The sequence below is a fragment of the Canis lupus genome, chromosome 29, assembly GCF_003254725.2.
Source record: "Canis lupus dingo isolate Sandy chromosome 29, ASM325472v2, whole genome shotgun sequence".
In the NCBI taxonomy this organism is placed as follows: Eukaryota; Metazoa; Chordata; class Mammalia; order Carnivora; family Canidae; genus Canis; species Canis lupus.
The window spans coordinates 21,077,949-21,222,127 of record NC_064271.1 but is presented as its reverse complement, the minus strand read 5'-3'; the positions used below and the strand labels follow the sequence as shown (position 1 = coordinate 21,222,127).

At 37.8% G+C, this 144,179-nt stretch overlaps 1 protein-coding gene across 1 annotated transcript; it reads left to right on the top strand.

Annotated features, from left to right (window-relative positions):
- Positions 1-48,453: 48,453 nt before the first annotated feature.
- Positions 48,454-100,656, top strand: TRPA1 (transient receptor potential cation channel subfamily A member 1). Its single transcript, XM_025477993.3, has 27 exons — positions 48,454-48,595; positions 55,267-55,426; positions 57,858-58,033; positions 63,303-63,410; positions 66,863-66,971; positions 67,162-67,307; positions 67,728-67,864; positions 69,891-69,939; positions 71,556-71,655; positions 72,336-72,436; positions 73,433-73,602; positions 73,688-73,852; positions 75,494-75,608; positions 76,714-76,880; positions 78,251-78,344; positions 81,536-81,595; positions 82,318-82,416; positions 85,086-85,156; positions 85,864-86,026; positions 86,805-86,894; positions 88,226-88,395; positions 89,989-90,118; positions 90,524-90,706; positions 93,588-93,656; positions 97,644-97,754; positions 99,394-99,491; positions 100,084-100,656. Exons 1-27 carry the CDS (start codon positions 48,485-48,487, stop codon positions 100,286-100,288), a joined length of 3,357 nt encoding a protein of 1,118 aa, XP_025333778.1. The 5' UTR covers positions 48,454-48,484; the 3' UTR covers positions 100,289-100,656.
- The last annotated feature ends 43,523 nt before the right edge of the window (positions 100,657-144,179 follow it).

The following is a 144,179-nucleotide window of genomic DNA, read 5'->3' as shown; positions in this document are numbered from 1 at the left end:
AAGACTTCTAGAAGAAAAAATAGGTACAAAGTTCCTTGGCATTGATCTGAGCAATGATTTTTTTGTTTATTTGTTTTTTTGTTTTTTGTTTTTTGTTTTATCCAAATTCAAAGGCAAAGGAAATAAAAGCAAAAATAAACAAATGGGACTAAGTCAGACTATAAAGCTTCTTCATGACAAAGGAAGACAACAACAAAACAAAAAGGCAACTTACTAAATGGGAGAGGATATATACAAATTATGTATATGATAAGGGGTTATTATCCAAAATACATAAAGAACTCATACAACTTGACAAAAAAACAATCCCATTAAAAATTGGATCAAGGACCTGAATAAACATTTTTCCAAAGAAAACATACAGATGGCCAACAATTACATAAAGAGATGCTTAACCTCACTAATCATTAGAGAAATGCAAATGAAAACCACAGCTGGCAGGATAGTTATTATCAAAAAGAGAAGAAATAACAAGTGTCAGCAAGGATGAGTAGAAAAAGGAATCTTTGTATAGCAGGTGAGGATGTAAATTGGTGCAGCACTATGGGAAACAGTATGGAGGTTCTTCAAAAAATTTAAAGTACAGCTATCATGATCCAGCAATTCCACTCTTGGGTGTCTATCCAAAGAAAACAAAACACTAATTCAAAAGTATACATGTGCCCCCATGTTCATTGCAACCTACATGTCCAATGATTGATGAATAGATAAAGGAGATGGGGTAAAAAGATATAGATTGTGTGAAATGACAGGACACCTGCACCCCAATGTTCATAGCAGCAATGTTCACAATAGCCAAACTGTGGAAGGAGCCACTATGTCCTTCAACAGATGAATGGATATAGAATATGTGGAGATATATATACTATGGAATTTACTCATCCATCAGAAAGGATGAATACCTGCTATTGACTTCGATGTGGATGGAACTGGAGGATATTATGCTGAGTGACGTAAGTCAATCAAGAAAGTCAATTATCATATGATTTCACTCATATGTGGAATAAAAGAAATAGTGAAAGGGACTATAAGAGAAAGGAGGGAAACTGAGTGGGGAAAAATTAGAGAGGAAGACAGACCATGAGGGAAACAAACAAAGGGTTGCAGAAGGGGAGGTTGGTGGAGGGATGGGGTAACTTGGGTGATAGGCGCTAAGGAGGGCACATGATGAGATGAACACTGGGTGTTATTCTATATGTTGACAAATTGAATTTAAATAAAATATTAAAAATATTTTTAAATATTATTTAAATTAAAAAAAGAAAATGGGGTTTATTTACAGCATGGAATACTACTCAGACATAAAAAAAATGAGATCTTGTCATTTGCAACAACATAGATGAACCTTGTAAGTATTATGCTAAGTAAAATAAGACAGAGAATGACAAATACTGCATGATTTTGCTCATGTGTGAAATCCAACAAAACAAAAACCTAAAACAAACAAAACCTAGAATCATTGATGTTGCCAGAGGAGAGGGGTGCTGGGTAGATGGGTGGGTGGGGGTTGAAAATGTTGCAGGATTTCTTTTCCTTCGGTGACCGTAGTTCTTGGTCACACCACTTCACAGAATGAATAAGTAGACCAGATGAAGAGTGGTGGGCAGCAAGGCAGTTTATTGAGCGATAGTAGTTTATTGAGTGATAGTTCCTGAAGAGGGAGGGGACCTGAGAGGGTTGCCACTGGAGTTTCTAAGTCTAGGGGGTTTTATGGGCTTGTCAGTGGAATGGTTTAATCTGATTAACCCTCCATGTGCCTGTCACCCAGTCAGGTTTTTGTTCACGTGCTCATCTACCTATTAGGTAGTTTGTTCATGTGGGAAAGGGCGAAGGCTCCTTCCAGAGTGGTGCAAAATCCTTTTAAGGGTGGTTTCCTCTTAGGGTGGGGGCCCCTTGTCGCTGCCTGCCTTTCTTCCAACTATCCTTCATTAAAATGGGTAAAGGGATTAAGAAGTACAAGCTTCCAGTTATTCAATAAGTAAGTCATGAGGATGTGTTGTAATGTACAGCTTGGGGAATATAGTCAATAATATTGTGTTAACTGCATAATGACAGATGGTAACTAGAGTTATTGTGGTGACCAGTTCACAATGTATGCAAGGGTTGAATCATCATTATGTTGTACATATGAAACCAGTATAATATTGTATGACAATTAAACCTCAATAAAAAGAAAGAAAAGCAGATGGAATGCAAGGATGCAGATGCCGAGTCACGCTTATTAGAACTAGAGCTGATAGTGCTCTGTCAATGTGAGTAAAGCATTAGTTCTCAACTATGACTGCACAATAGGATCATTTGGGTTGTTTTAAAAGTGTCACACCCAGATGAATCAAATAAAAATATCCAGGCGGAAGACCAAGGCTTCATTGTTTTTAAATCACCAGGTGATCCCAAAGTGTAGATGAGGCTAAAAAACTGTTGAAATCTAAAAAAAAAAGGTAGGAGAGAGAGGTCTGGGGCCAGGCTGGAAGAGAAATGCAAGTAGGAATGGTCTGGTAGTTTTGAGGGGAGGTAAAATTTTCTAAAAATAAATTAGACCATTCATTCAATTACTGGTTGATTCAATTATATGATGTCCAGCATCATATTAAGTATTGAGTACATGGAAGTAAATATAACTTGGGCATGACCCTTGAGGGGTGCACAATCCAGGCCTTGTAAATTTGTTAGTACCATGCTGCTCAGAGCCAGGAAATCATTGCTGCATGGTGGGGAGGGTGAATGGCTATTAAGGTAAGTGCTGAGCATCACAGAAATGCTAAAATTGACTTTATCTTGGAGTTAAAATGATACAGATGCAGTTAAAATGGGTAAAGGGTAGTTTAGGATTTCACGAGCATCCCTGCCCCAGGGCATTCTCAGATGAGCATCAGGGACTCAGCTTCCAAAGCTACCTTCTGGAGAAGGACAAACTCATTACCAGGGTCCAATAAAAACCTGGTTAACAGAAAAGGGGTACCTGGGTAGCTCAGTGGTTGAGCATCTGCTTTTGGCTTACGTCATGATCTCGGAGACCTGGGATCAAGTCCTGCATCAGGATTCCCCTCAAGGAGCCTGCTTCTCCCTCTGCCTATGTCTCTGCCTCCCTCTCTGTGTCTCACATGAATAAATAAATAAAATCTAAAAAAAAAAAAAAAAGCTGGTTAACAGAAAAGACTGTGTGCAAAGGATGCAGTGCAAATGTACCAGACTGGCCACTGTGGAGAGGAGCCCCAGGAGAAAGAAAGTTTATGAGGCTGTCACTGAAGGAGTGAGGGATGTTGAACAAAATTAATGCATACAAATACCCTCAGCCAATATGACCCACACAATTTATTAAGCAAATTGAGGCTGTTGGAATGACCACTCTCAATTTTCATTCATTCCTACCTGCAACACCTACCTTCATCTCATTCTCTCAATCATTCCTCAAAAGATGTAGTATTTACTATTTCTAAGATTTATTGTCAGCCTTCAGAGAGCTTATGATTTATCAAGGGAGATTCTTGTACTTCTCCATGCTCAGCAAAGGAAGGATCTCTACTCTAGTCCAAGACCAACTCTTCCACCTACACCCCTGACTCTGTACCTTTGGCTTCCTCCAGGATCTTGCTCAAATTCATCCCTTCTCTTTCTTTTCAAACACCCTTTTCTATCAGTTCCTTTTCCTCAGCATGTAAGGAGAGAAATATGTTTCCATCCTAAAAAACAAAATCCTCCAAACTTCCCTTGACCTTTGTCTCCAACAACTACCACCAAATTTTACTCTTCTTCTTATAATCCAAAAATTTCTTGAAACCATTGTCAATACTTTCTTACCTCTGTTTTCTCATCATTCATTCACTCTTCAACCCAGACTAGTCTGTTTCTCCCTCTTTTGTCTCACATGCTCAGTACAGCCAAAGGGAAATTTTCCCAATCTCAAACCAGAGCATCTCTTTTAAGGTTAAACCTCTGTTACTTAGGATAGAGTTCTATTCCTGGGCTGGGCTTATGAAGTCTTTCCTCCTTCCCTAACATCATCTCTCACTAGCAAATGTTTCATTTGATACTCCAGCATTCCTGAACCTTAGTGGTTCCCAGTACATATCATGCCTTTCCTCATTTCTTTTTTTGCTCCTACTCTTTTCTATACATGGTATACCCTAATCCTTCTCCTTTCCCAGTTTTGCCTGAATTTTCCTGCACATTCTTTAAGATTCTGGTCAAGTATTATCCCCTCCAAGAGGCCTTCCCTGATTCCCCAGTCCTAGCTGGATATCTGAACTCAGATCAGTGTTTCTGCAATACCCTGAGTGTATCTGTAGAATGTACTTATTAGCTAATATCTTAATTATCTGTTTGTGTCTGTGTATTGTTATTTGCTTGTATGTCTGTCTTCCCTTCTGGACTGAGAATTGCTTTAGAGTAAAGAAGTGGTTTGAGAATTTAATAATACATTAAAGACTCCAAATAGAAACAATTATTAGGGTATCATACTCTGTCTTATACACATTATTCAATTTTTCTTTAAACATTCACTATCTCTAAACACAGGCATTTACAGTTATTTTTAAAAGAACTACTGCAGTGGAATAATTATAGAATTAATTTACAAGCTGATCACTTAAAAAGAATGGAGTATGTTCTTTGGGAGAAAATGTACACAAGCCTTGGAGAATCTAAATAAAGGTGAAAAATTTTGAAAAAAAAAAGACATGACAAATACTTAAAGAAGGCTACTACCATTACAAAATGCTGTGCCCAATGGTATGTTAATAAATTTGGAAATCACAATAAAGTAAATGTTTTCTGGAAAAATACCAAATTGATTCACTATCAAGTATATAATATGAATAGAATAATCACCAAAGATCAAATTTAAATACTTATCAAATAGTCTGCATATAAAGTACTTTGGATATCTATAAGTGAATTATTTAAATATTTCAAAGAAAAATTACATTCTATCCTCTTAAATTGTTTCAGAACATAAAGTAGTATGACTCAGAGTTCTGCTTAAGAAAGAAAAAAACATAAATGTATCCTTAGCCCCAAAACAAAAACAAATAAACAGGCACATTTCAATTAAGAATATACATACGGAAGTCCAACATAGAATATTGGCTAACAAAATGCAGCTATATATTTTAAATATTATTCCTTGATCATAAATGATTTATTTAAGAAAAATGGGGAAGATTCTGTACCTGAAAAGTCATTAATATGTGGTATCTCAAGGTTGGAGGGAAAACTACATAAATTTTTCAATTTTATCACAATGACACTTGTTTAAATGAAATGACCATTTCTAAGAAATTCTCTTTTAGTAGGATAATAGTTCTTAAATGTAATAAAGAGCTTCAAGTATGGGCTTTAATAAATTTATCTTTTCTCCATTTTTCGAGAAAGAGCCAATGCTTTCAATTTTGCATCTTGGAAAGAGAATGTGGCAAATCATTTTGAAATCCAAGTTGCCCACGGTTATGTGGTCAAGACCCCATAGTGTGTCTTGCTGCATATTTGTTCTGTCAGGTTGCAGTTCTTCAATATTAGGTCTAGTTGATTTAAAATTTTGTAATGCTTTTCCTATAAACTATGTCTGTCTATGGCTCTAGAATGTCATCCCTCATAACATCAGGCAACTACCACTTCCCAGAGCAAAAAAAAAAAAAAAAAAATTGTATTGAATAATGATGGATCAGAGTTTACTTAAAAATCATTTAAGGAATCATAAACATTTGTCAATTATCTCCCAGGAATAATCCAAGAGCAGTTATGTCATCTTTGCTGTGTAATACCAATCATAAAAGTTGAACTACAAAATACCTTAGAAAAATCTGATGGGCAACCCCTCATCTTCTTAGTGATCATTGTTCTTGGGGGTTGACAGTGCTAAGTAATCATTCCCCTATGTACACTGTCACCTCTGCCCCAAATCCAAGTCAATTAAAAAAAAAAAAAAAAAACAGAAGAAGCAGTAGAGATGAAAAACATCAGCTTACATATTGCTAAAGCTAGATGGAAATGTGAGGCCAAATAACTTCCTCATCGAGGTTTGCTTTCTCCTGATGCCTATAAGATTTTCCTATTGCTGGTAAAGCCAAGCATGTAAGCTTACCACAAAGAGCTGGGAACAGTCAGTCTAACCTGAAAAAAAAGAGTCATATATACTCCATATCCTTTCCCTAAACTCACCATTATGATCAGTTATTTCTCTTCCCCATGGGAAAGAGTGAGTCAAGTATACCCCCCAGGACCAGAGAGAAGGGATGAATTCCTAGTTTATAGGCTGACAAGAAAGTACAGTTGTTACTACCAAACTTAACATTTTAGGTAAGTTCTTAAAAAGAATACCTAGAGCAAACTATCATTGATTGTTAAATGATTGCATGGTTTACAATTTTACTTATATGAATAAAAAACAAACAATAGCTTAAGCAAGAAGGAAGCTAATTTCTTTCATGAAAAAGAAATTCAGATGTTTATAGTACAGACTGGTTTACCAGCTACATAATCACCCAAGACCTAGCCTCCTTTCTGTTATTTGCTCTATCAATCCTCTTCCACATGATACAAGATAGATGGCTCTAGCCATTATATAAAATTATATTATATAAAATTATATTCAATGCAGAAGGGAAAAAAAAGTAGAAAGTTAAAAAGACTATGCCTTATATTATTAAAGAAATCTTCTCAAATCACACACAACACTTCTATATTTAATTCCTTTGCCAAAATTTAGTAACAGGTCTGTCCCTAGCTACCAGGGAGGCAAGAAACGTGTCTTTTATCTGTGCCCAGTTAATACTTGGGCTTTATTATTATAAAGCAAGAAGGGGAGGATGTACTTGGGAGGCAATTAAGAAACTGGAGGAATAATTAGCAACCCAACTAATCTGAACTGAAGGGTTTTAAACTATAAAAATATTTTACATTAAATTCTTACTCTTACCCATTTTCAATAGCATATAGCTGTGTAATGATTTCAAGTTGTAAGCCAAACTCTTCATAGGACAAAAGGTACAAGTTTTATTCACATATTTGTATCAATTTCTCCATTCATATTTTAATGTCCACAGTGAAGAGAAAGTGAAATAGTTTATATGTCAGTAATGAACAAAGCAACCACATCTGCGTAAGTATGGCACCTTTTCCCTTTATACTTAGAGATAGGTTTCTTTCCTAGTTTGTTCCTTCCTTCCTGCCTTCCTTCCTTCCTTCCTTCCTTCCTTCCTTCCTTCCTTCCTTCCATACCACTATACACTTCAATTGTGTGTCAGGTTAAGATCGAACCCTTGTCCCTGATCCAGTATAGTCCAAGTTTCCACAGGGTTGAATTTAGATTCTGTCCAATCCTAGGAAAATCAGTTCTAACTAACCACCTTATGAATCTTTTTCCACCTTATGAATTTAAACTGAATTGAATTTAGGTTGATTTGAATGAAATCCCCCAGTTCTTTCCACTCCCAGGGGTCTTAGAGTTTCATATTCTTGTTTGGATCTGATCAACTCTGAGCTCAGCAGACATCCCAGGACTAAGTTAGCATATACTCAACATCTAGGGAACTCCAGGAACCTCTAAGCTTCTAAAGTGACAAAAAATATTAAAAAATTTTTTTCCAGATGCTGTCATATTATGTTAATCCAAAGTACACTTTGCAGCTCTTTGCTTGGGTAGGAAAACAGTATTCCTGAGGGAGCTATTTGTTTCATTCATCTGCAAACACCATATTCATGCTTCCACAGGTATCACACCTGAACCACCAAATTTCAGTGTCCAGTTTCATAGTTAATATAGCCACATCTCCTACATGACACTACAAGCCATCTTTGGTTACTTGACATTTCAGGAGACTAATTAAATATCAGCTTCAGTTTGAAGCAAACAAGCTGAGTTCTCAGAAAATGTCAATCCCCACAAAATTCTAAAAATGGACAAAGAACACAGGATGGTGACATTTCTCTATGTGGTGTCTAGTCCATGTCTAGTTCAGTGGCCCTATGATCAACAAGCACTCGAAATGGTAATCATTCTTGCTTTTTCATGATTCAAGTTTCTCACTCAGTAGGCATGGTGGTACATTTGACTAGGATTTAAGAAATCTGAATTACAATCCCAGTACTTTTTCATGATAGACAAATTCCATAATCATCTTCTGTTTTATATTCTAAAAAATCTGAAGATTGGAATAGATAGCTTTTAATATCCTTTTCAGTTCAAAATTGTATGATTTGGAGTACTATTTGAGAACTCACTCCTTGGATGATACCTAAGAGTGACATATTTCAGCATTCCCACATCTAAAAGAGCCTATCTTGGCTTTAAAGGAAATGGATACAGCATTGTATGCAACATGAGTTTTGTTAATCCCATTTGTAAACCTCCATTAGATAATAGGTCCTATTTGTTGATTTCCAAAGTAATAAAGAATTTTTCAGTACATGCTGAAATGTGTGCTCAAAGAAAAATTTTGCAGAGGATTTCTTAAGCACACGACTGAAGAAATGTGATACTGCATCCAGTGGCTCCCTTAATTTTATAAACCTTAACTCTCTTCCTGCTACAACACTGGAAAATTGTTGAAGGGAAAAAGAAAAATACCTTCATTGAGAAAGAACAAGCAGGGCTTTTGCAAGAGTAAATAAAATCTGATGAGCTTGGCATAAAGTTGAAAAAATGCTGGATTACATACCAGCACCATCCCATGATCTCTTGGATGAGTGCGTCTATGTAACCACATGCCACAGGGCAAGGAGAGTGGTGCATAGTAGTTTCTTTCACAAGGAGTAGGGATAAAATATTAGATTGAACTTTATGAAAGATTTTTTAGGTCAAAACAGATTGAATATTGGTAATTTGATATGCCTGAGCCAAATATTTCTGCTTCTTATATGTAGGTATCGAGTGCCAATTTACCAGAATGTGGTGCAAGAGCACCTAGGATGCACAAGTATTGTTATACTTAGTAATGACACTGGACACTGACACTGAGGAGTGTTAGGCTGGACCCCCACAGGAGGTCTGACCACAGCAGAATCTCTAAAGGATTTAGAGACCATGGAAGTGGAAATAGAGGGTAAGAAATAGTGATGAAGCCACAGGGGGTATCCTGGGAGGCTTTGGGCACTGCTTAATTTGTATGTATTGCACTAAAATTAATTGGAACCCCACCTAAACATGTTGAGGAGGAGGCAAAAGTATAATTGCAACTTTATTACATTTGGGGGATAACACATTTGAGTACTCCACCCAGGAGAATGGAGTATCCCATGGACAGATTATTGATTGAGAGGCAGTTAGTTAATGGTATTGTCTTTCCCTGAGGCTCCTTCCCTCACTCTTCCCAGCCATTACTAAGGTGGTTTTCTTTTTTTTTTTTTTTTTTAAGATTTCATTTATTTATTCATGAGAGACAGAGAGAGAGAGAGGCAGAGACATAGGCAGAGAGAGAAGCAGGCTCCCTGCGGGGAGCACCATACAGGACTTGATCCTGCGACCCCAGGATCATGACCTGAGTCAAAGGCAGACGCTCAACCACTGAGCCACTCAGGGGTCCTACCAAGGTGCTTTTCCTAGAATGTAGTCTTAGGCCCTCTGCTTTCATTCCTCCTCACCCACTTCCAGGAGCTCTTTCCATTTACATAATTTCATCTGATTCCCTACCCATTAGAAAGTCCTTTCATCTCACCCTCTTGACAGTCTCATTGGTCTGGGTGCTACTTTCCTGGTTAATTTCACCCATGCACCCTTCCATTTAATATCCATAAATGTTTATTAAGATCTTCAAATGTCTATTTTTTTGTAAATGCTTTGTGTTCTTCATTTGGGTGCCTTGTGTAGTTCGACAGGATTGTGAACTCTGAAAGTGAAGATTTTATATTCTCAGGAAAGTTTGATATAAAACTGGATTCAGAGGAGACATTATGTATGTGAAAGCATACTTGTTATTACTGACACATATAACAATACCTCACCTATCCAGGAATCAGATTTCTGTGGGTCTGGAAATCTCAAATTTCTGGGGACATGACTAACAGACACAAAATAAAATGAGAAAAAGTACTGAGAGAATTTAAGAGACCCAAATATGTGTCATGGTATCCAAACACTAATGCTCATGAACATTTCACATGTGATGCTAAATCTGCTTATTCTGCATAGAAATCTAACAAGTTTGAGTACATGCCTTCTATAGCAGATTAGAAATTTTGACCAAAAGGATTAATATAAGTAGGTAAGAAACAAGAGGGTTAATATGGCCATTATATAAAGATCAAATATCAAAAGAAAAACGGGACAGAAAAAAATCAGAATGCAATATGAGATTTCAAAAGAGCAATTTTGGGTCATTTAGTGTAGAGACAAATAATAGGATTTTCAACTGACTCTGTGCCTATATTAAAATTTAGAATAATATTTTCTTTCATACTGATGCACATATTTTCAAAATAGTTAAAGGAAAATAGCTTTTAAGGTAAGTAACAAAACATAGATTTTAGTCTTGAAAAAATAACATCCAAAGGTTATTTATTTGCAGATTTATTAAGGTTTATGACTGAAAATTGTAATGTTCAATCATCCAGAAATTCTGCTCTTTAGATCAATTTATCACCCAAGGATTCTAGATAACTAAATTTGTTTAATTATTAACTCACTCAGTGTGAGGTTAATAAATGCCATTTATTATTACCTAAATGATTAATGTAAAATAAACTTCTATTATATCTAGCTAGTCTAACCTTTGGGGAAGAATGTGAAATATGAGAAATTTTATCTCAATTGTGACAGGTCACAAGTTGCATAGATAAAGGGAAACTCAGTGACACACTTTAACCCAGTTTTGTAAAATTTCTCAATTTCTCTTTCTACTTGTATTCACAATGACAAGCTGCAAGTATGATACCTCTGAAGAATGAATGAGAAACTTCAATCTGGTATTTTACTAAATAACATCCATTCAGACCATATGGATGTGGGTGTGAAGTTGTTAAATAATAAAGCCCACAGAGGTAGATCAATGATCACATGCAGGATACCTGTCAGACTTTCTGGGCAGTAAAGGAGACCTTCCAGCTCAATCTGGCAGTTACTCTTGCAGGGCCACTACCCACCATGACTTTAGGCAACAGAATTGAGGCAGACAGCAGGTAGGGCTATAGCATGGAACAACCACCCAGAAAAGCCAACTCCATCAATACCTAACTGGTGGTGGATCCTCAGACATCACAGCTGAGGGGCACCCTCCTTTTCTCAAAGGCAGTGAAGATTGCTTTTAAAATCTGGCCTACAGTTCCATCTACATCGAAGCAAATGGTGGGTATTTGTCGTGTGGAAGGGGAGGAGGGTGGGGGGTGGGGGTGAATGGGTGACGGGCACTGAGGGGAGCACTTGACGGGATGAGCACTGGGTATTATTCTGTATGTTGGTAAATTGAACACCAATAAAAAATAAATTTATTTAAAAAATAATTAAAAAATAAAAAATAAAAACAATTATCAATAAAAAAAATTCAATCCTTAAAAAAAAATCTGGCCTAAGAATGACCATTTGCAACAACCTCTGATACAGAACAGCAATAGCCGCAGGACACTTTCATACAAGACAAGAATAGTATATGACAAACAGAGAAGGGTCAATGGGAACTGGGAAGCATAGCAAGGGTGAATAGACATTTAAATATCCCTTGGTTATAGGTTGAATTGTGTCCCTACCATCCTCTCCCAAAACTCATATGTTGACATCCTAACCATTAGTACTTCAGAATGTGGCCTTATTTGGAAATAGGGTCATTGAAGATACGACTGGTTAAGGTGGGGCCATACTGGAGTAGAGTGGGCCTCTAATTCAGTGACTGAAATGGGAAATTTGGAGCTAGAGGGAGTGCATAGGGAGAATGCCATATGACGAGGAAGGATAGATGAGAGTGAGGCATCTATAGGCCAATGAATGACAAAGACTGCCAGCAAACCACCAGGACGCAGGAAAGAGACATGGGACAAATGCTCCCTCACAACCTTCAGAGGGAATCAGCTCTGCTGACAACTTGGTCTTGGACTTCTAGCCTCAACCACTGTGAGGCAATAAATGTCTGTAATTTAAGCCACCCAATTTGTGGCACTTTGTTATAGCAGCCCTAGGAAATGAATATACTCATTTAACCAGATCCTTATTTTTATTTTATTTTTATGTATTTTTAAAAGTTTTTATTTATTTATTCATGAGACACACACACACACAGAGAGAGAGAGAGAGAGAGAGAGAGGCAGAGACACAGGCAGAGGGAGAAGCAGGCTCTGTGCAGGGAACCTGATGTGGGACTTGATTCCGGGACTCCAGGATCATGCCCTGGGCCCAAGGCAGGTGCCAAACCGCTGAGCCACCCAGGGAACTCCCAGTTCCTTATTTTTAAAAACTCATTACCAGAAAACCTCTGTCTAGAATTTGTAACCATCATATTCATATAACAGATGGACAAATAGATAGAAGAAGGAAAAATAAATAGGTGAATAGGTTTTAATTAATTCTAATTGTTGTATTTCTACATCTATAGGTCTATCCATCTACCTAATCTCCCTCTATAATTCCGTTAACTACATGGAAAACTGTCCACCAGTCTTGTCTCATGTAGAGGCGTGAGTCATTATCAGCCTCCTCTCCCTGTTGCTGTATACATTCTAAGTTTGTTAGGGGTCACTGCACCCCTAACAGAGTCTGTTGACCAGGGGACCAGACCAATTAAAGGGTACCTTTCATGGCTTCAGCCACACTCCTGTTGGGGGTGTCACAGGTCACATCCAGGAAATTAAACAATTATCTTTTGTGGAAATACTATGTACAAGGCTCAGGGTGAGGCACTTGGGGACAATACATACATTAATAATTAACTATTAAGCTGAACATTAACAGAATACAGACATCATTTTTTGCAGCTTTTTACTAATAATATCCTGGACAGAAAAAAGACTGTGGACTGAAGAGCCAAATTACAGGACTTCTTTGATTTATGATAGGTTTTATACTTCTAAGTTCTAGAAAAGCCTAATTATAGCATTTTCCTCCTCCTTATAAAGGGGTACATTCTCTAAGGGTCCCTACTTCCTGGACATTCACCGAGGAAAGCCTTGTCACCTAGAAACATAATAATCAATAAAGTCATAGATAATTTATTATTGTATGATTATAATAAATCATTTTACATATACCTCTTCCATTTCAAAGGACAATTTTCTCCTAACCTCTAAAATGTGTACTACTTAATTTCATGTATATTGTGAAAACATATGTAGTTAGGGATAATTTTATTTTGAAAATAATTTTTCTACCTATTTGCTGATTTTCAGTGACTTTATGGAAGGTGTTTTATGAAATGCTTTGAAAACCATATCCCCTTCCCTGTGTTCATGAAGCACACAGGTAATACAAGCTTCCCACATAGATTAATTGAACCTAACTGGATAAAAGGGACTTAATCTCTGCTCCTGGCCCTCTGAAGACCGACTTTTTAAACAACACCATCTAACCATAAACAGAAGTACTTTTCTGACTTATACACTAGCAAAACTACTTAGGGAAATAATTTGTTTTATTTATGGGATGGGAAGAGATGCCAAATAGCAATCATAGACTCAGTGAGTAAAAATTATTAAGATTCTAATGGAAAGAATGTTATTAAATCTGAATCCTTTCATTGAACCCAGTATTTTGTTATAAATGGGTTACCATAGAATGTTTTCAAATTAATGAAAGCACCCTTTATTTGGATGTCTTTAGAATTAGCTTTATATAAATTAAAATCATAACATGTGGCTCCTATAAGTTACAGTTCTGCATTTATTCAGCAGGATCAATCTAGTTTAGTATACACTTATAAAACATATTTGAAATGGACATAGAATGGCTCATATGAACACAGTGACCACTTTGGCTTTAGAAAAAGGTAGAGAACCATTTAGAGACATTTAAAATCATGCAAATGAATAACTCCAATTTGGTATACAATAGCTAGAATTTTAAAAATTCACCCAAATCCATTATCTTCTCATAAAGGCATATATGCAACTAAACACCAAAAACCCCCAAACAATCCAATTTAAAAGTGGGCAGAGGATGTGGCCATCAGGCATATGAAAAGATGCTCAACATCACTAATCATCAGAGAAATGCAAACCAAAACCACAGTGAGATATAGTCTCACACTGGTCAGAATGGCTAGCATAAAAAAAAGATAAGAAATAACAAGTGTTGAAGAGGATGTGGAGAAAAGAGACCCCCCTGTGTACTATGGAATGTAAATTCCGTAGGGGGGCATGTAACTGGTGCAACCTCTGTGAAAAACAGTATGGAAATGCCTCCAAAAATTAAAAATTGTAATACCATAAGGCCTAGTCATTTCACTACTGAGTATTTACCCAAAGAAAACAAAAACACTGATTCCAAAAGATATACCTCTATGTTTACTGCATTATTTACAATAGCCAAGGTATGGGAGCAACCTAAATGTCCAGTGATAGATGAATGGATAAAGATGTGATATATATTTATATATCATTTGGCCTTAAAATTAATAAACTCTTGCCATTTGTGACAACATGGATTAGTCTACAGGGTATTATGCTAAGTGAAATAAGTCAGATAGAGAAAGAACAGATACCATATGATTTCACTTGTATATGGAATATAAAACACAAAACAAATGAATAAACAAATGAACAAACAAAAAACCAAACAGACTCTTAAGAACAGAAAACAAACTGGTGGTTGCCAGAGGGGAGCTGGGGGATGGATAAAATGGGTGAGGGGGATTAAGAGATACAACTTCCAGTTATAAAATAAATAAGTTACAGGGATGAAGAGTATGGCGTAAAGAATATAGTCAATAATATTGTAACGATGCTCTGTGGTGACAGATGGTGACCACATTTACCATGGTGAGGACTGACTAATGCATAGAATCGTCAAATCAATAAGTTATACACCCAAAACTAATATTTTAAAAAGCATATATTCTCTCCTCTTTTGAAAGGCCTTCTCTTGCTGTACTTTATTCTAATTTATACATATCTTAATTCTTTCCAAAAATGTTGATTGCTCTATTAGCATGGGTTCAAAGTCAAATGCTCACAGTAATCAGGAAATTGTACACCTGGGAAAGGTGGTGAACAAGTTAAAGAAATGTGGCAAATGACAGTAAGTGCTAGACGCAATAGGGAGAAGAGATGACTGTAGTGAATGGAAATTCTCTAAAGCTCCCTTTAGCTCTGGGTTGTTCTGTGCAGGAATGCTAATCTACTGAGTGTCCTGATTTTAATGTCAAATTTTTACAAACACTGTGCAAGTTGAACAAAACACCTTTGTGTTTTCCATAGAAAGATTATTTCTTGCCCTCAAGGTTGTTATAATCATTGAATAAAGTGTGATCATAGAGACAGAGATGATTCTATGGAAAAAGTAATCTTTATTTATTCCTAGTGGGCTTGGAGGTGGTTGGTAAAAGAATGCTTCTGGGAATGCCTGGGTGGCTCAGTGGTTGAGCGTCTGCCTTTGGCTCAGAGTGTGATCCCGGGGTCCTGACTCCCTGTGTGGAGCCTGCTTCTTCCTCCGCCTATGTCTCTGCATTTCTGTCTGTATCTCTCATAAATAAATAAATAAAATCTTTGAAAAAAAAATGCTTGTGCAGGGTGATCAACCTTATCTTGAATGATGACTAAGGGTGGCCAGGCATGAAAGAGGGGAACAGAGGTATGCTAGGTCAAGGGTGGAACAGAAGCCACTCAGGTTGTGAACAGGAGGAGGGAAGAAGCAACTGTGGTTTTTTATGCCTGGGGCACAAATGAGGCTGTGAGAGATGGAAGCTGTGGGTGGAATTTATGGAATTTGAGCTAAGCTGAACAATTTGAAAAATTGCCATTCTTAGTTATTGATCTTTTATTCAGGTCAAAACAATGATTCTTTAGTGTTGGAATCTCATGAAACAGTAAGTGTGTTGGGACACAATTTTAAAAATTGATATTGAAGATAAACTATTAATCATAATTATGGTATAACACGTCTCTTTATAGTTTTATCAAGTTTTAATTGACATAAACTTCACATTCGATTAAAAATATAAACGTTATTAACATCTGTGTAAAACTGTCAACTCGATAAAGATAATGAATATAAATCTTTCACAAAAGTGTCCGCATGTCTCTTTGTAATTACTCTTTTCCACTCTTCACTGGCCCCACCCTTGTTCATAGGCAACCATTGATCTGTCTCCTGTTACTATAGATTAGTTTGCATTTAAAAGAATTTATATAAATGGAACCACATAATAGGTACCCTTTACTGTCTGGCTCCTCTCACTTAGCATAATTATTTTGAGGTTTGTCTGTGATATTGTTTGATATTGTTTGTACATGATATTGAAGCATCATATGGTTCCCAAATCAAGAATATATAAAAGTTTCAGCATTTTGAAATTTTATCCATTCTAGTGGATGTAGTGGTGTATCCTTGTGGATTTACATAGCATGAAAAACTGTTCATCATCATTAGTCATTAGTAAAATGTCATTTAGGGTCATAGGTCCTTTATAAGAAAAGGTTATTTGGCCACAGACTAATTCTAAGGACTGTAAGCTTAAGATATAGTTAATGAAACCTCACAATGGAGCACTGTGAATTTTTGGCACTGATGTATTGTGATTGGTTATGTGTTAAATTAAATTATGTGTTGTGACTGGTTTTATATATGCTGTTTTTAAAAATTAGTGTTATTTTGCATGGATTCCTCTAGACCTTAATAGTCTGGCCTCCTTTTGTGTTGCTGGGTAGCCCTTCCCTAAAACTTGGTCCTACCCTTGGAGGCCTGGCACTGCAAGTAGGTGGCAGGACGATGTCTGGTGGGACTACAGAAAGGCCACTTTCTGTCTACAGAAAGGTGAGCCACTCATCACGATGGTAGGAGGCAAGAGGACACATGGCTAGCTCATGCTGCTGGAAACTTCTAATGTTCTATCCTCCTGGCCAGATAAAAACTATTGGTTATTTGAGGACCTATGGTTGTTAGGGAAATCTGCTTCCCTATTCTATTACCCTTCTCAGTGCACTGAAACAGGCCCAAGATCAATTTCTCCCCTCCACCTAGGTATTATTCCCCTTCCTATAATTGGGTCTTGGGAGGCCAGGAGCCAAATAAAAGCTTGCCTCTGGTCTTATACAAACTATATAAATTATCTCTCCATATGGTCATTTGACCTACAATCTAGAGAAAATGAACATATTGTACTTTAAAATTTGTCTTTTATCAGATCGCTGCAGGTCAGTCAACTAATTGCTTTGGGTTTTAAAATTTTTCTATGAGGGCTTTATACTAGGTAGTGCCTCATCCCTCCCAGCTCTAAACTCTCCACATTTGTAAACATCAATTTATGGAGGCGTAAAATTTGTCATGGTTCACAAGGCTTAACTGTTAGTTCTTTCTTTCCCCTCTCCCTTCCTATGTAATGGAAACATCTGGCACGGAAATTAAACAATATTAGGAATGTTGATTGAATTTTTTTAATTTGTTGGGTCGTAATCCGTGACGTATTTTCTTAGATGTTTAAATTTATCAGGAAATTTCGGTTGGCACTATCGTATTACTTACCATTGTTACACATAGATTATTATATTATTTATATTTTGAATTACTCATGTTTACTATTTCCTGTTCTCTCATATAAAGAAAATTTGCTGTGAGGAAGGACAGAGGATTTATGTCAACTGGATAGCAACAATCCCTTGGCTCCAAGAATTGGTGGGCACATTTTTCTTCTAAAATGGAAAATAAGAATCACTTTAAAAAAAAAAGATTTTATTTATTTATTCATGAGAGACACAGAAAAAGAGAGAGAGGCAGAGACACAGGCAGGGGGAGAAGCAGGCTCCATGCAGGGAGCCCAAAGTGGGACTTGATCCCGGATCTCCAGGATCACACCCTGGGCCGAAGGTGGGGCTAAACCACTGAGCCACCCGAGCTGCCCTAAGGATCAATTTAATTACTAGAAGAGGCCTATCACTTTGTAGAAATCAATAGTACCATAAATATTCTAATATTTTTAAAAACCCTATTATTTTTTTACCAAAGTTGCACATGTTTTAAACAATCAAATAGTTTTCTAAGACTTAACAAAAAATTCTTTACTTTGATATCTCAACAGAATAATATGCTTCTAGATTGGGCACTTCTTAATTTTTCAATTTCAGTCCTCAACTGTTGGAAATGTAAAACAAGGCATAAGCTCTTTTTCAGTTTCTCACAATAACACACACACACACTTCCTAAAGCTTCAGTTTATCATACCTCTACCTTAGTATGACTATAGTATAAAAGCTCTTGAAAGCTGAATTTTTAAATATACAGTGATTAGTTTTCCTTTTCTACACATCTTATTTTCACTGGAATTAATAATTGTCCTATATTTATTTGATAACCTTTTAAGGAATTTATTACTTGGAATACATAAGAAGCTATTGAGTTGAGTTTATGTATTATTTAACCTCCAACTCTCTTTTAGTTATTCAGATCTTGCAACATGTCCAAATGTTGTAGATATTCTAGCAATTTCATCTTGAACATGTCTCTCTCAGAGCTTTTGGACTTGTTTCAGTCTGGACTGGTTTTATCTTACTCCTCCCACTCGGGGTCATGGCGGGGGTCCCCTCTCACCATTGTCCTGGTGATTACTCTCTCCTTCCCTCCTGTCTCCTGTTTTCTGGATTCCATGTCTTCTTTTTCTCTCTACTCCCTTGGTATGGGGTGGCACATCCTCTTTCAGCTTCTTTAAATAGAAAGCATAGGAGATAACTTTTTCAGCTTGCTATTTATTCCATCTGAACACTTAGTTGATAGTTGTGGGTTTAAAATTTCAGTTTGGAGATGAACTTTATTCAAAATTTTGAAAGCATGAATCCATTATCTCCAGTCTTCCAGTGTTGTTGTTAAGAAGTCTCATTTTTTTAAATTATTTTTTTTCCTTTTTATAAAAATCTTTTTCTTCTCTCTTTGAAAGCTTGTTTTTCTGCAATTTCACTACACTTTTATATATTGTGCAGAGCACTTGGTGGGTTTTTCTATCTGCAAACTCCTATCTTTCTGTTTTCAGAAATTTTCTTCAATGATTTATTTTTTAAAAAAAGATTTTATGTATTCATGAGAGACACACAGAGGGAGACAGAGATATAGGCAGAGGGAGAAGCAGGCTTCCTGTGGGGAGCCAATGGGAGACTCAATCTCAGGACCCTGGGACCACGCCCTAAGCCAAAGGCAGACACTCAACCACTGAACCACCCAGATGCCCCTTCAACTATTTTTTTATAATTATTTCCTTCCCACCACTCCACGTTGGTTCCATTTTCTCTTTTTCCTTTTTCTAGAATTCTAAATATCTGAATGTACTCTATATTATTTTCTTGCTATTTTTCACCTGCTTCTCTGGCCCATTTTCTACAAGATTTTCACAATCTTATTTTCTAAACTTTCTATTGAATTTTTAAATTTTCTGAAATGATCTATTACATATTCCAGGAATTTTATTCTCTGAATATTCATGTTTCATGGACATGGTATCTTCCCTTCTGTCTTTTATGATATTAATGTTAGTTTTCTTTTTTTTAATCCTTTCTTCCTTCTGTCTTATCTCTATGCCACACTTATTTGCTTCTATATGTTCATTTTGCCTTCTATCTTTTGTGACTGGAATATTTCATTTTGCAGGTCTTGTCTTCAAGGTTCATCCATATTGTAGCATGTGTCAGGATTCCTTTGCTTTTTAAAGAGGAATAACATTTCATTGTATGTACATGCCATAATTTGTTTATGCATTCATCTGTCCATGGACACCTGGGTTGCTTCTACCTTTTGGCTATTGTGAAAAAATGAATTTGGGTGTGAACATGAATATTGGGTGTACAATATAATCCTTTTCAATTAATGTTGCTTTTGCTCAGACTCTTCTTCAAATATCTCCAAATTTCTTCCCTTTGGTGTCTCATTAAAATTTTCTTTCTTCTTTATTCTCTTTTCATAATTTCTCAGTAGCCCTTTCTTGAACTTAAAGGCTCAAGAAGGAGAGTAAAACCATGAAGGCTCAGTAGTCAGCAGGGTTTAGCTAAGCCTCAAAGGGACTTGTGTTCAAAGTAACTCAGGGCTCTGTAGATTAAAGGATCTGGTCCATATAAATAAATTAATATGGTTTCATCTATTTTATGATATAGTTTTACATGGCCTATCTTAGAAATATAACTAAAATTTGTATTGAATTTTCTGTAGGAATGTACTGAATAAAGATTTGGTATAAAGATTTGGTATAATTTGTATTGAGCTATGTATTATGGTTACAACTCATATCTAATTTGTAACTTAGTGGTATTTGTAGAAACCCAATATTTTAGAAACAGTTTTAGATAGAAACAAAATAATATGGTCATGGAATTGAATGGTACCTACAAGTCTACAATTCAAGTCCATGAACATTTTAAAATAAGTACATTTGAGGCTCTGGATGTAATAAGAGTAGCTACCTACTAATACATGCTTTAAATATGCTGCCATGATATAATCAATGAAATTATGAGGTGAGCACTATTATCCAAACCCCTTGGTGGGAAGGTCTAGACTACCAAACCACACAGATGGTTTGTATGAAAATCAACATAGTTCGACTCGCATGTCAGTGTTCTTACCGCTCTGGCACAGAAACAGAAAGCACAAAAAAAAGGCAGAAAAACTCCAGTGAAAAAGGGAAGGAAGTCTTGGCCTTCTAAGATGGACAGGGAACCCCTTCATAAAGTTTTTCATTTTAACCTTTGATTCCATTAACTAATATTAAAAAAAGAACATCTTTCAAGAAGAATCTTAAAATTCTTTACTTGTGATAGAGTCAGCATAGTAGAAGTTAGTGTGGTTCATTTTCTAAGGACAATTAGAACACCTTGTTGGTGTGTTTCACATATATCATCCTTCAGTTTATTTAGCATGACAATACGGCTTCTCTACACAAGCAGTAGTATAATACCTGAATACAGAAGACAATTGGAAATCACATATTTAATTCAGTTTTATAAAGATATTTAATCTTTAAAACATAGACCTATTTCTTTCATTATGATATTCTTAAACTTCATGTCCCAAATATATAGTTTTAACTTTTGCCCAAAAAAATCTCTTTTATTCTTAATGCTTTCTAACAGAACCTAATTTATGTGACTGCATGTCTAGATGAGGTGCCTCTCTAACTAAAATTCAATAAAACTGTAACTGAGAAAAGCTTAAATTGAGATTTCTATAGAGTTCACCTGAGATCCAGATCTTAGAAAAGAATCTTTCTAATGGGCTTAATTTCAGGAACTCATTTGCTGATTCCCTTGTTACTGGTGCCACTCCCTGAAGAAAACTGTAAAGATGATCTGAATCCAAGGAAGAAGGGGGAATGCTCTTGGAAGGCTAATGGGTTTTAAAAGCCTCATCATCTTCATCTCTGAGTACCCTGACGGGCAGCATTAAGCATCTGGAAGATGAAAAGTGCTTTGTAAGAGCACAGTTTTAACATTATTAAGCTTCTCACAGTGAATTGAGGTTTCTTATTCAAAAAAGCGCTAAAGGAAACCTCAACCCTGTTGAGTAGTAATAATGTAGGAACCTAGGACAGCAACAGTAATTGGAAGTGGATGCCGCAGTGAAATAGGAAAATTCTCCTCATAGAGTTCAATAGCAATAACAAAGGAGGGAGAAAAGGTTTCTCAAGGTCAGCTAAGATCAAATCCTCAAATATTATTTGACTAATTCTAGCTAAGAGCAATAATTGTGCCACTGTGAACCCACTGCTGGTACATTTTGTCATGTGATGTAAATAAGGTCTTCTAAGACACTAGAAGCAAAACTTTCTTCTCGATATATTAAATCATATTCCAATACTTTAGAAGAATGTTTACTTTCATAAAAACCATACTGGGTAGGTTTTCTTTAATAATATAAGATGAAAACATCCCTTATGCATGAACAAGGACTTTTGGAGTTGAGCAGTCAGAGCAGTGCCAAGTCTCTGGCTGGAACATGGGAATCAGAGGGGCAGACCAGGCCTCCTGCCCTGTCCTTTTTTATACCCACCCCAGGAAATTGTATCATGATTCCCAGAGTGCCTTCTAGGCCTGGCTTCCTCAATTTTATTCTCTCTCCTTTAAACTAGTAGCCCCGGAACACCAAATCCTTCTTCTTGTTTTCCCAAAGCCCAGTTAAAGCAGTTTAACCTTTTTACAAAGGATTATACTTAAAGGAGGCTGGTAAAGGCATATTTAAAGATACATATCTTTACGTGAAATATTTCTATACAAGTTCAAGGCAGTCATAACTGGTATAGAGTCTTGATTTCTGACTCCCTGATTCTCTCTTTTTAAAAATTTTATTTGACAGAGAGAGAGCACAAAGTAGGTAGAGCAACAAGCAGAGGGAGAAGGAAAAGCAAGCTCCCCAATGAGCAGAAAGCAAACATCGGGCTTGATCCCAGGACCCTGGGATCATGACCTGAGCCCAAGGCAGATGCTTTACCAACTGAGCTGCCCAGGCACCCCCTGCCTTTTTTTTTTTTAAGAGAGAGAGAGAGAAAGAAGTGGGGATGGGCAAAGGGAGAAGGAGAAACAGGATCCCAAGCAGACCCCATACCCAGTGTGGAGTCTGACATGGGGTTCCATCTCACAACTCTGTGATCATGACCTGAACCCAAATCAAGAGTCAAATGCCTAACTGACGCCATCGAGGCACCCCCATCTCTTATTTATGTATAATTATTTTGCCACTTTATGGGAATTTGTACCTCTCTCCACCTTACTTTTTCCTAGAGAAAATGTTAAAAACCCTCTTTTGGAAGTTAAATAAAACAACACAAAAGGAACCAAACTCTCTTGATTCAAACCTCTAAGATCCCTGCAGGTATCTGCCATTCAGTTTCAAATTTCAACCAGTTTCAGCTGTAGGAGGTCAAGATTGACACCCTCAGGGAATGACCTGACATCACTAACTTAGTACACATCCTGAGAATTAAATGACAGTTTGTAGGGTTGATCCTCTCTACCTACACAGTGGTATTTCACAAATATAATTATTGAAGAGTTATAATTTCAAAATACCTTAAAACATAGGGTGATAATAACATATGAACAATCAAACATACCGTCACATCATAAAATGGTACTTCTCTCCAAGCAGTGAGTTGCAAAGACTATTGTGATATTCTTGGTAAATTTTTCAAAATACATAATTAGGACACAAATCTTTTTTAATCTAAAAAACCTAAATAAAAATCCTAAGACTAAATGAATTTAACATGCTAAATGAAAATTAAATGAAGATTATCAAAGAACACTAAGAGTTTTGTTTAGCCTTTTGTTTTGCTGAGACTTTACAATTTGCCATAAATTGTAAAGACCAACAGGATAATATTGCATTTATTTTTCATCAGAAAAATTTTTACATACATTTTCATTAGATTCTTTCTTTTTTAAAGTTTTTATTTAAATTCCAGTTAGTTAACATACAGCGTAATAATTAGTTTCAGGTGTAAAATTTAGCAATTCAATGCTTACATGCAACACTTAGTGCTCATCATAAGTGCACTCCTTAATCCCCATCACCTATTTCACCCATCCTCCCACTCTTCTACTCTCCAGTAATCATCAATTTGTTCTCTATAGTTAAGAGTCTATTTCTTAGATTTTTTCTTACATACAATGCTGATCACCAGACTTCTCTGTGGGAAAGATGTCATGAAAATAAATCTCTTTTATTAAAACTTAAAAGCTTTATTGACTAAACATTCTACAAAATAAATAATAAAATTATTATTTATTAATAATAAATTAATAATAAAATACAATATAATAAACATAATAAGATAATAAATTGTAAGTAAAATTCTAAAACCCAAAAGTACTAGCCCAGCTGAAATTCATTGTGATATAGGCTTTGAAACGATTATATATGATATATGATATAGTTATGAAATGATTATTTCTAAGTTTAAATGAATGTGTGGCATAATAAGAAATACATATTTGGGTTTTTGTCCCTGGTTCCTAACATAGAGCTCTTAAAATTCTTATAATTTCCTAACTGATAGAGATGATAGGAACATCTTTTGTTCTAATATTTGGCCTCTGTCCTGATTCTTGACATAGAGCTCCTAAATCCTCTGGAATTTCCTGAGTGATCAAAGTATCTTTTATTTGAAAGAGGCAACTTTTGGAAGGATCCTAAGTAGCTATAGGATGGGAGCTAGTCACCAGACAGAGCAAGACATGGTTAGAGGTTGGAACTTTCAGCCCACCCCCAACTCTTTAGAGGGAAAGAGGCTGGAGATTAAGGTAATCTCCAATGGTCAATGATTTAACCAATCATGCCTACATAATGAAACCTCTGTCAAAATCCCTAAACAATGAGGTTTAGGGAGCTTCCAGTTTGGTGAGAGGGTGGCATGTCATGAAAGAGTATAGAAGCCCCACACTCTGCCTGTCCTCCTCCCCCATTCCTTATCCTATGCATCTCTTCCACTTGGTGTTCCTGAATTGTATTCTTTATAATATACTGGATTAGTAAGTAAACTAATAAACTGGTAGTAATAAGTATGCTAATAGTAAGATTATTAAAAAATAGTATGTTTTGTGAGCCATTCTAGAAAATTACTCAATGTGGGGAAGTAATGAGAACCCCTGATTTATAACCAAGTTGGAAAGAAGTGTATATAATGTGGAGACCTACTACTTGTGACGTGCTTCTAAAGTGAGGTCAGTCTTTGGGAATAAGTCCTTAACTCTGTGGGATCTGTGCTAGCTCCAAGTACTTACTGTTAGAATTGACCCAATTTGGAGGACACACAGTTGGTATCTGGAGAGTTCGAGAATTGGTTGGTGTGAAAAAAACCCACATATTTTATGTCAGAAGTGTTTTAAGTGAAAAGAACTCATGGGATCGTTTCTAGTAATGGTACTTGGGTGCTTATAATAAAACAATTTTTAAAACAACAAATAATTGTTTAATTTTATTCACATCCAAGTCATGCTTTAGAATGAACACATACTAGGCTATGTGTTCTTTGTGGCAGAGAGAAGGAAAACCTCCAATAATATATTTTACCTAATCCAATATATCCACAATATTATTTCAATATCTAATCAATATAAAATTATTAATATAATTTTAATACTTAAAAATTATATTTATTTATTCATGAAAGACACAGAGAGAGAGGCAGAGACATAGGCAGAGGGAGAAGCAGGCTTCCTATGAGGACCCTGAAGCAGGACTTGATCCCAGACCTCGGGATCACTGAACTGAGCCAAAGGTAGACGCTCAACCACTGAGTCACCCAGGTGCCCCAATAACATTTTAATACTTACTGCACATCTCAGTGCAGACTAGATGCTGCTCAATAGCTGCAAATGGTCCTGGTATTATGTGGGTAGGCATAACTAATCTTTCAAGACAAACTCAGTTTTACCTTCTCCAAGGATGACAACAATCTCTTCCTCTACTAAATATCAGTAACATTTGTTTTTACTACCATTGCTCTGGGTTAATATCTTCTTCTATGAAGTCAAAGAGGGTTTGCCTGAAATACTTCTAGGCTTTTCCACAGTATGTCTAGTAACGTGTTCTGCATGATAAAAAAAATTATGCATTTACTCACAGTGATTATTTGAAAGAAAAGTGATATTTTTTGAAGAATGAACTAAATTATAATTAAATATTTATGCCGGAGCACCTGGGTGGCTCAGTCAGTTAAGTGTCTTCCCTCAGCTCACGTCATGATTCTGGGGTCCTGGTATCTAGCCCCACAGTCAGCAGAGTCAGGCCCCTTGCTCAATGAGAAGTCTGCTTCTTCCTCTCCCTCTGCCCCTCCCCCTGCTTATTCTCTCTCTCTCTCTCAAATGGGATTTATTCTTCTACACAGTAAAAACAGAATTGCTTTTAGGGAGGGAAAGATAACTGGAAGTCCCTAGGAGATAATTTAGTATAACACATGTTATTACAGGAATCAAATGTCCTGAATAAATTATTCATGAAAGGTCAGAATTACCTCATTCTCATTATTATACAATTTGAAGAGTCATTGCTCCATGGATTCCTGGGACCACAATGGATTTCAGGGAGTCCAGGATCCACCTAAAATAGTATGATTTTATTCATGAATTAATGTGTATTTTTTCCCTAGAGAAATAGTGTATAGTTTTTATCAGACTCTCAAGGGAGTCCATAACTCAAGTGAAATTCAAAAAACCTCTTTCACCATTACTCAATTAAGCTTATGCATATGTCCTTTTTAAAAAATTTATTTATTCATGAGAGACAGAGAGAGAGAGAGATAGAGAGAGAGAGAGAGGCAGAGACACAGGCAGAGGGAGAAGCAGGCTCCATGCAGGGAGGCTGATGTGGGACTCGATCCCGGGACCCCAGGACCCCAGGACCCCAGGCTGAAGGCAGGCACTAAACCGCTGAGCCACCCAGGGATCCCCTACATATGTCCATTTTTGAGGTGGACATTTGTGGCTAGCTTTCCCACCATCCACCCTCCTCTTTTTCAGAGATAGCTACAATTTTTATTTGAGGATTCACTTGCCCCTATTCTTCATCCATGCCCAAAAGTAGCTTCACCCATGTGCTAGAGCCAATATGTTGTCTTTTTGTCTAAGAGAATTGAGGTTGGAGTCCCTGGAACTTGCAACCAAAACCCTACATTGACTCAATTTATCAACCCTGTGTTCTTGTCATCAATTACTTGGCTTTGCTTTTTTTGCAGAGAACACCAAAGCCTGGCCAAGAGAAGCTGTCTTTCATTTACTGGAGTAGATTATATATGGGGAAACACCAACCTTATGCTAACAGTGAATCTCCATCAGTTGACTTTTTTCTCATCAGCATTTCATATATATTTTATTCTTTTTTTTTTTTTTTTTTTTTTTTTTGCTACTCTTACAACTGTGGCTCCTTCCTTTCCTCAGTGGCTGTGATTGCTATTCTGCTATTAAGAGAGGTCACTTTTTACCTTCCTTCTCTAGTGCATTCTTCTATATATCATCATTTTTGTCCCTGGCTTCTTGCCCTAGGAAGGGAAGATTTTTAAATAAAGCCTAACTCAATCTCTGTTGAAGAACCTTTGGTTTCTCACTAAGTCTTCTTCAAAGTGATAGAAAAGCCATTCCCAGGAATTATATGAAAGAAAAACTGGATGCTACCTCTTGATGATGTTACATAAACCTTCATGTGAACACTCCTAACCTAAAATGGACTTAGCCCAACACCTCTGTAGACATTTTTTTTCTTTTTGTACTTAATTAGGAGAAGCTGTACACATTCTACAAAGTAGATGGAATAGTAATAGCAGACTAACCTTCCTGCTGAAACAACTAGAAAAAGCCAGGTAAATTATGCAAACTTGATTTTTAAAAGTATTATCAACTTGTGGAAGCAACAGAATAAAATTAACTGAAATAAATCCATTATGAAGTATACTGATGGCTGTCAGATGTATTTTCTCTGAGAATACTTGAAAATTCTGAGTATTGGCTGAAGACAGACTTGAAAACACACAGAGGGCCTTTGCAGGAGAAGGACCAGCAAAGCTTTTAGTGGTTACGTGGGGCTGGAGTGAGAAATTGGAGACACAAAGGGTTCCACTGAAAGGAAAATTTTCCCATGGGTTCTTTTCTGAGTTCTAGGTCTGCATAGGAGGCTGAGAAGGAATGAAAAAACACTTCTAAAAGGCAGAGTGGTATCCTGTATAATTTTACCACCTAAAAACAGAAGCTAGCATGCATGGAGCTCCTCAACAAAATGTAAAGCTATGTGGGATAAGATCTAAATAGATCACCTGAGAACCTCTGAAGGCAGAAATAAATCTACAATGTTTCAAGATTAAGGAGGCAAGCACTTGAAATATCTCAATTAAAATCCCAGAAGGATGTTTCTTTAATATAGATATGAATCTGACCGAGAACAGGTCTTACTAAAATGTAACCCGGACATGACTCAACAAAATCCTTGACTTAATTGAGATGCTCATCCTTTCTCTTCCTAAGAAAGGAAATATAGAAACCTCTATCAGCTGGAAACTTGTGTTTTTTTTTTTTTTAAACAGTAGATTCCATATGGTTCTTTATGGTTCTTTTGGTGGGAATTATATCAACTGGAAACTTCGTGGGTTTTTTAAACAGTAGATTCCATATGGTTCTTTATGGTTCTTTTTGTCTCACATAGAATCAGCAATTACTAGACAGAGAGCTGACCTATGAATGTGTGATCCACATGTCGGAGTTAACAGACAAGGATTTTCAAATTCCATCAGCATCATTAAGACAGTGTTTCACTGGTGCAAAAGTGAACAAGCTGAACAGGAAGACTAAATAGATCTGCCAGAAATAAACCTACATATCTAAATACATACAAATAAACTTACAAATCTAGATACCTGCATAATGACAAAATGACCTAGAAGTACAATATACAGAAACAGCTTTTTATTTTTAAAGATTTTATTTTATTTATTCATGAGAGACACAGAGTGAGAGAGAGAGAGAGAGAAAGGCAGAGACATAGGGAGAGGGAGAAGTAGGCTCCCTGCAAGGAGCCCAATGTGGGTGGGACTCGATTCCGGTCCTGGGATCACGCCCTGAGCCGAAGGCAGATGCTCAACTGTTGAGCCATCCAGGTGGCCCCCAAAACAGCTTTTATTTATTTATTTTTAATTTTTTTCCAAAACAGCTTTTAAATAATGGTTCCAGATTAATGAGATTTTCTTATGAAAGATAAGTGTACTTTGACTTCCTACCTCACACCACATATAAAAATCAATTCTCTAGAAATTGTAGATCTCTATGTGACAGATAAAATATCAAAGCATTTGGAAAGAAAGTTAAGACATCACTTCATGACTTAGGGTAGACAGGTTTTTAAAAATAATACACAAAAAGCACTAGAGATAAAAGGAAAAGTTGCCAAAGTAGACTATGTTAAAATTAAGAACGTCTGAATATCAAAAGATAGCCTGAAAGAGTATAAGGACAACTCACAGAATGGGAAAAGATACCCTCTTATGTACAACTAAGAAAAGGAAATTTAACCAGTACATATTAAGAACTCTTACCAATCAGTAAGAAAAACTTGTATATTCCTAAAATATTGAAAAAATACTTCAATATATACATCACAAAGGTGGATATTCAAATAGTAAACCTATAATAAAATGTTGAATTTCATTGTCATTAGGGAATTGCACATTTAAACCACATGATACCAAAATACTCTTGCCAGATATAAAATATGAAAAAGATGGAAAATATTGAGTGTTGGCAAAGATGTGGATAAACTGGAACATTATACAATATAGATGTGAATATAAATTGGTGTAACTGTTTTGCAAAACAGAAGCATCTACTACAACTTAACATACACATAGCCCTATGACCCAATAATTCTACATATACACTCAACAGCAACAACAACAAAAAAACCATGAACATATATTTGCAAAAGGACATGAAAGAGAATTTTCACAGTGGCACTAACTTCAACAGCAAAATCTTGAAAATTTTAAATGTCAAACAGAATGAATTATTATATAGTGTTATAGTCACACATTGGAACATATGCAGTAATGATTGATTTACAGCTACATGAAACAATTCCAAAATATGTCAGCCTAACATTGAATGAAAAATCAAGCCATGAAGGAGTGTTTAATTTACCTAAATTACAGAATTAGGCAAAAATAATGATGTGAGAAGTCAGAACAGTAGTTAAAGTGGAGTTACTACTAAAAGGGGCACAAATGGGGTCTTCTGAGGTTCTGGTAATATTTTGTTTCTTTATATGGGTGTCAGTTACACTGTTCAATTTGTGAAATATTCCCTGAACATTACACACACGCTCAAAAAGACACACATTTAAACTCTATGTTTAAAATACCCCTCTTTCCTGTGGATCTCTATGCTAGATTTTCTAGTTTCTTTGAAGTGTTTTTTATACATTCTATTTTTGGAATATACCATATGTTGGCAAATTGAATTTAAATAAAAAATATGAAATAAAAATAAACATTTGAATTTAAAATTATAAGAAGGTTCATAAGAATTCAGGTGGCAGAAAATGGAAATTTATCTTTCTGTAGCAAATTATAGCTTTGAGGATTCAGGTGACACAATAATACACTGGCCATGTTTATCATTGTGGTTTGGATATTTATATAAAGGAATTACAGTGCTTCTTGGGCACAGGATGTTTAAACCAATGATGCTGTCTTTTATGATTGTAAAAGGAATTTATATCATCATGACCTAATTTTACTCAACATGTCTTGATGTTAGGAGCCTTAGTCATCACCGAAAAGTGGCCCTATGCCCTTGAAATACAATGGTGCTTTCCTGGGTAATTTTTCAATTAATAAACTTTTATGGTGACAAAAGCAGAGTACATTGACAAAGCTATCAATACTGATTCTTCCCTCATTGTAATTGGCTTCAGAAATAGAACATAAGCAGAAAGTAGAGAAACTCCTGCTAGTTTATTTTGTTCTTGAAAATATGAGTCCTCTTTCCCTTAATAAAACATAAAGCCAAAATTTGGGGGACTAATCTCTCCTTAATTTTGATTGGTTTCTTCTTCTTCCATCATCCAAGTGACATCATCCAAATCTGTGACATTTTTAATAAAGGGAAAAGAGGAATGATAAGGACAAAACTGTTGTGTTTTAGAATGAGTTACTAGTACTTTTCCTGTGTCACCATTGGCATTTCAAAGGGAAATTGGGAGAGGCTAGGCCTTTGAAGGAATGTTTTTTTTTGCAAGTAAAAGAAAGCTATTTTATTAATAAAAATAAAGCCTTTTATTAATAAAAAGTATAGAGGAAAGGGGATCCAGGATTGGTTTTGTAGCTCTATGATTGTCTCATAGACATAGAATCTATTCAGCCTTCTGTGTGTTGCCCTTAATATGTCACCTTCCATTCAAGTAGTTGGCCTCATGCCACAAAATGATTGCTGTAGATCAAGGCATTAAATCCTCACATGGCAGGGCACCTGGGTGGCTCAGTGGTTGAGCACCTGCCTTTGCTTCAGGTTGTGATCCCAGGGTCCTGGGATCGAGTCTCGCATCAGGCTCCTTATAGGGAGCCTGCTTTTCCCTCTTCCTATGTCTCTCTAGAATAAATAAATTCTTTTAAAAAATCCTCACATGACAATGTCCAAAGCTGAAGGAAGGAAGGAAGTAGGAAAAAACGGGCCTTTCATCATATAGTTCTCTTCTTTAATCAAGGAAAAAAATATTCTCAGAAGCCCACTGTTCCCTAGCCAACCTCCTCATAAAAAGTTTAGACCATGATCAGTTTAGACCTATTATGACTTAATCCCTGGGGTTCACTGGGCAAAACTCAGTACTTTAAAAGAAAAAAAGTGGAATAGATATCAGATAGGCAAGAAACAACATCTATCCTGGGTTACATTGTGGCTGGTACATTTGCCATGTACCATTTTTTTTTTTAAAGATTTTATTTATTTATTCATGATAGTCACACACAGAGAGAGAGAGAGAGGCAGAGACACAGGCAGAGGGAGAAGCAGGCTCCATGCACCCGGAACCCGATGTGGGATTCGATCCCGGGTCTCCAGGATCACGCCCCGGGCCAAAGGCAGGCGCCAAACCGCCGCGCCACCCAGGGATCCCTGCCATGTACCATTTTGAACAAAAGTCTTTATCTGAGTTTTCCAATATTGCATTCTCTTATAAGATGCCAAATGTGGGTTTTATATGCCAAATATAGGTCAACAGAAATCAACAAAAAAGCAGAAAAAATAAAACCAATTTATTTCTTAACATTTTTACTGCACAGACATAATACCTATATATATTTTAATAGTAGGCTCATAAATCAGATCATATATTAAAATGTAAACTTGCTCTAGCTAAATGAGTAAATTGAAATGATAATTTTTTAAAGATTTTATTTATTTATTCATGAGAACACAGAGAGAGAGAAAGAGAGGCAGAGACACAGGCAGAGGGAGAAGCAGGCTCCATGCAGGGAGCCCGACATGGGACTCAATCCCGGGTCTTCAGGATGAGGCCCTGGGCAGAAGGCGGCTCTAAACCGCTGAGCCACCCGGGCTGCCCGATGATAATTTTTGAACAGATATTTTCAATCCTACAGTAACACTACAAAGTCAGTAGAAAGAAATGCTTGTAGATGAATTCAAGTTCATCACCACCATGCAAAAATAATTACAAACATAGGAACCTCTGATATTTCACCTTTGTCCCCCAGATCACCAAGTTATTTCTTTGAAATAAAAAATAACACTGTGAAATGTATCAAAGAACCCCAAAAGATAGCACAAAAGTCCACCAAAGGAAAAATCAACAAATGGAGATGGAGATTATATAGTGGTTACTATTCCGGAAAAAACACATCTGAGTTTATCTTCTCCCCAAATATTTATTTCATGTGCTAAGACAGTTTTCCCAATGTTTAAAACTTTTCATGTGCCTAAACACCCCTGTGAATATGCAACAACACTGTAAAACAGTGATGAGGCAACATTGCAGAAAATCAGGCAACATTTGGCAATATAAATATATGACCATAAGAGAAGATGAACATCTGTGTAGAAAGAAAATTTGCTGCTCAAAGAGTGCATCAAAGTCTGTGGTGTGTAGTGTACCCTTTGTACCTCTGGTTGGCCAAGTTAGCCAGCATCTTGCGGGAGCATGCTCTACAAAGGGAACGGATTTTCACTGTTTGAACAGATGGGTGGAATTGGAGTAGATTATTTTCCTGAATGAGACTGGACTCCTCATTAAAGGATGCTCACCCAAGAGAACAAAATATTAATATGGAAATGCAGGAGAAAAAGTGGAAGGAAGATAGCACTGGGAAGCAATGGGAAGATGATAAGATAAGCAAGCTAGAGGATGATCCCCTTCTTGTGAAGATTCCTAGATGGATTAAGGGGCTCCTTCTTAGCCCAAACTATTACTTTGTGTCATATTCTTTCCCCTAACCCAACAGCACCACTTAAAGAGGCAACATATTGCACCCAAATGGTTGGCTGCAGATGGCACTCCCCAGGACATCACTCTTGGCTTTTCTCTCTCTTCAGTCTAGATGCAGCCCCAAAAGTTTGTGGTTTGGCCATCACAGTCTTTCTTCTTTCCTCACCCCTTCTTGTCCTGCTTAGCTGCCCTGGGAGGTGATTTTGTAGGCTTCTTTAGGGCTTGCTGACGGCTGTGGACACCAGGGGAACATTGAAGGACAGGAGGAGAGAGAAATCAAGTAGTTCTTTCCTCTTCCTCCCTCTCTCAGTGCTGTCTCTCTGGCGGTGGTCTTGTTCCTTCGGCTCAGGGTGCGATCCTGGAGTCCTGGGATCGAATCTCACGTCCGGCTCCCGGCATGGAGCCTGCTTCTCCCTCCTCCTGTTTCTCTGCCTCTCTCTCTCTCTCTCTTTCTCTTTCTCTCTCTCATAAATAAATAAGTCTTAAAAAAATAATTTGCAAAAGAATTATTTAGAGCAGAAAAACAAATCAACCTTTTAAATCAGTGCTTCTCAGACTTTAGTGTGCCTGAGTATCAACTGGGAATCTTATTAAAAAATATCCAGTAATAGTAGCTCTGGGACTGAGCCTGAGATTCTACATTACTAACAAGCTTTCAGGTAATGTCAATGTTGATGGTCCATGAACCACACTTTCAGTAGCAGGGCTTTAGACAGGATATAGTCATCCACACTTGTCACTCTCATTTATCTTACTTGCTTTCACAGTACTTTTATTTTTTCCACTACCAATCTTCGCTCATTTATGATACTAGTCTGGCTTGCAGTCTTTGCTCTCTATTCATTTTGCTTGATTTTCTCTACTCTGATGATCTCAACTGTCCCTTGAGTTCAGACTTCTTTTTAATCTTTTGATGAATGATATCACTTATCACCAAGAAATAGAATCATCTTAGAAAGAGGTCCCCTTTCATCTACCCACATTCAACTGCTTAGAATTTTAGCTGTTTCTTGGGGTGGCTGGGTGGCTCAGGAGGTTAAGCATCTGCCTTCAGCTCAGGTCATGATCCCAGAGTACTCTACCTGGGATGGAGCACTCTACCTGGTCCTCTGCTTAGTGGGGAGCCTGCTTCTCCCTCTCCCTCTGCTGCTCCCCTGGCTTATGCTTTCTCATTCTGTCAAATAAATAAAATCTTTAAAAAATAATTTTTGCTGTTTCTGTCTCCTATAAATCTTACCCATCCACCAGGCTCTCCATTTGTATTTCTACTGCCCCCTAGCCAGATTTTTAGCACTACCTGTCTGTTAGGACCTCCTAAGTGGGCCCCTATTTTTCTAAGAAGCAAATTGAATATTGTTCCATCTGTGTGTATGTGTGTATTTGGTGTTTCATACAATCTACAGGATAAGAAAGCCATTAGCAAACTCATTTCCCCTTTGTGATGCAGGCCCTTGCTATTAATTTTATACTCCAAGAACACTGAAAAATTTACATCAGACTTCCAGTCCCTCAAACCTTTGTCTATGCTGTTTTTTTTCTTCCTGAAATGCCTTATCTACCATCTCTTGACTCCTGCAAACACACCTATGTGTTTTTCCTCCCAGGAGGAGGTCTTCAGGCCAGAAAGCATGTCTTTCTTTCCTTTTTGTTATCTCCTGCATCTAGTCCAGAGGGTCTTCAGGAAATGTTAATTGAACAAATGCATCATTTAAAGTGGGAGATTAGGGGAAGGTAGGTGTCTCGGTGGTTGAGCGTCTGCCTCGGGCTCAGGTTGTGATCCCAGAATCCTGGGATCCAGTCCAGCATCAGGTTCCCCACAGGGAGCCTGCTTCTCCCTCTGCCTATGTCTCTACCTCTCTCTAGTTCTCTCATGAGTAAATAAATAAAATCTTTTAAAAAAGTGAAATGAGAGATTAATGTCTGACCATGTATTTATTAAATATTCTAGTTTAATTTATACACTAAGATTTATTTTAAATGTCATTAGAAAGCAAAACTATGATATTTATCTTGATGTTTTCAATAGTGGGGAAGCAATTTTTAAAGAAAGAGCTTAATAATCATCACCCTGGCACTCCATTTGGCCTTTATTAGAGATTAATTGGTTATCTTCCTTGGATCTGTGTTTGGAATCTCTCAATGAGGGTGACAAATGATTTGTCCAGTGTAAACCCTAATTTGGATTAATATTGTATCTTACTGAGCAAGTAAGCAATTGTAATTTGTTTCTTTCTCTTTAACCACAACACAGGAAATTTATATCTGGAAGGATTTCCTCTTGGGCAGGCAATCTGCTTGGAAGTATTTATTGAGCACAGCCAGGATGAATTAGACAATCAGATCTCAGTGTTTACAGATAAAAATAACTTACATGAGTAGAGCAATAAAGGGAGTATTTGACTTTTTGATGCATAAAAATCATTAAATGTTAGAACTGACAACCAAAAATGCTACAGAATCTCTATCTGTAACAGACCTTAAAAGCCATATACATTGATTTGGGAAAGACACTCCACCATTCTATGCCTTAATTGCCTCATCTGTAAAATGCGCAAAATAATCTACTTCATAACCTGTCATGAGAATTCACTGATGTAATAAATGTGAAGCACTCAAATGAGATAATAAGTATAAAACCTGGCTCAGTGTGATCATTAATAAATGTTACTATCAATGTAGTGAACGGTGTCCAGTGATTACTGTATCTTGGTGACTTTAGAATAAAGAGGAAGCAAAAGCATTATTTCCCTTTTATTATAGTGACTCAGTTTAAAAATTACTCTACAGTCATTTCCCCAAAGGCTCATCTCATTCCCAAGAACCTCAGTAACCTTTAACTTTAGAAGAGTCCAAGATTTAATGTTTCTCCACCCGAAAGTTTCATAAATGTTGCCTTGCATTGTGCTCCTAATCCTTTCTCCTATTACTGATCATCAGCATAATAAATAAGCATTTTTTATGGTGCTTGTAAAACACAGATGATTATGCTGCACTTTACAGTTTAACATTTTCTCATACACTAACTTGCTTGTAACATAAGCCTGGGGAGGCTGTTTTAACTATTTCCATTTTGTGCATAAGAGATGAGAAATTACATGACCAACCTAAGGATACGAAATTGCCAGATGGCAAGTTATGGGACTCAGACCTTGGTCTTATTTCAAGTCCTATGTCATTGCATGAACTTTTGGTCTTTTAGCCTGGAAAAGACTGGTTTAGCAGAGGATGTGTGGAATCCTCTGTGAGTAGATGGTACTTCGGGTATAGGTTTGCTGATTTCCTACTGAGGTGACAGACCAACATTTGTAGTGTCCTCTATTAGTCTATAGCTGTTTTACTTTTCAATATAGAATTATTGCATTTACCTCATCCCTGGGGAGTCCACAGAAAAACAAAACCCAAAATAACCAAATGTAAAAGGCAGGTTATTTAGTTTATTTTTTTATAAGAATTCATCATAAGTTTAAAATAAATGTAAATTATTTGCCACTTAAGGTTTTGAGCTTCTCATAGAATATATTATGAAAAAGGTGCTCCATCTCACTTTTTAAGAGTATCTGTGATTGCGTAACCAAATATATTCAATAGGTCAATTTCCACATCACTTTCACTTCTTAGAGACTTTGTTATTCCAGATAATGCAGTATTACATTTTAAGTTTTGAGACTGTTTTCTTAGTAAAATCATACTCTTCCATTCTACCAATTCCAGTTTTGCTAATTTTTATAAGGTACTTCTTATTCTTTGGAGATTTGGTATTGGATATGAAATGTCTGTTATTAAAATGTTTATTATTTGATAATAATAACTAAAGCATATTATTTGGTATAAGGATTGAAAAAATAATTTTTGACTCTGCATACCTTTAAATTTTGTCATAAATTCCAGAAGTCATCATTTTTGCTAATAGCATTATCTTCTGTCATTTTGATATTGAACTTTAAAAAACATTAGTGTAAATTTCAACACTTAGCATGATGTTTTAGTATCAATAATCATATGCATATCATAATCAAATTTCCCAACAAATTTAGGCAGAGATGAAAGTCTTCCATATGGAGATATGTCAGAGTTAGAACTCCACTAATTCTGTATCAAAATCATCTTTTTTTATATTCAAAGCATAATCATTCATTTTAAAATTTGCCCAATATCATTGTGATAAACATCAAAGCCTCTTCCTATCTATAACTGAATCATGTAAACACTAAGGTAAGCTGTGCTGTTAACTTATCATAACAAATATGATATCATTTCCAATGTTATTAAAGTGCTTAGTATTAAAGAACAAATTTAAATTCTCATACTGCTGTTAGCAATGTAATCAGTGAGATTCTAGTTTCCACATTGACAAGTTGACTTTTGGTTTTCATTTTCTTTTTATCATTTTGTAGATTTTGCAAAATTAAAATTTTCTCCCATTTTGAAACCTCTCATCTCAATGGCCTTCTGGATGACAGGACTTTTTTCTCCCTCCTCTCTGAACACATCTTACTTTTTCCTTCTTCTGCTCTCCATCTCAAGGAAACCAGGAAAACTGAAGCCATTCTACACTCTACTTTCGCTCATCTCACCTTCAAGTTAGTTATCCTTGAATTTCTGTAGTGTCTATGTCCTAGACATCTAATAAATCCTACCCCCTTTTTATTTCCATTGCCATGGTTCAGGACTTCTTCCTTCTCAACTTTATGGCCACTGTGCCATCCTTACTGATTTTACTCACTCTACTCTTGTCCTGCTTGCTTCATCCCCACCATATTGTTAGGGAGACATACAAAATATGGAGTTTTATGCCCTACAAAGTGAACAACCATGCTACAAAACCATCCATGGCCCTTCATGCTCTCTTTTTCTCCTATTCCTTCATAGGAACCCATGTTCTTGAAATGCCTTAATTTTACCATCTTCTCTCACTCCTGTGATTTGCATATGGCTCTTCCTTCTATCTACAATGATCTTGCTCATGTGCATCTTCCTTCACCATGCCAGCAATTTTCTCCTGATTAGCTGCTACTCATCAAATAAGATGGGCTTTGCTTCCTGTAGAGAGCCATTTTTGACCAACCTTGCACCCAAGCTGTAGTTCCAGAGCACCTGCAGAAGAGACTATCAAGAAATACTCTCATTCTTGCTGCTTGGTACTGTTTCCCAGCCTCCTTGGCAGTTATAATTACCATGCAACCACAATGGACCTAGCCCAAAGCAATACCTCTGGAACTGTTCCATGCTTTTTTGTCTTCCATGGCTGGATACAAATAAACAAGGCAACATGGAAAGTCCTGAGATGAAGATGGCAGAGTCACTATATGGGAGTATCCATGATCTCTGAACCAAACTTGAAGAAAAGTTTCTGGCTGATTAGGAATACCTATTTCAGACTTTGTATGTTTGAAGTACAAATTTTATTTCCACAGATAGTCTACGTTAGTATACTCTGTAAACTCTAGTGCAAAGGTCTACCTTCTTGTCTAATTAAGATGGTAGTTCTTTATGAGATCCTAATACACTACGTAGTATATAGTTACTGTTCAATCAGTATTTCTAAATAATAATTAAATGAGTGAATAAAATGCTTTAGGGACAGAAAACAGAATACATCAGATGGAGCATCTTCAATCAAGTTATCTTAGGTGATGTGCAAAGTTAACTTAATTTTTAAATATTATAGCTTTCATAAGGTAACTAGATAATTAGCATCTTTAGAAATGTATTTTTCTTCAATTCATATCTATGGTAGACACAGATATATGTTTATGGTATGAGGCATCATCATATTTTATTTTAATAATTCTCTCTCAGATAGGCCAGTTTCATCTCCAATTTTCTGGTATATAGCAGATTTTAACAAGTGATAATGCTACAATCCTTTACTTTTCTTAGTAATCTTTCATTTGGTAGGAAGGCGGTAATTCCTTTCCTAAAAAAGTTAGATGATTCTCCTAAGCCTACCATTGTTATCTATTTTGATTTGTAGTCATAGCAGGTGAGATAAACCTACAAGCAATAATTATATTAGGTGATTTTTTTCAGTAGCCAATAATAAAACTTAAAAGCTGAAATTATGCAATCTTAGTGTTTACCCATTATTTATAAGATAGTCTAATAAAAAGGAATAATATTGACTCTTAGAATGAACCACCCCTTGGATAATTATATGGAACTATAAAAGTGGGTGCCACCTATTGACTCTGTCAGAAAGAGAACAGTTTTCTACTTGGACATTTATATTTGTGTAACAACAGAAACAGGATGTCAATTTCTATGAATGAAGGTAAGCATAATTTTTACTATCTTGCAACTTTCATATTTTTAAAGGATGAATAGATTCAGATGTTAGATGAGTCAAGTATTTGAATATACAAAATTAGTATAATTTATTTTATTTTTTTATTTCAAAATTAGTATAATTTTAATTCTAATTATATACCTGAAAGGCTAGTTCAGGTTTAAACTGAAAGAAATGTAGCTCTCATTTTACATTTGATGTTATTTAGTTTATATAATTTGACCTACTTCCTGACATTAATTGGATAAAATAATTTATTTTACAATTAATTCTATTCTAATTAAGGTATTGCCCAGAATTCACTAAGAAGCTTAAGACTTGAGATCCTAAAATGTTTTTCTCTTCACAGACTGGGATAAGTTAATATATGTTCTTGAAACAGTAAACAAGAACATCTGTAAATACTGAAAACAGATTTTGAACCTCAGACATTATTAGTGTTAGCTACCTAGGACAGATCCAATGAAATGTTTTCATATTTTAAATATTTTTAAATTGAAATAATTAAAATATCCTTAGACTAAAAAAGTTCCATATATAATAAAGTTGCTAAGGTAAATAGCAGAGGTGCTAAAGAGAAAAGAGCTTTCTTTTGTATTCTTACTGCTCCAGTCTGAATGATCTATGTATAAATTAGTTAAATGCGTATCAAGTAAAGTTGCACTATACAGACATTCTATAATCAGTAAGAAGCCTCAATTGTAATTTCAAATCCTATAAAGAAATACTACTACTACGAGAAATCTGCCATTACCTCTTATTAACTGGCAGACAGTATTTTAAATTCTGTTGCTTCAGCTTAATTAGAAATAAAAATTCACAATGTAAAATTAATTCCATCATAAAATTTTGGCTATCACTTCAAGTTAAATAGTTAGAAATAAAAATTCACAATATAAAGATTAATTTCATCATCTGATTAAGTTATGGAGTAAAAGTTTATAAGAATTTAATACAAACAAAATAAATTTATAGCTAATTTTATTCTAAATTTGAAATAGTTTTTGGCATGACCCAATTAACTTTTAGCAAGGTTTTCCTTGTCTAGAAGGTCACCTTAATTAGCTTTTTAAATATCTCACATTTTAAAGAATCCTATCAGATTTGCATTTTTATTAATTGTTCAAATAATCTCTCTAGACTATGGTTGCCTAAAGACCCTGAGAATGGCTGGTTTGGACAATCTATGTATAGCAATTGGTCTTCTGGGAAGTAGATAGAGCAGAATTTGCTTCAGGTTTCTCTATTACAAAGTATACAGAGTTTCTCTGATTCTCCAGTAGAAAAGAAAAGAGCATTTCATAGATATCCACAGTAGTGTGTGTGTGTGTAATTATCCATTTATCAATATTAAACAGAATTATCTATCTGAGACTCAACTGTCACCAGACTAACAGAACATCCAGGTGAGTAGAAGAATCTCATGAGCATTAGTTTCTTTCCTTCCTCCCTGACACAATCTTTTTCTAATGTAACTTATTTCAAGAAATGCTATATGAAAAATTTCTCCTTTCCACACAATTTGGCAGAAACGGTAGTATTTTTAAAAATTACGTAAAAAATAAGGGAAAGCAACTGAATTAAGATGGTTGTCTGAGTACATATATTTATCTTCCTTTCCATCTGAAAACCTATGAAGTGTTTTAATAAAGAGTGTATACAAACAAGGTAGGAAACAAAGAACAATGTCACCTACAGTCTAGAAATGGGACTAGACTTCTAGAAAGAATTCTGGAAAGATAGAAGGTAGATCATATCTATAGAGATATAAATAAAGGAAAACACAAGCATAGGCAAAAGTATACTGAGGTGGGAAGAATGAAAGTGAAGCCAGGGGCCACAGGATAAAAGAGGTGGTCTTCTGAGTGTCTGGGTGGCTCAGTTAGTTAAGCTTCTGCCTTTGGCTCAGGTCATGATCCCAGGGTCCTGGGATGGAGCCCTGCATCAAGCTCTCTGCTCAGTAGGGAGCCTGCTTCTCCCTCTCTCTCTGCAGCTCCCCCTCCTTGTGCTGTCATTCTCTGTCAAATAAATAAATAAAATCTTTAAGAAAAAAAGGTAGTCTTTGAACATTCCTCAGAGCAGTTAAGAGGGGGAGAAATGGTTAGAGTAAGGCTAGTCAATACCACTCCCCTCTCTAATTTGTAGGCAGCAGTGGGCAGCAATATTTGCTCATCAGTTAAAGTGAAATGTGGGTAATGGGGCCCTGGAGGCGGAGAAATGTTCCACAGAGGACAAGAGCTACTGTACTCAGAAGGGAAGCTGAGGCACACTGCACAGCCTCCCAATAGCACATCACCAGAGACTAACCTTGAACAGAAGAGGCAAGTGCATAGAGATACCAAACACAAAAATTGGCAAACAGGGTTACTCAACATTTGAGGGAAATGACCACTATTGTAAAGAGAAAAGGAGATCGGGATTTTAAAATAAAATGCCAATGTGAGAATATATTATATTATATTTACAGAGACTCAAGCAGAGATTTTTGAAATAAAAATTTCTTCATGAAATTGAAAAAAAATACTTGAATGACAGACATTCCTGGAGAGCATCAAGTCAAAGAATTTTCCCTTGATACTGTGTAAAAGGAAAAATAAATTATATGTACACACATATGTGTATATATGGGTATGCATTCATACATATAAATGAGTGATAGTAAACTTAAGATGCAAAGAAATGGATCAGGAAATGTTAATATGTAACCAGAAAAATCAAACAGAAATAGGGTATATAAACATCTACACATCCAGCTGGAAACAGCCAGTCGTGCTTCAGTTGATCTCAGGGTGATGGAAATTATCCTTTTCCCATTCTCAGTCCATGCAATTCATGCAAGTATGACTTTGACAAAGGGCATATAACTCTGATTTGAATTATCAGATCATTGTTTTTCTGGCTATGGTGATTAAGGTATTGAATTTATAACCTAATTAGAGCCAGTGGTGCATCATGAAATTTTGTAGAGCTGTTAGAAAATTCAGTGATCATATTCATGGATATAAACTTGAGAGATTTTGGGACACCTCAGTGGCTCAGTGGTTGTTCTGCCTTCAGCTCAGGGAGTGAATCTGGAGTCCCAGGATCAAGTCTCACATCAGGCTCCCTGTAGGGAGGCTGCTTCTCCCTCTGCCTATGTCTCTGGCTCTCTCCCTCTGTCTCTCATGAACAAATAAAAAAATCTTAAAAAAAAAAAAACTTGAAAGTTTTTAGCGAGGGGTTGCTGTTAGTGAGCCTTCAGAAAAATGGGAGGTTTCTTGCTCTTGACATAACAAAGAGAGAGAGAAAAAGCTTTAAAAAAAAAAAGATTTTATTGATTTATTTGAGAGAGAGCACTAGAGAGGGGCAGAGGAAGAGGGAGAAGGAGAAGCAGATGCCCCACCGAGCAGGGAGCCTGACTTGTGGCTTGATCCCAGGGCCCAGGGATCATGACTTGAGCCAAAGGCAGATGCTTAACTGAGCTATCCAGGTGCCCCCAAGAAACAGCTTTGATGACAGTGAGTCCAGGATCCATCTGGGTCTTAAGCTAGTTCTACCACAAAGCTTTTCAATTTAATTCAGCCAATTAATTCTAGTTTGGGTTAAGCCAATTCTGGTTGTGTTTTTCTATTACTTGCCATGAAAAGATGTCTAACCTATGTAGAAATAAATAATGATACTAAACAAAATAGAAGAAAATTTCCCAGAGCTCAAGAAAGATAATCACGAGATTAGAAGTGACCACAGAGTACACAACAGGGTAAACAACAAAAGATCCCCACTGAGTTGCATGATGGTGAAATTTCAGAATACCAAGAATATGATAAAAGTCCTAAAGGTTTCAGAGAAAAGAAATGAAATAAAGTACCAAGAAATGAATGAGAAATAGCTTGGCATAAGATACTTTATCTGCAAAAAATGGATGATGAAAGGAAACAATAAAGTTTTCAAATTTATGATGGAAAATGACTTTGAAAGAGTTTTATATCTATTAAACTTTCTAATAGAAAGCCAAAATAAGGAGAATTTACATGTAAGGACCTAGAAGTTTTACCACCAATCTACTTTTCCTGGCAGAATTACTTACATATAGACTCTAGAAGAACTAATATGAATTCAAGAAAAAGAATGATAAACATTATAACAATACAATTTATAATTATCTAAATATTATCTAAAGTTTAATATCTTAAAAATCAAAAATTAAAATACTGGATGTATTATTAATATGGATGGAAAAGACAACCAGGGAAAAGAGAAATGCAAACATGCTAAGCTAAATGAGGAAGATATAGACAATCATTAACTTTTGAGGTTAACAAAAATCTTAACTTTAAATAGTAACAAAACTATTTTGATGATTTCTTATCAGAAACAATGGAGATCAGGATAACATTTGAGGTGCTTTAAAAAAAAAAACAATTGTTAAACAAAGGTTTTCTATCCAGCAAAAGTATGCCTTAACATATTTTTCAAGAAGAACTGCCTTACAAAAAATTCGAAGAAAATCCTCCAGATAGAAAAGAGAGGACACCAGACAGTAATTCAAATCTACAGGAAGAAATGAATAGTTGATATGGTAACTATAACACTTTATTTTGGAGTGCATATCATAAGAAAATAGCATTTTAAAAATGTACTAATAAGTGAATCGTTTTCTAAAAGAATTGTTGAACACAAAAGAAGTCAGTAAAGAAAGAACAGATGGCAGAAAAAGATATGAGACATAGAAAACAAATATCAAAACAGAAGTATCATAGCAACAATTACATTAAGTGTCAATGACTAAACATTAATTAAAAGGCAGAGACTATCAAGCTGGAAAAAAGAGCAATATCTAATTCTATGTTATGTATAGGAAAAACATTTTAAAGACACAAATACGTTAAAAGTAAAAGGATGAAAAGAGATTGACCATGGAAACGATAAATAGAAGATCTTTGGAATAGCTATCTCAGACAAAATTGACTTTAGCAAGAAATATTACTTAGGACAAAGAAAGAAATCTCATAATGATAAAGGAAAAAATACAATATAAAACTAACAATTAACAAATATGCTAAATCTAAGAACAGAGAATCCCTCAAAATGAGGGAAATCCTGAACAGGATGAAGAGACTAGACAATTCAACAATTATAATTGAAATATTAACACTCCTCTCTTAATGGCCGATGGAAGAACAGGAATAAAATAGAAATAGAGTAGTCTAAGAATATAGAAAGCCTGAACAGGCACTATTACCAACTGGACCTAACAACATACTCAGAAACTTGACCAAACCACAGCAGAATACACTTTCTTTTCTTTTCTTTTCAAGTAACAATCTCCAGGATAGACCACATGCAAGCCATAAAACATGTTTCAACAAGTCTACATTTGAATTTAAACAGACTGAAATCATTCAAAGTATGTTACCTGACCACAACCAGATTGGATTAGAATTCAACAACTGAAAGAAATTTGGGGAAACTCCACATATTTGGAAATTAAACATTACACTTCCAAAAAACAACTTGTGAGTAAAAGAAGCAGCCACAAATGAAAACAACAAATCAGAGTTTATGGGTTTCCACTAACGCAATGTAGCTTTAAATGCTTACATCAGAAGGAAGAAAGGTCTAAAAATCAATAAGCTAAGGTTACATATCAAGGAAGTAGAGAAAGAAGAGCAAATCAAACCCAAAGTAATCAGGAAGAAAAATCAGAGAGAGAGAGAGAAAAAAAAAAAACAACAATGAAAACAATGAAACCTAAAGTAAAAAGGCAACAGAGGAAAACCAATAAAATTAAAAATTGGTTCTTTGAAAAGATCAAGAAACTTGATAAACTACTAGCTAGAAAAGAGTGATGACACAAATAATCAAAATCAGGAATATAAGAGGGAACATTAGTGCAGACCCTACAGTAATTTAAAGGATTGTAAGGGAATTTTATGAATAAACTTACTTCAAAAATTGACAACCTAGATGAATAGATACATTTCTTGAAAGGTAAAAATTACCAAAATTTACTCAAGGAAAGTATAAATTCAGAAAAGACCTATAAAAGATAAGGAATGCGAATTGGTAATTAAATACATTCCCAGAAAGGAAACAAAAAGCCCAGATAACCCAATTCACAAGGCTACACTGATGACTGGTATCAGAAATTTTAGAAAGAAATAATACCAATACTATATACACTACTTCAGGAAATAGAAGGGAACATTTCTCAACTCTATCAGTGAGGCAACTATTACATGGATACCAAAGCTATACAGAGACATTATACTAAAGAAAAGCTACGGACCAATATTCTTCATAAACATTAACACCAAAATCTTTAAAAAATATTAGCAAATTGAATTCAGCAGCATATAAAAGGTTGATTTAATATTAGAAAATCAATTAATGTAAAATACTGTAATAGACTGAGAAAAAGCATATAATCACTTTAATAGTTGTAGACAAAGCATCAGATAAAATGTAACACCCCATTATTAAAAACCCTTAATAAAGTCATCATGGAAGATATGTTTCTCAACCTAATAACAAGCAATTATGAAAACTCTAATATTAACATCATGTTCAATGGTGAATGACAATGAATTTCCACTCTCTGGACATCTATTCAAAGATGTCCTGGAGGGTCTAACCAATGCATTATGGTGGAAAAAAGAAGTAAGGCATACAGTTGGGAAAGGAAACCCAGAGCTTGATCCTGGGTCCAGGCATCCAGTCCCGGGTTGGACTCCCCATAGGGGGCCTCCTTCTCCCTCTGCCTATGTCTCTGCCTCTCTATGTCTCCTGTGAATTAAAAAAAAAAAAAAAAAAAAAGATGGCACTTTTGCCAAATTGATCTATAGACTAAGTGCAATTCTTATCAAAATCCTAGCAAGCTTTACCACGGAAATTGACAAGCTGATCCTAAAATTTATAGTGCCAAGAACTTAGAAGAGCCAGAGCAATTTGGAAAAAGAACAAATTTGGAAGGTTTTTTGTTTTTTTTTTAATTTGGAAGGTTTATACTATCTGATTTCAAAATTTACTATGAAGCTACAAAATCAAGACTGTGGTGTTGACTTACTTATGCATAGACTTATCGAGCAATGGAATAGAATATAAAGTCTAGAAATAAACCCATGTATTTATGGCTATTTGAGTTTTGACCATGGTTCCAAGGCAATTCTATGAAGAAAGCATAGTTTTTTCAACAAATGGTTACAACTGAATATCCATATGCAGTGAAAATGAACTTACACCTCTACCTCACACCACATGCAAAAAGTATCCCAGAATGAACTAAAATCATAAGCCCTTTTAATGTGTTTTGCATTTCAAAAGACATCATTTAGAAGAGAGAAGCCACACTCTGCAAAAATATTTGTGAATCATTTATCTGATACAAGACTTGTATGCAGAATAAAGAACTCTTACAATTCAATATAGACAACTCATTTTAAAAAATCAAAGTAATTTAATAAGCATTTTGTTAAGAAGACATATGAATGGCTAATAAAGAATGAAAAACATGGACAATATCATTAGTCATTAGGGAAATACCAATTAAAACCATAATGGGATACCACAATATACACACTAGAATGATTATAATCAAAACGATCGCTGACACCAAGTTTTGGTGAGGATATGGAGAAACTAGAATCCAGCGCTGGTGAGCATGTAACATGGCCCAGCCACTTTGGAAAATGGTTTGGCAGTTTCATATAAAGCCAAACACTTGTAGGACCCAGCAATTCACGAGTAGGTATTTAACCAAGCGAAACGAAAATATGAAAAAAGAAAAGAAAATGTGTCCACAGAAAGATTTGTATGAAAGATTTCATAGCAGCATTACTTATGATAACTTAAAATTAGAAATAATCCAAATGCCCAACAACTGGTAAGTGGTGATAACTTTAATATTATCTTCCTAAGGAATTCCATTCCAAGGGACAATTGATGGCAACCTGCAAAATCTATTGATAGATCTGAAGGGGGGGGGGGCGTGCAGCTTCCCTAGTTCCTAAATATCACCACACCACTTTACCTACCCTTAAGTTCAGCCCAGTGTAGCCCCTAGGTCAAGTAGTCCACACACCTTTATTTAGCACAGGATCTATGCCAGGTCCTGGAGCCAAGAGGGTCTAGTGACAGGTGCTGGAGATGAATATGACAATCCAGGGTGACAGGTGCTGGAGAGGGCCAGGTCAATATGACAATCCAGGGCCTCAGAGGAGCACACAGATTGTCCAAACAAGGGACAGCCAAAGCTGAAGTTTTGGTCTGTTGCAAAGTGTAACCAGTTTTTGAAAAAAGTCTTTCCCTTTTAACCTTGTAGACTAAACGTACTTGCTACAGTTGCAAAGGCTCCACTGAATGAGCCAGAGAAGTAGCCTTTTCAATTGAGGGGAGACACCTTCCACTCCACAACTTACACTCGTGCTGTCGATTAATAGACGCAGGCAGGCCCATGGAGATAAGCCTTTCACAAACACAGCTGAGCGAAAACAAGCCGACAGCGGTCAATATGATTTACCTTTAGACTGACAGTCATTTTTTTTTTTTTAAGCCATCGTGAGACACTGAATCCTGAGATTAGTACTGCCATCCACAGGAAACGGGACCTGAGCTTCAAAGGGCCCCAATCTAGTGGCTCAAACCAGCGCTAGGATTCCTTCTTTCTCCCTGATCTCCAGGAAAAAGAAGTTTGCATAAAAACCTTACTTCCAAGTCAAAGAGCCTAAAGAGGGAAATTCAACCTCATGAACCTTCCTTGGGGGTGGGGGTGGGGGTGGGGGTGGGGGGAGTCCTAAAAAAGAAAAATCCTCCCAAGACACTCAGCATTCAGTTATTCTCAGTCTCAACCACCACCATCCCCCGCCCCCCGCCTCGGTCCAGCGGGTGGGCGGTTCTTACTGTTTTTTCTTATAAAAGCTTCCAGATTCCTCGGATCCACCCAGACCTGACACCCTGATCGGGGGTGCGCGGCCCGAGGTCGGCGTCCCTGCCTCCTTCCCCGGAGCCCCGGAGCCCCCTGGCTTCCTGCGCTGCAAGTAGCCCGGGACGCGGAGCCCTTCCCGAAGTTCCCGGGGCCCGCGGGGGAGCGGGTGGCGGGCGGCGGGCTCCCGGCTCCCCGCGCTCCCTCGCCGCAGGTGCGGGCGCCCGCCCGGAGCAACGGCGCAGCTGGCGCAGGTGGCGCAGGTGGCGCCGGGGCGCGGTCGATGCGGCGCAGCCTGAGGAAGATGCTGAGCCCTGGGAAGCAGGAGGAGCCCCAGGGCGCAGTGTACCGGGGCGTGGAGAACCACACGGACGACTCCATGGACGCGCTGAAGGTACCCTGGGCGGCGGGCTGGGCCGGCGGTGCTTACCTGGGCGCTCCGGAGTTCCTGGGGCTCAGGCCGCCCGCAGCCCCGGGATGCGAGGAGGCCGCCCACAGGGGGGTGGGGGGCGCGTTAATGAGGCTCCGCAGCAGCGCCTGCGGTCCGGGGAGACTTACCCCAAAGGGCCGGGCTGGCGGGTTCCTCCAGGGGGCGGGGGGGCAGGAAGGAGGGGAGGCCCTTTGCGGGGTAGGTGGTCTTCGCGAGGCGCCCGGGGCTAGGATGGGCGTCTGTACCCCACGCCCCGGCGTCAGGAGAGGTCAGGGGACTGCGCGCTTGGGGGCTCAGCGAAGCAGTCCCTGGCTTTCCGAGCAGCGCCAGCAGGAGGGAGGGTCTCTCTCTCTCTCTCTCTCTCTCTCTCTCTCTTTCTCTAATTTTTTTAAAGATTTATTTATTCATGAGAGGCAGAGACACTGGGAGAGGGAGAAGCATGCTCCACGCAGGGAGCCCGACGTGGGACTCGATCCTGGGACTCCAGGATCAGGCCCTGGGCTGAAGGCAGGCGCCAAACCGCTGCCCCCCCCTCCCCACCAAGAGTCTCTTTTTGAATGTTAAAATACCACGTGTCTCTTCTGCAAACTCCTCCCCCCCCCCCCATCCCTTTCCAAAGTGGAATCTAGTTAAAGTTCCTCAGGTATTTTCCAGAGCACAGGGAGAGGGGGAGTTTGCACAAATTCACACACGTGACTTATGAAATTGTATTTTAGAGCGCTTTAAAATTCAGCACCTGGAGACATACCTCACTCTTTTTTTGCAGCATTATAGTATTCCCTTGTGTGAACGTATCCTGATTTACTTCACTAGTGCAGCATGAGTGGGCACTTAGGTTGTTTTTGTTTTATTTTGCTATCACACATGTGATTGTGTCTGTGAGCGTGGATACGGCTTATTGTTTTAGTACATTAGTGAAGAGTATGTATGTTAAAGTCTTAGCAGGGCCAAGTGGTATGCCTAGCTTTAATTTTGATGGAAATCATCAGATTGCCCTCTAAATAGGTTGCACAAGTTGACACTGTTGCCATCGTGTGAGTCAGGCATGTGTAGTAAATCACATAAACCGACAAACCAGACTTCCCCTTTTTGCGCATCCAGATTAAACACTGATCTTTTTTTTTTCTCTCCTCCTTAATGTTAGCATATTAACTAGGGTCTTTTGGCTTAATCCGAAGAATTGATGACATGAGTTGATTTCAAGCACTAGGATAGTGTCTTTGGAATTAGTATTACAGATTGGAAGAAAATTTTATATTTCAAAAATCTCATCAGAAATATTTCATTTACCAGTGTGGTTTTGTTTTCAAGAGATACTTGCTGAAGGATTTCTCTAGCACAGAGTCTCTAACTTCATGTTTTTGTCTTCATTTAGTTTTATTGCCTAAGTCAAGTAGAGCCATTTATATTATTTAAGGCTTTTAGAAGCCACAATAGAGCTTGTTAGTTTGAAGGGCTGATGTATTTTATTATCTACAGTAATGTCAGCCCTGAGACCAATTGCAAATCAGTATGTATAATATTGTGGAAAGTTCTGACTCTAAGGATTTACTGATTAAAAAGACACAATAGGGGCAGCATGGGTGGCTCAGCGGTTTAGCACCGCCTTCAGCCCAGGGCCTGATCCTGGAGACCTGGGATCAGGTCCCATGTCAGGCTCCCTGAATGGAACCTTCTGCCTGTATCTCTGCCTCTCTCTCTCTCTCTCTCTCTCTGTGTCTCTCATGAATAAATATACTAAATATACTAAATCTTAAAAAAAAAAAAAAGACACAGTGTATAGTATTTTCTCCAGCATAGACATACCATCTCAGGAATACTAACAAAAATCAAAGGATGGAAGAAACCTTACAAGATGAGAAAGGTGGGAAAGAACCATCTGACTGAAGCCTTTACCTATTTCCATGGCTTTCTTTCAATAGAGTTAATACATTAGCATTTGACCCTTCATTTGCAGGTCTTTCACCTAGTTTCCCTCTTTTTTTACCCCATTGCTGCTTGTGTGTATTTCATTAAAGCAACTTAGAACAAATGTATTTGACATCTCTGTTTTAGAGTGCTTAGAATGAGCTTCTTTAAAAAGTCATGTAGTCTGTTATGTTCTGTATCTGGTCATATAGTTCAGAATCCAAAAGAATCTGAAGTAACCCTGTGACAATAAAAAGCTATATTGAGTGAATATATAATAACTTTGTCTAAATGACATCCTTGGTTACTTCCAGTACTTTCTTTAAGAAGTCTCTTCAAAACCCGACTTATCATATTGTGTACTGAATTCAAACTGTTTAGCACTTCTGATGAACTTATATAAAGTACTTAGATGCTCTTTTGTCATTGTGAATTCAACAGTACCTTATGAGCATCTGAACATAGTACTTGTTCTCAAGAGTGTGTAATGAGATTTGTATTGACAGCACATCAATGAACAGACCTGTAAATTGTTCTCTCTGGCACTGGGGGTGGGCAGTGTAATCCCTTTATTATCACTGGGAGATCATAAAATTCAATACTTCCAAATGATACTTTCTTTGATATAGTGAGACATTGTGAAACAGCTCATTTCTGTAAGAAGCTTATTTTAAATTTATTACTGAATCTGTTTAAGTTTGGAAATGTTTGCATGCTCATTGTTCTATCCTTCACTAAAATTATGTGTTTTGTAGTTGAAAAGTGATACCTGTGTATTTAAAGGAGTCATAGAAAAGTGATTTCTTTGGTACTATTGTGTGATAACAGAGCAAAAACCAAAATTCACAATTTTAAGGGATTTTGTCTTATTTATTTCAGCCTGGCATTTGTTGAATGAATGCTTTTGTTGTCGAATAAATCTAATATGCTCCATGTTTATTAACTATTTTAAAATACATTAGCTACTTTAATACTTTATTTCATGTGAGCAGATGTGATCAGTCACAACAAAGGTAGAATTAAAGCAAATATCTGGATCATTTATTTGAAGAAAGTTTCTGTATTTTCAGGAAGTAGTTATTTAAGGTGATTCCTATGGTAAGGTACTGTCTTGTAAGATGTTTTGGTTCATGTGATGAGATATTTGTTAAGAAATACCTTCAGAAAAAAAAAACAGATGTATTATTTGGTCTCATATATGCAAGCTGGGAGGGACATTGAGAAATAATTTTATTTTATTTTATTTTTTTAAAGATTTATTATTTATTTATTTATTTATTTATTTATTTATTTATTTATGATAGACATGGAGAGAGAGAGAGAGAGAGAGAGAGGCAGAGACACAGGCAGAAGGAGAAGCAGGCTCCATGCCAGGAGCCCGACGTGGGACTCGATCCTGGGACTCCAGAATCATGCCCTGGGCCAAAGGCAGGCGCCAAACTGCTGAGCCACCCAGGGATCCCCGAGAAATAATTTTAGTTTATATATTACTATAGCAGTGGAATGAGGTTCCATTAATTTTTCTCATTGATTTCTAAAAATGTAGTCTGGGAGGGTCTCCCTTCATGGAGCCTGCTTCTCCCTCTGCCTGTGTCTCTGCCTCTCTCTCTCTCTGTGTCTCTCAAGAATAAATAAAAGAAGATGTGGTTTATGTATACAATGGAATATTACTCAGCTATTAGAAATGACAAATACCCACCATTTGCTTCAACGTGGATGGAACTGGAGGGTATTATGCTGAGTGAAGTAAGTCAGTCGGAGAAGGACAAACATTATATGTTCTCATTCATTTGGGGAATATAAATAATAGTGAAAGGGAAAATAAGGGAAGGGAGAAGAAATGTGTGGGAAATATCAGAAAGGGAGACAGAACGTAAAGACTGCTAACTCTGGGAAACGAACTAGGGGTGGTAGAAGGGGAGGAGGGCGGGGGGTGGGAGTGAATGGGTGACGGGCACTGGGTGTTATTCTGTATGTTAGTAAATTGAACACCAATAAAAAAAAAATAAAAAATAAAAAAAAAAATAAAAAAAAAAAGGTAATCTGGAAAAATTGTAGGGTGTATAATAGTCCATATGGCTCCACCTGCTGTTCTGTAAGAGCTCCGGGTCTTCTTTTCTCTTCTCCTTCCTTCACTCTCTCTTTCTGGAAAACCTATTTGCATATATAGAATATCATCCAAAATAAGTATGCAAATGTGTAGTATACATACAGCATACATAGTATGAGGAATGAACTAGAGAGTATTTCTCAAACTTTTTCTTATCTTAGAATCCCTTTACACATGAACAAAATTGAAGATTTCAAAGAATGCTTGTTTATGGGGTTAAAGCTACCAATAATTACCGTATTAGAAATTAAAGTGGAGAAAAAATTCAAAACATGAGAATACATGGCATACATTCCAGTAACTGTCAGCACTGTAATGTCACCATACATTCTATGGCCTGTGTCTCACTGTGCAGTCGTGAGAGACATAAAGGCTAAGCTAGAGGAATGGCATCTTGTAGCTCTCGTGAAAGCGTCAAGAAGGAGGGAGAATCTAAGAGGGCATTAGGAAGGTGAAATGGAAAGGAAAGAGAGAAGGGCCCACTTCGTTCAGGTGGACAACCTGGTATAGCTCAAGCTAAGCACAACATGAACACAGCATCGTGCTAGAAGAGACTGGCATCTGGAGTAGAACACTTGTATGCAATTCAGCGACATGCCAGGGTTTGGTTACAGCCTCAGTTTTGGGCCAAACTCTACAATTTGGCTTTGGCAGTCAAATAGCAAAATATGTAATTCAGTGCCATTTCTGATGTCTCTGGACTGATGTGTTATCAGTAATACCACCATACCCAAGCAATATGAAAATGTTATCAGTAGAGTAAGACAGGTCATATTTCTTGATAATACCTAAGTACTTTCAAATATAAGGAATTCTAGAAGCAACTTTGAATAAAACTTGTCAATTGAAGCATAATAAATATAATTAAAATTGATTTTTTGAAAATTCTTAATCTCTATAAAACAGACACTAAGAATTTTCAAGTAGGGAACTAGAATAGGGAATTAGAGATTGTCAGTTAAGAGAGGATCCATTAGACAATTTTTGGAAAACCAATATACTTTTGATCTAAAATATTTGTGAAAATTTAAATAATGCAAGGCAGGATAATAGAACCAAGTTTATCACATGAAGGCTTTTATAAAATTTTGTTTGTAACATTTATAACATCAAATAAAATTATTTTAAAAGATGTATTTAATTTTTAGTAAGTCCATTCTGTTTAGGCCATGAGATTTTCTAGAAAAAATTCTGTTTGGGAATTTGTGATATCTTGTGAGAACGAATCAAAAGCAGAATGTCAACACTGTCACTACAAAATTTTATAAGGAAGAAACACAATGTCCTTTATGATAAATTATCCTGAGTCCAGTCATAATAAAGAATATAAAAAGCATGAGAAAGAAAAGAGAATGTTAGAGAAAAATATTCAAAAAAAGCTCTTACTCCTCCCCTGACATCAGAGGAAGTGAATATGTGTTTAGAGTTACACTTTCACAGGCCAGAGACCATAGCCAACTATGCCTAAAAACCTACTGAACTTGCTTTCTAATGTCTGTTCTTATGGTTTATAATATCGTAGTCTGTCACACAGCTCATTCCATGACAATGGTTTTTACCCCAGTTTCTATTGTATGTTGGTTTTTCCAGCATTCACCAGTCAGCCAAAATATATATACCATGTGTCTCCTGTTGAAATTATGACTTTGCCATTGACTGGGTATCTTTGGCCAAATTGTGTAACCTCTCAGTGTCCTTGTATCTGGTCCTTAGTATTAGTGCACAATAATGCTTGCATTTTCAGTATGCAGAGAACGATGAGGAGGTTGAGCAGACTTGGCCTGGTGCAGGAAACTGGTAGCCAAAAGAGGAGGAATTACTTATTTCTGGGGGGGTGGGAGGGGGAGTGGATAGCCATCTAGACTACTGATAAAGTAAGTTACGTGGCATTGCTTCAGTACGATTCTAGTGCTGCTATATAATGAGACATTGGTTGGGAATTGACTGTCAGCAGGAAGGTCAAAGAGAGGACCATAATTTAGATTCCTGGACTTAATCTTTTACATTCATGAAAATCTTTTTATCTAATCAAAATCTCTCATGCTATGATTTAAGTACATTTTCACCTGGCAAAGAAAATTTCTCTGTATTTTCATATACTTATTGTTTCTTAGATCACATCGCTTAGAATTACTTCAACAAAACTTTTCTCAAGGGCTTTATTTCTACAGCATATACAAAGTTTATTATCAGAAAAGCAAGTCATTTATTTAATGTACTTATTAATGTTCAGGCATTTACTTATACCTTCTATATGTCTTGTACTCATTTTGTGTCCTTCAAAAAATGTTTACTTTATCATAAGTGTGATAAATAGTTTTGAATGATGGTAACCTTTTAATAATTAACTTGTATTGTGGTGCCTGGATGGCTCAATTGATTAAGCGTCTGACTCTGGATTTCATCTCAGGTCTTGATCTCAGGGTTGTGAGATTGAGCCCCAAATTGGGCTCCACCCTCAACAGATTATCTCTCTCTCTCTTTCTCTCTCTCCCCTTCTCCCTCTGCCCCTTCCTCCTTTAAAAAATTAACTTGTATTAATAAGTTTTATGTTTGCTTGTTGGAGGTAACACTTTTTTTTTTTTTGAGGTAACACTTTTTTTTTATATACTTCCAGGTGGTTTTTGATGGAAGTGCATGTCGATATAAAAACTTTATGAAGAAACGAAAGAAATTAAACAAATATGATAATATGAACACATCCCCTTTGCACCATGCCGCAGAAGAAGGTCAAGTGGAGCTGATGGAGATGATCATCAGTGACTCCTCTTTTGAAGGTCACAGGATGTTACAATGAGTGCTGCATAAGTCCATCATCCCATTAGATTCATTGGGAAGAGTGGCATGAAGGAATTCTAAAGGGCAAATTACTTCCAGATTATAAAAGGCCTGAGTACCTCACTCAGGAGTGTGGTTTTCCCTTCAGGCTGGTGCTCCTCAATATTTCCACTGAAGTACTGCAAAGGGTGGTACAGAGATCTGGGATACTACACAATATGCATACACATACACATACACATATACATTTTATGTATTCTTCTTCATTATTTCCATTGAGATACTTTTGCACTTATATTGCATATCACTGAATAAAATTGAGACTCTAAGAAGATGGAACATCTTCTCCTATCCAGCTTTGTGCATACTTAGACTTGTTTGAGAAACTCAACTACAGTCACATAAGGAAGGGGAATGCCACAGATTTAAGCAGTGAGATATTGTGATAAGACCTTTATTATCTAAAACTGATTCTATCAATATTGTAGAAGATGGATTATAAATGGAAGCCTAGTTGAAAAGCTCTAGTAGCAAAAAGAAGATGAGAATCCACCAGGGTTTTGGTATTGGAATAGAGAGAAAGGGAGAGAATCAGGAGCTATTTTGCATGTAGTGTGGACAGTGCTTGATAAGAGACTGAATGTGAGGAGTAAGTGGCAAGCAGTTAAAATGACTTTGAGATTCCTAATTTAGGAGATTTGGCTAATAGTATAGCTATCCAGAAAAGAAGGCATATAAAAAGAACAGAAGACAAATGAGAATGACGTGTGAAGAATAATGAGTTTGATTTGGGCATACTAAGTCTTAAAGGTCCAAAGGGCATCTACTTGGAAATACCCAGTAGACTGGTAGCTAGTGTTATAGTAGACTAGAACTCTAGAAGGGGGAAAACTGCTCCCATGGGGCCATTGTTCAAAGAAAGTAGCTGAGGCTGTGGAAGTGCATGAAAATCCTGTAGGAGACCTCAAAATTGATAGCAAAGGTAGCTAAGGGGAGAGCACCGATATTAAGGATCAGATGGCAGAGGAAAAGCCAGCAAGAGGATGGTGAAGAGGATGGTGGATATGAGATTGATGGTAAAGAAGCTGAGGGAAGAGTTATTGGATAGATGCATCATAAAGATAACTGCACCAAAGAGATGCAAGTAGGAAGAAGATCACAGTAACTCTTGTGTTCAAAGGCCTCAGTTACCTTTGTAAAAATGATTTCTGAGAACTGATAGAGATAAAAGTCAAATTCAAGTTATTTAATGAGTGAATGGGCATTTATCATTTTAGGCCCCTGTTTAAGTTTGGTGCTGAATGAATTGCTTGAATGGAGTATCTTGATCAAACATAATGGTCAAAGAGAGAGAGAGGGAGGGAGGGGGGGAAATAGAAGGAGGGGGAGTGTATATGTGTGGCTGAGAATGAGGTACTTGGATGAATGAAAGTGGAAAGATAAATTTTGGAAGGGGAAAAATGGGAAGTGTGGGTGCAGCATAGTTGCTCATGAGCCCCACATCATGACTGAAGACCGCTCCCCCCAGATATAATAATATCCTGCCACTAATTAAAATGGTTGATAAAACAGTCAGTCATGTCTAGAAGACACTGTGGTATGAAAGGGCATGTTCTTATGCTGAGCTTCCAGGGTAAATAGCACAATGTGTCATATTATAGAAACAAGTGGCAACGATGTGTAGCATCAGGGGCACAAGCTCTAATTCCAGTCTTATGTTTTATTCGTGGTGTGTCTTTTTTTTCTCATTAATATTTTTTGAACCATTGCTATGGGTCATGCTACTAAGAACTTTGAAGTCATGATTTGATATTCTCCTCCCTGAAATGTTACAAAGTATATATATTTAAAATTTTTTCTTTCCCCCTTCCCTTCCTCCCTCCTTCCTCCCACTTCCTTCCTTCCTGCCAAATTTGAATATGTTAACACTAGGTTAAAAGAGTAAGACACTTCACAGAACTCCATATTGGTTGTGGAACACTGGCAAAATTTTGAACCTCTCTAGGCTTCATCTTTATTTTTCTGAAAAATGGTCATGGTTCCTTGTAGGCTATTGGAGGGTTGAGGGCAATAATGGTTGTATGGAACACAGAGTTTCTGGCATATAGTTACTGTTTTTATATAAGCTCAACATTTTATAACTATCCCCAAATTCATACTGCAGATAAAAACACATAGCAAGAGGAGAATCTATTTCTTGTGGATGCTACAGATAGACCTCTAACTCATTTGACATTCAATGCCATACTTCAGCATACTGTAGGTGTCCATTAGATGTTTTTTGGTAACTGAAGCTATATTTTGATTTTTTAATAAAGGGCCTATGTCAGTAGCACTTGGCAGTGAGTTTTGAGGTGAACAGTCATGCCATATGTATTGAATATAGTTCAAGCAAAACCTAACTCTTATTTCTATGTCTTTTTTTTTTAGTGCTGAATGTGATGGATGATTATGGAAATACCCCTCTGCACTGGGCTGCAGAAAAAAACCAGGTTGAAAGTGTTAAATTTCTTCTTAGCAAAGGAGCTAACCCAAACCTCCGAAACAGCAACATGATGGCACCCCTTCATATAGCTGTGCAGGGCTTGCACAACGAGGTAATAAAGGTAAGGCTGCTGTTCGTGTCCCCTCAGATCATGGGCGGGGACCCAGGTCCACAGTCACTGCTGGAACCATAGTGGTCCATCTAGCCTGCCATTGTGAACAAAATAGAGTAATTATAACATTGGTTTTGCTTTTGACCAGCCGATAATGATTGATGATGATAGTTTTTATCGAAGAGTTATGTATCAGTATTTTTTTTAAAAAAGCTTTGTATGTTTCAGCTTTTAAATCCTCATTAAAAGAAACAAAACTATGTAGTAAGACTATTATTATGCCTATTTCCTACCTGAGGGAACTGAGGCAGAGAGAGAATGAAATAATTTGCCTAATCTCATATAACTGGTTGAAAGCCAGAATTAGAAATTTTGTCCTCTTTGTGTCTGTGACTTAATAATGCTTTACCTTTTTTTAACCCAATATAATGATTAAAAGGAAGACAGTGATGAATTCCTCAGCAAAGACAAAAAAACATAATTGTGATTTACTGTTTTTTGTTAGAGTAGATGACATGCCTTAGTGGATGGCATGTCTTAGCAGAAGACATAATGATACTTTTGAGGAATTTCTAATTTTTTTGGTGAGTATTCAGAGTGAGTTTCGTCAAATAGAGAAAATACTGGCAAATGCCAAAAGAGTAAGGTTTAGTCCCAGGCTTTTAAATTGCATTGCAGAGTCTCACAGACCCACTTACTTAGATAGCAATGAAGTTTACAAATGGATCACATGCCACATATTTATTTCTGAGAGAGGCAGTTTGGAACTTACTGTGTTTTCCTGAGATAATTACATTGCAGATAATTACTTGAATATTGTGCTAAGCCACATATCTTAATCAGTTCGAATTGCTATAACAAAATACCACAGATTGTGGGCCTTAAACAACAAGCATTTGTTTCTCACAGTTCTGAAGGCAGGGAAGTCCAAGATCAAGGCACTAGCTGACTTGGTGTCTGATGAGGGCCCGCTTCCTGTTTCCATAGATGGCTCTCATCTTACAAAGCAGAAGGGGGAGAGAGATTTCTGGGATTTCTTTTATAAGGGCACTTACATCACATTCTTAATCACCTTCTGAAGGTCACCCCCACCCCAATACCATCACAATGGGGATTAGAATTTCAACATACGAATTTTGGAGGGACAAAAATATCTGGCCCATCACAGCATACCAAAACCTACTTTGTCTATAAATCACCAAAGGAATCCCAAGGGTGTTCTTGAACTCCATGCTCCCATTATCCCGGATACCTTCCTCTTAGCCCCCTGGGTGATTGGTTCCTTGAAGTCAGGCAAAGAGGGTGTGAGGAGCCTGCTTTCTGCTTTCCTACTGTAACTTGTGTATAGCTCAATAATAATACTTAGCACATGGTATTACAATCCAATGTTCATGTGGTTTTCTCTGGCCCTGGCTGGTTATCCTTGAAGGAAGGGACTGTGTGCGACTCATCTAAATATCTCCAGTCCTCATCACTATGGCTCTTGAATAAATGAAGTTGTAAATGGGCATTTTGCTTAAAGGAGAAGGAATGAGCTTAAGTATCAGTCCTTAAGAAGGTGGTTCAGGATAGCCCCTTGAGGAGGTTTTTGAAGAGGCCTTTGGCAGTAGGCTGTTTTTAAAATGTCTGCATTATTTGTAAGCCAGCTGGTTATTCTATACCATTTACATTGGGCCACTAGTGACTGTGGGGACACCCCTCCTTCTCCTCCCAGAGAGGCCACATATTTCCCCAAGGAACACTTATGCTTCCTCTGAAGGCTCTTTTTAGAAGCTAATACCCATCAGCTGAATTAATCTTGATCCTGAAAGTGTGATTTGGGAATTCAAAGGCAGGTAATGGTTTAAAAGCTATTGTTAATTAGAAATCAGAAATCTCAAGACTAACAAATATAGAAAGGTATCACACAAAAATATAGAAGAAAATTTAGAAATAAGCCCATAACTGATTTATAAACTTAGATGGTAGATATAACAAAAAAGAGTTTCCCGGTGACACCAGAATAAAAAAAAAAAAAAAAAAGTAGAGTTATAAGAGAATTGAAATTAGTTGTCTCTCTTTTGCTTGGTCTTTCTCACCATAACTTCATCTAAAACTATTTTCAAACCCCTCTACTTCACTGGAGATGAAGAGAATGGAAGGAGGAGAGAATTTTGGAGTGTTTCTCTCTGTGCTTGCAAGCAAATCCTGTGGGGGTGCCTCTCCCAGTTATGTCCATTGGCCTGTACCCCACTGGCCTTTGCTGAATGTAGAATGTTTCTCCATTGTTTACTTGGCCAGCCTTTCCCCCCAAACCTTCTACCATATGCTTATAAAGTAAAAAAATTTTTACTTGCCCATCATCTCAATTTCTTGGGCAGACACCAGTAGTGTGCAGTGTTCCCTGGGAGAAGTTGGCCTAGGGATTAGTGGGTGGCCTTGTTTCTCATAGCCTGTAAGCCTTTAGTGCTTAGGACTTAATGCCTATGTATTCTGTGGTTTAACACCCCCCCCCCCCCCCCCCCCCGCCCCCTCGCCCAGTGAAGTTTCCTGGATTTTTATCAAAGGGACCTCTGGAGGCCACACCTGCAAACTTCCAGACTTGCCTGGTCATGAGTAAATCTGAAATGGGCACAGTTTAGTTGCTCTCTCTGGGATGTCTGCCACATGTAATCTTATCCAGCTTTATGAAAAATTGTGCTTATGGTAGTAAGCAATACCATGGTAATAAGTGCTATAAATCTATGATCTAGGTCCCTGCATCCCTGCCCCTGCCATTGGCCAGCCTGACTGGTGGCGCGGGCCCGGATTGGCTGGACCGCGAAGGGTGGGGGTGGGGGTGCAGGGGAGGAGGGGGCAAGACGTGTGAACAAAGCGTGATCAGCGGCTGCTCGGGGCTGCGCAGGAAAAAAAAGAAAAAAACTATGATCTATGATTCTAAGAGGGCAAACAGAGAAAAATCTCTTACAGACTCAGTAGGTTATTTTACATGGGAATCTAGAGTTTGTTGAGAACAGAATATGTAAGTGCCTAAAGTTCAGAATGAACCTGTGCTCTCATTTTCTTTCATCTATCAATAATTTCCTATGTATTCTTACATACTAAAATCTGCGTTTAACTTTGTTTCATGAGCAAAGGTAATTAGTAAGCCTAATTCATTTGCGGACATATCAGGGCATATTCTATTAACAAAGGGCTCTGTGCACCTTTTTTTTTTTAAGTCAAAGTTTTTAGGAAACAGTTTAATAAATTATTTTTGAGGAATTTAGTTGTAAGCACATATTATAGTTTTATCATAATCTTGCTATAAGAAAAAGACCTCTAGTAGCCCAAATCAAACGTTCTGTCTTGGGAGAGACATTTATATGAGATAATTATCATTAGATTTATTTTTTTTTAATTTTTTATTTATTTATGATAGTCACAGAGAGAGAGAGAGAGAGAGAGAGACAGGCAGAGGGAGAAGCAGGCTCCATGCACCGGGAGCCCGATGTGGGATTCAATCCCGGGGTCTCCGGGATCATGCCCTGGGCCAAAGGCAGGCGCCAAACTGCTGTGCCACCCAGGGATCCCCTATCATTAGATTTAATATAAAATGAAGACTGGTTAAAGATTTATATATAGATTCTTAGCCATGATCAGCTGGAAGTCAACCAGGTGTGAGAGGGTTCTTGAGTACACCATGAAGGTTCACAAATGAGTTGTGTCTTTCCACAATGTCCACCTTATTTAATCATAAAGCAGACTTCATCACAATTACAAAGCAGGTTTGGGATTTCAAACTCAGTGACATTTCACCATGTGATTAACCTTGGCTTCTTACACAGCACACAGCAGAACATAAGACAAGCTGCACAACAAACAAAATAACAGAGGGTGTAGGAAGTTAACGAACCAACAGTGAAGTCACTTTGTGGGTTCACAGTTGAGATGTGGCCTCAGTCCAGTTTGGGTCAGCTCTTACCACTTACTGCTCCTATGTTCAAGCAGTGAAGGACCTCAATTCTGTTTGGAGATCTACTGGGTAGGGCCTCCAACGGCAGCTGGCTGTCTTAAGTAGTCAAACATAGAGCAGTCATGTTTGAAGAGTCTGACAGTTTGCTATAAAACTCCTCCTCTTTTTAAAGGGATTTAATCAGTCTTGGGCTTCTGCAGACCTCCTCTGGTTCTCCTTGCTATCAGTTCTGGGGTGTCAGCTGATGCTGGTCCCAGCAAGATCTTCTAGCTGCAGTACCTTAACTGCTGGCATCGTTGCTTGACACAGGCCCCTGCTTGACATGAGAGACTCCATTTTGCTCTCTACAGAGGGTAACAGATCATCAGATAAATTCCATCAGAAAAATTGCTTAACCATTTTATCAGAAATGTTATTACATCATAGAAAAGGTTTCTGTTCCAGACTAAGTTTGAATTAATTAAGTCATACCAGTGTTACATGAACTCTCTTTTCTCTGATGAAAATAGAGTTTTTAATTGACATTTCCCAGAATACTTAGAATAAAAGTACAGGAAAAAGACTGGAGGAGAGAAAGTAGCCCTTCCCTTCCCCTCTCTATTTCCCTTCCCCCTCTCTCCTTCCCTCTCTCCTATCACTTCCTTCTCTGTCTCTCCCTTCTTCCCCTCTCTTCTTTCTCCACACTCACATTCCAAATGGCTCCACAAGTTTATTTTCTTGAAGCTTTTAGTTAACATAGTTCATTTAATACAAGTGAGAATTAAGTGAGCTGTTTACTTGTATCCACATGTGTTACTCTACTTCCAGTTTCACAACTCCATATTGCCTTAATTGATGTGATATAGAAATTTCCTTCCTCCCTTCCTTCCTTCCTTCCTTCCTTCCTTCCTTCCTTCCTCCCTCCCTCCCTCCCTCCCTCCCTCCCTCCCTCCCTCCCTCCCTCCCTCCTTCTCCAGTCTTTGGAGAGAGAGAGAGCAAGATCACGTGTATGCATGTGAGGGGTGGGGAGAGAGAATATTAAGCTCCATGCCCACCACAGAGCCTGATACATGGCTTGATCTCATGACCTTGAGGTCATGACTTGACCCCAAATCAAGAGTCAGTAGTTTAACCAACTGAGCCACCCAGGTGCCCTGAAATCAACATTATTTCATCTTTTTGGGAAATTAATGTAGTACCAACTATGTACAAGGTTTGTGCCAGATTCTGTGGGAGAGGGATGAAAAAAGATGAATAAGGACATGGTCCCTAGCATTCAGGAGCTTATAATCAAATGGAACACAAATATTCTGTTTGGAAACTTGAAAGCTAACTGTTTGACCATTATTCCCCTCTTTTGCGTAGGTCTTGACTGAGCACAACAGTACAGATATTAATTTGGAAGGAGAAAATGGAAACACAGCTGTGATAATCGCATGCTTGAAAGATAACAGTGAAGCACTGCAAATCTTGGTTTGTATTTTTACCACCCCCCCATTTTCTTTCCTTTCATTAGAATAACATGAATCATTGTTATTTATAATAACTCTCAGTTTCTCTTCTTAGCAAAATATAAAATACAGAAAATGCCAGAAAAAATAGTTCTGTGTCACTTCTGTATTTGTACACACTCTTTAAATCCTAAATTGAGGGATCCCTGGGTGGCGCAGCGGTTTAGCGCCTGCCTTTGGCCCAGGGCACGATCCTGGAGACCCGGGATCGAATCCCACGTCGGGCTCCTGGTGCATGGAGCCTGCTTCTCCCTCTGCCTGTGTCTCTGCCTCTCTCTCTCTCTGTGTGTGTGACTATCATAAATAAATAAAATAAATAAATAAAAATAAATAAATCCTAAATTGATCTGAGGCTGCTTATAGAACACTAATAGGAAAACATTAAAGAAAATGTGAAGAGATCCAAGTGAAAAGAAAGTATAGACAGCAAAAATGAAGATGAACCTGGTGGTCAGGCTAGACTACAAAATACAAACCAAGATTTGTTAGTAAAAGTGGACCATACTTTTGACTTTGAGCTTCTGAATAGTCTAAGAGACATACATAATCAGCTGTAAACTTACTGTTGGGCTCATGATATAAAAGTGAAGAGAAACAGCCATTCATGTTCCCAGGAAGTTGCTGCCATGGATTCTCAGAAAGGGAGCCCTGTGTAACATAATGACCAAGGTCCTTGGCTGCAGCCCTAAAAGTAGAGCCAGCCCTCTCTCTGGTGAGATTTCCTGGGGTGGTCCACTGAAACCCTGGAGATGCCCATCTAAAATGACTGACTCCCACCCTACATAGTATCCCTCTGTGGTACTAGAATTCCAGAAAATAGCTTTCTTTCAACTATCCCTTAATCACTTGTATGTTATTCAGGCCAGGGTATATATTTTTGCCACTTGATTTTTTTTTTTTCTTCTCGATTATCCCAGAGAGTAGGAAAATGAAATAAAATAATTTTAGAACATCTTCCTGAATATTTAACTTTACAGGGCAACTCAGGTGGCTCAGTGGTTTAGCGCCTGCCTTCGGCCCAGGGTGTGATCCTGGAGACCCCGGATCAAGTCCCACGTCATGCAGTCCCTGCATGGAGCCTGCTTTTCCCTCTGCCTGTGTCTCTGCCTCTCTGTCTCTCTCTCTCTGGTCTCTCGTGAATAAATAGAATCTTAAAAATAAATAAATAAATTTACAAATATGTTCTAACATGTTAATTAGGTGTTTTGGAGAAAAAAATACATATTCCTATAAACTGTCATGATTGGACCAAAAAGAGGATAAATATAAATTAATTAACACTCAAGCCAAGAATTTAGAAAAAGAGCCTTAAATTAAAGACAAATTCTAATAAAGAAACAAAAGAAAACTCTAATAAAGGAATCGTAAAGTTGAAAACAAAGTGATTTTTGGAATTATTTGATAAGTTGTTTCTTTGAAAAAGATGATAAAATCAATCTGGTATGAGGCAAGTCTAAATAAAACAAAAAGATAAAGTGCAAATCACAGAGGACTTTGGATATGATGGGGGATTTTAAGGTAACAAAAGATCAGTGTGCATAATCCTATTAAAAAAAATGGAAAATCTTTTTTAAATGAATAAATAGCTGAAAATAATTGAAATTTGGAAATTAAAAAGACTTTTAGAGAGCCATAAAAATTATTAAGAAATGCATTATTATGTTCTGGAGCCAGCTAGTTTTACAAGTTTTTTTTTTTTTTAAATATTTATTTATTTATTTATTTATTTATTTATTTATTTATTTATTTATGATAGTCACAGAGAGAGAGAGAGAGGCAGAGACATAGGCAGAGGGAGAAGCAGGCTCCATGCACCAGAAGCCCAACGTGGGATTCGATCCCGGATCTCCAGGATCGTGCCCTGGGCCAAAGGCAGGCGCCAAACCGCTGCGCCACCCAGTGATCCCTTTACAAGCTTTTATAGATTTTACAAGTTCTTTCAAACTTTCAAGGAGAAAGTTTCCATTTTAGGTAACTTTTATAGCACAGGAAAAGAGTGAAAATATGCAGATTAATTTTAAGGAGAAAATGAAATAATTCCAAAATTTGACAGTTTTCCTCAAAAGAAAAATTGTTATACCAGTTTTACATATAAATAAACATAGATGTAAAATCTTAAAAATACTATCAAAATTGATTGAAATCATTGAAAGAGTAACACACAGTGCCACATTGGCCTTATCTAGGGAATGTACAGATAGTTCAGTATCACAGTATAGCATATCAATTGACCTGATATGCTACAGAGGGTAACAGATCATAGACCAAGTATATGATTATATCCAATTATTTATCTTTAAATGGATAAAAACTTAAGGTATTATTATAAATCTGTGAAGAAAAGGCAGTGTTCTACAGAAAATTGGCCAGGGACACCTTGCCGATATTCAAGGTTAGAGAAATTTTGACAAACCAAAGAAATTCATTCACTGTGGGTGTGAATACTTTTTGATTCACCATTCCCAATTTTTGGAATACATTCCAAGAAGATAATTAAAGCTATTACTGATATTAATGCTAGTTGTACATCTATTAGAAGGAGAAAACTGAAAAAAAAATAGAAGTTCAGTAATAGGGTTTTATTGTATAAAGTTTTATGTGTCCAAAAGTAGAGTATGTACTTAATAAAATCATCTTTTTAAAGACTGTCATTAAGTAAAAACTTTTTGAATAATGATGATCACACAGTATATACATAATTACTTTTGCAAAGAAATAAGACAGAAATATTGTCTCCTAAAATGTAAACCAACACTGTCCCTGCAAGGTGAGATTATAGGTAGTATTTGCTTCTTCACAGCTTTCTGCTTTTTCAAATGCTTTCCTTTTGTGAAAATAAAAGGCACTTAAAACTGAAGTTCAGTGATGTGTAAAAAGTGATAGTTGAAAATATAAACTCAGAGATCAGGGTCTTTAGATTCAGTTCTTCTGAATAGTAGAGGATTTCCATTAACAGAAATACCTGGTTTTCATAGTTAACAAGAGTGCTGGTTTTACCATTTATTAATTTTACATAAATGAGAAGAAAAGAATCTGGGAAATATCCTTTATATAAGGAATTTGAGCGTACTTATAGGAGAAGTCATGATAATGTTTTTAAAACATTTCATTAATTCTATTGAAAAATGTGTTGACTTTAGTTGAAGTCAACAAGATTGATATTTTTATGTCTACATTGTTACTTTATCTTTGGAAAATATAAAGTGGCTCTAGTTCATAATCCTAGCCTACTTTCAAAATTACCTTCTTGCCTAGATTTCATATACTATGCAGCTTTTCTATGTAGTGTTTCCTAGGTACAGAATCATGAAATGGCCTGGGAGAGGTATTTAATTCTTTATTTATCCTTGTGATTTGGGGTTTAACTTGTGTCAGTTGACTTTTTTTTTTTTTTGGTACTTTCTTTTCCTCCAGTTAAATAAAGGAGCTAAACCGTGTAAATCAAATAAATGGGGATGTTTCCCTATTCACCAGGCTGCATTCTCAGGTGCCAAAAAATGCATGGAAATAATATTGAAGTTTGGTGAGTAGGGGCCTTCATACATTATATTCTACAAAGAAGCCAATTCTGGTAGATGCTTATATTAATTTGAAAAATATTTAATAGAGTTTATACACAGGGTTTTATATGAGTCTAAATATCCTTTCTTTTTAAAAAATTCCTTTTATTTATTTATAATGTTTGTCCTCTCGAATTCTATTTTCCTCTAAAGGTGAAGAACATGGATATAGCAGACAGTCTCACATTAACTTTGTGAATAATGGGAAATCTAGCCCTCTTCATATGGCTGTTCAAAGTGGTGACTTGGAAATGATTAAAATGTGCTTGGACAATGGTGCACACTTGGAACTGATGGAAGTAATTGTTCATGTTGTACATGCTGCTTTTATTTAGGGTTGTTATAAATTAGTTTCCAAAATGCTTTATAGCTCTTTTACAGTTAATTTAGATTGAAGGAGGTATTATTTTTTGCTGTTCATGTAGAAGCAGAATAAGAGAATATCCTACCTAGATTTCAACCTAGCCAAAGAATTTTGAGAGCTATCTGGAACAATTGCAAACACCAATACAGTACAGGTAACGATACTGATATTGATAGTAGAGGTACTGTCAGAGCTGTCAAGAGCTATCAGATTGCAAGGAAGCAAAATTGCTAGCTCTGATTCTTATATTAATGCTTGATTTTGTTGACTTTGGAAGAAAAAAACTCACAGCTGAATTTAGATTATAGCTAAATTTGGACTTAAATATTGATTCTGATATTAAAACTCTTTACAGAATGGGAAGTGTACACCCCTTCATTTTGCTGCCACCCAGGGAGCCACTGAAATTGTTAAATTGATGATATCCTCCTATTCCGGTAGCAGTGATATTGTCAATGCAGTGGATGGAAATCAGGAGACACTCCTTCACAGGCAAGTTTCCTACCTATCATTGTGTATACACATTTTTAGTTCCATGTGTTAAATTATACCCTGCAAGGAAAAGTTAGCACTTATAGGAGCAGAGATTCTATAGTTCAAAAGAAAAGAACAGAGATAAAGATCCTATGTTTCAACTAGAATCTCTATATTCCTCTGAAATTAGAGTGTTAAATAGATTTTCTTAGAATAAAATCTCCAGTGGCATGTTCTGGATCATTTCTTATGCCAGTGGATATAGGGTCAAGATTAATTTCCTATATGCTCAGGAGGTTAACATATATGTGTTTCTAAGCCTTTTCTGATTTGTTTCAATTCCTTATGCGTGTCTTCTCCTCATTTTTAGTAGAGATAATGGAGTAGAAACATCTGGATGTTCCACTTTTCCCACCCCATGCCCCTTCCCTCTCTGTGTCTCCCCCTCTCTCACTCACAAATTGGCATTTGTGAACGAAAGATTGGTGATATGAAAATGGCTATTAAATCAGAACAAAAACAATGGACCTCCAGACTGGAGATTCTCAAACACCTGCATATTAGAACCATGGGGGGAGCTTATAAAAACCCCAATGCCAGTTCATAACCCAGATTACATCAGCTTCTTTGGGATGGTCTCAGGAACTTTTTACAACTCTGTAAACTATTTCCAGGTTTTAGCCAATTCAGGAACCCGGTGATCTGGATATAGTTAAAATGCATCCATTTAGATCACAGCTTTAATATATAAATATGTATAAGAAGGAATTATTTTAGAAAAATAGATCTATTCATCTGACCTATAAGTGTCCTCAGCCTGCTGACTACTCTAATTGGACATACTCAACTTGAATTGGCTGTAGATTTTTTGGACCAGTTTAGTCCAATTCTGATTAACCTAATACTGACCTACAAACCTGGAATGTCTAATAACTAGTGACATTTGGAGTTTACCTTGAGCTTCAAAGGGAAGTTTGCTCTTTGGGCTAGAATTATTTTTGTTACCATAATGCAAAGATCCCAGTACATTGTTCTGGCTGAAACAGTAAGCTTTGGAGTAAGGGGAATGGGGTATCAGCCTTGACTGGCTGTGTCACATTTGGCAGGTCATTAACCTCTGTGAGACTCAGTGTTGAGATTTACTGATAATTTGCATATTTAATGAACTCTCAGGTAGTCCAGTGCTGCTGGTGCACCACACTGAGTAGCAAAGCTCTAGAGTGAGGAGATAGAACAAGTCAAATGGGGCCCTGATGTTATTATTTCATTTCCTACAATTGCTAAACATATTTAATAGAATTTAAACGTAATGCAAACTCTTGCGAATTTGGGGTGAAAATTGACAGGCTGATTCTGAAATTTATATACCAAAGGCTAAGAATAGCTGAGATAATCTTAAATAGGAACAAAGAAAGAAGATTTGCAGTAGGAAACAAAGTTTTCAATCATTTGTGTTAACTTTTGTTTACGGAAGTGCTTTAATATGGATTGAAAGTTGTTACTTGCTTTATTACTATCCTTATGGACTGGCTGTGAGATAATACCAAAGGACTTCATTTCTACCCATAATTTGTTTTTGGCTTCATCAAACCTTAGGAAACCTAATGCTGCCTAGTGAACTTTTGGCAAAGAGAGGGTATTTTGAACACTGCAGATGAATTTTAGGTGCACCTTGCTTGCAACTACTTTTATTCCCCATGTCACAGTGATAACAACCAGTTTTTTTGTCTTTTGTTTTAAGCTCTTTGGACAGATGTTATTACTCACTTCACATCTTTATGATGATTTTATAAGGAGAAAATCATTTTACCAAAAGATGAGGAAAATCTTGTGATGTATTTGAACTTCTTCTATTACTGTTACTTTGAAAATATTATCCTCATCACAATCAATTATAAATTTTGAAAGGTTATTTGATTGCCTAGCATTTTATCATGTTGTTAAACAGTTATTTAAATTGACTTTTTTGAGCGCAGTATAGTAGCTTTATTTTGTATATTTATATCAGCAGTACCTTAACATGCATGTCACTTTCTTTTTACAGAGCCTCACTATTTGATCACCATGAACTAGCAGACTACTTAATTTCTGTGGTAACTATTCCATGGACAGTTTTTTATTTTATTACTATTTACAGTTGAAAAATCATATAATTACATAATACAGCTTTTCAAAAGCCAAATTTTAATTTGATGCTTCTCAGCAAAAAAGTTTACAAAAAGATGACTGACACATTTACAAATAGACTATATTGTATATGAATACATACTGGCCAAACGTCATTGTCATGAAGTTGGTCAGAAGTACTGACATATACTTTTGATACCTGGATCCATGTTTTTAGTGTTGGGAGTTGGTGCATTCATGGCAAGGGCAGTTCTGTGAACCAATCCTAAAAGAGGGTTAGGCTTCGCAACTCTGCTGACTCTTCAATGCATGAGAAGCTTTGAGGTGGAAGCAGGACAGGTAGCATGTGTCGCCTCCACCATTCACTGTAAACTTCTACCCAGCTGCCTCCATACCACCTTTCAAACAATGAAAAACTGAGATATTAAAAGTATTGTCCAAAAGTCTGTGACAAGTGAAAGCACATGATCTTTTTCATTTTAAGAAGTGTACTCAGTTGGCTTTTGAGTTAAATTTTAACAAGTCATTTACACAGATGAATATATGATGTATTTATTTAAGCCCCACTGTATCAGCAATGAATGTAATTCCATTTGTAGTGTTTATCGTGGGTTGTTAATAGCAACTATTGAAACTGGATATTTACATAGAGGAATGCTGGAAGGATTCATTATATGCCATAGTTTTGTCATGCATGGTTTCCGACAAATGCAGCCGTGTCTTCACCTGGCAAGAGAACTGTAGCAGAACCTTACTAACCAGCAAGACTCTCAGAGGGGATGCTAGTGCTATCCTTGTCTGTATTCACTGGGTCCCCAGAGAACAGGGAAATATCCATAGTTGGAGTTTAAGTTATTTTTATTACTCTATCCCCCCCAAAAAATTCTTTCCATGAACTTTTTAAAGCCTTTGTTTCTGGTCATGTAAAATATTATAACCATAACACATCATGATATATACTGACTTAGTCATTTAAGATATACATGATTTTTAAATATAGATTTTCTTAAATATTTGGCTATAATTTTAGGATCTGAATTAGTGCAGTTCATCTATTTCAGATGAAGTAGATTTTTAAAAAGTGAACAACAGGTTGAGCACTGGGTGTTATGCTATATGTTGGCAAATTGAACTCCAATAAAAAAAAATATATATATATAAAAAGTGAACAACTTGTGAATGTTTTAAAAATCGCATATGCAATAAATTTGGAAGATTTTCTTTTATCATAGCTATTTAAAAGTGTTTCCTCACACTGAGAACTAACCTATTGCTATAGGTCAGAGGATTTTATTTTTATGATTTAGGTAGTAACATTGATCTATTGCCAGATGTCAATCAAAAAGTTGACACGTGATGATAATTTTTGTTGTTGGAAATGTAAAAGAATGCCTTGATCTCCAATGTTACAATATATGAATTACAGGGAAATTCCAAGTATTCCAAGTTCTATAGTTAGTCATATGCTTGAGTGCTAGCCATATTATGGATACCCTATTCTAAAAACTTAACATTATTTGCAGATTACAATGTAAGCTTATTTGTTCATAAGCTCCTCATTGAATAATGTGTTTTATTTTAGGGAGCAGATATTAATAGCACTGATTCGGAAGGACGTTCTCCACTTATATTAGCAACTGCTTCTGCATCTTGGAATATTGTAAATTTGCTACTCTCTAAAGGTACTGTAAGGGGCCAAGCCAAGCTTTTAGAACTATGACTCAATTTGATATTTAACATTTATTGACCATTTATTGTGCACCAGGCTTTGGGCCAGGTGCTGTGAATACAAAGATAAATAGAATACTTTCCCTGTCTAGAAAATTTTTCAGTCCAGTAAGGGTGTGATACTTAAAAAAATAATTTCAGAGCAATAATAGACAACATTTATAAAGCAAGTATTATATTGCAGGCAAGACGCTGAACATTTTATCTATATTCTCTCAATGATTAATTCTCTGATGTAGGAACTATAACTATCCCCATTGTGGGCACTAACCCGATGTGAAGATTACAAAGAAGAGAGCTACTGTCCCTTCTTTTTTCTTGATATCTAATCTCTCCATCTTTATATTTTATGCTTTAAAAGGTACAATCTCATATATTAATGTAACAATATATTCTCTACTTCCCCTACACACATATACACACTGTAAGATAAACCATTTTAAATAATTTTCTTGTCAAATTACCTAGAAAACCTTCCAATCATCCTGAAAATTTTCTTGTCTAAATAAAGTTTCCTGTAAGTTCATGGTTGACAAAATTTTAAGTAAAAAATTTATTTTCTTAAATTGAAAATCCACTATAGATCATGCAATAAATAAATAAGTAGAAGTTATTTTTATATTGTATTTTTTAGGTGCTCGTGTAGACATAAAAGATAATCTTGGACGTAACTTTTTGCATTTGACTGTACAGCAACCTTATGGATTAAAAAATCTGCGACCTGAGTTTATGCAGGTAATATATGTATATGTGGATTTCGACAAACTGAGTTGGGTTCCACAGAGAGTACACTGATTTTGCTTAATATGATTTTTATTATTATGATGGCTAATTCTGAAATTTAAAAATTGGTTTAAAATAAAGATGCATTATTTGAATATTTACAACACAGTAGTGATGATATGATTATGATATGTTATGATATGTTATGATAAGGTAATACATTTCATTGGGATTGAATTTTCCAAATTACAGAGGGTTCCCATATAGCCCCATCTATAATGAGTCAGCTTTCCATCACTTTTTTAACCATTACAAATTGCATATCAGTAGAAGAGCTAGGTGCATGAGTGAATTAGCAATATTTTATCATCAATTAAGAAAAATTATTCAACATATTTGACTTGACAGGTTGAAATGTTATCTCCATATTTGTATATTCACCAGCTCATACTTACTGAGTGACTCTGAGGTTTATCATATTTTTGTAATAAATAGATATTAGTATTGTCAGTCTTTAATAAAGAATAAAAATACTTTTATTAGAATATTTTAAACAAAAATAAAAATTAAATGCTCATTTGCTATTCACTTTGCTTTTATATTCATATAAAAATAAAGTAAATATAATTTGAACATCTCATTCCTTTTGCCTAACAGAACACATTAGCATTAAGCTCTTAAGTGTTATTTTGGGGAAAAATGTAAAAGGAGGGCTGAAGGGGGTGGCCTGTAGCAAAATATGTTTAGAAAATGCTCAGTTGAACATAATAAGTACATTTCTTATTCTTAGGATCTCTCAGAGCCCTTAATACAGTAATGCACATTTTAGGGAGACAGAGCATATACCATCATCCATGTTTATTTCACTCTAGTACCTTTATTTATATTTTTGCCCTCAAGGTATACATATTGACCCTTATTGGGAAATACTGTCCTACAGAATAGTTTGAAAAATACTATATTCACATGAGAATTGACTACATTTAGAATATTGATTTTTTTCCCTAGATGCAACATATTAAAAATCTGGTAATGGATGAAGATGATGACGGGTGTACTCCTCTACATTATGCATGTAGACATGGGATTCCTGTCTCTGTAAATAACCTACTTGACTTTAATGTGTCCCTTCGTTCTAAAAGCAAAGATAAGAAATCACCCTTACATTTTGCAGCCAGGTAAGAGTCAGTTTATGCAACTTACAAGCATGTCTTCTTTCTGTTTAATATTTGCTTTGAAATCATGAAACCTAATTTTTACAAGTTATGGGCGAATCAACACCTGTCAGAGGCTTTTACAAGACATGAGTGATACGAGGCTTTTGAATGAAGGTGACCTTCATGGAATGACACCGCTCCACCTGGCTGCAAAAAATGGACATGATAAAGTAGTTCAACTTCTTCTGAAAAAAGGTGCATTATTTCTCAGGTAAGAATATGTGATCAGAATATTTACATATTTTTAATCAGCCATTTTCTGGCTGTTTTTCTGTTGTATTTTTAATTATGATAGCTAACTTTCTATCTCACTAAGTACTTTTTATCCACCTTATTTAATCCTCAAAGCATATATGACTTCTCAAATATTTAAAGGGATGTCAGTATATTTCTAATTGACAGATAAAGATGTCACGATTTATAAAGGTGAAGGCTTCATTCGAAATCACAGAGTAAGTGGCTTTGTGCAAAGTAGTTCTCACAACCTTTGATATATAGTTCTTCATATTTTGCTTCATCATGCTACCATCATTTTATGCAGATGCATGTACACAAACACTCCATACAAATTCAAAGACCTTTCATTCAGTCTGACGATGATGGACATGAAAAGTTCCCTTTATGCTACAACACCAAACATGAAGAATTCCTAAATTTCGCTATACTCAAAGAAGTCTAACACAAGGAGCAAAGACAAATTAAAATAATTAAGCATTTTAAAAAGGTAGCATAATTAAGTGACCTCTTTGTAAAAAGAAAAATGTTAGAGAGATTAGTTGAGCTATCTTCTAATTTTGAAGCAAAGAGCTCATTAGGCTGATGTTCAGGAGCACATTTCTTTATCAGAGCACCAATCATGCAAAGTAGAATTGCAGCTGCAAAAGGAATGCTTTGATCATTTGCTGCCTGCCACCAAGGAAACACCAGGGAGCCACATGTAAAGGGGACCCCAAATGGATCCAGGCCAGAGACTTGTTGCTTAATTACATCATGATAACTGAAATGACAAGGTGGCCTTTATACCCTAAAATAGTTGCTCACTGGCACTGAAATTGTACCAGGATCTCCAGCTTTTTTCTTTTTTCTTTTTTCTATCTCTAATTTGGAAAAATGACAAGCCTTCATTGTATTTATATCTTGAATTTCTGTGAGAAAGGACAAACATTTTCCAAAGGTTGAGAGCACAGGAGGAATGATATCTTCAGACCTGAACAATTAGAAAAATAAGTAGCATTAAGCTAAGCATCTTAAGACCAAGTGTTGTAAGATAATATTATTATTATTAATTATTATCATCAGCAATACCTAGTGGACATGAAGACTAATACTACCATCATGGACATTTTTTTTTAAGATTTTATTTTTGAGTAGCGTCTACACTCACTGTGGGGCTCAAATTTACAATCCCAAGATCAAGAGTCATGTACTCTACTGACTGAGCCAGCCAGGCACCCCCCATCATGGAAAGTTTTTGATACAATATTTAATGGAAGAATAAAACAAGATTTAAAATAATGTGGATAAGTACATTACAGCCTTGAAAAAAATACATATGACACAGACATGCTAACTGTAGTTGTATTCGTCCCTAGATGTTTGAAAATGTTTATATACTTTTATATGTTAATCTGCTAAATTAAAATATACATGTGAATCACATTACAGAAAGGTTATTTAAGACCGTTGGGCTTGAAATGAGCTTATTTATAAGAAATATGTGATATTAAGTTGCTAGAACTCAGATATGCTTGTTTTTTGTAGTCATCTGACTCACCTTTCAGATGAATAGCATCCCTTCCCATGATTTATCTGTGTGAAGTGAATGCACAGTCTTTTCTTAACTCTCTAACAGTGACCACAATGGCTGGACTGCTTTGCATCATGCTTCCTTAGGCGGGTACACTCAGACCATGAAGGTCATTCTTGACACTAACTTGAAGTGCACAGATCTGCTAGATGAAGAAGGGGTATGTACCGTGTTCCTCATACCTACCCAGTGTCTTGGCATAGAAATGTCCAAAATTGCAAGAAAGCCTCCTTCCTAGCCACTCTCTTTCCTTCCTTGCCTGCATTAATACTCTTTTCTGGGTTCTTACTCTGCAGGGGGAAAGAATGAGGAGAATGCCAATAGGGTAGATGCATATTGAGGACACATCTTAAGTCTCACAGAGACTCCATAGGCCCATGTAGATTGATGAAAACATTTTCAGTACTGCCTGGTGAACTGACAAAAATGAAAGGGTTAGGGATAAGTTTTCATAAAACTTGTATTGGATTTGAAGTACTGTATTTTGCTATGATGTTCTCCCTCATTTTTATGGAATGTATTAAGATAAATGCACATTCTTTAATGAAATGATAGAGGGTTGTTACTGCTTTTTAAAATGTCTCTATATCCCAAAATTAAAGACTGGCAACCTTCTAGCAATCTGATTTTTTTTTTTTTTTGTAAGCCTGTGAAAACCCCAAATCTGGAAATCATTGGTCTAAGACAATAAATCTCTTAGAATTTTTCTGCATTCACCCCAATATCCTTCCCCTGGAAGTTTGTCATTCATTCTTGTGGAATTATCAGTGTAAAAACAAAATAAAATGAACCGCTTGAGGGCAGCCCGGGTGGCTCAGCGATATAGCACCGCATTCTGCCCAGGGCATGATCCTGGAGACCCGGGATCGAGTCCCACGTCGGGGACTCCCTTTTGGAGCCTGCTTCTCCCTCTGCCTGTGTCTCTGCCAGTCTCTCTCTCTCTCTCTCTCTCTCTCTCTCTCTGTGTCTCTCATGAATAAATAAATAAAATCTTTTAAAAAAATGAACTGCTTGGAATTCCATATACACACACAACACCCTTCTCCTACACACACGTGCATGCGTACACATACACAATGTTTGAACTATAAATTCATTATGTGAAGCCTGATTCTGAACACTGGTTTTAAATTTTATGTATTTAGGTATTAAATAGTTAAGTTTGTTAACTTATTTTAAGCAGTTCAACAATGAAAGCAGTAAAATAGCCAAAGGATGACCAGACATTGTTACTGGATTTTTTTGTATTCTATTTTTTCTAAAAGAACACCGCGCTACACTTTGCTGCAAGGGAAGGCCATGCCAAAGCTGTTGCACTCCTTCTGAGCTACGATGCGGCCATTGTCCTGAACAAGCAACAGGCTTCCTTTTTGCATGTTGCAATTCACAATAAGAGGAAGGAGGTGGTTCTTACGACCATCAAGAATAAAAGGTATGCCTACAGTCTTCCTGTCCCACCGTCATGTAGTGTGCTCTGACATGAGGGATGACTTACAACTTGAGGGGATACAGCTTCAGCAGTTAATCAACATTTCTTCAACATCAGTTGTTTACATAAAATTTTTAATGAACTCTTTGGGTAGCAACAGACATGTTACTTAACCTCTCTGGTTTTCAATTTCTATCTCTAAATCATGGAAGGATAGATCACCTTCATAACACCTATGTAAGACGCATGTGTAGCTTAGTCATTGTCTAGCACACTCTGCCCTACTCCACCTGAATCTGTCCAACACTCTCTTGCCAATAGAAATGTCAAAACTGGATATTGGTAAAAATAATTTCCAGGGTATATCCATGCTGTTACTAGAGCCATCTATTGGAATTTCTCTTAACACCTGATCTTTTGTGGTTGTGACTTTTTAAACCATACTCAAAGGAGTTTTAATGGAGAATTTGTACGGTAGTTTGTGCTACTTTTCGTACATAAACTTTCTGTAGAGTCACAGATATGCTCAAGGGCCCAGTGTCATCTAGTCATGGACACAGATGTGAACCATGTCATATTCTGGAGAGATTGAGCCTGTGTTTTAGAGTATGAGCAATCTCAAGATCCCCCCTGTTGGTCATTTATTTGAAACACTAGTCAGTGCAAGTGTGCAACTGGAAGTTTTCTGATTATGCAGATATTATAGATGGATTTTACTGATAGGGTTAACAGGACATTAGGGTACTTTTTAGAAGTAGTCTCCTATGAAATAAATAGGATTTTGGGAGGTAAATGTCTTTTCTTTGCTTCCTGTTGGGGATTTATTTCCCCCTTGGTATTGTAAGTATCTTCTTATTCTGTTCAACTGGAAGGTGATGAAGAAAGCAGGCTGTGTGGTCTCCTGGAAGAATCCATGCTTATTAATGTGTTTGACAAATTATTTTCTAGTTTAATGCAACACATGATGTATACGTGGGCTAAATGTTAAATATCATGTGTCCAGTACTATGTTGCTATCGTATATACGTGAATATGATAGATTTCACATCTACCCAACATGACCAGCTCATACTATTTCATGATTTTAGGTTGAAAAGAAGGTAAAAGTCTACCTTTTTTTAGAAGGCATTTAGAGAAAGGGAACAGTGATTAATAACTGCCATCTTGGAATTTGCCCATATTCCTAATTTCCATTATGGACAAGGACCCTATTAATGGATTGATACTGATTCACATGTTGGTTCCATTGGAACAAATGTGGGTTTCTTCTAAAGATATAATCTCGAATTTCGATTTAGAGCTTTGTTGTGTAGAACAGAAAGATCAAGACTTGTGTCTGTTTTACTATCATCACCATTGTCATTTTTTTACAGGTGGGAAGAATGCCTTGAGGTCTTTAGTCATTATTCTCCAAGCAATGGATGCCCTGTCTTGGAAATGGTGGAATACCTCCCTGAATGCATGAAAGTAAGCTCTCCAGATAGAACTGCTTCTGGGTACAAGGGGATTTAGTGTCATAGTCACAGTATAAATAATAGTACTTTGCATTCTTAAAGTTCCTAGCTTCCCCTAGGCTATCAATCAGGGAAGTTGGCCAACTAGTATTTAATAAGGACCTACTTGGATTAAAAGAATGCTCTTAGTCATTGTGTGGAAGGTAGGAAAATATAGTCAACAGGTGTTTTTCTTAAAATAGTCCAAGTCTAGAGCAGAGACTACTAACGGTAGTTGTTGGCTGAATAAAGTCTCTAGGTGGTTTCTTGGGGGCACACATGTTATTGTACGTTAGTTGTTAACACTCAAAACCAGGATGGCTCCCTTAAGGCTCTAGCTATCTGGCTTCCTGTAACAATCAGAAGATCTGGTGGCTGGGCCTCCTCACAAGGAAGGATCTGCTTGGCTAGTAGCAGCTGCTTCCCTTAAATGGGACAAGCACTCTCCCGTTTGGTACAACCCAACTCTTCTTTTTGTATACTCAGTCTAATGCCTACCATTAGTTGCCGTGTATTGTCATTCTGGTACCGTGACTGCTTTCCTTGTAGCAGAGAGATAGTTCTCTATATATGTATGCCTCTCTGCAAACTGTGGAGATAGAAGCCAGCCCAAGGAGAGCCAACATTTCAAAAACAATGGGAAAGAGCTCTTAAGGCTGGCACAGTTTTATTCATTTATACTATCTCCTGGCCTCTGAAGACCTTCAAATATGTGATTCTCTCCTGGATTAAACGTACACCCAGCATATGACTGTACTCCTACAACAACAGAAACATCCAGAAACTGTTGAGCATGTGAATGTTTAAGGCTGCAGATAGAGACCTCCCTGGGAAGGCTGAGTTTTGAAGATAGGGATAGATACAGAGTAATCAAAAAAAAAAAAAAAAAGGAAGGACATCGAGTGTCATTCATAGGACAACATATATTCAAATACTGGAGAAGGTATGAGACAGAGTGGACATAGGACCAAATGTGGAGCCTGATGGTCCTGGCTCTGTGTCTTGCTGTGCTGCTTCAGACCAGTCATTTCGCCTCTCTGAGCTTCATTTTCTGCTTGCTTTCTTTAAAAAAAAATTTTTTTTTTAAGATTTTATTTATTTATTTGAGAGACGAAGACAGAGAGGGAGATAGAGAGGTGTAAGCATAGGCAGGCAGAAGGGCAGAGGGAGAGGAAGAAGCTGACTTCCCACTAAGCCAGGAGCCTGATACAGGGCTCCATCCCAAGACCCCAGGATCATGACATGAGCCGAAGGCAGACACTTAACTGACCAAGCCACTCAGGGGTCCCCATTTTGTGCTTTCTTTACCTCTAAAAAAGCGTTGCTGATACTCATCTTGCAAAGTGATTATAAAAATTAGAGGTAAAATATATGAAGTATTCAGGATGGTGCTTGGACTATATTATATATCCTACTATTTTTATACTGCCTGTGTGGTTATTAGTACTACAGCTATTCACACTTACTATTCTTATTTATTCAGTAAGCACTTAGTATGTGTTAAATGCTTCACATGCATTATTTTCTTTATAATATCTAATAGAAATTGGAGCTAGTCCAGTCCATAAATTAGCATTTCAGGTGCTTAAATTTCATCAGAGGGCACATAAATATTCAGGATTGAAAATGATCTCAGAATTTCTTACTTAGTAATTCCAGTTGTGGGTGTCTGTCCTAATGAATAACCAGAAGTACAGATAGCTTTATATACAGTAATGTTTCTGTAGCATTAGTAATAATAATAAAATATATATGTTAGAAATATTCACATATGGAAAACATGGGATAGAACTGGAGAAATTAGACCAAAATGTTAATAAGAATTATTACAGTTGTGGGATTATGATTAGTTTTTCTTTTCTTTTTTTACACTATATGTTTTCTAGTTAGTTTTCTATAATTTCTTTGTATTTTAGTATTGTGAATTTTTCCTTAAATAGGGAGACTTGAAGATCTTCCAGTTTAGCCTCACATGACACATTTGAATGATTTACATAATCCCTTACCCCTACCTCCACCTCCTTCAGCCTATCTTTATTTTGCCTATGCTGATTATTAAAAACTTCTCAATCTCAAACCTACTTCTCTAGTTTTGCCTTACATAGCACTACTGACTAGTTTTATCTTTATTTTTCTTATGATGTCTTTTATGACCTTTAGTATCACTGCCTGGTAACCAACAGAGATTGAACTTTTTAAAGTCCCTCCAGTGTTTGAGACCAACCAGGACATCAGTGCCCTCCCAGTGACTGGGGGCGGGAGATGTCTGGGTCCCTGTTTATTCCCTTCAGAGTGCTGTCCAGTTTTCCAACCTTGTGTCTTGCAGGTGGGGTTGACCGGATGCCCCAGGAGTTTTGGGGGACACACTGGTGGGGTCACCTGGGGCTTTGTGTCCATAGCCTGTTCCCGGAGGGCAACCTATTGGGCAGTATTTTTCCCTCAGGTTGATGAATTTGGGCCACTAGAAAGGTGTCAAAATACAGATCAGGGGTGACTGAAACTGTTTATGTTAATAGGCACCCTATAAAAATATTTGTCCCTACATACCCTAGAGGTGTGGCTCCAATGATCTCTTAGGCGTTCTCTCCTTTTCTTAAGCATCTAGAGGGTCTTCAGTATTTCTCCATCCTCCCACTCTGCTGTCCATGCTGCTCTGGATGAATACTCTCTCAATGTTGCTCAGCAAGTGAGGTACAGAAGCCAACGCAGTACTCCACGCTTGAGCAATATGAAAAATGACACGTAGACCAAAGAAAGACCCCAGTGCTCAGCCATAAGATCACAATTTGAGACAATAACTTATCACTGTAAGATGAGGAGCAAAGGAACCGTTTATAATCTAAATATTCTCTAGAAGCCCAGAAGGACATCAAATCTTAGGCAAAATTAAAGAAGTACTTCTTACTCAAATTTTAATAAATGTAATTTCATTCTTAAACATATGGTACTTTTTCTGAATCACTTGGTATTTCTGAGGCATGCAGTGATAGTTGAAGCACTTTAAACTTTTCTCCTTAATGACATTGATTATAGTTTACCTTTGAGATACTGGAAATAAAAAGAGGAGAAAGGAATACCTTGGGAATACATTTTAGAATAGGAATCAAATCCTGTCTCTTATGTAATCTTCTGACTAATATCTTAGCCACTTTTTCTCTCTTAAAGGTCCTTTTAGATTGCTGCATAATACCCTCCACAAGAGACAAGTCCTGTGAAGACTACCATGTACGTTTATTTTATCATGATAATTTGAAATTTATTCTAATTCTTTAATGGATATTAAAAGCAATGTTACTGAGCTCCACAATCTCAGAAGGTAGTAATTATTGCTTTCATTTGTCATATTACTATATGATGTGTGAGAATTTTTCTCCTGCCTTCTCCCAATATTTTAATTGTTTCTAATAGCATTATTCAGGGTTGTTTCTAGTCTTTATATTTTCTTTGGTAGTACTGCCTAAAGAATGAATTTTCAAAGAAAGATCTAAGTAATCTTTTGAGAATTCATCTTCTTTCATGACTGTGGGTTATAGAAGGTTAAGTGTCACCTTTCTAAGATACTTATTTTTTTTAAAGATTTTATTTATTTGAGACAGTGGAAGAGAGAGCACAAGCAGGGAGGGAGATGGGGAGGGGGGATTGGGGAGAAGCAGACTCCTCAATGATCAGGGAACCTGACTTGGGGCTCCATCCCAGGACCCTGAGATCATGACCTGAGCCAAGGGCAGACACTTAACCAACTGAGCCACCTAGGTGCCCCTAAGATATTTATTTTTTGAAATTAAGATGAAATAACTTATTCTACATTTCTTCAGACAAAATGACTTAATTTTATTTGAACTACTTAATTTTCAACAGAATTATAGCCTTGCATGTTTGATTTGTTAAGACCTATTTTGGGAATATATACTAAACTTTTAATTTTTTCAAAATTTTATCTTCTGCAGATCGAGTATAATTTCACATACCTTCAGTGTCCATTAGAGTTTACCAAGAAGGTAACACCTACGCAGGATGTTACATACGAGCCTCTTACCACCCTCAATGTAAGTCCAGGTAATTTCTACATGGCTTCTATAATGTTGCTGTGTAGTAGTTCCAGGAGGGAGCCTGGAAGAATTCCACATTAATAGTTTTATGTCTCAAAAAAAAAATAGTTTTATGTCTCTACCTGCCATGTGTCCTAACCCTTTATTTTTTAGAAAAGAAAGTCCTTTTCTACAGTTGCTATGATTTGGTCACCTTAAAGTTTCACACTCTTGATCACTTTAGTCTGAATGGTCATGTGAAACCTGCCCCAACCCAGAATCCAATAAACTATGGACAACATAGGCTGACAGTCAGCACTTGCTCCCCACCTCCGTCCACCTAAATATAAACATATATATTTAAGTGTTTCCTGCATGCAAAATCACGGGAAAATCCAGGGTTGACAGAGCTTCCAGATCAGTTAACCACTGTTTGCCACAGTAAACTCTGAACATTCAGAACCCTTTTAGATCCTTCTGGAGGAGTGATCCCAAGCTGAAAGTAGGCCCAACATGCATAGTATGATACCAAATTCCCCAGGAGACTTAAGACCAAACCAGCTCTTATTCCAAAAAGTACTTTGTATTTCCAGCAGATAGGACAATAAAAACCATACAAGATGATCCACTGCAACCTAAATCAGGGGTCCCAAACTCAAATAACTACAGGGGAAACAGGTAACAGATGGTTTAAATTGAGATCAGTTACTACCACCAACAAATTGGTGCCATATGGGAACAGCAGCCCAGCCTTATAAACACTGGCTACAAATTAACACTGTGTGAGCAAAAAAAAACCTATTTGAGGGTTGGATTTCCAAATGTGGTCTAGGGTCTACATCTACACTGCCTAATATGGTAACCACTAGCCACATATGACTACTTAAAACTAATTACAATTAAGTAAAGTTAAAAGTTCATTTCTTCATTATCAGTAGCCACATTTCAAGCACTCACTAGACTGTGCCTTGTGACTCTCATATTGAACAGCACAAATATAGGACTTTTCCATCATTGCAGAAATTTCTGTTGAACAGCACTGGTCTAGACTAGTTGGAAATTTTCATTCACTTTAAATGAATTCATTTCCCTACATGGAAGCCTTTGGTACAGACTGTGGTACCAACCATCACCTTAAAGTGATATCTAGAAGTTTTACTGAGTCATTGGAGTGGGAAGGATGCAGAATCACATGGACTTAATGCCCACAAGGCTGGCAGTGGAAACTGACTCTCACATTGGCTTTATGCAGAGCATTTTAGCTCTGCTGGAGTATGTTATGTTTTGCAGTTGTTGTTCTAGTTCAGACTCAATAGCTAAATGACCTAAACATAACTATGCTACAGCTATACTTAGGAGAATTTTCATGTATATATGGTTTTTAAATTGTAGTTTAAAAAATATGCCATACATCTATCAGAGTTTATTGTTTCCAGTACCAGAATAAGAAGAGGAGGAAATAAAATCTCTGTAGTTTCTAAAAAGTAATAGACTTTATATAACATAGACTCAGAATAATTTATATAAAAAAGGTTTGCTTGAATAAACACACTTAGTGGATGACTTTTGGCATGATTGAATAGTACCTTAGTAACATGACAAACTTCTCCTTATTACAACTGAGTTGAGTGGGGTTCTTCTGGATGTATAGCTGGTCTGTCATGGGAAATTATTGCATACACTAGATGGACCTGTCAGTGCTTAGATTCAGGCAAGACGAAAACCAGTCCCTTGGGCAGCTCCCTACAAAGTTAGAACATTCCATGCCTCTCTTTCCTCCTCAGAGGGAAGCCAGGAGTTGGGCATTTTCTCTTGATCACACTGCTCGGTGCTAGAGGAGGGGCTATGGCGAGTAAATGCCATGAATTTTCCTACTGTCTTTGATGTGGTTCTTTTTGGCTACAGGCTCACTTGGGGTGCAGGAACTTAACTAGTTTCTTTATTTCTCACAAAGGCAGTTGGTCCAGATATTAAGTTGATGTCTCTTCTCCCCATGGGTATGGAGAGCCTGGGACACCCTGTTCTGCTATCTTACTGACATCACTTACTCTGTATTGCTTGAATAATTAAAAATTAATTTGGGGACTCCTGGGTAGCTCAGCTGGTTGAACGTCCTTCTCTTGATTTTGGCTCAGGTCATGATCTCAGGATTGTGAGATCGAGCCCTGCACTGGACTCCGCACTGGACATGGAGCCTGTTTAAGATTCTTTCTCTCCCTCTCTCTCTGTCCCTCTGAAACTCTAAAATTTTTGGGGGGAATAGAAACTATTAGTTCCCAGTAATATGTGAAAACTTAGTAATCTACAAATGATATTAATGACTATGTGTATTCTACTATTTAAATTTTTTCTAGAAAGACAATCCTGAGTTCAAGGGAAGAATAAAAGTGTAGCTCTTGCTTATTTATCTTTAATATACCTTTTCTGGTTGTAACTGTATAAGAGAAAAATAATTCTTCTATCTCAATTAGTAAGAAATCGAAAGAGACAAATAACTGCATCTGTATAAAATGATTCTAATTTGTTTTTTTAATATGCATTCTTAATATAATTTTTAAGTTTTCAAATTTTTCATGGACAAATGTTACTTTTATAATATTAAAGTTATAAAACCAGAAAACAAAAAGCTTGGTTTGTACTTAATAGTTTAATAGGTTTATTTTTATTGATCTTTCCTTATTTCTCAGGCAATGGTACAACATAACCGCATAGAGCTTCTCAACCATCCTGTGTGTAAAGAATACTTACTTATGAAATGGTAGGTATTAAGTAGTAATTCTTTTTAATAATACCTCCATTGAGTTTGCTTAAAGTCTTCTAAATAATTATGTTTAGATTTTATTAATGTTTTATACTTTGAAAAAAAAATGTGTCAAAGGCAAATCTTGGTATTGAAAATGCTGTTGTTATGGGCAGCCTGAGTGGCCCAGCGGTTTAGCGCCACCTTCAGCTCAGGGCTTGATCCTGGAGTCCCAGGATCTAGTCCCACGTCGGGCTCCCTGCATGGAGCCTGCTTCTCCCTCTGCCTGTGTCTCTGCCTCTCTCTCTCTCTCTCTCTCTCTGTGTGTGTGTGTCTCTCTTGAATAAATAAATAAAATCTTAAAAAAATTAAAAATACTGTTGTTTGACATTAAATATTTTGGGGGTGGAAGCACTCCTAGGCCTTGCATCTTAGAGCACAGTGAAGTGAGAGAGGCACCTAGAAAGAGCAAATAATGTGGAAGTTAGAAAATATGAGCTTAAGTCTCTGTTCTTCCATTAGTTGGTGAGAGATTTCAGCAAGTCATGATTTTCTGGGAAGTTGAGATTCCTTTTATAAAAATGAAAAAAGGTGAATTTGAAGATCTTGGTTCTAAAGATCAATGAATGTACCAAATAGATTTCTGAGAGAGATTACAACTACTTTTTCCACAGGTTATCTTATGTAAATATTTTTGGTTGAAATAAATTGGTTTATTTTTATAGGTTGGCTTATGGTTTTAGAGCCCATATTATGAACCTAGGATCTTACTGTCTTGGTCTCCTGCCTATGACCTTTCTTGTTGTCAGTATAAAGCCAGGTATGGCTTTCAACTCAACTGGAATCATCAATGAAACTACTGATCACTCAGAAATATTAGACACCAAGGTATTTTTGATTGGCCTTCGTATTTCAACTTCTTAAAAGATGATCAAAAGTATGCTTTTTTTTCTTAGAAATGCTGCATAATCTGAAATATCAGGACTTTGATTATTATAAACGGACTGTAGAATTCATATATGAACAATTTCTCCTGATATCCTTCATGGAATGAGAGGGAATATAAATAAATCAGTCAATAATTGATTTTGTAAATTAAAGAGACATGATATGTATGAGATACTAGCTTTAATGCTGAAGTAGAAAGCTTTAAAATAGGTCTACAAAAGCAGATTTGTAGCTGTCAGGATTTAGGGAGAGGGAGTGGTTCTTAGTGGATATAGAGTTTGTGTTTGGGGGTGATGAAGAATTACGGAGCTAGAGGATGATGGGTAGTTGTGGTGGTTGCATAACATAGTGACTGTACTTAATGCCTCAAAATTATACATTTTGAAATGTAAATGTACATGTAAAACTTTTAAAATAGTAAATTTTATGTGTATTTTACCATAGTAAAAAAAATTTTTTTTACATAGGTCTACAGATTCATATTCTTTTAAAATTTGTGTGGTAAGTTTTGAACCTCCCTTAAAAAAGGACATTATGAAATGAGTATGAGTTGTCTTTATATTGGTATCACAGTAATTTTCTGCTTAAAGCAAATATGAACAGTATGTAGGAGTGAAGCAGAAGAAAAAGTAAACATTTTATAGTGGAAATTATGAAGAAGCTTAAGCGTTGTTTTGATATCATTCATAATTGTTTGCTTTATACTTTTTTGTTTCAGAACTCATATTCTATAAAAGTTTGTATGATTTTAGTTTTTTTATCCAGTATATTTGGATACTGCAAAGAAGTGACCCAAATCTTCCAACAGGTACACAATACATTTTATATCTCTAAAGTTGCAAGTATTTTAATATGCAGAACCTAAATTGCTAAACTATATATGAGGCAGTATATGTCAGAATAAAATCACATAACTTGACAAATGGGTAGATTAGAAATACCAAGCATAAACTTTTCAACTGTAGAAATCACATGATTTTAGATAGACTCTTGCATTGGATGATGCCTATTTGATAAATCTGAAGTAAAGATGTTCTGGTTTTTAGTCCATAAGGGTCTGTTTAGTTACAAATGAGCTTATGAATGCCTTTTCTGTCTTTTCTCTGATAAGAGTTAGATATTTTACTAACATAAGAGATTTTGAATTTGATACTCTTGAATGTAACTATTTACTTGGTCCATGACTCCATTTCAAATGGGTTATTCTTCGAATTCCTTTCTTAATAAGGCTTTTCTTTATTGGATAAAATTTCAAGTTATAATAAAATTTGGGAACTCTTTATAGCATAATTTTACTTCATACCTTTTTTTTCAATGGGTGAACCAAGAATTATGTGAATTATCTACAGGTCCTTACTTTGGTTAATAAATGGCATCAATCTTTTATTTCTCAGTTTAAAGTCTTATTATTTTTTATTTTTTGTGCATCTTTTTATAAGATATCTTTTATACAATACCTCATATTATGTGAAAATTTATTTTGTTACATAAGGACGTTAATATCCATGTTAAAGAATGTTAATGATTCAGTGCTTCATATTTGAAACACTACATTGAAGTGTATATATATATATATCTATATATATCTATATAGATATATATATATGCATGTCTATTTATTTATTTATTTTTTTAAAGATTTTATTTATTTATTCATGATAGTCAGAGAGAGAGAGAGAGGCAGAGACATAGGTAGAGGGAGAAGCAGGCTCCATGCAGGGAGCCCGATGTGGGATTCGATCCCGGGTCTCCAGGATCGCGCCCTGGGCCAAAGGCAGGCGCCAAACCGCTGCGCCACCCAGGGATCCCGTCTATTTAGGTGTGGTGTGTACTTGCAGTAAATTGTCACAATTCTGAGAGACTGTATTGTTTTCATTTTAGCTTAAATGATCTAGGGCATATTATTCTTCTCATAATTTTCATTTTTTACAGATTACAGTCTAAAGTAAAACTGTAAAGTTATATGATTTCTCTAACAGAGTTAGTTGGTCTCTACATTTTTTATTGATAATGAAATGGTCACCTCTATAGGATATTTGATGTCCAGAATATGAAATCTTTAAGAATAGGAAATGACATCCATAAGATGCCAGGTCTTGGTCTCTGCATGTGGTAATTCTGAATTCTTTTCACCCTCAGAAAAGGAATTATATGTTGGATCAGGCCAATGCAGTTGAATGGATTATCTACACAACAAGCATTATTTTTGTGTTACCCTTATTCATTGGTATACCAGCTTATGTGCAGTGGCAATGTGGAGCAATTGCTATATACTTCTACTGGATGAACTTCTTATTGTATCTTCAGAGGTAAAGCCAGCTTGAATAACTTCTATATCCCTTAGGTATTTTTAATATTAAAAGTACTATTATAAGTACCATAAATTTATAATTGGCTTATTCCTTTTCTAATTAAGACTGTGAAGATAGCTTTTATATACTATTAAGGAAAAGGGAAAGGAGGTTTGGAGTTCAGAGTGTAGATCAGGATTTCTTAACCTTGACACTACTGAAATTTGGGACTAGATATTTTTTTGTTGTGAGGGGGATGTCCTGTGCATTGTAGAATGTTTAGCAGCATCCCTGGCTTCTACTCACTAGATAATCTGTAGCACCCCCTCACCACGTGACAACAAAAAATGTATCCGGATATTGTCAGGTATCTTCTGAGTGGCAAAATTACCCCAGGTCAAAACTATTGGTCTTGACAAATCTATATTAAATATTGGGAGTAAATGGAAATAAAAGTATTAGCTATTTTTGGTTTTACTTGGTATTATTTGCTAAGCATTTACTTTAGATTAAAAAAATAAAAATGAAGTGATAGGTATGGGAATAATAGTGATAGAAGAGAAAATCTCAAAAACATCTAATTCTAGAGGAGGGAAAAAAGGACTAAGTTCCCTTACTTCCCACACTTGCTGATGTTAACTGTTATTTCATAGAGTCTTTACAATAATAAGAGGTACATGTTATTACTCACACTATATAAAAGATGATGATAAGGGCTAAGTCAAGTAACTTTCCCAGGATCTCAGTTTAAGTCAAGATGTAGCCATTTTACCCAAGTAAAATGAGTACTAACCCTAGAGACCATGCTTTTCCTATCATATCACCTGCATTGCTGTGTTCCAAGCACAGTGCTGTGGGGTTGAGCCCAGCCCTTTGGAAAGGACATGATATGGTGGGAAGAGCAGTGGCCTGGAAGTCAGGAGGCCTCAAGGCAAGTCCAGGTGCTGCCACTCTCTTGGCTTTGTCATTATGAGTGACCTTAGTGAATTACCGGACATCAAAAAAAAAAAAATTACCGGACATCTTTTGGGAACTTAGTTTCTGAGACCTCTAAAAGCTAAAGTCCCTGTCAGCTTTAAAGTCTTGTGATTCCCCCTTTAACAAGTTGTCTTTACCAAAGGAAATGTCCAAATTGGTGGCTAGATGACACATGCATTATCTACTCAAACATTTCACAATGTTTGTTTCTGAGAGAGAAAAAAGGAAAGCTCAGGAGGCCCTGAACATGGTGAATGTACATCACATGCATGTGCCCTTCAGGTACATGAGTTCATATAGAGTCTCCACTGGGTGCATCATATAACTCATCTCTAGGATCCCTTTATCAAGCTTTGATGGCACTTGGGAAGATTTTCCACTCCTACTTTGTTTGAAGTGATGCCTAGTGGTCAAATAGTCAAAGATAAACATTAACAAGAAACAAAAAGAAACAAAGCTGTTCGACAAACAGTTTGAAAATAAGACAACTATTTATGATTTCTCATGTCTCCTTTTTTGAAAGTAACTGGCCTCAGTTACTCATCTGTAGAACCTAGTGCATGATAAATATTGACACTGAATGAAATATGGTTTGGCCAGAAAAGTGAATGTATAATTTTTATTTTTTCCTAGATTTGAAAATTGTGGCATTTTCATTGTTATGTTGGAGGTAATTATGAAAACTTTATTGAGGTCTACGGTCGTGTTTGTCTTCCTTCTTCTGGCTTTTGGCCTCAGCTTTTATGTTCTCCTGAGTTTGCAGGTGAGGCAGCTGTGTCAGGAGTTGGTTGTGCTAATGTCAATATTGGGAATACATATTTTTACTTAAATCTGAATACCCTAGGAAATCAGTAGTAACATAACAATTTTTTATCTGATAAAATAGCCTTCAAATGATTTTTTGCAGGAAAAAATTTTGTCTAACTAAATGACTTTTTTCCATTGTCAAAAAGTTTATAATGCATGATGGTTTGTTATAGATGCAGAAAAGATCTTTTTTTGATGACTTTATCACCAGTTTATTAGTAGTTCTTATCACTTGCAGTAGCTATAGTCCTGTGACTTAAAAAAAAGTATTTTAAATATGATTTTTATCATTATCCTTCAGGAAATAGTTTTTCATTATATGCATTTTGCATTTCATTTTTATCTTACTGTCTTTTCTCAGGATGCTTTCAGCTCTCCATTGCTTTCCATAATCCAGACCTTCACCATGATGCTAGGAGATATTAATTATCGTGATGCCTTCTTAGAGCCTTTTTTGAGAAATGAATTGGCATATCCAGTTCTTTCCTTTACACAACTTATTGCCTTCACAATGTTTGTCCCAATTGTGCTCATGAATTTACTTGTAAGTAATTTATTCTTGTATTTTCTGTTTGTTGATCATTTGGGGGCTTTTAGCCATGATAATTATTCTTAGCCTTCTTAATCTCCCTTCATGAAAGGAAAAAGAGACTATTATAAAATACATTCATTCAACATTCATTTAGTGCCTGGGGTGTACCAGGCACAGCATGAGGCCCAGGGGATGCAAAGATGCATTCACTTAGCATATACTTAGGATGAATCCAGACAGTGATCCAGGTGCTGGGAAACAGTGGTGAATAGACCAATACCCAGTACTTACATTATAAACTGGTCATGAAGTAGTAAATAAATATAATGTCATGGGGATGATAAATGCTGTGAGGAACTACAAAGCAGAACAAGGAAACAAAGATGGTGTGTACTGCTCTAGGTTTGGAATGGAGGTCAGAGGTTGGGCAGAGACCTTGGTGGGATGAAGGATTATAACCTCATCTCTGCCTTTAAACTTCTCATTGACCAGAGATTCAAATGGGGAAGAGGGCATCGGTGGCATTCAGGTACCATCTCTAAACCAGTTACAGCCTGAAAATCCTCAGCATACATGAGCATGCCCTTCACAGAGAACCTGCTCCAGCCATGAGCATGTTGGCCAATGAGGCAGAAGTACACACCAGGCCCATGGGATGCCCAAGCTGATATTACAGTACATGTTTTTTTCCTTATTCATTTATGTATGCACACTTTCAATACACTTTTACTGAGTTGACTATGCACCAGGGATTGTGCTATTCAATATTTTTAAAAAGAAAAAAAACTACTTAATGTTTTGATTCACTTAATACAACTCCAGAGTTTTATTTTGATGACCTAGAAAAGTAAAGGATAGCACTAAGAATAATAAAGAATGACATAAAGCCCACATTCTTCTCTTAGCATCACTTACGTTTTGGAAGATAATTATCTAGAAGTGGATTTGGCCAATGGGTACACATTGGTCCCATCTCCACCTGCACATCCCAGACCAACAGAGCCAGGACTGTCAATGTTTTCTTTCCTTTAAACTCGGCTGCTGCCTCTCAGTAGCACCTCCTAGTCATCTGACTCAGATCATTGGAAGATACTCTAGAATTCAGCCCTGTCCTCTCCTCACTTCTTATGGTAAATATTTGCCTCCTACGCCCTCATTAATGTAAGGTAAATATTTGCTTATGCCCTCGTAGTTCCTCATCCATATTACTGCAGTAGCCTGAACATTCTGTCTTGTCTTACTTCTCTATCTAATCCTTCCTGAAAACTGTCACCACAGTGATGTTCTGATAAGGAAAAGCTGGACCTGTCAGTGGCTTTTTCATCTTTTTTTGCCCCTAGGACTCTTCAATTCAGTCTAAATCCATCAGCATGGCATGCAAGCGTTCTCATGATCTGGATCTTACCCAGATTCTTACCCAGCTTCCCACTGTTGGCAGGATTTACCCAGACATGCACCATGAATGTTCACTGAGTGTGCCAGACTTTTGTGTCTTCTGGGCCCCACATAAACTGCTACTTTTCCTGCAAGGCCTCCCACTTTGGGCTCTTTCTAAGCTCTCAACACTCGGCTCAAGCAGCATCTCTCCTAGGTAGACTTTCTTAACCACACCCCCTACACCCCCCGCCCCCTGCCATCACCCTAGTCTGAATTGGGCATCCAATTTAGGGTGTTTTCATAGTTTTGAGGACACAAATCAGAAAAAAAAAACATAAAACCTACTTCCTAGGTTGTTGTGAGGATGAAATAAGCTAATACAAAAGCACTTAAAACAGGGTTTGGCATATGATAAGCATTAAGTGTTAGCTACTATTAAATATTAGAAATTTATCTACTCTATGACTCATCAGATCACAGGTCTTCAGATCCTAGGGAAGTAACTTAAATGTGTGAAGCAGCAGGTATGATATAGCTGGTTTTGATGGAGGCTGATATAAACTATAGAGAGAATGTCAACGTCAAGGCTTCTGAATTAAAAATCATTATCCTGCCAAGTAAAGCCTACTTACACACCATACATGGTTCTTAGTGCTAGTTGGCGTACCCCAGCATATACTCTTTCGCTGCTTATTCATGCACTCAGTCGCTACATTGTATACCTACTATGTGTTCCACATGGTTCTAAGCACTGGGCATACAGTAGTGACTTGGACAGACAGAGCCCTTCTCTCATGGAGTTTACTTGACTTCAAGCTTTTTGAGAGCATCACCATCCGGGAGGCTGGTTCAGCATAGATAGGTACTGCCTGCCTATCAAATAGGAATCAGCTAATGTAAGTAAGCTGATTTAACTTGGATTGAGTAGAACTGAGCTGACAACTTCCCCCCACCTAATTCTACGAAGCCGTGGATTTCTAGACAGAGTTACTGTTTGTTTTTACCAAAACCACACCCACCCTTGTAGTGTACCTTTCCTGCCAAACATATGTAAGGTATACATTCCTGCATTGCCTCCGTTTACCATTTAACTTTTCTACGTTGTTAAGTCACTCTTGTTTACCCATGGCATTCAGGTAAACAAGATGCTAAATTCCTGGAGTTTGCAACCATCTTGCATGGCTACCCTAATGGCATTTGATATCATTATTACCCCTGTCATCTCCAAAAGAACATATTTTTATTTTAAATTAAAATGAATTTCAGATTAATTTGGGTACTTAATTTTTTACGATAACACTTAGGATTACTGAATCCATTGTGGTAATACCAATGGTAATACCATTGTTACCAAGGTATACAGGCTTTGCAGTTTTCTGCAAGATGTGTTAGCAATGTGTGTTGAGGCCACTACTATGCAATTACATGCTAACTCCCTCCATTCAGCCAGAGATCTTAGTGCATTTTTAGGTGAGCCATTAAACTGGTAATGACTCAATGCTGTGTTTTACTTCAGATTGGTTTGGCAGTTGGTGACATTGCAGAGGTCCAGAAGCATGCATTATTGAAGAGGATTGCTATGCAGGTAAGTACTGTATTTATTTTAAAACAGAATGAAATTAGCCCCATCTTAATTATTCATGTATAAGAATAGCTGATTTCTGTGAACAATTATTTAAAACTGATATTTTGTCAGTGATGAGAAACACCACAGCATAGAGTACCTATTGTGCATGTTCTCTGGTATACCTGTTGTCAAAGAATCACAAATGATGAAGAAATTTTCCTAGAACAATCTTAGCAGAGAAACTGAGAAATTATCTGAGCCTCTTTTAATGTTAACATGTGGCCCACCAGGTGGCTAGCTGCTAAATAAGAATATCATAGGAATGTCACCAGTGTGAGGTATTGTCCTATCACAGCCCATCTGTTGCAAGGAGCTACTGATCTTCTAGCTATAGCATTGCAAGATTCACACATCATGGGTTATATTGAAGTGTTAACCACATCCATGAGGTTTTGTTCATTTGTCGCAATTCTTACATATTTGTAGACCATTCAATGTAAAATTTGCTAGTCAGAGGCTTCTGGGTAGGTCCTTGGCTATTGAATCATATGAGGTACTTACCTGTTACACAATGAAAAACTTTCTATGCTCTTACTGCATTATCTTTAAATTTCATATTTGAATGGGAATATTTGATGCTTTAAAAATATTGATAACCGGGCAGCCTGGGTGGCTCAGAGGTTTAGCACAGCCTTCAGCCCAGGGCCAGATCCTGGAGTCCCAGGATCGAGTCCCACGTCAGGCTCCCTGCATGGAGACTGCTTCTCCCTCTGCCTGTGTCTCTGCCTTTCTCTCTCTCTCTCATGAATAAATAAATAAAATCTTTTAAAAAAATCATAAAAAATTAAATAAAAATACTGATGACCAGTTGAACATGCACATTTAGAAATTTAGGCCAGTTCAAGAAAAAGAATAAGTCATGGTAAGATTTAACTTTATCCTCTTCACTTTTGTCATGCTGCTTTCTTCTCTCTTACTCATTCAGCTATACATTAACATATGTTTATCTCTAAAAAAACTGTTCTAGTACATGATATGTGTGGAACACAGTACAATTTATACTGACTTTAATAAATAAGTCTAATCAGAGACCATATCAACTAAACAGAGTATAAAATATTAAAATCAGCTTAGAACCATCCTTAAACTCTTATTTTCTGTGACTAAGCCATATATTATACAGAGGGTTTGGCACATTTAAAGAACAAAAATATATAAATTAAATGGTTAAAATGTTAGGTACAGAAAATAAATGCCAACGCAGTTAAGGAAATGCTACATGAAAGAGTTGGCATGTGAGACGGACACTGAAAGATGGGATTTAGAAGAGCAGCAAGGCCAGTCCAAAAGGCAGGACCCAGCAGGAGCAAAGGGCTGAAGGCAGAATAAGAAGTGGCTAAGGAAGGGTGAAAGGCCACATGGCCTGGAAGGATGGCTCCTTAGAGGGTACTAAGGCTGCTTAAATTGATAGAGAGCTTTATTAAAAAGTAGCAAACAAAGGAAAACCTTAGCTTTGTTGTTTTTAAAGATTTTTTTAAATTTTTATTTATTTATGATAGTCACACAGAGAGAGAGAGAGAGAGGCAGAGACATAGGCAGAGGGAGAAGCAGGCTCCATGCACCGGGAGCCCGACGTGGGATTCGATCCTGGGTCTCCAGGATCGCGCCCTGGGCCAAAGGCAGGCGCCAAACCACTGCACCACCCAGGGATCCCTTAAAGATGTTTTTGAGTAATCTCTACACCCAACCTGAGATCTAGAGTCTCACTCTACAAACTCAACAACCCTGAGATCTAGAGTCCCACTCTATTGACCAAGCCATCCAGAAACCTTTTGCTTTGAAAGTAAGGGCAGTAAATGATGGAAGGGCTTCAAATTATGTTGTTAGTAAGTGGGAAGTTATTATCAGCTCTTCCAAATAATGGGAACAAAATGAAAGTGGTGTTTAAGGTGACCTGTTATGTTCTTGATTTAGTGGGGAAAGATTACAGGAAGGAAGAGCTAACTGACCAGTTATTACTGTAACAAAGATGGAGTGCAGGACTCTGGGTAGGTGGATGAGGAGAGGAAAAGAGATGTATAAATGTCTTTGCAGGCATGTCAGCAGTACTTCATAACTAATAACTCTTGGAGAGATCAAGGAAAGTAAATAAATGAACAGAAGCAATAATACTACATAGACATCTGGGGGAAGCCCACTCTACTACAGGGTCAGTAGCGTTGATATGAAAAGCACAATTCAATATTAGATTTGATCTCTTCCCTGAAACACAATAGTGCAAAAGCCTGTAAAGGAAATGGGCAGAACAATTGCTCCTATGTTATCTTCCTAGTTTTAGATTATGAAGAACATTGACGAGAAAATCAGGAAGTCATTCTCTTATTTCCCTGAAGTTATTTTTTAAGCAAATCTCTTCATCCATGTAAAACTCTCTATGTTATACCTACAACCCTAATTGGAGGCCACATCAGACCTGGGGCCCGAGGAGACAGGCAGCAGCACATTTCACAGAGGGACATTTAGTCTTCTCCAAAATCATCTCAAACCTACATCGGGGCAGAAAGGTTCCTGGGATGCTGCATGCTGGGAGATGTAACAGTTCCTCAAGGACAGGAGTTGTGAATGTTTGGGGGGGGGGCTTGGAGCTGTTTAATACCTCCACTTCCAGTACAGGCTGGCAGCTATAGACACTATATACACTTATGTACATCATGCACACCACAAAATTACCTTCAATATGGAAAACCCACCAGTTAGAAAGGGTGAAGATGCTCCCTTAGTCCAGAGGAGCCACAGTCCGTGGGTCTACTAGACCAAGCTTGGACTTGAGGCTCTGCTGGCCATCCTTCCCAGGATATTTATTTGAGAAGGAAAATCTGGCAAATCCTATGTAGAAAGTGAACAAGGTTAAGACTTATCGTGTGCTTTGTCTGTTGGCAAACACTAGGCTTAAATAAATCTTTTTCAATCAAGTTTGAGTAAGCAAATGATAATGTGTGACCTCTGAAAAAAAATGTATATTGCAAGGGGAAAGGAATGTTGTCCTTAAGACCTGAGGGAAAAAGGAACCTTGGAAATTATTTATTATAGAAACTCAAAGAAAATACCTAATTGGTGGTGTTAATAAAATACAAGAAAACATAGCTGCTCTTGAAACTGGAACTTATAGCACATGAAGTAGCGGAAATGCTATGAAAATAGGGAAAAAAGATACAGAGTATGTTATGTGGGAGATGGGTCAGAGTTCTAAACAGGTGGTCAGGGAAGTTGTTAACCATTTCACCATTTGTGGATATAAACCACTTACGCGCCCATATATAAAAAAGCCTATGGCCTTAGAGAACTCACCTACATGGCAACAGAGAAAAAGGACTATAAGAAAAAAAGAGTAGAAGATAAATTTGGCAAACAAAAAGAAAAGTTGAAAATTAAACTAAATATCAATTCAAGGTAAATCCATTAAATGAGACAAAAGATTGTCTCTGAAAATAGAAATTATATTCAAGATCTGTCATGAATAAACCATTTTGCCCCAGATAGCACAGCCATGAAAAATTGATAAGAGTACTTGTAGATGTGCCGGTTGTAATCCTTTCACTGCTTCCTGTCGTTTTCCTCCATCTAAGCGCTGCTTCCTCTCCCGCACCAGTGCACATTCATACCAACCACACATCCCAGTTGTGTGCATTTTGTAGTGTAATGCCCCAGAATATGGACGAAGTTTTATTCCTGTAGGCCCACTGTCAGTCACAGTCTATGACCAGTGAACATCTCACTTAAATTGAATTTCTTCTTTAAACAGTTTCCCCAACTGCAGATTGCTGCCACTGTCTTGTCAGTGGATGAGGTGGGAGACAGGGAGGCTGGCCAGCCCTGCTGCCTGTACCTAAAGCAGAACACATGAGTCAGCTTTTAGTTTGCTCTACTAATGATTGCTTCTGTGTCATATAAAAATTCTAGATGCATATTAATGATTCCTCTCAATAAATCTAAACTGTCCCTTAGGTGGAACTTCATACCAGCTTAGAGAAGAAGCTGCCACTCTGGTTCCTACGCAAAGTAGATCAGAAGTCCATCGTCGTGTACCCCAACAGGCCCAGATGTACAGGGTTATTAGTAAGTACATGTGAAAAATATCAGCATAAATCACATGATACTGCTTGACATTCATTCATTGTGTTATCTGTAAGCGTACCCTTGTATAGACTTTGAGTCACTGTGCCTATGGAAAAGAATTAACTGTGATTTAAAAAACAAAGTGCATGATTATCACATGAGAAAGTGAGAAAGTGAGAAAGTTATGGGCAGTGGGAGGGAGACATTAATTTTGTTCTTCCTAGTGGCTCATTCACAGCCCTGAAGTATGTACCACACCCCTGTGATAGCCCATGGGTGGATGGCTGGATCAGCCATGCCCTGTATCTTTTTTTACAGTGTAGATATACCTTTTCTGTTTTTTATAGTCACATACCACTTACATATATGGAGCACATGGTTACATACACTTGGATACGTATATACACACATGCGGATATGTGGGAAATGTACACTATAGAAAATATACTAGTTGTCAGAGACTAAACAAAGCTATTGCATTATAATGAGAAAGGGACTGTATTAAAAGTCAGAAGTAATGGATGCCAGTCCTGACCATGCCTGGGCTCCCTCCTCTATGAATATTCTGAGTTCTCTGCACATTAATTTTTTACTGTGTATTCATAAAATGATAAAGTCAATCTGAGTATCAGCCTAGGCTTTTTCTAACTCCATTATTTCCCTGTTTAATTTCACTCATATCCATGGTTGCAACTACTCCTAAAACACAGAAGACTGAGCAGTTGATTCTGTAGCCTAAAGCTCCCTTTGCATTCCAGGCTCCTATGTCCAACTATCTACACTGGTAGATACATAACATCTTCACCGGTATGTCTTAAAGGTATCTCAAATTCTGCAAATTCAAAACAAACTCATGCAAAAGAAACTCACAATTTTCACTCCTCCTGTGTTTCACTCCCCTTGTAGGGAAAGAATAAAGAAGCCTCTTTCCTCTCCAAAGTTTCTTATTTCAATTAATGTCAACACCATTCAGTTGCTTGTGCAAAATGTCATCCTTGATGTCTCTTTTCCCTTTCTTGGCCCCTCATATCCAGTCATTCCCATGTTTAGGGAGCCTCCCATAGGCCTCCTGGGTGGTCTGTGTGAGCTGTCCTCTTCTCTTGCCTGGACTCCTATAATTGGCTCATTCTTGGTCATTTCACATTTTTCCTTGGCCTTTTCCAGTCTGCCAGAGGTTTAAAAGACAGTAAATTTTAAAAATATACATTAAAATAGCATTTCAGAAACTTATGGGAAATTCAATTGTGTTGGATAATGGTGCAGGGAAGTTTTAAGAGAAAGAACAGCTAGTCCTATATGGAATACCACCACTTATGATGGGCATTTTTCATGAGAAAATGTAAGATGATTCAATTACACATTTTCATAAACGATCCTCTGCTCCAGTTTCCTCCTCCTCCTACACTATCCATACATCTTGTACTATCCTTTATTATTATATATATGATTTTGTTTTATAGCTCTTGATAATAGGTTTCTCTCAACAGATTGTGAGCTCCTTGAGGGCCATAGCTATGTCCTAGAATATTTGTGGTGCTAGCTAGCATACCTGGCTCGGTAGCTGAATCATGGCACACATTCAAGAAATAGTTCCTGAACTGAGTTCAACCTGAGTAACTATTAATCTCTTATCCTACAGCGTATATTTCATTTCATTTTTTACACCAAAGAGGCAAGACAGGAAATTCCAAATGTTGACACCTCTCTAGAAATAGAAATATCAAAACAGAAATATCGGTATGTATTTTTCATTTTGTCTGTATTTGAAAAACCTAAAACTTTTAAATAATATATACTGTCAGGTTGTGTGGTATGTTTGTGTTTACTTCATATATTAAGTCATACTTTCATTGACTGATGTCCTAGTATATTGAGAATCATGAGAAATTTTTTAGGCCCAACAGCTTATTTGGTACAATTCACCAATCTGAATTCATTCATCAAAGCTTTGAAAGATTCTGAGGATTCCTAGAGCTATATAGTGTAGAGTAGTTAAGCATGAGGGCTTTAGAATGAATTTAACTGAATTTAAAGCCCTATTCAACTACTTACTCTAGGACCTCGAGCAAGCCACTTAATCTTTCTGTGCAATACCATTTTAATCTTTAAAATTTGAATAAAGATAAACTAACCAAGAATCAACAGTGCAACCTTAGGAAGAACACTTTAAAAATATGTATTGCTGAGAAAGATTATGACTACCATGAAGCTATGACCTGAGAACAGCCCCTCTGCTGTATAGAACACTTCTAGTAACCTAGGCCTTTCTGCACTCATAGACTGAAAAATTAGTTGATGATAAATTCACAAGATTTGTATATCCTTTTAGGCTGAAGGATCTCACTTCTCTTCTGGAAAAACAGCATGAGCTTATTAAACTCATCATTCAGAAGATGGAAATCATCTCTGAGACAGAAGATGAAGATAACCATAGTTCTTTTCAAGATAGGTTTAAAAAAGAGCAGCTGGAACAAAGGAATAGCAGGTGGAATTCTGTGTTGAAAGCAGTAAAGGCAAAGACACACTGCCCTTAGCATTAGCCTGCAGTGGTGCTTCCTGTGGCGCGTGGCTTGACTGACCCATTGAGTCTCATTCCCAGTTTGGAAAGAGTGAGGAAAAAGTAGAAATATGATTATTTCACTACGTGTGAAATGATGGTTTCTACATTCTTTTAAACTATGTCTTTATTCATATTTTATGCCAGTTACTACGCCTAGTAAGTTCAAGTTGCACTCCACTTCTCATTATTTGGGTATAAAACTAATTTGTTGGAACATAAATTTTAACAAGGACTAGTAAATGTTAACTGTTAAACTACAATACAAATGTCAATACTGGATTTCTGCTTGATAATTATATAATGTATAATGCATTAGACAATAAAGTATTATATTAAGTTTTACTATTTGGTATTTTTGTTTTTGCATTGGAAGGACCTGTAAGTAGAACACTGTGTACTCCATCCTAATTATAAAAAATTGCCACACCCTTCTTGCTGCTCCTGACACACCTAAAGTCACTTTGAGTTGAGACCCAAATTAATAGACCCTATGGCATGCATGAATTTTAGTATAGCTACAGATAGTATATGTTATTTATGTGTATGTTGTGTGAGTTTTTTTATTGCATTTAAGTTTTTTGAGATTTGTAAAAATGCTTCCATCAAATATGGAACCAGAGAAAGACACTACAAAAAAAAGAGAACTACATTCCAATATCTCTAATGAACATAAATCCTCAGCAAAATATTAGCAAACTGAATCCAACAACACATTTTAAAAAATCATACACCACAATCAAATGGGATTTATAGCCAGGATGCAAGGGTGGTTCAGTATTTTCCAAACAATCAACATGATACATCACATCAATAAGAGAAAGTATAAGAACCATATGATCATTTCAATAAGTCCCAAAAAAGTATTTCACAAAGTATAACATACATTCATAATAAAAACCCTCTGTAGGGATCCCTGGGTGGCGCAGCGGTTTGGCGCCTGCCTTTGGCCCAGGGCGCGGTCCTGGAGACCCGGGATCGAATCCCACGTCGGGCTCCTGGTGCATGGAGCCTGCTTCTCCCTCTGCCTGTGTCTCTGTCTCTCTCTCTCTCTCACTGTGTGCCTATCATAAATAAATAAAAGTTTAAAAAAAAAACCCTCTGTAAAGTAGGTCTTATATGAAAAATCCACAGCAAATGTCATACTCCATGGTGAAAAACAGAGCCCTTCTCCTAAGGTCAGGAGCAAGACAAAGATATCCAATCTCACCACTTTTATTCAACACAATACTGGAATCCTAGCCACAACAATTAGACTACAGACAAAAATAAAAGGTGTCCACATTGATAAGGAAAAAATGCCACTCTCATTATTTGCAGATTCTATGATACTATATATAGAAAACCATAAAGATTCCACCAAAAAATTACTACAACTGATAAATGAATTCAGTGAAGTCACAGGGTACAAAATTAATGTACAGAAATCTGTTCCATTTCTATACAATAATGAAGCAACAGAAAATGAAATTAAGAAAATCCCATTTACAATTGTACCCAAACCAATAAATTTTCTAGGAATAAATGTAACCAAAAAAGATGAAAGACCTGTACTCTGAAGACTATAAAACATTGATGAAAGAAATTCAAGATGATGCAGGAAAAAAAAGGACACTCCATGCCCATGGGTTGGAAGAATATGTTAAAATGTCCATACTATCCAAAGCAATGTACTGTCAATGCAATTCCTATCAAAATACCAATAGAATTTTTCACAGAACTAGAACATACAATTCTAAAATTTGTATGAAACCACAAGAGATAAGAGCCAAAACAACCTTGAAAACCTGGAGGTATAACTATTCCAGATTTCAAGTTATATTACAGAGGAGTGGTAATTAAAACAGTAATGGTATTGGCACAAAACTAGACACAAAGAGCGATGTAATAGAACAGAAAACCCAGAAGTAAGCCCACAATAATATAGCCAATTAATCCTCAACAAAGGAAAAATGAATATACAATGGGAAAACATCTCTTTAGCAAATGGTACTGGGAAAACTGGACAATATGCAAAAGAATGAAACTGGACCACTTTCTTTTACCATACACAAAAATTCAAAATTCATTAAAGATCTAAATGTGAGACTTGAAACCATAAAAATCATATGAGAGAGCACAGGCAGTAATTTCTCTGCCATCAGCCCTAGCAAGATTTTCTAAATACATCTCCTAAGGCAAGAAAATAAGGCAAAAAATAAACTATTGGGACTCTATCAAAATAAAACATTTCTGCAAAGTAAAGAATCAAGAAAACTAAAAGGCAGCCTACAGAATGGGAGGAGATATTTGCAAATAACATATCCAATAAAGATTTAGTATCTGAAATATATAAGGAACTGATACAACGTAACACCCAAAAAGCAAATAATCCAGCTTAAAAATGGGCAGAAGTTATGAATGGACATTTCTCTAAAGAAGACATACAAAGGGCCAACTGACACATGAAAAGATTCTCAACATCACTCATCATTGGGGAAATGCAAATCAAAACCACAAGGAGATATTATCATACACCTGTCAGAATGACTAAAATGAAAAACACAATAAACAGCAAGTGTTGACAAGGATGTGGAGAAAACAGAACCTTTATGCACTATTAGTGAGAATGTAAATTGGTGCAACCACTGTGGAAAACAGTATGGAGGTTCCCCCCAAAATTAGAAATACCATATGATCCAATAATTTCACTACTGGGTATTCACCCAAAGACAGATGATGATAGTCTCAAGTGATACAAAGAATTATACCCTATTTTTTTTCCATCCTTTCATCCTTTGTAGCTTCCAGCCCAGGCCCTTACACATAACAGATGTCAATGAATACAACATACGAATTAATAATAAAAATCAGTGAAAACAATAAATATCACAGGCCTGAAAGATACTGCAAGAAAACTGGTTCAATCTGCCTCAGAAAAGTTTATTGTCCCGATTCTGTTGACCTTTATCCTTTAAAGGTTTGCCTCTATTTGGTGAAAGAAACATTAAAATATCACTTTTTTTTTTTGCCTTTTCAACTATTTCCATCTCCTATTGTTGTTGATGATGATGATGATGGTTTTTGACTATGGCTAGCATGGGTGAAGTCTGTGCTTTGCAATTAGACAACTTGAACTTTTTTTTTTTTTTTTTGACAACTTGAACCTTAATAGTGATCCTAATTCTATTGGCTGAGTGACTCTGGATAGGTTTCCACATGTCTAAAATGGTGATAAAGAATATATATCCCTATGGTGTTGGTAGGATTGAAAATTATCATGCATGCAAAATACCTACCTCAATAAATGCTATTGCAGTGTGTTTAAGAGAACTGATTTACCTGAGGTAAAGAGGATCATGTCATACTGATTACTTATGGAATTTCCTCAGATATAAGCCGGCACTCCCCGGTACTTCTGGATCTTACCAGCCAAACAAATCCTGGAGTGTATACTACAATAAAAACCTCACATGTAAAGAAAACTAACTAAAATATATATTATAGCACTTTGCCTTATTTTTGTTTTTGCCCCAGATTCAAATCACCAAACAGAACACTAACTCTCCATTAGTCAGGATAAACCACCACCATTGTGTATGTTTAACCATTTTCACCATTTTGATATGAGCCAGTTAAATGACAGTAACAAGAAGATGGCTTATGAATTATTTACTGTGTATCAGGTACTGCTCTAAGCACTATGTATTAACTCATTTGATTCTCAAAACAACCCTATGTAGTAGGGACTATTTTATTCATCATCCTTGCTTTATGAAAGAAATCATGACACTTCTCGATAGAATAGCTTATCCAAAGTCACAGTGCTGAGGTGAGACCTCAGAAGTCTACTTCTGGATGCCGTGCTCTTATCATGAAGCTATCCTGTCTCTTAAATAAAAATTAGGGAAAAGGTAATTTTTTTCCCTTGGGGACTCTATATTTGAAAGGTCACTGAGCAGATATTTGCAACGTAACATTCACAGGTAAGTGCATTGAAGATTAGGAGACATAGGGCACTGCAGGCATAATGAAATTAGGTGTGCAGGCTCTGAAGCCTCTCCAAGTCAAAGGACTTTCTAGCTGTGTGATCTTGGTTAGGTGGGGATAACCCTTTAACTTAAACTCTTAGTTAGGTGGGGATAACCTCATAGAATTGAGCTGATGGTTAAGTGTGTTCCTGCAGGTAAAACGCTTGGAATAGTGAATTGGCACTATTCTGAGTATTAGCACTCAAAAAATACTAGCCACTACAGAAGAGTAAATCATTTGCAAAGTTCTGAAGAACAGCTATTTATTTAAAACATTTTTTCTATTTTTATCTAAGCTGAAAAATGTAAGAACTGTACAAGGATGATCTTAAAACTCAGCTATCATATCCTAGAGATTTTTCCCCCCAGTTTGATTCCAAAATTTCTCAAATCCAATTACATTCATGTGCTTGATATGACATCACTATCTTCTCAGATGAGTGACATTTTGTAAGCTGTAAAAACTCAAATGGGCCAATTGCTTTGTTTACTATGACTAAAACAGAGGGCACCATGTACTTAGAGCTTTCATGGGTCGAATATCTATTTCAAATGAATGTATAAGAAGACGGTGAAAATAAAACATCATTTGAAGACTAGATATAAATGTTAGTGCATATAGGAATTGTCCAGGTTATCTTTCCTATCTGCCAGATGCATTTGGACCACAGATTTATTTTAAAGGCTGATTTTTAAGGGGAATGAGATTTTAAAAGGCTGCCTGGAAATGACTCGGGTCCTTCCAAAACAAATAATCATTGGCTAGGGTAGAGAGTGAGTTTTAAAAAACCTATCAAGTACATCTAACTTAATGTATGCAGCATATGCAGGCCCAGGGCTTGACAGTGGGGCCAATAACTCCATAATCCAAGGTATCCCAGGTGCCAAGACTGCCACAGAAACCTCCAGAACAACACCTGCTTGGCTGTGTTGCAATTACGGGGAAACTGCAAGAATCAGAGCTAGAACACCTCCTGATGACATTATGGAAATGGTCTCTAAAAAGCAGTCAGAGCCAAATGACAGAGGACTTGTCTCTGATTCTAGGGACTGTCACAGTTCCGTTTGTTGTGCAGCTTTATGATGGGTTAAACTTCATTCTGTTACAACTGAACCTTCTAACTTAAGAGTCTCTTGCACTAATGTCTTTATTATTAACATGCTTTCAAGGAAGCACAGCTTCAGTGGGAGACAAGACAGGAAGCTGCAGGCCACCCTTTGCAATTTCCACCTGTAGATTCCCCACCAAACAGCACTCAAGCCTTGCCACCTGTTCTCAGTAGGCGAAAGAAGGCTTAAGACAACTGAGCATCAATTCCACTAACGGCAACAATAAAATCAGCGCCCCCTAGAGGTGTGATTGATACTGAACCCACAGGGAAGACCTCATTGACAGAGACTTGTTTTGTGCAAAAGGGTTGTTTGTTTGTTTTTTTTAAATCTCAGGAAAATCAACAGTGGCGATTACATATGGTTTTGCCCATTCCTCTACTAAAATGTATTGGTCACTTGCAAGGGCTAAGGTGGATGTTGGTACTGATTTACAGAGACTCCAACTGCAGTTACAGGATTACATTATTTAGTCTGCCAATAAATAGTACACAGAATAACCAGGTGTATAAAATACTACTTCTTTGTGAATCAGAGTATGTAGCAGCTTAAAGGAGATCTATTCCCTGTCTCCAACCAAATCTGAAAAAAAATGAGTACATTGAAGAATAAAAGTCTCAGAAGAGAAAGTTATTAAATTATTAAATTTATTATTATTAAATTGATGGAGAAGAAAAGATAGAACAGGGAGGGGAGGAGGGTTATTGTGGTTCATGGACAGAAAGACCTAAAAGACTATTTCACTTGCATCTTCCAAACCAGCTTCCAATAATCTAATTTTGAAGCAACACTGAATACTGAAGCTCAGTAACCTGTTAGGATACCATCAACTCTCCCACAGCCGCACAGAAACCACTCTTCCAAAACAGCAGATTTCTTATCAACATGTGCTGTAGGCATGGTTTCAGGGCAAAGCAGGAACCGCAGCTTAAGTTCGGCTTAAGGACTTCCACAAAGAGAGGGAAGAGTGAGTGTGTGAGTGTGTGTGTGTGTGTGTGTGTGTGTGTGTGTGTGTGTTTTGGGTGGTAGAGAGGAATCAAGTGACTCAACAAAGGTGATTGTTTTTCTCTCTGCAAATTAAAGACAAAACACTACAGGTCAGTTGAGAACCACATGCTGTATAGACTATAGAGCTCGGATTCTGAAGAAGCCAAAGCTGAGGAAATCAAGGTGGGAAAAACCAGGAGTTGGGGGGTGAAGAGTGCAGACATCTCTACTTTCAGAATGCTCGAGGCAGACACAAAATCTTTCACAACCTGCCAGGCCTGAGTTTATACTGTGATGCGTGGAAGTGTCTCCCTGGAGACAAAGGCTAGGTCCTGCGAAGGAATGAAACCAGCAAGCCACACTGCAGTCTTCAAAGGGGGACTCGGAGTCAGTTCCCCCTCACCATGGGGACCCAGGCAGTTTTATCCTTCAAGTCCAGAGTGTGCTACAGGAACCAGAAATGTACCGGAGAACTGCAGTATTAGGCTGCCTATAAACATGTTTGCAATTACCAGCATCCAGTGTCACTTGGAAAACTTTCCCAATTATAAATTGGCCAAAAAGTTTGTCCATCCAAATTTAAATAGCATGAGAAACGTGAAGCCTAATTGTCCTTCTCCCCGGAGCAGAACCCCTGTGGGTCCGTGGCAGTCAGAGCACCGCCATCTGGTGGTCAGCCCCCCATTCTTCTCAGCTTGTAAGAGAACGAAATGGCCCTTCTCTCATCCAAATCACTGCAGACCGACCTACCACCCAGGGTGAACCCCTGACAGTGCGGTTTACCACCTGTAAGAGCTACACTGCCCCTTCCTGCCTTGAAATGCATCTGACTCAAGCTGCTCATGGTGACAGTGCCAGCAAATGACCAGCCAGCAGATCAGGGATTTTCAAGGTTTCTATAAATTGGGTTGAATGACAGTCCACGGAATTTGCCAAGCCTTTGAAATGTGGAATATGTTAAGTCTATAATACGAAGTGTACTACCTATGTGGCACATCAAATTTTTCAAAATGTCAGGTTTTTAAAGTAGGTATATGTGCATATGTTTTAACTATGAAGAAAAGACAGTGAGAGGAAAAGCTAAATGCTATGGAAATATTTTGAGGTATTTTTGACATTGACATTTTAAGTTCTAGAATTTATAATAAGAATCATCAATCAAAATGCAGCGATTCCCTTGTTATTAAGATAATACCATGTTGGGAGCACCTGGCTGGCTTAGTTGGTAGAGTGTGGGACTCTTGATCTCAGGGCCACGAGTTTGAGGGCCTATACCCCACCTTGGGTATAGGGATTACTTAAAAACAAAATCTTAAACAAAATAAAACAAAACATAACACCATGTTGGCTTTACTGGGGTTCTTTGCATGCAAACATTCAGGAAACTGCTGCTTTTAGTTTTTCCCAAGAGTGGTACACAACTATCATACCCCACCTTGAAAATAGAATAAAATTGGGCCAAAAAAAAATTGATGAGTTGCTTAAAGTAGTCATTCTGTTCTACTTTTAGCTTTTAAGGTTGTTTACCTTGAGAAGCATGCTACTGGAGCAGAAACGTGGGGTAGGCCCTTCAGGCTGGAAACAAATTTGCTGGTTGGGTTAAGATGTTTCCTAAGATTCAGGTTCTTACCTGCTTGGAAAAGATGAGAGAGGGAAAAGTCAGGATGGGTGTTTTGATTAAACCAGTCAGAATGGCAATTGCAAAAATAAATTGAATTTTAAATGTTTCCACTTATTGTTAATATTTGCTTTTAAATAACTGTTTTAAGAAATCATTATCATAGAAAAATATTACATGAATGTACATACAATATCTCAGAAAACAGTAATTAGCTGAGGTTTTAAGTTCCCAAGGCTATACACCTATATCTTCATATTCTGAAAAATGACAATAGTTCATTAGAACTATTTACGAGTAAATATATTGAGAGATACCACTGAAGATAATTTTTGAAATGGAAACTGATTTGAACAGTATATTTCAAATGATGAAAATCACAGGAGTAAATAGAACATTAGGACTATACATCTGGGATGTTATGTTAGTATACAGAATACTGTGTAACTTAAAAATTTGCATTAGGTAAGAAGCATCAGATGCCTTTGAATTAAACAAAGAATGTATCACTGATAAAAGAAAAAATAACTCCTTAGTCATAATCTTCAAAGGAGAAGATGTAAGGCACCACAAACAACCTTCCCATGTAAATATTCTAGAGTCAGCTCTAGACAGGGGCTTCAACTCTGCACTGCTAATGACACTTGTGACCCACAGAATTCCCAGATGGATTTAGCCTGTCTGCACTGCACTTTTAAAACAAGTTAGAAAAAGGCAAACTCTCTGTTCTTCTGGTGCCATGTGTATATATTTTGGCTATTTCAGGATATTAAGGTAATGGGGAAAAAGCACCTTTTGTTTCATTTTTCACCATAATGAGGAACACCATTTGACATGTGCACCAATTCCGCTAGATAAGACAAGTGCAATAAAACACAGGGCTGAAACATGAAGAAAAGAATGTTTCTTAAGGTTCTCTTGGGCACCAGATAGTTGTTTTATGACATTTTGAAACTTAGTTTTAACTGACCATGCCAGAGTCCAAACTTTGGAACAGAAATACCTATGAATTCTCACTAATCAACAAATGTTCCAAGAGATCAGAAACATCATAGCATGGATGTATACGGCACAGGACACAGATGTTTATGGGGAAATGACTAACCCATTTATAAATTTCCACTGTATACATTTCAAAAACCGCCAGTGCTATGTAACTGTAGATTATGCCTCCAGTATTGATCAACGACAGCTCTGACAACCATAAAAAAGAGCCAAACTCTTTGCATTTCACAATTATGGGTGGTGAACAGGGGATGGTAAGTGTACTAAATCATTTTTCTTAGCAAGGCGTCAATTCTATTCAAATCAAATAAAGATACTGTTTCATACCTGATGTTTGAAACTTAAGAAATATAGGCTTGACAATTTCTTTTAAAAATCGTTAAGTAACCACAAACATACTTTAAGCAGAATAAATACCTCTGAATGCACTAAAAATAGAAAAAAATAAAACAGGCAATATCAGAAAAGCTTTCTTTAAAAGATGGAAAACAGCAAGACACACAAAAGCTCAAAAACATAAATGATCCTACCCAAATAAAATCAAACCTATCAACTCTGACAAAAATATAAACATCAGCGAAAAGCAAGTATTCTCCGCTTGAGTTCAGAAATTTAATTACTAGGGAATAATATAAACTAGCATTATAGAAAGATAAACAAAGATAAATCTAAAAATGTAAACAACAGTAGTGATCAAATGAACTTACACAAAGAACTGAAGGGAGAAATTATGAAATTCAGCAAAAATAGTGCTTTACACTGATAAAGGTTTTGATCTATCAGGAAGTCATGAGTTATTAGCCTTTTTGTTTCAAATAAGTTACCAAAATATGTCAAGCCATAACTGGAAGAAATGAATCACCAGTAGAAATATTATGGGAGAACCTTATCACACCTCCATTAAACTAATCCCAAGCTCTGCATTTATGAACTGTGTGACCCACAGAGGTTATTAAAACACAGTTGTCAAGGGACCGGGAGAGAAGAGGCTGCCAGAGACTAGCAGCTGCCAGCAGCACAGGTGTCAAAACTAGGTGCCCAGACTAGACCAGGGCCTCAGTGGAAAGATGGGTCTTTGGAGATATGAGGGTCTATGAACCCTTTAACCATCTGAATGTACTTTGTAGTGTTACTTCCTCGCTTGACTCGCAATAAACCAACTTTTCTTCTCAGTCCATTTCCCCCCTCCAATTTCTGACATTATTACCCCATTTTGAATAATGAAATAGTTTTCAAAACTTCATAACTCACAGAACTTGAGTCTGTAGGTGGAGAAAGAAAATAATAATTAAATCTGCACTGATACTGGGTCTTTCTTTCCTTCTCCCCCTCACTTACCTGGGTTTTCATGACAAAATGAACCTACATTAGTCTGTATGCCAATTAAGGGGCTAGTTAACCGTCCTTGTGTCCCTTCCCCCCTTGTGTCCCTAACCTGAACATTAGCTGGATGACAGTTCCCCTACTTAAGCTACTTAAGTGTAGTCTTGCTTGCTGCTTCTTCCAAAATTGCTCTTTATATGGGTGTATCCCCCATTCCCTCATCCCTTCAAACGGCATACTTGTTTAAACAGTTGGTTCTTACGGCAACTAGGATATACTTCAGTGGTGTTATCTGCTCCTCTACTGAAGTGCCAAATATTTTTTCCCTGACTGTGATATGTTCTAATCCCTTGCTATTCAAAGCGTGGCCCTGCGACCAGCAGTATGGGCATGTCTGGGAGCTTGCGAGAAACACAGAATCTCAGACCCTACCTTAAACCCACACAATCAGAATCTGCATTTTAACAAGATTGCCAGGTAATTCACGTGCACATGTCAATCTGAGAAGCACCGCTCTAGTGATTGTTTCACGCGAATACTGCTGGTTACATCATTAAAGAACGTGTTGACCCATCCTCACTCCAGGTTCACCTTGTACGGTGGCTTAATAAAGTCTCTTAAAACTGTGTTGAATAAACCAATCTTTTAAAATTTCAGCATGCAGTATTTTTGAAACTTACTCTTCCATGGATCCCCCGATCACATGATAACTATTATCATCCTTCGGAATTCACAACCTCTGGAACACATTTTGAGAAATCCTGGACTAATGGGCATAATAAAATGAATGAAAGCAAATCACTAATAAGGCACGTTTTTGGATTTCGGTTTCCTCACCTATTCAATGGGGATAAAACTGACCTGTTAATGTAAAATGTCTCCAAATGTTTGGAGAAAAAGATGAAACAGATCTGAAAGCCCTTTGAAAATAGGAGTGTTGAGAAAAATCTCATTCATTTGTTTATTCACTGAACAGATATTTATGAGTGCCTACTCTGTCCTAGGTCTGTGCGGGGTACGGGGGCTACAGCAATGAGAAAAGCAGACATGGTTCCAATTTTCATGGAGCCGAAAATCAGTTCAATGAATTAAGGATTAAGATCTATAAAGCACAAAAGTATGCACTACTTTCCCTGAGGTGATCAATCCCATCAGTGGTATTTCAACTCAGAATTTACTTAACTAGCAGAATGCCTTCTCAAAACCACAAGGGAATTAGAGTACCTACTGAGGAATAATCATAATGGTGTTAACATTTATAGAGAATTTATAGCCTACAGACAAGCCAGCCCCTGAGGTGTAGTGTTTGATAACTTCCATGGTGTATATACTCACAGGACAAATTCTTTTCAAGCTACTGATAAGAAGTTACTGGATGGGGGATAGAAGGATTTGGAGAACCAGAAAAGGTGTACACTATCAGTTCTTGTGAGCCAGTATAAACCAGTTGCAGCCCATTATGACATAAATCATGCCAAGTAGTTGCATAAAATAAATCGTCACTACTTGATAAGAAAGTAATTATTATATTCCCCATTCTACAGGTGAGGAAATTGAGGCATAGAAAGACTACATAATTTCCAACATCATGCAACTAGCGAATGGTAAATTGGGATTTGAATCTAGGGACATGTGATTCCAGAGGCCTTACCAGGCCTCCTTACCAGGAGTAGCCAAGGATGAGGAATACACTTTGGCTAAGATGAGATGCTCATAGTTGCTTCACTGGAGTGAAAATATTCTATGTGGGGACTAAAATAAATCTACATTTGGATGTGGCTAACATAACCCTGTGTGACAGAGCCACAGTATCATAGGACAGCCACAAGATTTCCTTGCTTTGGCTTTCCAGATAAACTGAGATATGGCCCAAACCCTGATCAGGGATTGGGGTAAGAAATTATGATAGAAATTCAGGTAGGACATGGATATGTGTGTAGTTCCTGTGTTCCGAATGGTAAGACTATTCCTCTGGAGTAAGCTAAGGTTATTCTAGCCAGACTTTAATTGGCTAGGACATAACAAGGTTTTACCTCAGATTCTAGAAGTTACATCAAAATCCAATCTCAAGTGGTTAGAGCCAGAGCAGCCTTACAAATATGTGAGAAGAATGAAGAATAGCTTCAGGTCTTCAGGTATGGAGGTAGCCTCTCCCCAAAAAATAGTTTGGATGAATATCTCCATCTTCAGAAAAGCATAGAACTGCTTTATCAGGAAATCGAAATAGGAACAAAAAGGATGGATGAGTTTAAACTGAGTAAACAGGACAGAAAGCCCTCTCTGACATACCTGTTAGCATAGTGAAAGGATCTACCAAACATTGAGCTTGTTTCTGTATCTCTATAACCTGAGAGCAGAATTAAACCTTCAGATAGGCTTAGTTCTAAAGATCTAGGAAGAACAGAAATAATTTTTCTCTCTCATAAAATGTGATTTTTAAATTTTCTATATTTTGGTTTTGCTGCTGTTAAGGATTATGCAAATGGCTTAAATGAATCTTGATAAAATTATAATTCTTAAAGATAGTGCTTCAAAAATATAGATGGCTTCAATTTGAATACTATGAATAAGTTATATTCATCTTATTTTGATTCTAAATAGTTTAATTTTGTTGATTTTGTTGTTTAACAAATTCACAAAAGCAAATGGAACAGGGATTTCATATCAGCAATTAGAAACATTTGAGACAAATTGAAGACACTTGAACAAAGTAATTGGAGACACTGAAACAAAGGCCATTTCTGTACATGCCCAGAGATGTAATTACTATAGCTAAACAACAAACATGAAAGCAACTTAATGTTTACCCAAATAATTTAGTTGGCTTTTAGAAACTATTTCAGAGCCTCTGAAATGCAAGTATTTAACATAAAGTTCAGAGGCTTGAGTTGGAGTTTTATTAAAGTGAAAATTTAAGCTCACAAATGCGGAGAAAGCCTTTTCTTGATTAAATCCCTAATTAATTTGTGAGTTACAGATTTTTTTTGCTATAAACTTTCTGCCCAGCAACTAATGCACTTAGTCCTACTAGGTAATGGTGCCAGAGGGAAAAGTCCATGGAATGCGGGCTGGTGATGGAGGTCTGGGGAAGATAAACAGAGGAAGTGGACAGTGAGCCACAGGGTGCACATGGTAGACAGGGAACACAGTTTTTCAGGACACAGACGTCACAGCACAAGACTCGATGTTCAGGAGAGACAGTGGGTATGCCCCACCTCTGAATACAGGGGGCTGGGAAAGGAATTTAGGAAAACAATATGCAAAAATCTCATTTATCTGGTTAACACTAGATGGCAGTGAATGATAGTACTTACTGGGAAATAGGACTTGAGTGTCACTAATACTGACATTATGGACATACTAGATCTTGAGTTGATATAGAATAACATCACCACAACAAAAATCATACATGATATAGTATATATATGTGTGCATATATATATATATATAGACTATATATATGTGTGTGTATAGTCTCAAATATGTGTGTGTGTATATATATGCCTATATATATATATACCTATATATACACACACACATATATATATCTTGAAAGAGAGCCTATATATAATATATAGCCTATATATATATATATAAAGAGCCTATATATATACATATAGGCTTATATATATAAGAGCCTTTATATATATATATATATATATATATAAGAGTCTATATATATAGATATATATATATAGGCTCTTTAAAGCCAGGGAACATACTTCATTCATATATATGAGCAGCACCTGAATATAAGAGGCTTATATATATAAGAGCCTATATACATACTTCATTCTTAAAGGAAGAAATTGTGCTATATTTTTATATCCTTAGGAAGTAGAATTTTAGCACCTTGGACCTCTATTAGAGCTGAAAGGGGCCTTAACAGACACGTGGGCCAAGTTTTCAGATGAACTAATGAAGGTTCAGAGCAGTTTAGTAACTTGCCTGAGGTCACACAGCCCATCAGTGACAAAGTTAGCCGCAGAACCAAGGCATCTTGGCCCGCACAGTGTCTTCCTTACTTTTGAAGCTCCCAGGCCAAAGGCGCTGAATGGAAGAAGTAGGTTCTGTGCAGGCTGAGGTATGGGGTTGGGGTCATGTCCTGCCTGGGGTCCTGCAGCTGGCTCCTATGACCTGGAAGCCCAGCGAGATGGGCCCGAAGTCCCATGCAGGCTCTGTAAACTTGGGGGGGGGGCAGGACAATCAAATAGGTGGGATACAGAGACAGGCTCCCTTTAAGGCACTGAAGAAACCCCGTCCCAAGGGTGGGTGTGCGTCCCTAAATGTCGCTGCTGTCAGGCGGGAAGGGGTGTCACCAGTCCTACACTGAGGAGGATGGCGGCTCGGGGCTCTATCTGCGAGGCTGCGCGTCCGATGGCCACGCAGGCGGAGCGCGGCGCCCCGGAACCCCATGTGGGAACCCTCGCTCCGCAGCGCGGGCCCAGGCCTGAGCGGCACCACCTCCTGGTCCTGGTGTGACGCCGACCCAGCCCAGCCGTCCCTTCCAAAGCCGGATGCCTCTCCTGACCCCCTCTGCCCTGTCCCTGTCCCCCCGGGGATGGGGGGGCGCAGGCATGACTGCTGTCCAGCTGTCAGCGGGCCGTGGCCAGTCTCGCTCCCCTGTCTCCCTCCTGCCTCCGGGGGATACTTGCCCCTGGTGTGGGGGGCAGATGGGGGGGAGGGGGATGGGAAGGGGGATGGGAAGGGAGAAGGGGGAGGGGGGACTGGAAGGGGGGGAGGGGGGTTGGGGTGGGGGTAGGGACAGGAGCACTGGCAGCAGGGGACCCCACAAGGGGGTCAGCCCAGCTCGCTTCCTCCCTGCCCCAGCTCATCTGGGGCTTGCATAAATAGACGCTTGCTCTTTGAAACTGTGGAGTCCTGCTGGCCTGCTGCTCAAACACAAAGAACACAAACAGGATAAAACCAAACAAAAAGCGCTCCAACTTTACTAAGCTTTAGAAAACTGCCCCATTTCAGGGGCTGGGGCCTTTGTGGGAACTCCTTGCAACCTCAGATCGCCTGCCAGTGAGGATTTGCGGGACATCTGCGGGGCCAGGACCCGGATTCCGGCAGTCGCCGCGGGGAGGCAGCCACGTGCGGTTCCCTCGAGGCAAAGACCCTCGCAGCCTGGGCCGAGGCCCCCAGGGGCAACCGCTCAATAGTCAGGCATTTTGTCAGCCAGTTGTCAAGCACAGCCATGAATGAAATGGGCTAAGTGGGAAGAACTCAGACCCCCGAAACCAGCCAACGTCACCCACCAGTCCTTCCCCCAGAGACCCTGTTGTCAGGCGTTTACCTGCACGACCTTGGAGACGCGCATGACCCCCACGCAGCACCTTGCTCTACTAATCAGGACGCAGTATTTGCAACTACCAGCTGGGCTGGGGGACCTGAGAAGGGGTTCAAGGCATCTGACGTCAGCGTATCAAAGCATCTGAAGTCAGCATATCAAGGCATCTGACGTCAGCGTAGGGGCGCCACCAGTGGAAGTGGTTTCCTTCTCTCCATTAGTAACCCGAGGAGGATTACTAACTAGGCCCCCTGTGCCAATCAGATGGCCAAGGAGTGTTGAGGGGGCACCTAAAGGTAGCATCTTTCTTGAACAGAAACATTTGGATTATGGAGGTTTGATGAGTTCAAGTAAGTGCCCCCAAAGCAGTCTCCTGAAGCTTAGACACAAGCCTTCCCCATCAAGATTTTGCACCCCCCCCCAAAAAAAAGATTTTGCCCAATCTGTATACCTCCTCTCCTATCACTTATTTCACGATTTTCTTTAAATGGCCTTGCTTTATCCCCCCAAAAACAAATATCTTTAAAGGAAACTTTAGATACCACCATTAATAAATCAATATTGTTTGTAATAAGTAATCATAAAAATAAGGGCAAAGAAAAAACAATGTGGAGCCCCTGGGTGGCTCAGACCATGATCTCGGGTCCGGGGATCGAGCCCCACATTGGGCTCCCAACTCCATGGGGAGCCTGCTTCTGCCTGCTTCTGACTCCTTCTCTATGTCTCTCATGAATAAATGAATAAAATCTTATAAACAAAACAAAACAACACTGCTCAATTCCAGCTCTGAGCTTGAGGTCAGCTCAGATTAAACTGCAATCGGTATACAAGATACACTGGCGCTCCTTGGCCACATTCTTCTGCAGGTCATCAAAATAATTGAAATAAAAAATGAATGACTTCATCAAGGTGTGATTTGACATTATTGAATGTCTTACTTGAATATCACTCAAAATCACCTTGTTATCACAGGGATTGATGATGATGATGATGACGTCATCATAACATACTGATATTCAGTGAGTGCTTCACGTGTGCCAGGCGCTGTCCTAAGTGACTTCTGTTCTTCTTTGGGAATTGGATATTAATGGAACTCTCTTTATTCAGTCTCTGCCAGTTCTGTTGCGATTCTCCTTTGGTCTTTTTCTACCCATAATGCTTCAGCTGATTTTATCTCCAGAATCTGAAGGCAAGCACAATTCAATACTGTGATAGTCATCTTCTAATGGGCAGATAATCCTTCTAATTAACTGATGGACATCCTTTTAAAACATGTCTTCATTCTATTACTGCTATAAATGCAGAAAAATTATTTTCCCAGAAATAAAAATAAAATTAAGCTTTCTTGACTGATCATTCACTTAACAGATTTTTATAAAGATTTTACTTATTTTAGAGAGAGAGAAAGAGAGAGCGTGGATAAGTGGTGATCTCAGGACCCTGGGATCATGACCTGAGCCAAAGGCAAATGCTTAACCCACTGAGCCACCTGGGTGCCCCTCAACAGATATTTATTGAGTACCTGTTATAGGGAACAGCAGGTAGACACAGAGGATGAGCCTCCCTGGTGGATGGTACAGCCAGAGTCCCTGAAGTCACTGTCTCAGAATGTGGACACAATAAATCATCATGTTGATATCATCAGTTATCTGAAAGAGTTTACTTCAGAGCAGAAGGAGAGCCAGGAGCTGAAGCTCATGATTGAGAGACTAGAATTCCAAAACGGGAGGATAAATAAAAAGAAGTACAGCATGGTGATTATATAGTTAGTAATAATGTGTCATATACTTGAATGTTGCCAAGAAAGTAGAACTTAAATGTTCTCACCCCAAAAAAGAAATGGTAACTATGTGAAGAGATGAAGAAGGTAGCTAATATTATGGTGGTAACTGTTTTTGGGATTTATAAATGTATCAAATCAACATGTTCAACACCTTAGACTTAAATACTCTTAAGTCTTAGAAAGATGGCCCATATTTTAACTTCAGACTTGCTAGCCCTTGCCCTAGTTAGCCTGGCTGGTTAGCACAAAATTTTTCCTTTATAATTCAATAAATTGAAAGACTGTTGGTGTATATCCTATTTCATTCTTTCCTTCTTTCTCTACATGAGCTCATTTCCCCCAGTATTTTTAATGAGATATTCTATCTAGACCTCTCCACACCTTTGTTGTCTTCCTGTGGTCCTTTAAAAGGCTTGGATGTAGCCAGAGCTTTGCAACAATTCCCCCACCATACCTAGAGGGGAGGCTGGCTAGTAATGTGACTTATCACTATGGGATACAGGATAAAGAAATGAAACATAAGAAGCAAGAACATAATACCCAGGAAAGTGGACCATTCACAAGAAGGAAACCAAAACGGGGTGGACCTAGGATGACCTTTCAGGCCACCTGTGAACAGAAGCCAGTATTTTTCTTCTTCAGTGTATTTTATTTTCCTATTGAACATCTGGTCCATTTCCTAATGGAAATGGAAATGCAAAATGTATGTTGTTTTCATTTAGTTTGAAGGATGGGGGACAGGGCCATTTTGGTTGTCACAATTGGGGTGCAGGGCATGCTACTTGCATCTAATGAGTATGATGCCAAGTGTTCTACAATGTTCAGGACAGCTCGCACAATAAAGACATTCCCCGAATGTCCACAGCCCGAGGTTGACAAACACAAGATTAGAGGAGCGATATTCAGGACTCTATAATATGACATCTGTAATACCCTACAGTTAAAACAATCAGAACAGAAACTGAGAAAGGCCATCACTTAACTGTTCTCTAGAATTTCCTGAAGACTTAGTCTTCTTATCTCCTGTCACTGTGCATGGATTCATTTATAGATTTAGTTGTAAGACTTTTAAGATACACTTAAATGGGTTCTAGCAACCCACATGGATGTCCCTCGATGCTAGATCAATTTCTCATTAAGAGACTTTTGCTAATTCTTAAACTACCTCTTTACTTTGCATTTCTGTAACTCCACTCTGCATCATATCTGAAAACAGGCAGATTAGTCAGCACTGTGTCTGAATATAGGATGATTAGTCAAAACCCCCAAATAACTTTTTTCTTGGTGTTCACTTCAAAGGCAAAGGCCTCAACCACCAATCACACAGCTACATTCTGAAAGACATTATAGCAAGAAGCAGGGCATAAATGCACTGGTTGCTGGCCAGCCAGCCAGGCCCTGACCATGCTGGTAATGGTAAGGACATGCAGGGCTCGGCCTCATTGTTCACACTTCTGCTGGCAAGGCTGACGTTTCTTTCAGTTTAACTAAACAGGTATGGGGGAATGAATCGCATATCAGAAGGCTGGGGCTTCAGAGAATCGTTCTATTTCTTGAATCTTTGTCAACTTCACGTTCTTTTTCAGATATTATTCCGTAATTCACAGACGATGAACAGCAGAGAGAATGGGTTTGGCAGTGTTATCAGTAGCAGTTGTAGCTTGTGATATATAAAGGAAATTTATCTTACAGTAATAATTATACATAGTATATAATTATATTTATAGTATTTTTAAATATTATTAATGCAACTATTATATACAATTACATTTCCATTATAAGGGAAAGAAATCACAATTGTGCAGCTGCAGTGATGGGGTTTTGGAAGAAATATGTAAATAGAGCCATGGAACATAAACATGATGAGGAAATGGGCAGGGCTAAGCCCTGTGGAGGGTAAACACGGTTTGTTTAAAAAACAGAAATGGTCCTTGTGACTTGAGCTCTCATGGGTGCAAACAGCATAAGTCTGATTCCACTCTGTAGTAGCAAGACTCTCCTTCACGTTGGGTAAACAGGAAATTATAACTAAAGAATGCTCCGTAACACGGAGTAACCTGCTCTGCATCACCCTGCATACTATGGATTGCATTGCTCCTGGATTTATCTATAAATACTTCAGAGCTTTAAATAGTAAAAGGCTACATCTGTTTATGTCCACATTGTATACTTGGGAATTAAGAAAAAAATTAAGGAAATAATTTACTGTCACAGTTAAAGCCTGAGTGCAATATTTATGACATAAAATTCCTTCCCTTAAAAAATGTGGGGAACTCTGTTGCAGAACCTTTTAAAACAACATACAGAACAGAATGCTTGTTTTGCTGATGAAAAACTAGGCACATCCTGTCCTTCCCCAACACCTATATCAAGCAAACCAATTTGAACCGATGCTGAGACCCTTCTCTTAGGCTCTCCATGCCTGGATTTTATCCGAGATTCCCTTTTTGTCTCTCATGAAGAATTTGCCTCATCAAACAACTGCCCTGCTCCTCTGTTCTGAACTTTTGTTCAGGGAAGCAGTAGACGTCCTCATTACAGAATGCTTGGGTACTGTCCTTCATGGTCCTTCACTGGAATGCCAGAGGCAAAAGCTAGGAGTGCTCCCAAAGAGATCCTAAGATTTACTCAGGGCTGAGAAGATAGGAAGTGACAGCATTGGCCTCTGATTCTGGGTTCAGGGTTATATCTGCTCCTGAAATGCTGGTGGTCCCAGACATCTATACAGCTGTGCTCATAGGCCCACACCAGTCTGAAGGGTTCTTACCAGTCAGTCTAATAACTGAGACTCATTTGCATGTGTAAAACAAACCTGAGGATATTTGATCTAAAGGAAAGAAAGTCCTCATGTACTCATTTTTCTAGAAGCTTCGGAGAGGTGGCCCAAGTGCCTCAAACGTACCCTTCAGGGCAGCCCAATATTATTTTTTAAATTTATTATTTTTTATTGGAGTTCAATTTGCCAACATCTAGCATAACACCCACTGCTCATCCTGCCAAGTACCCCCCTCAGTGCCCATCACCAGTCACCCCAACCCCCCGCCCACTTCCCTTCCACTATCCCTTGTTCATTTCCCAGAGTTAGGTGTCTCTCGTGTTTTGTCACCCTCACTGATATTTTCACTCATTTCTCTCCTTTCCCTTTATTCCCTTTCACTATTTTTTATATTCCCCAAATGAATAAGAACATACAATGTTTGTCCTTCTCCGATTGACTTACTTCACTCAGCACAATACTCTCCAGTTCCATCCACGTCGAAGCAAATGGTGGGTATTTGTCATTTCTAATAGCTGAGTAATATTCCATTGGATACATAGACCACATCTTCTTTATCCATTCATCTTTCAATGGACACCGAGGCTCCTTCCACAGTTTGGCAGCCCAATATTATTTCAGCCTTTAGTATTTGAGTACTTTGTACAAAGAAAGTACATTGTTCGTTATAGAAGCACACACAGCACTAAAGCCACCTACAGTACAATTCCACTATCTACCTACTTACTATTAGTGTCAATTTCTGGTTGTTAAACTTTATGAGACTCAGTTACCTCTTCTGTGAAAGGGGAAAAATAATACTTTTCTTGCTGGAAATGCAGATACCTGAGTTCCATTCTTAAAGATTCAGCAGTGTATGGGGGTGAGGTGGAGAGGGGGGCCCAGGAACTAACATTTTTGGAAAGCTCCTCCTGCCATTCATTCTTCCGTACAGCCAGATATGGGAACCCCTGATTGATTGCAGTGATTCCGAGAAAATAAAACTATGATCTCCAGAAAATAAAAAACGTATTTACATTTGATGTTAACTCAAACCAGGCATGAACCTGGAGGATACAATTCTAATTCAAGGAAGGCTTAAATTTAGCATTTATAATTTTAGAGGCTGAGACATTAATAGGGGAAAAAAGCAGCAGGCCATGTGATTGCTGGCAGCATTTCCTCAGCTAATTTGTGTAGAGTGCTTAAACAGTGCTGGGTACGTGCTAAATGCTCAATAAGAGTTAGCAATCATTTTTAGTATTGAATAGAAATTGTATTGTTTAATTTAGGAAAATTGTAAGTGATCATTAAAGCAGAGGGTTATCAGCTCTTTATGTGAGCAAAGTGCCTTTTAGAAATTATATATAAATATCAAAACATGTTAAAACTTCACCGACATGTCAATTTCTTACATTTTCCCACCAAGCAATATTGGATAGACCTCTTCTTACTCTCGCCTTACTTTTTCCTCTTTAAAGCTAGTATCAATCTCTTTCTTTCTGAAAAATAAACACTAAAAATCACACGGAAAAAGCATATGTTCTTGTTCGAAGAAATTGGAGCTGGACAAATTTTTTAGACCATCATGTCTACCGTAAAAGGTGTGATCAGGGATGCCGAGGTGGCTCAGCAGTTGAGCGTCTGCTTTTGGCTCAGGGCGTGATCCCAGGGTCCTGGGATCGAGTCCCGCATTGGGCTCCCTGCATGGAGCTTGCTTCTCCCTCTGCCTGTGTCTCTGCCTCTGTGTGTCTCTCATGAATTAATAAAATTAAAAAAAAAAAGAGACATGATCAATTTCATCTGAAAGGGTATATTGTAACACACACCAATTAAACAGACAGATCTATAATAAAATTCCACATAATTCTCGTACCTTGTACTTTATTATCATACAAAATGTATCTGAAACAGCCACCGTGTTTTGAAGGTATAAAATGTTTGGTTTTAGTTGCTACATTTCCCCAATGGACTTGCAAGGGAGCTCTTGGTCTCTTCCATAAGTTTTCTGCACCTTGTAGGCACCAGTGCACCCCTTGCCTGTTCTTAGCTGGGGCTGGGTGGTACTAATGACTAAGTAACTCATAGTAATGTCAATCCTGTGCTGGGTTCTTACTGCCAGACCACTTTGTGACCCTGCTCAATTATTTTAACTCTTTCTTCTCTCCAAGGTGTCCCTTAACCTAAGCACGATCCACTACTAAAACATGATTATAAATCATGGTTATTTGCCCACTGATCTTTCTCACAACACCAGAAAAAGAAGCTGTGAGCTCTGAGGGCTCAGGCCTGACTTAGACAGTGTCTCTCCCGTTGATGAATCTTTATGGAAGCCTTATCTTATATTTTTAACAGCAAATCTTGGGCTCTGTTTTACTGAAGCTGTTTATATATCTAATCAGAGTAGATCAGGAAATGTGGTTGACAGCATAGGGCTGCCTGAGAAACATAATATTTGCTGGCCAGCTTTAAGGCGACCTCTCAGCTAAGAGCCATGATCAATGAAGTGTGCCTGAGGCCCTGTTTAGATTAAGGGAAATGGCACATTGGTGGCCACATTCATCCCAAGCAAATCGTTTCCCCTCATGCAAGCTGCAGCGAAAAGCTTTCCAATAAACCGATGACAGGATTAAAGACAAGCAACTCCTCATGTGCCCCTCATGTGGCTGTTGGCCACAGGCTGGGAGGAACATGGGCTCTCTCGTTTGAACAGAAGGAGGATGGCCCTGCAAGAAAGAGCAGCTCACACTCTACCCAGTCACCACCTAGCTGCGTGGCCTATGGCAAATTAATTTCTATCTCTGGGACCTTGCTTCGTCATTTTTTTTTTGTTTTTTGTTTTTTGTTTTTGTTTTTTTTTTGCTCCATCATTTGTAAAAGAGAAATGTATTAGGGTTCTTCAGGGTTAAAACACACACCAACACACAAACACACACACAATGAGAGAGGCAGAGATGTACTTTAAGGAATTGGTACACAGGATTGTGAGGGCTGACAAATAAAATCTATGGTTGGAGACCCAGGAGGGAGCTGATGAGGCTTGGCTTGTCAGAGTTCCAGAGACAGAATTCCTTCCTCCTCAGGGGAATTCAGTCTTTTTTCTTAAGGCCTTCCACTGACTGGATGAACTCAACCACATTGTAGAAGGTAATCTGCTTTACTCAAAGGCTACTGATTTATTTATTTTAAAGATTTTATTTATTTTTGAGATGAGAGTGAGCGAGAGCATAGAAGCAGGAGGAGGGGCACAGGGAGAGGGAGAAGTAGGCCCCCAGTGAGCACGGAGCCTGATGCTGGGCTCCATCCCAGGACCCCAAGGTCATGACCTGAGCCTGAAGGCAGCTGCTTAACCAAATGAGCCACCCAGGAGTCCCAAAGGCTACTGATTTAAATGTTAATTGCATCTGAAATAAACTTTCACAGTCACATCTAGATTGGTGTTTGGCCAATAACTGGGAACCACGGGTACCATGGCTGAGCTAAGTTGACACATAAAATTAATCATCAGAGGTCATCATGGTAATACTTCACTCAGGTTTGAGGGCAAAAAAATGTTTTTTAAAGATTTTATTTTTTTCATCATGAGAAACACACACAGAGAGAGGCAGGGACATAGGCAGAAAGAGAAGCAGGCTCCCTGCAGAGACCCCAATGCGGGACTTGATCCCAGGACCCTGGGATCACGACCTGAGCCAAAGGCAGAGAGAGGGTCAACCACTGAGCCACCCAGTTTTGAGAAAAACTGAGCGCCAATGCCAACAGAACACTTGGTGCACGGGCCTCAACAACTGACGCTTGGTGTCCCAAGATGTTAGGTGGATCGGTGAGTAGTTAGATTTTAAACCAGGAGCAACCCTAAGTTCGCACTGGGTATAATCCAGCATTCCCACCTCACGGGACCTGCATCAGCCCCACCAGTGAGTCTCTGGCAGCCAGCTTCAGTTGCTGTCCTTGGAGCCTCAAGGATGACACCTTTGTAGCAAAGGCAAGTTGACAGGCTCCTAGACTTTGTTTTAAAGACTTACCTTCTGTTCTTGAAAAACAATAAAGAAACACCATGGGTACAATCAACTTTTCACAGATGTTTTCATACCATGTGGCCCTGGCACTGTGGAACACGGAGGAGGGGGTTAAGGGTCAGTGTTACTGTCTCACAAAGTGCTTTCCCCGCAGCGTTGGAAGAGGGTGCTTAGGGATGTGGCTTCCTTGGAGGGACATCTTGTTCTCAGGGGGATGAAATACGGCCCCAAAGCCAACTGTGTTGTTTCCATTCAAGGTTCTTTCGCGAGGGGGGTAACTGGGCAGTTACTGGTGGAATGCTACCTTTCTAAGATTTATTAGGAGTCATAGAGGGCTCAGCAAACTCGGAAGGTACCTTAGTATCCTACGGCACTCAAGACTGATTTAATTTCATGTCAGTCCTGGAACTGCAGCCACAATATGAACTGCCACTTTATAAATTGCTCCTTGGAGCAGCTGCCCTTGCAGGTGGGGAAGTCAAATGGGTGGAAAAGTGGAGGAAGCCGGACGACTGAGAATCAGCACACTGAGCGAGCAGATACATTCCTCCAAACTCTGCGGTTCTCATCTGTCCCCCATTTCACCCCCAAAGCCCTTTCTTTCCCTTGTGCTTGTCTCCTGCCTCAAATATTCTTTTTTTTCCCCAGGAGGATGTCAGATGGGATGTGAGGGAGAAACTGAATTTTGCTATCATAGTGCATAAGGCTTTTGGATTTCCAAAGATTATTCATCAAAATTCTGCTTGTGAGAAACACAGAATAAACAGAGTCAAACCTAATTTATGTTTCCTCTCACAACAGAATCCCTGATGAGAATGTTAAAACAAACTGATGTCACTAAGAAAACAAAGCTAATATGCAGAAGCACTGACTTCTTACAGGAGCTAGAAAATGTGGTTTGGTTTCATAGCATCGATGAAGCCTTAAAATGAGTGTGCAGCACACGACGTTACTGGAAGGGAACCACATACTGAGCATCAGGGCAAATATCCTAACAGTCTGTCAGGTCTGTTGTCTATGCGGGCAGTGGCAGCTTGTTCTCCTTTGTCACTTGAAATTATCTGGGACCAAGTATTTGTGGACAATGTGAGGACAGACTTACCTTGGTGATGGGAGGGTCATAGTAGCATAGTAGCATAAGAGGGATTTCATGCCTTAGAAACCATACCTGTGGTTAATTCTAATATATATATATATTAGAATTATATATATAATATATGTAAATATAAATATAAAATTTTATAATTATAATATATAATTTTATATATATTTAATATATATAAAATTATATATAAATATAAAATTTTATATATAAAATTAAAATATTATAATTATAATTTTATAATTATAGAATCATAAAAATATTTAAAATTCTAATATATATAAAAATATATTTTTAGAAGAAATCTAAGTACATTCTCATATCATTCCTGTACTCATTATAATTTGTCAGCTAACACAGATCCTCAGTCACATGGTCTCAGTGTTTTACAGAGAACTATGTTCTTTGTGCTAATCATATTTCAGATATTTAGACAGATTTCTAGAATGAAACTAAACGCTTATATTCACTCTGGCCAAAACTGATCTCTTCATGGTCCTGCGTTGGGTATTTTAACAATGAGAGAACGGAAAGATAGAATCACAACTACACATTTACAAATCAAGACTTACCAACATCTACCACCCTTCTGAAGAGAGCACACTGATCTACATCACGGGACCTGCGTCAGCCCCACCAGTACACACACACACACACACACACACCCCTCCTAGGAGCCCTGCTGGAGGTTCATCCGGCACATTCTTCCACTACTCATGTGCTGTGCGCCCACTGCTCCTCTCTTTAATTGGGGAATTTCCTTGTGTGTTACCTCTCACCTGAAATCAAACCTAGAAGAGCCCTGATAAATCTATTTCTTGTCCCAAACTTCAAAGCAGAAATGTGGATTTTAGTCTAGGTCCCATGTCATCCACCTGATTTGCATTTCCAGCTCCTTGCACAACATCACCCACTTATACCAGAATTAAAACAGGTGGGATTCAAATCTCCAGGAGTTTGGACACATTTCTCATACCTAAGCTGTACATCTGCTTCGAGATGGAGAGGGAGCATAGCTGTCGAGTGTATTCATTTACTGAAGGGATGTGTGCACAACAGCGGTAGGAGAGAAGGATGAAAAATATGTATTTATCTTGTTCCAAAACATTTCTATCACTTCAGGCAGGGTGCCATTGTGAATGCCCTAATGCCACAGACTTTTTCATTTTAAAGTGGTTACTTTTATATCAATTTCACCTCAATAAATTTTTTTTTTCAAAATGTATTTATCTATTAAACAGTCACCTAAGTGATCTGAATGCCCACCAATATCCCTTCCTCCTTCCCTCCTCTTTCTTTGGGTTGTATTTTAAGCCTTCCAGTCTGGTCACATTGACCAGGCCTGGTCCTGGCCCACTGTGAGGTAGGTGAAGTGTGGCCCCTGCTGATCTCTCAGCTGCCCCATCAGCTGCCCCCAAGCCCCTGTGTCCCCTTACTACTCACTACTTTCAAACCCAGAGAAATGCACCTACGGATCATTTTGGGAGGTAGCAGGCTGATGTTTTACTCCCAAATGTTGGAGTTCCGTTCAGCCAGTCATTCACTAGACATGTTTTGAGCATCTACTGTATGCAACGTCACAGTGCTGCGTAGTGTGGCCATGTGAGTGACCTGGATGAGTTAAGAAGTCATCCCTGCTCTCAGGAAGCTTGGTCTAATCGGGGAGGGGAGGGGAATAGTTTGAAATATATATACCACAATATGGTCTGTGCTGGAAGAGACATGCTTCACAGAGTTGGTGGCATTGGAGGTGAATATTGACTGCTAAGTAGTGTTTTCCTAGGTTAAGCAGAAGCAAAGTACAGTGGGGAAGAGTGGGATTGTGGAAGAGCCCCAAGTGTTCCAGGAAAGCCCCAAGTGTTCCAGGAAAGCTGAGAACTAGGTGTGTCTGAAGCAAAGACACATGATTGGTAGCTGAGGAGCTCAGGGAGAGATGGGTGGAGGAGCAGCCTTCTAACAGACTGGGAGTGAAGATGGGATTCTCAGAGGCTCCAGGAAATAGCTATTAAAAACAGAAAAGGACAGAATCCAGGAGGCATGGGTGATCAATTGTTTGTGGGGGCTGTAAAAGAGAGAGGGGGCGGTAAGTATTCACAAGTTGCCAGCTAGAGAGACCAGACAGCAAGTCACACTGTCAAGCAAAGTCATTGCTTAAAGTAATGAGAAAGATCTGGAAGGGCAGATACCAAATGCAGTGGCAACTTGAATCAGAGGCAGATTGGGAGCAGAAAGTTTCCCCCGAGACCTTTCAAAATCTCCTTTCAAATTAATGACAACTGCACCAATGCAAGAAGCCTGTCCAACGATACGCAAAAGGAGAATTTGTGTCAAATTCCACAAGCTGAGTTAACCTTGAAAGAGAATTTTAATAATAGTCACATGTTCTTCTCCACATTCAATTATATAATTGCATTTCAATCCCCAAATAAGCTTCAGTCTTTAACCCAAAGAAAGTTCACCTTCAATTAAACTTTAAAATATGCAATTTCATTTTAGTCTGATGGAGAATTGTTTTGTTTGATAAGGACCTCAGCAAAAACAGTCTGGTCAAAATCAAAATAGCAGAGAAACTTCATCTAAGAAATTCTTATAGGAGGTGCTACAATTTTTCCTGGAATACTTTTATGAAGTCAAATGAGTCAAATATGCAATAAATTATTTCTTTCAATATGAAATTCCATCTAGATCAAGTTACAGTCATCGTGTGCATATATCTACCTGTGAAAACACCCAGCCACTTCCACAGCCAACACCTGATACATCGCCAGCATCATAAACTTAAGAGTCACTAATATTGTAAGGCAGAGGGCAAATTGCATATAGGGAGATTTTCATTTGGCTTTCCTTTTTGTTATATCTTAATAAACTCTCCATTATAAGCATCTCATTTTAAAAGTGAGAAGAAGGGGTTTTAGAGTATTACATAAAACAATAAATGAACCATAACTAAATGAGTGTTGATATAAATTAATTTAAATGCATTTATTTGTGTGAGTGATGCTACAAATGATCCCATTCAGGAGTAAAAGAATATTTGGAAAAAATACCAGTAGCCAAAATAACCAAATAAGAACATTTGCATACTTTGGCATTTAAAAAACCTGAATATCATAAAAATTAGCAAGTTTCTTAAAATAAGTTCTCTCCTATAGCGAAAGAAATGGTAAATTTAAAGTATTTGATTATATTGTATGTAGTTATTCATAAAATGAATGTTGCTAAGTTGTTCCTAAATATCAATAATTATAAACTGCTAAGTGAAAGAATATTTGGACATTTGTAAATGTATTTGAAATTTTGTCCTCAATTTCCAGTTATGCACGTAACATAGTAAAAGGAAAAGAATAACTACCAAAATTCCAACCTAACATGATGAGGAAGGTTGGAAACTAAGCTTTGTTTTTTAGGAAATGAAAACATCTAAATAAACATTCAATTTCATTACTGCAAGCATTATTGAGTTGACCTTATAAATGACAAGAATAATTGAGTGTAGAATGCAAATAACATGAAAGCTTTCAATATACTCTTTAGAAATCTTGAAATTTCACTCATAAAATTTAGATTAAAAGTAAATAATTACAGAAAAATATGTTTGGAAAGGATTTGAAGCCTTTCAGAGAAAGAGCTTTCATTTTTTTTTTTTTTTTTTTTGGTAACAGTTTAGACTCTAATGGTTTAACATATGTTTCCGGGATTTACTGAACAATTTCCAGTAATATGCTTTTATAAAAATATTAAAGATTTTAAGGTTAACCTTGAAAATAAGTTAATGTACTAATAGAGGATAAAAACCTACTATCTGAGGGGCAGCCCTGGCGGCTCAGTGGTTTAGCGCCTGCCTTCAGCCCAGGGCGTAATCCTGGAGTCCCGGGATCCAGTCCTACGTCCGCTCCCTGCATGAAGCCTGCTTCTCCCTCTGCCTGTGTCTCTGCCTCTCTTTCTCTCTCTCTCTCTCTCTTTCATGAAAAAATAAATAAAATCTTAAAAAAAAACCTACTATCCTAATTTTGTAAATGTCATAACAAATCACTAATCAAATATTTTTAAAGTGTTACTTTTTATATGATAAAATATGTTTCTGTAATTTATTGAATAAAAACTTGGAAGCTTATATCGGATGCTATTCACTGTTAGGTACCAGTGAGAAATCAGGTTTTATTCTGAGTATAAATTACTTGTGTGTAGAAAAATTTTAAAAATTCTATGAATGTTTGAGTTTTCCTGACATATCTACTGAGATAGAGGGGAGGAAAAATACTTTTAACTATTTTTAATTGACTTCTTTTATATTCCAGACTCCGTGATAGGACTTTATGTCTATTTTGTCATTTAATCCTAAAGTTGTGGGGTAGCTGTTTTTACTCCCTCAATACGATAGCTGATAAATGGAGATACTATCTTTAATTTTTTTTTTTTTTGGAGATACTATCTTTAAAAAGAAGGTGTGCTAACTCTTCCAAAAACTTGAAAAGGAGCATTTCCAGAGTCATTTTATATCTAGAAGTGTGTTTGCTAGTTCACAGGATATTAACTCTTATGAAAGTGATGCCTTTAATCATTGAGATTGTGCTGAATTTATCAAAGTGCTGAAATTCTGAAGGTAGAGCACAGAATGATAAAACAACCAAAGACACTGAGAAAGTCAGGAGGCCAACTTTGCTTCCTTAGTATACATGTGAGAAAAGGCAGTACTACTGCTAGTTTCCAGAAGAGCGAGATGGTACTTATTGGGTATAGAGATCAACCTCAAGAGAGGCCAGAAGGGCAAGGCTGTGAGTTAGACAATGGTCTCCAAGGCTAGCTTGTCCAAAATGGCCTGGAGATTCGAGGAGCTGAGAAGAGAGTAAAACAAATGAGAATGAGGGTGTCCTTTGTGGGGCTATTGGACTGGTGTAAGATTAATGGTCATGCAGGGCAGCAGGCTAGGAGGTTGACTCAGCAGGTAGGGTATTTCTACAATGTGCTTTTATCTTCTCTTCTCAATTCATAGCACTATCCTCCAATTCAGCTTCTTATCATCTATTCCCAGATTAATGCAATGCTTCTGTCCTAGTCATGGACCCCTCCAAAGTGACAGTTTTCTTTCATTAGAGAGTCAAAAATAGCAAAGGTCATTAATATTAAGAATCAGTCAATATGTTGAGAAATCAGTGTGCTTTCGGTGTAAAGAGAAAAAATTACTTCCGCTGCAAATATTTTGATAAAGAACATCTGCTTACTTTTAGGTGTTTAGTATCCACTTTGCTCTTTTCACCATCTATATCTTGAATTGTCTTTGAGGAGAGTTCCCCACTACATGGAGTCTTGGCAGCAGCTCCTGAGAGCCTGTCTGTTATAATGGTCAAGGGCATGGACTTTGATGTCAGACCACCCTGAGCTTGATACTTGACTCTGCCATTAACTCTATCATCCTAGGAGAGTTTCATAACTCTCCTGAAACTCAATTTCTTTAGTTATGGATATCTATATGTAGATCTTTGTTATATTTGTTCCAATGCAATAGCCACCAGAGTTCAGCTTTGAGTTGAACCAGGGAAAATCAAACAGAAGAAATGGGTCTAGATGTGGAGAACAGCAGGGAACTGTGTACTGAGTTCCTACGATGGGCGTATTCCCAGGTAATCCAAATACATTGTCTCATTTTAATGCCAAACCATTTTATAAGATAGGATGCTCATTAGGATGACCATTTTACAGATGAATAAATAGAGTTGTTCCCTATGTCATATAATATTTGAATAGCAGAACTGAGATTTAAACTGGGGTCTGAAACCAGAGGCCATACTTTCAACCACTGTTAAAAGTGGTTAAACTTAACACTGTTCCTGAGGGCTTAGGAAGCAATGAGGGGAAGTCATGGAAACACTAGATAACTAAGAGGATGGAGGCTTGTGTAGAAGAAGAGAGGCTAAAGTCTAACCGATCTTGATGGTTGGATCATAGACCCAACCACCTTGTTCCACAAAGAACCACAGTTCCAGACAGCAGGTCCGTGGATCCCACCATCAATGGTTGAATAGTTTCCCAGTGCTCCAGAGGATGAATATAATTAGTAACAAAAATCTTTTTAAGAAGATAATGGGGGGGGGGCACCTGGGTGGCTCAGTCAGTTAAGTGTCTGCCTTTGGCTAAGGTCATGATTCCAGGGTCATGGGATCAAGACCTGCAATGGGCTCCCTGCTTAGCAGGAAGCCTGCTTCTCCTTCTCCCTCTGCTGCTCCCCCTGCTTGTATGCTTCTGCTCTGTCAAATAAATAGAATCTTAAAAAAAAAAGAAAGTAATGGATTATCTTAAGTGGCCTCCTTTCTTTCTAAGAAAGAATCAGAGGGATATGTCACTAAAGAAAAATAACAAAATAAAAATGAAAACTAATCTCAGAAGGAATGGCCATTAGAAAATATTACTAGTCTCAAAAGAACTTTATTGCTTACCTGACAATTATTTAAAATCAGAGTTGCAACACTTTGCTATATTTGAAAGAGGTGAATATAAATTATTCACAGTATGAATCTATTCAATATTTAGAATCTCTCTCCCAGGTCAGTTTTCTATTCGAAAACAAGAAAGAATATCCAAGGAGCAAAGACAGGACTTCAACCATTGAATCAATATCACATATTCTTACAAGAACACATTTTAAATATCTTACATTTTTTATTCATCAAGGAAAATACTAGATCTATTTATTAGGTAAACATATTAAAGATCCACAAGCCTTAAGTATTACACATTAGATAGGAATTCTCTAGATTACTACATTATCACCTGGATATTCCAGTGAGGCTACTAATTGCTGGTAAGTTGTGAACTATATAGTACAAATAATGACTTGAAATATATAACTGGGAAGATTCAGCTACAATGAAACAATTGATATATCTGGATACCTATAATCTATAAATAGATTCAGTAATTAGTAAAAAAAAAAAAAGGACTCATTTACTGTAGTAAATTAATAAAGTTTATATTAAAGATGCCCTCTTGGTCAGCTTGGGCTGCTATAACAAAGCATAACAGACTGGCTGATTTAAATGACAGATATTTATTTCCCACAGTTATGAAGACTGGGAAGTCCAAGATCATGAGGTGGTTGATACAGTACCTGTCTCACAGATGACTGCCTTCTTGCTGTGTCCTCGTAAGACAGAAAAAGAAATAGAGAGAAAAAGAGCTCTGGTGTCCTTTTCTCTTCTTATAGGGTTGCTAATCCCATTATGATGCTTCACCCTCATGACCTCATCTAAACCTAATTAACCTTCCAAAGGTCCTACCTCCCAATACCATATTAGCAATTAGTGCTTCAACCTATGAATTCTGTGGGAACACAAACATGGTCTAACATATTTACCACGTATGAACTCCAGAGGTTTTATCCCTTAAAATTTAAAGCTAGCCAAGATTAGTTTCTGATTTCAACCAATTCTCTGAATGCCAGCTGCTAAACATTTAAAGTTCTTACACTAAGTTTTCTCCCTTAGTTCCTGCTTCCCTAATTTATAAGCTTAGGACTTCTTAATTAAAACTAAATTTTGCCTAATGAGAGCTGTCATTTATTTCATCCATTCTAGCGTGCAAAATTGAGCCATTCTCTTTCAACAAATGAAAACCCACTAATGGGCTATACTCATGCTTTCTTAACAGAAATGTACATAAAAGATCTTTTAAAAAATCACAATATACTTAACTAAACTTGGATTTCTCAACACAAGCCTATCAAAAAGTGAACCTGCCTTCTTACAGTTTCAAGTGCTCTCCACGAGGATTGCTCAAACCTTCCTTGATGAAGAGGTGCTCCCAATTGGTCTAACATCTTGTCAAAGCCCACAGAGTTGTGGGAGAGGCTTTAAAGTATGTTGGACCCGGGGTGGTAGGTGCAGAGCTGTGGCTGCCAACCTGAGAGCCTCTCAGGTAATGTTTAGGGATTGCTGCCTATTTGTTGGGGATCCAGCTATGGTGTGAATATTTGTGCTCCCCACAAATTCGTTATGTTGAAATCCTAATCCCCAATGTGATAGTGTTTGGAAGCAGAGCCTTTGGGAGGTGATTAGGTCATGAGAGTGGAGACTTTATGAATGGGATTAATGCCTTTATGAAGGAGACTCCAGAGAACTCCCTCTTATCCCTTCCACCCTGTGAGGTTATGGCAAGAAGGCTTGTATGAGGAAGTGAACTCTCACTTGACACAGAATCTGTGGGCACCGTGATCTTGGACTTCCTGGCCTTCAGAACTGTTAGAAATAAATGTTTGCTGTTTATAAGCCAGTAACTCTACAGTACTTTGTTATAGCAGCCTGAGCAGACTAAGACAATCCTGCTCAACATGCTTGGCTTTTACATATTTTCAAGATTCTAAGTGAAATATCCACAGCTTTTGTCCTCAGAATAATTAAATATAGGAGGGGAATTAAAAATGTGTAGGGAAAGCTTAGAGGAGACTCATCCCTGATCTCTTCAGTAAACTTAATTTTTTCACCTTTTTATCATGCATTAGCAGTCTTACACTCTTCAAGGACACATGTGTTTCTCATGCAAAGCTTCAATTCCCATGTACAAAGGGACATCTGTGTGTAACAAGTGAGATAAGGGCACCCAAATCTCCAACATCCATGTGCACACAAGGGTCGATGTTTTAATGGAGAGTCACTGAAGAGCACACTTAACATGGCACAGGTCATAGAACTTTCTCCCATCCAAAGACATAAAACTTTGGCTGGATGTATTCGTGAAACTAAAATTGCTCTCGGGGAGGCTTCTCTCAGGTTCCCAAGGCAACCAAAACAAATCTGGAATTTGAAGGATATGACACCACGGCTCTCCTTTTTAAAAATATCCTTTTAATGCTGAAAAGGTGGCTTTGGAACCCAGGACAGCCTCAGAGACATTCATTTCACATAAGCTGCCTCCAAATTCAGTTCCAGGTCCAAACCTTCTGACCTGGGCTCGCAGCCCACCAAATTGGTAGCTCAGATGTTAGCAATGCCTCTTGGGGACCAACTGGGCAATGCTGTCCGAAGTCCCATCCCAGCCCTGTTTGTCCTCCATGCTCAATGTTTGCCATGAACCAAGGAGCAGAGAGAGGACAAGAAACCTTCATCAGAGGACTCGGTTCTCCCAACCCCTCACCCATGCCACAATCACATCACCCGTGTCACCCCCCACTTGGGAAGACTCTTCATGAAGACAGTGAGTTTGCGATCGCTCATGAAACAAAAGTATGCAGAGTGTGCAGTCGGCTCTGCTCCTGCCCTCCCCTCGGCAGTGTGGCTGCTTGTATATCATTCACACAATCAAATCCATCCCTGCACCTTGGGGTGCTGCTTGGGTTTCCCTGCTAATGCATTCCTGCAGCGCCTGCCTTTCATGTTCTGACTCTACTCAGAATAAAAACGACTGGGCGCCCTCACTCTGTATATTCTGAAACTAAAAAGAATCAATTAAGCCAGCCATATTTCCATCAGGGGGGCTACTGCTGTTCCCCAAACAGCTTAGGCTGTCTTCTCATAGTTTATGATGTCAGCAGGATCTCCCGACTGAAATACAGCCTTGAAATCTCACCCCACCCCTCTCCGGCCCTCTGTCTGCGGTATATATTATTCTTGTAGTTTTCAGAGACAGCTGTGTGAATTAATGAACTGATGTGAGAATCAGAGTTGGCCTGGAGCCCCATTTAAAAGTCATGTCGATGACCTCATAAAAACAGCAAAGAATGCTTACAGCTTGCTTGTAAAAGAAAGCCATTTCTTAATAACTTGGAATGCCCTCATAATTCGGCACATATTTTAACCCAAAATGATTATTTCATAAGAGAATGAAAATTTCCCATGAAAAAGACATTTAGCCAACCCAGGCAACTATAAACTTTAATTGACATTTCACAGTATGTACCAGCGTGCCCTCTCGGGAGTGTAGAGTATCATTCTTGCACCTGCGCTTTACCTCCAGAGTTATAGTATTTCAACCATTAAACATTTTTCATTAAAGCACTTCATATAGAATTAGTCTAATCTGATTTTAACAAAAGTATTCTATATTTAGTTTTTCACACCGTATTAGTCCAAACCATCAGAACTGGAAAGGCTGGGCTTTTGTTCACTGGCAAAGGCAGAAGGGTCGTCTGTGCCCACGGACTCCAGGGATGGCCCTTCCTGCGCTTGCTGTCCTTTGACACGGACACAGCATTTCTAAACTAAGTCATTCGTGGGTAAATCACAGGCCCTAACGAAGCCGGGACACAGGGCAAGCTCCCCGGCTCTGCAGGACCTTCTTCATGTCCCTGAGAATAGCTGTAACCGCCACCCCATCATTGAAGTGAATGGGCACAGACCACCCTTCTGCTTTTGCTTTTGTTTCTTAGGAAGCAGGGAAGGATGCAGAATATTCGTGCTAGGGCAGAACTGAGAAAATGTGCAAAAATTTGCATCTTACGGTTTGAGTTTTATAGCTGTTATCTTGCTGGCAATCTTGGGTGAACAGCTGCAGGATTTTAGGATGTGTGACTTGAACAACAAGGAAGGGGCCTTTCTAAATGCTCCCAGTCAGAACCGGAGAGGGCCGAGCAGCTTAGGAGCTCCCTTGGAATCTGAAGCTAAGGAACATTTAAAGAGAACGACGCTACTGCTACTCCGGAGAACTTGTTTCCCCTGAAAGGCTTAATTCCCTCTCCCTGAGAACATTAATTTCTCAGAATTGAGAACACCTGAAGTGGGTAGAAGTCATTCTTTTTTGGACAGTGGTTCTAAGTTTGTTTCAAATAAACAAGTCCAGGAAATGCTTTTTTGATTCAACTTCTCCGGATTTAGCATTTACTTGAGACAGCTTCATATTATTTATTTTATTGATGTTTCAACTTGACAGGCAATCAGATTTAATGTGATATATGAAGGTTTCGATAGAGGACACTTAACTGGTAGATGATGGTTGATTCTGCTAAACAGACACTGCTGTGCTTGACTTTAGCCAAAACAGAACATACTTGTGTGGCAAACAAAGATGGGCCACAGGTACTGGTGTTATAAAAGGAAACTTGGAGGTCATAAAAAGATTTGCATTGCGTACAATAGTCAATCTTCTTTTTTTAAAGATTTTATTTATTCATGAGAGACATACAGAGAGAGGCAGAGACACAGGCAGAGGGAGAAGCAGGCCCCATGCAGGGAGCCTGATGTGGGACTTGATCCAGGGACTCCAGGGTCAGCCCTCAGCCAAAGGCAGGTGCACTAAGCCGCTGAGCCACCCAGGGATCCCCAATATTCAATCTTCTAACACAAATTCTGATAAAATATACAGCAGTTGACTCCGTACAACAAAGTCTCTGCTACGCGTTGCTTGGGTTATATGTGAGGTGCTAGGTTAAAGCATACAAACATCATGCCAATATTTGACTTTATGACTTACAAACATGGCTAGTTCATACGATGCCATCTAGCTGTTCCGAAGCCTCTGTGAGGGTCACCTGAGGTGGGGACCAGCCAGGAAGGTGAGCCCCTGGGGAGAAGGGAGGCAGTGCATCTTGAAAGCTGCCAAGGATAGGTTAATAGAGGCAGGGAGCAAAAAAGCCACCAAAACAGAAGCCCTCTTGCCCACACAGTAGGGAATCAGTCTTACCTTTTGCTGAAGAAATAATCTGCTTGCTGTTGTCAACAGACTATCTGCCTGTCATTGTGAACCACTGTAACTGGTTCTGGAAAATTCCTTACCGTCTGACCCTGCTCTGGCAAGTGCTGCTGGTAAAGTGCCCTGATTTCGCACATGGGGTGTGGCTGTGAAGGCTGCTAGCTTCCCCAACCCCCCACCCCCACCAGGGGCCCAAGGTCAAAAAAGGAAATATGAGAGCTCTGGCACTGGATGGGAGAGACTCCGTGTCTGTCAGATGGGCGATAAGGCTCTGAGCTGCAGGGAGACATCAATGACAAAAGAGCAGGCAAAGCACCTGGTGCAGAGCAGTCATCCTAGCAGGATTTTGTTATCATTAAAGGCGAAGTCCAAGCCACGAGGTCAAGCCAAGTGGCCGGCTGGGCAGCTGAGCAGCAGTGTGGGTGAGCTACACTCACATGACTTACCTATTTCAAACAGGCCAGTGTGAGGGGCAGAGGAAGTGCTGCTTGTTTTCCTGGAATTAACTACTACAGCCTAGAGATGAGGACCCAGGCATTTAGTTCCTCCCACTCCAGGTGTAAAGATATCCAAGGCACCTTTTAGGAGAATTGGAACAAGCAACACCCGTCCCCTGCCCCACTGCCCCACATTGGTATGTGCGCCTGTGTGTGCATAAACACACACACACACATACACACACACACACACACACACACATACACACACACGGAGGACAGTCTGGGGAAGGAGGCTTTATGAGGAACTCAGTATGTGGAGTATCAATTTATCTCTTCCTAAATGGACTCAGACACCTGGCTTTTCTTCCCATAAGACTGAAGGACACCTGATGAGATGATCTCTTGTCTGAAAGTAACTGGTCTGTGAAGTGAGCAGAGTCCTTGAATGGTTAGAGTGGGGTGGGGTGGGACAGGGTGGGTGGAAAGGGATGGAAAAGAAATGTGTGGCAGAGACATGCAAGGGGAGGCCGTCCTCCCATGATCAGCCAAAGAAATAGTCATCTGTTTTTCTCTTCTTCCTCCCCATCCCAACTCTCTTGTTTGTAAGTTGAGGAAGCTGGTTTGGTAAGCGGTTTCAGCTGGCTGGGAGATTAAGCACTAAATAGTTTTATTTTTCCAATATCTGTTTTCAACTGTGCTCTGTATTCCAGCTGGCTTTCCAGTTTCCTTAATGATACCAGTCTGAGTCCATCTTTGTGAGTTACTTCAATTTATTAAATGTTTTCTTTTAGTTCTTCAAATGTACTCCAGTTGCTCTTTTTTTTTTCCTTTTTTTAAAACTTGAACCTCATATCTATTTCAAGCTTTATTCATCCCCAAGCCAGCTCAGGTGGGAGAGGCCTGGTGTGGAAGTGGCATGTGGTCCCATCTACTCTTTTGCTGCTGAGTGGGGAGGAGAGAAAAGGAGACCAAATTGTGTCACGCTGCTTGAAGACCCATGATGAGGTTGCCATCCTTTTCATGCCTTCTCCACAGCCAAGTGGCTCGTCATTCCCTTCATGTATCCTGTCCACATATTGACTAGCTCGGCGCCAGAATGTACACTGCTGGTTCCTCAGCAGTGTTGATAATCTAGGACCAGTCCCAACATCCCAAGTCTCTGAGAGAAGTGGTGCAGAGCCCTCTCTGGATGAAGTTAGTTCTGAGTCCTCCAACTCCACAAAAACCCTACCTGTTTTGGCATGAGACAGGGGAACAGTGACTGAATTTGCTGCCCTGAGCCTGGCTGGTCAGTGTAGTCAGATACTGTCTTATAAAGACACTGGATTTTTCATAAACCAGAGGATGGATGGCACATAAGATGAACATCTATTGGGGTAAAAATGTAGTGAGATAGCCCTGTGCTAAATCGAGTTGGTCCAGAGGAGTGGTCCTTGGAAAAAAACTCACTAGAATTGCTGGCCCTTTGTGTTGTTTCACTGTCATAGTAAAGGAAACTATAGATGAAGAAAAAAGCAGGGTGGGGGGTGGGGGGTGGGCAGAAACAGGACAAGAAGAAGGGAGATAAATTGGAGCATGAAAAGCTGAAAAATAACAGTGACTTCTTTGACAAGGATTATATTGTTGACAAATTTCCTTACTCATGACTAAAAGGAACAGCAAAGGAAAAATCCCAGGCAAAGCAAATAAATGAGGTGAGCTGACCCAGCGGCCTTGCAATCTCTTTATCTGGACTACAGATTTCAAAGTGTTTAAGATCTCCTTGTCTAGGGAGACAACATAAAGAAGGAAGCCATGAGAATCAGCATTATTGCACCTGTTTAGCATGGAGGAGACATCTGTCCCATCCTTGGGTCTCTCTCTTCTACTCTGCAATTATTCTGGACACTCCTTGTTTGAATCACATATGTGGGTTTTCCTTGTAATAATATTTTACAATTGTAGAGCTATTGTAGAGCTATTGTAGAGCTATCGCTACAATAACGTATTACAATCAACCACAAAAATCTCAGACAAAGATGTGCAGGGAGGCAGGGATCAGCTGGGCTCAGCTCTGCTTGGCTCTGCTCCATGCGTGTTTCATCCTGCTCCTGGGACCAGCAGGCCAGCTTAGGCCAGTGTCCTCATGGAGATGGCAGAGATGCCAAAGGGCAAGCCCAACCACAAAACTGCTTTTCAGGCCTTTGCTCATCACACACTTGCTAACATTCTGTTGACAAAGCAAGTCATAAGTGTGAACTCAAATATAAGGGATGGTGAAAATATTCCTTGTTATTGGGGGAGCTACAAAATTACGTGAAGTGTGAGACTATAGAGATGGATGAATAAAATTGAGGAACATTAATACAATCTGGCAAAAACAGGAGTTGAAATTTTTAAAAATACAAGTAAGAATAAATAGGAAATGAAAACTTATCTCCTAATCCCAACATCCACAAATAACCATGACTAATAATGACATTATTCTATTAGTTTTCCTAGGGATGTAAAAATCTTTTTACTTCTTTCAAACTTGAGAGCAAACTATAGTTATGAAAGCTTAACACACCTGATCAAAAGCATCTTTTGATGTCATTAAATATTCATAGATAATTTGTTTTTGCTGTCTATATAGTAGCCCATCATAGAGATATGGTATATTTTTAAAATCATCTTACTGTTGTTGGCCATTTAGTTTGTGGACACCATTTTTCTTAACAAGTTGTAGGGATGCCCCCGATGATAAAAATGACACTTTGTGGCGTAGAGGCATGTAGGGACATACAGAATAGGCAGGTTGCACAATGGACAGAGAAGAGAAATTCAGGCCTGAAAAAAAAATTATAATACATTTACCTGGATGTATTCTCAGGAAATTTGTTTCTTCAAAAAAGGCACCAGCTGTCTCTTTGCTTTTAGTAAGCTCTATTTTGGAGATAAAGTGACAACAAAAAGTCATGGTATCGCATAAGAAAAAAAAAAAAACACGTGACAACAATTTGTATCAACCTAACTCTGTAGTGTTTTGCTTTATATGTACTGCTCTCTTAAACAATAGGAAAGTATTAGTAGCCAGCAATTTTAATGCCTTTGTGATGTTTCCAAGTGGTTTTCTAATAGCCATGCTATCCAATTGGAAAAACATTTATGCTATAAATAGTTAGTCAGGACGCCTGGGTGGCTCAGCCATTGAGCATCTGTCTTCAGCTCAGGGCGTGATCCTGGAGTCCCGGAATCGAGTCCCACATGGGGCTCCCCGCAGGGAGCCTGCTTCTCCCTCTATCTATGTCTCTGCCTCTCTCTCTGTGTCTCTCATGAATAAATAAATAAAATCTTTAAAAAAATAGTGGGACGCCTGGGTGGGTCAGTGGGTTGAGCATCTGCCTTTGGCATGATCCCAGGATCCGGTTTTGAGTCCCACATCGGGCTCCCTGCGAGGAGCCTGCTTCTCCCTCTTCCTATGTCTCTGCCTCTCTCTCTCTCTCTCTCTCTCTGTGTCTCTTATGAATAAAAAGAAAAAAAATAGTTGGCCAATTATTTTAAGTGGTTGAAGAATTTTCCTTTATCAAAAAGAGCTAAAAAAAAAAAAAAGAGCTAAAGACCTACTAATCTATATGATTTTTTTTTATTGAGACATAATCAACATATAGCATATTAGTTGCAGGTGTACAACATGATTTGATCACTATAGTAAGTCTCATTAATATCCAAGATCCCTCTATTCTTCATAGAGTGTTGTATTTTATAATTTAAACACATCTTGGGGGGAGAAGAGCTGAGGTCAGTTATTAGTCATTTACAACTTAATATAATTATCAGGTCATTTTGAAACAGTCAATACTGAAAGGGGGACAATGCATAAAAACATTAAACCCTAATAATTCACTGAAAGGAGATAAAGATAGGGATTGAAGCTAATTACAGATTATTAATTTATTTTCATTGATAACAACACTGACATTAGTAGAAGAGTGAATACAAAGGAGCCAGTTACTACGCCAGGTTGCTTTAATGGTTCTTGCCCTTATTATTGTGTCCACGCGGTTACTCACTCTGGTCACTAGATGGTGCTTTTGCGCATAATAGCTCCTGGCTCCGCAACCTTTGTTCCTTCCTTCCCCAAAAAGTGATTGGAAATTTAAGATAGACTTCCACCTTCTTAACTAATTAGCTTTTCCTTAACAAAAATTATAGCTTTAGTAACTTCTTCATGAAAAAATTATAAAATGATTATCAAATATGTCAAAATTTTTTTTAAAAATTTCAAATATGCAATCTACTCAAATTGTCCCTTTAATAATATAGTTGGAAAACTCTTTCCAAATAGAAGGGTAATTTGCCATCAACTTCTGCTTCTCTAAACCAACAGATCTGCTAAAACAGTGCAGTTTGTCAGGGGGAACAACTTTTTAGTAAGAGCTTTGGCTGAAGTTAACCAATGTATCAAAAATGTAGTTCTTAACCTTATAACAACTTTTTAACTGAAAATTTAACCAATTTGCTCTTCCTTTTTGCACTCAACTTTTTCAGTCCTTTTGTTTTAAGAAACTTTGAGCTACTGTTAAACATCCCTTAAAAGAATATTTTGAAAAAAATTTAAAAAAAATAAAAGAATATTTTGAAGCTCTCACAAGTTCTATCTCGTCTGACCCCTCCTCCTACCCCCTTTTCAAGATCACCTGCATACAGTGCTTTAGTTGGGAACTGACACAGCTCTTGGGTAGGCAAGTAGAATGGATGCACAGTCATTCCCTAGTAGGGTTGGAACTCAACTATAACACATTATCATCAGCATTCGTGTGGCTTTCTACACATGGAAGCTTTCTAAGAATATATAAATTAGATCATCTTCCTGACAAAAATGATATTCCAAACATCGTAACTCTCCGTAAAGTTTTCAGTCATTCACTAGCTAATAAGACATCTCTTCAGTAGAAAGATAACTGAAATAGTAACTCAAACAACCAAAACTCCACAGGATATCCACAGAGACAGGGCTAGCTCTGTGAGTCTCAAAAAAAAAAAAAAAAAAAAAAAATCTCAGCTTTTGTCCTTTCCTTTGTGCTTAAATAAATAAATAAATAAATATCTGTGATTTTCTGTGGTATTCCTGTTAAGTTTATCCTCAAACTGTTAAAATTTCCAATCTGAATGTATTGTCATGTCATGTATTGTCCATACATCTGTTAATTCAAGGTGGTCCTTTGAGACTTAAGAAACAGGAAAAATATGAAACACCAACCAGAAGAAGTTGTCTCTTTGAGGATAGAAGAGTTGATGAATGAAAATCAAGAGCAATAATCAATAATATGATAGCTAGGTTTAGCACAAATAAGCTGCTAGATGAATGAATTCTTATTTAAAAAGTTTTAAAAAATTAAAAAATAAAAAAGATAAAAAGTTTTATTGTGCAAGGATAGCTGTTGGGTCAGAATGTGAAGAAGGTGAGTAAGGTATGAACCCTACTCTTATCTGCAGACATCAAATCACTATGAGCAAAGCTTTATCATTTACCTTGTTCCTAGACAACCATGATTTATACTCCCTCCTCCCTCAACAAAGAATGTAGTGAAATCAGTGGCCACTTCCTTAATGGTGATCTAGCCAATAAGCAATAAGTAAAAAAATTCTAGTAAGGAAATTTACCTCCTATTTTCATTGAGAAAGAATAAAGTGCATGAAATAGAAAGTATCTAGGCAAAATAAAGCATGTAGGTATTGCTTCAGTTTCCTGAATAAAGCCCAGATCCTGGAGCCTTCCAGAGTCTGACCTCAACCCGTCTCCTGCATTTTCTCCAATCATGGCTTGCCTTCGGCTTTAGAGAAGTAGCCAAAGCTCCTCTGCTTCACACCTGCCCTGTGCCTGGGTGGCCCCGTGACTTTGTTCTTCTCTTCAGTCTCCCAGGGATGCCCATTTCCCACCAGTTTCTATGTCCAAACATATCCGTCCTCCAAAATCCAACTCAAATTCCACTTCCTCATAAAAGACTTCCCGATTCCCCAATGGGATGATCTTTGTCAAGTATAAATCTCTAGAGCAATGTATATGTCCCCAAACAACTGTGACTGTCTGACCATAACATTAACTGTGCTCTACCTTGGGTACTGGGTATTTGTGTGTCTTATTGGATTTCTAGGGATTTTTCTCTCTTATTCTACTGGAAGCTCTTGGTCGGCAGAGGAGGTGACGACTTCCTAATAACTTTGTATTTATTCAACAAACATATGCTCAGCCACTATTGGCTGAATAAAAAGAAATAAATGTTTACTACTGCTCTCAGCATATTCATCAGTGGGCAATAAGTCACACAGGAGTGCCTCATGAGAGAAAGGAGATAATGTTGCTGATTCTTCATTCCCTCACTGTGGTTCTAATATCCCTCCAGCTTTTCTTTGAACAGTGAGGACTTATCCTATGGATTGGAAGCTGAAATTGATTAATAAAAGCCATTTAATGTTTCTTCTGATCCTGGGATTCTATGACCCTGTGAGTTTTAAATTATAATCAAGTTATAAGAGGTTCTGACATTAGGAACTCCATTATTAGTATTCTTGAATGAATGAAGTTGGTATTCGCAAGGATGTTTGCATCCTACATAATGTACCGGTGTAGGGTAGACCTAACCTCCACCATCTAAGGGCAAATGCTTCATTTAAAAGTATATTTCTATCTATTACTTGGTAGTTTATTTTTCTAACATTCATTATACGTACAGAAACCAAAATTGATCTTATTGCCGGAAGAATATTTTTACTACCTTTGATCATTTCTTACAATGCTAAGAAGATAAACATTGCACACAAAAGTATGTACACAAAAAGTATGTA

Bases quoted from the DNA above. Each gene is read 5' to 3' on its own strand.
- TRPA1 (XM_025477993.3), top strand. From the start codon at position 48,485: ATGCGGCGCAGCCTGAGGAAGATGCTGAGCCCTGGGAAGCAGGAGGAG. The intron at 76,881-78,250 runs GTATGCCTACAG...ATTTTTTTACAG, and splicing joins ACGACCATCAAGAATAAAAG to GTGGGAAGAATGCCTTGAGG. The intron at 90,707-93,587 runs GTAAGTAATTTA...GTTTTACTTCAG, and splicing joins TTGTGCTCATGAATTTACTT to ATTGGTTTGGCAGTTGGTGA.